Consider the following 110,480-nt stretch of genomic DNA (forward strand, 5'->3'; position numbering starts at 1 on the left):
AGATTCCCCATGACTTTGGACCTAATCTCCCGCAGAGAAAGTGACAATTATTGGATTAAAATTACCTGTCAAAATCCCTTCAATTGCCTGTAAACTATACCACAGCAGGGGATGTCTCATTCACCAGTCAACTGCCACTCTCCACTGATGCAAGGGAACAGCGTCGCGGCAGGATCCATGGTGGCCTGGACAGTGCACCTTCCTACTTTGCTCTCCAGCCTTGGCTTCCTAACTTTGATGCTTTAAAAGCTTCCGTCCCTCTTCCCTCTGGCCTGGTGTGAATGAACAAGATCCCTGCACCCACCTGGGCTGAGCCTAGGTCACGCACACAGCCCCATGCACACAGCCCACCATCTGCTGTCTACCCCTGGGCTCAAGTGCACCCTCTGAACTCCCCCACCCCAAAGGTCCGCGTGCCCAGTGCCTCCACCCGAGGGATCCAGATCACCATCAGGACCATCAACCACCCAAGGCCCACAGGCCAGTGGCTGGCAGCCTGGGATCACCCTGACCCATCGGGTCAGATGAGACACAGGGTGTGGGCATCAGGGAGCCAGGGCGGGAATTGGAACCGCCTTCAACCCAGCCTGCCTCGCCCTGTAGACTCAGACATTAACTATGAAGGTGCACACTAGGCTGCATCCCCCACTGGTGGCAGTAGTCATCATTACTGGAGCCCGGATTTCCCCACCCCAACCACAGGGTGAGGGGTGAGGGAGTCAGCTCAGGGTAGGGGTGCACTCAGAGTGAAGGGGATCCCACGGTGAGGGGGTATAGTTTGAGGAGTGTGGGGCCCGCTCAGAGTGGAACTGACCTGGCTGAGAGGTGAGGGGTACAGTTTCAGGATGTTGGGGGTCCTGTGGTGAGGCATGAGTGTGTAGGGGCCATAGGTTAGGACCTAGCAGGACGGAGTGTCAGGGCAAGGACTTCGGTGTGAGGAGAAGAAGCCCTGTCTTCAAGGTCTGGTGGGAAACTGGGCCTGGCCAGGGGTGGGAGGGTAGTAACAGGGAGGGGAAGGTGAGCAGGGGAAGTGGGGCTGGCGGGGTGTGTCCTGGCCCAGGGCAGTCGTGGTTCTAGTTCTGTGCCAGGACCCAGTCGGTGGCGGGGTGAAAGCTCTGGGAATGGAGACCCGGCGGGACGAGCAGGAGGGGCCCCAGCCGGCTCCTCCCGGCCCCAGTGGCCAGGTCCGGTAAAGCAGGAGACCCACCCGAGCAGTTTGCGCTGTAGGCGGGAGGAGGAGGGGCGCGCACGCGCAGACGGACAGACGCGCGGACGCCGGAACCGCCCAGAACGCGTGGAAGCTGGCGGCAGCCGGTTGCTCCTGGACCAGCTCCTGGAGGAGGAACACGGCCTGGGGTCTGGGCCGCCGCTTGCCCTCGGCTCGGCTGCCGCTGCTGGGCAGTTAAGGGGGCGCTAGTGGGGGCCGCTGCTCAGGGAGCCGGCGGGTGACGCCTGGGCTGTGCAGCTGGGAAGGCGCACAGGGAGGGGTGCGGAGGTGAGGTCCCGGCCGCGCGTCCCGCTAGGACCCTGAGGCGGGTCCCAGCCGCCGCTGTGGTTCGTGGTAACCCCGCTATTAGTAGTTCCTGAACCCCGCGTTTGTGCCGCCGCTTACACCCGGATTTAGGAGAGCAGGTACAGCCCCAGGAGGTGGGAGTGTGCTGGACGGCTCCGGAGCATCTCCAACCAGCCCTCAGACCATGGCCTGCTCCTGGGAGGCGGGTGCGGTGCGGTCGCGGGGCCTCGGATGGAATGGGGGCTGCCCCATGAGAGCCCCTGGATTTGCTCCCATCTTCCCCGCGGGCTGACCTTGGGGGCGGCCTCTAAAGCCCCAGGTTCATGGGACTCAGGTTACAGGTCAGTCTGCTCCTGGGAGGTGGGCTCGGTGCGATCAGTGTGCTGGGATGGCTGCAGCAGCAGCAGGAAATGGTTGCAAACCCCGCTCTCTCACAGGGCAGCCCCAATCACGCCATGGCATCCACCGCCAATCCCTGACAGCACAGCACCCGCCTTCCAGGAGCAGGCTGACCTGTAACCTGAGTTCCACGAAACTGGGGCAGCAGAGGCCAAGCTCAGGCCATGCGCTGGGGAGTTTGAAACAAATCCACGGGCTCCCATGGGCAGACCCCATAACCCGCCACTGCCTTCGACCACACCGCGCCCTCCTCCCAGAAGCAGGCCGACCTGCGGACCGTGCCTGGAGCAGCAGAAGCCGAGCCCTGGACAGGCCGTGGGGGAGATGGGGGCAAGTCGACCAGTTTGCCAGGTCGCTGCCCATCTCCCTGCCGCTGCCCCAGGTTCGTGGATCACTTTTTTTCAAGTCAGTGGGTTCCTGAGAGGCAGGTGCGGTGCAGTCAGGTGGCGGGGGCTGCGGGGAGGGGTGCTGCCCCAAGGGGAGCAGGTAGACTTGCTCCCATCTCTCCCAGGACCAGACCTGGGGATGGCATCCGCTGCCTCAGGTTTGCAGGACGCATGTCATGTCAGCCTGTCCCTGGGTGGAAGGCTCAGTGTACTCGGGGCAGCCTCAGTGGCTGACAAGGATTGTAGATGTGGGCTCTAGCCCACCATAACTAACTCTCCTTTCTTCTCTTGCTTCCTCAGTTGGTGGCTGTATCGGGTTTTTCATTATAGGTTATTGCTGGATAATGAACATAGGTTTCTGTGCTATATAGAAGAAATTTTATTTAAAATCTCTTTTTATATATAGTGGCTAACATTTGTAAATCTCAAACTCCCAAATTTATCCCTTCCCATCCCCTTACCCTGGTAACCTTTAGATTGTTTACTAAGTCTGCAAGACTGTTTCTGTTTTGTAGATGAGTTCACAGTGTCTTTTTCTCTCTTTTTTTAGATTACACATATGAGTGGTATCATTTAGTATTTTTCTGTTTCTGGCTGCTTTCACTTAGAATGACGATCTCTAGCTCCATCCATGTTGCTGCAAATGGTTTTGTTTTTTCCTATTCATGGTAGAGTAGTATTCCAGTGTATAAATATGCCACAACTTCTTTATCTAGTCATCTGTTGCTACATTTAGCTTGCCTCCATGTCTCGGCTATTGTATACAGTGGTGCTATGAATACTGGGGTGCAGGTATCTTTTCACATTGGAGTTCTTTCCCGTTATATACCCAGATGTGGGATCACTGGGTCATAGGCTAAGTCTACTTTTAGTTTTTTGAGGGATGTCCATGCTTTCCATAATGACTACACCAAGCTGGATTCCCACCAGCAGTGTAAGAGGGTACCCTTCCCTCTACAGCCTCTCTAGCATTTATCATTCATGAACTTCTGAACGATGGCCATTCTGACTGGTGTGAGCTGATACTTCATTGTAGTTTTGATTTGAATTTCTCTGTTTTTTAGTGATATCGAGCATTTTTTCATGTGCATATTGGCCATTTGTGTCTTCATTGGAGAAAAGCTTGTTTAGGTCTTCTGCCTATTTTTGGATTGAGTTGTTTTTTTTCTGTTATTAAGTTGTATGAGCTGTTTATATATTCTGAAAATTAAGGCTTTGTTAGTCGTATCATTTGCAAATATTTTCTCCCATTCGTAGGTTGTTGTTTCTTTTTGTTTTACTTATGGTTGCCTTTGCTGTGAAGAAATTTATGAGTTTAATTACGTCCCTTTTGTTTATTTTTTCTCTTATTTCCATTGCCTGGGTAGATTGCCCTAGGAGAACTTTGATAAGATTTATGTCAGATAATGTTTTGCCTATGTTTTCTTTTAGGAGATTTATCATGTCTTGTCCGTCTGCATCTTAAGCCTGTACTCTAGATCTGTGCTTCAGTTTTGAATTTTGAGCTTCTTGGAGAACACCTACTCTTAGCTCATATGTCAGATTCAACATGTCTAAAGCTGATTTCATAATCATTTTTCTTGCAGCATCTCCACTTATTCAGTGGTATAATCATTCTTCCGGTCTTGAATACCCTAGGCTTGGAATGGTCTTTGATTTATATTTCTCTCACCACCCTCCACATATTGTCGGCTTCTGGAAATGTATGCTTTTGGTTTCAAGCGTCTATTCTGATTGCTGATACTCTGATGAAGAGCTTTCATCCCTGATACATGAGTTTTTCCTTCTGCTGAATTCTTGGATATTCTCTCCCCCCGCTTTCAGTCAACCTACAGTTTTGACGCTCCAACATCTACAGTCAAGTAGAGACTTACCACAACCATATCTCAGCCAGGTAGTCTCGACCTTCCATCATTTTGGCCTTACCTTATGTGTTCCAATCATTATGTGACTTAGCCTCCTAGGGTAACCTGTGCCTTATTAAAAACCAGGAGTCACCAGCCTTTTCCTATCCAGTCTTCAGTTAAAACAGCTTAGAATTGCCCTGAGAACTAGTTGGAGCCCCATTCCCTTCATAGAGTCTTCCCTATTTACTCCAAATACTTCTAGCTCCTCTTTGTATTCCTGCAATGTTTATGATCGGTAGCCTGTAATCTTGGCTTTGAGTACTGACTTGGTACCATTCCCCGGTGGTTTCCAATGTGTCTCCTCACTTAGCTGGTAACTGGAGAAGACTCCCTTGTTCAGCCTCCTTTATAACCCTCACCCTGCTTAGCATCGGGCCATAGCAGGCATCCAGGCAGTGCTTATCTACTTTATTTATTCGCAGGGGTGGTGGTGTGGATTATTGCTAATAACTATTAATTCAGTGTTGCAATTAAAAAAGAAAGCCAAGAAAATCCATAAAACTTTATCTCCATGTTCAGTTTAGCTCTTTACCTCAATAGTTTTCTTAACTCTGTGTTTACATTCACATAGTGTTCAGTGCTTGTACAGTTCCCTGAGGCAAGCAGGTGAGATATCATTATGTTTGACTTTCACGTTACATTTCATATTGGATATATTTGTGCAATGACAAAACCTTCTTTTATAAGTAAACAGCCGGAATCCCAGAGAGACTAAGAGCCTAACCCAGGGTCACCTGGTTAGAGTTTGGCACAGGTCAGGATTGCGTTTCACATCTTCCAGCTGATCCTCTTCCAGTGCCTTTTCATTCCAGTGCTGGGAAATGTAGCCCCATCAGCCAAACGGCCAAGTCGAATTGCTGCCCCTTTACCTGCCAGTGATGGCAGTGCTACAAAAAATGGCAAAGGAAAGGTCAGAAATAGGAGTGATAAAAGACATGGAAGTGCTGGAAATGGATCCTCAACCTCCTCCTCCCTATTTGAGCGCCTCACAATTGTCCAACTCTGACAGTGCTGTTCATTGTTTATAACGGAGTCTTTAAAATCAGACTGATCTTTTATAGGACATGCTTTTATCCTGGTCCCTTTCCTGCTAGTAGTCACCGTCATGGGCAGAAAGTGCCTGACTGGGCTCTGTTTCTCACGTTGGTGGGAGGGAAAATGGGAGAGGGAGCGTGTTGAACTGAAGCCGAGCTATTTACAGCTCTGTTGTTCTAGGATCAGAGCAGTTCCACTCTTGCTTTCATCACCTCTCCACCTCCGAGTCCAGCCACCCACTCCTGCCTGCTTCCCCACATGCCACGTCCTGGGGGAGGACAGGGTGGTGGGCAATGCCACCTCCGCCCTCCGCTCTGGGAGGTGCAGGGGTCTGCTTTAACTTTTGAGCTGTTTTGGTAATTGGGCTTTTCCAGCTTTTCTAGACATCTCCTTTCCAGCTCTGAGAAATTGGAGATGTAACTTAACCGTACATGGACTATATTGATGTATTCAGTGGCATTAATGTGATGTTGTCTTTAAGGTGTTCTGTGACTGGATAGGAGGTTTTTAACTCACAGGATGCTTCACATCCAATTCTAAAGGCCTACAGGATGCAGGTGTAATTCAAGTTCTTACATGTCTGTAAGGCAGACATGAACATTATTTGATAATATGACCATATGTTCATAGATTACGGTTAGTCCGCCGGCTCTGTATCTAATAAAAGTTTAAATTCCAAACGCTTGAAGAAAATTTGCGGACCATGTCTTTTTGCCTGTAACTAGTTGCAAAAACTGAAATCACAGCTCTACCACAAGCCACAGTGTTTCCCAGTAGAGAAAGCCCTCTACTTTTACAACCTGTAAGTAATGCGGTGGTTCTTTGGGTGAGATGAGGGATGCCACAGTATTTTGTAGGGATAGTAGAGTGGCATGACAAGTATTCTGGGACTGGTTACAGTTGAATCTCTACTTCCTGTATCCTGGACTGATTACAGAGGCAATGTTAGTGCGATAACCAGCTTCTGAATGCAAGTGTAGCTAGGAAGACAACAGAGAAAATAGAAGGGATATAAAGTAATGGAGGGACTTCATAGCAGTACAAATGGTGACTTTGAGACCACCAGCTGCTGACGTGAACTTGGCAAGAATTTGTGAGAAGCGGTGGGTGTCATTGCAAGCAGGAGAGTCCTGCAGCTTTTGGGGTGAACAGGCAAAGGGGAGAGCAGATATGGTGGCTACCCAGGGTCTATTTGTGTCCTGAATGTGAAAATGTCTGGTCCCCTGTTCAATTTGCAGCCACAACTTCACATGACTCAGGGCATTATTTCCACCAGAAAACCATAAAAACATAAACAACCTCTGTTTCCCAAAGTGTTTGTTCTCGATCTGAGATGATTGTCCTTTGGTGGGAGGTAAGTGGGCGATGGGGCCTATTACATCACCCCCTTTCACTGGAAGTCTACCTCGCTGCTTTTCACCCGACTCCTAGAGGTGCTGTCATTCTGTTACACCTAGGCCTGTAAGACGGGCTCGACTGAATCCTCACGTGAAGAGGAATGGTTACGTGCAGTTTTAAAAAATTGCTTGGGTCATGTGGTCCTTTGTTCCCTCCATTGGAAATCACTAGTCCAGAGCAAGTAGTATGCATCTATAGAAACTATATTGTTTGTAAGATGTCTTCAGAAGTTTTGCAGTAGGTTTAAATATTTGCTTGGTGATGGCATCTTGATTGTTTGAAGGAGGCAACCCTCACTAGGGGCTTTGTGTGCTTCCTGTCTGAGAGTTCCTTTACTGGCAGTAGAGTGTTTGTAGGCAGAGTTAGAAAGTTACCTGGTCTGAGAATCTGAATTTGCCCACAGCTGGGAATTGGCAGAAGAGTCAGTTATGGAAGGAAGGCTTTAGGATTATCTGGTAACAGAGTTCTGGTATCCAAACCCTGGGAAACCTCAGCTTTTGTAGAGTATGTTCTGTAACAATAGGCTATTGGATAATTTTAACACTTGTTATGGGATGCAGAGTTGGGGAAAACCTTAAAAATGAAAGAACCTAAAAGAGAATCTCCAAATATTTTAAAGAAGACAGTTCTCAGAATGAGAGCTTTTCTGGAAAAGACTAGTCCTTCACTTCACAGGGGAAGCAGGGAGCAGGTGTAACTGCACTTACGGTAACTTAAAAGGTAAACCTTACCCTCCCACTTGGCTGTTTCCTGGTGGACGTTCATCTTCCACATCTGTAGTTTTAGACATGATGTGTCATTTTCTGGTACTCCATTCTGCTTCTGAGTGACAGACTGACACAAAGACACATAGCAATTGAAAAATTGCGCAAAGGACTTTATTGTTAAAAATGTAGACCTGTGGCAGGGTGCTGCATTTGCAACTGACTTTCAGTACAGAGAACACTTAAAAGAATGCAGTGTTATTTCTTTTTTTATTCCTTTAAGCCTTTGAATAGAAGGTTTTCTTTGCAGAGTTTCTGGAGTACATCAGAACAAGCAGGAACTAAAAATACCTTTAAGAAAGCACCAGTATAGACGTTGCTTATAGTCTGGTATGTGTATTAAAGTTAATTCTTTAAAGTAGGAAGTTGTAACACTCAATTTCTTAAGCATATATAAACATTCTTGACTCAGTGACATTCTTTGTGAGGTGAAGCTGCTTTTGCTTCCATTCTGAGCATTGAAATGCCTTCTATGATTCTTCTACCAGTCCTCAATATTTTATTTTCCCTCTGTTGTGAACTTGTTATTAAACCTGAAGCAGATATAAATATCATTAGCTTGCTACATATGTAGATATTCAGTGTTACATAGTCAGAAATTTTGTGTACATCACACGTATCTACTTAATTCCCCCTTTTCCAACTGTGTTCCTGATGAAAGGATGGTGGGAAATGGCATTATGGGGATATGTCTTACAGTACACAGTGTTTTCCCTTTTCCCTCTACCAGATCTGGATATTCTTTCAGCTTTCGGCTTCTAGACTTACTAGCTCTTTTTCTTAAGCCAGGTGTAAATCATCCCCCTGCTCACACACACATGCGTACACACACACACACACACACACACACACACACACACACACACACATTCTGCCGTAGGGAGTAGTGTGCACCATCCCATCCTCCCACTCCAGCTCTGGACCCAACCACTGGAGGCAGTGTCTTGCACGAATTCATTTATAAGTTCCTTTTTAAAACTCGAGTGGTCGGGAAAAACTACTGATATCCACACCTAGTAGGCAGGCCCTCAAGGACAACTTCTATGGTTAATGCCAGGTTATCTTAATGTTTGAGTACCTGGGTTTCATGTCTTCCTCTACCACCTGTGTGACCCGTGATTTCCACATTTCTGTCTCCCGCTAGACTTTTTCTCTCCAACTCTGGACTCTTACAGTCTTCTGCTGATTTGACATCTTCACTTGGAACTCTGATATCTTAAAACCAACATGTGTAAAAACTGAGCTCTTGGTCCTCCTACCCCCCAAACTGGTTCTTTCTGCAGCCTCCCCCATTCAGTTAATGGAAACTTAACCCTTCCAGCTGCTTGGGTCAAAAAACGTGGGGTTATTCAGACTTTCACTGACATACCACATGAATTCTGTCAATAGATCTGGTTTAACACTGCCTTTAAAACATATCCAGAACCCAGCCACTTCTCACCATGGCTCCTGCCTCCACTGCTGCTTCCCTGCCCTGAGCCACTGTCCTCTCCTCCTGCACAGCCCTTCTCAGAGGCTTCCCTCCTTTCATCTCTGACCCGTTTCGACAATTCTCACCCGGCAGTCAAGTGAGCCTTGAAAACCTAAGTTAGATTGTGTCGTCCTTCTGCAGTGCCTCCCCATTTCACTCCGGGTAAAAGCCACAGTCCTTACAACGTCCTCCAAGGCCGTACAGGATCTGCACTGACCCTTCTCCGCAGCTCCAGCCGTGCCCCCATTCTGGAACATGCGAGGTGCACGCTGGCCTAGGTGATGGTTATTCCGTCCAACTGGGACTCCTCACATCCTAGTCCTAGTTCTAACCTCAGTCCTCAGTGTGGCCAGCTTTGGTATTTAATACAACATCACCCTCATCCCATACCCTCAACTCTCTTTACCTTGCCCTTTTTTCATTTTTCCATGGTTCCTCTTTCCTAACATGCCACCTCCTCTGCTGCTCTGTTGTGTGAATTGTCATCGTCACCCCCCAACCCTGCTAGACTCCAGCCAAGCTCCGTGAGGACAGTACTTTTGTTTTGTTTATTGATTTATTCCAAGTGCCTAGATTAGTCCTGTGTACATATTAGGCAGTCAAAAATTATTTGCTGAATAAATTAAAAGACTGTTTTAAAAATGAATCATCCTTTCAGGAACGGGTGAGGAAAGGAAGCTGCATGAATGAAAATGGTGCAGTAAATAATGATATTTGCCTGTTGTTCTTTGTGTGATATATATATATATATATGTGTGTGTGTGTGTGTGTGTGTTTTAGTCTTAATTTGGTATCCCAGTTTCTCAATTTAAAAGCTGTATTAAGGTGTAATTTACAGGCCATAAAATTGACACATTATAATTGTACAAGTCAACAATTTTAGCTATTTGTAGAGTTGTGCAACTGTGTCCTCAAAAAGTCCCCTTGTGTCCGTCCATATGCAGTTCACCCTGCCCTCAGTGGCACCCTGATTTTATTTGTTTTTGTTTTTTTGGCAATCACATCTCAAAAGAATAATTTACACAGCAGTACTAATATAGCTTTGCACTTTTCGAAATGACACACTTAAATATGAAATCAGCGGTCATTGCTGAATGTAGGTAGCAGTATCAGACATTGGTGAGAAGAATGGACTTGAGTGTCAGACTGGCTGCAGTCTTACCCAGCTCCAACATTTACCAAGTTACCCAAATTATTTTCTGCCTCAAGCCCTTTATCTGTTATATGGGGGTAATAATAGCAGCTTACAGAGTTGTTGTGAGGATTAAGCAAGCAGGGAAACAAAATTTAGTATAGTGGCCAGCTTATGTTATTACCTAAGAAATAGCGTTGCAGGTAGAGAGCAAAATTCAAATCAGTTTCTAAAGTATGTGTAAAATATGATCCAGTTCCTGCCTGGTTTGTAAACACGTATGCTTACTGCAGAATGTAAAAGCAGGCTACTTTCCAACAGAAAAGATCATTTCTCAGCATTTCTTTCAAAGGTAGTTGCAAAATCATTCTTACTAAATTTTCTGTGCCCATCTCTGACAGAGCTTTGACACCAGGGAGGTAATTATCTACTATTTTGTTAAAATCATGCTGACCATCAGAAAGTGTTCTCAATTACATTTTAGCCTTTATGTTGGGAAATACTGTGAGACTTCTTCTAAATTAATGGGGGGTGCATTCATTGTAGCTCTTGTAGCCTGATAAGCCTGCACTAAATTATCTTTTTTTAACTTTTAATTAAAGTAATTAATTAATTTCTTGCAGGGGTTTGGTAATTAGGTTTTTATTTATTTTATTTTTAGAAGAAGTACTGGGGATTGAACCCAGGCCCTTGTGCATGCTAAGAATATGACCTTTCACTTGAGCTATACCCTCCACCCTAAATTATCTTTAATAAGGTCTTTTTCTCTGTTTTGTTGTTTTCTTTTATGTACAGATACACAAAGCAGGGTCATCAGAAGCCTCTCAATTCCAAAAATAATGATAGTGAAAAATATTTTGCAGTGACAGTGAATCCTTGGCAGATGAGGAAAGATTGTAAAGTCCTGAATGAATTCAGAAGGTATTGTTACATTAACATACATGTAACCATGGTTCTCTTACCTTTATTTTTCACTTTATAATGAAGATACTCCCCACCCGTCAAGGTTGCTTTGTTTGATATAGGGAATATCTGAAGCCTTTTCTGCAAGTTTTTTAAATAAGTAAGAGCAGGTAATTTATCAGAATTGTGAATGGTGTAATCTGCCCTGTCTAGTATGGAAGCCACCAGCCACATGTGGCTATTGTGAATTGAGATGTTCTATAAGTGGAAAATTCATAATAGATTTTCAAGAGTTCGTACAACAAAAATAATGTAAAATATTTATTAATAAGTTTTAAAAGTGTTAATCACACTTTTGAAATGATAGTATATTGGCTATTTTGGGATAAATATAATTATTACTGGAATTAATTTCACTTGTTCCTTTTTATTTTGTAAATGGGGTTACTGGAAAATTGTGACTTGCACTATGTTTCTATTGACAGTGCTGGCTTCTAACTTATTGCAAATAATATGAAAAGAAAACTTTGATTAAAAACTTTGCAATTTAGTAGTTGATTTACATCATATTAGTTTCAGGTGTACAACACAGAGGCTCAACATTTTTATAGATTATATTCCATTTAAAGTCACCATAAAATAATGGCTATATTTCCCTTTGCTATATGATACAGCCCTGTAACCTGTCCATTTTGTACATAGTACTTTTTACCTCTCAATCCCCTACCCCCTTCCTGCCTCCCCTCTCCTCTTTCTCCCCATTGGTAACCACCAGTCTGTTCTGTGTACCTGTGAGTCTATTTCTGTTTTATTATAGTCATTAATTTGTTTTATTTTTTAGATATACATAGAAGTTAATACATAGAATATTTGTTTTCCTTTCTCTGACTTATTTCACATAGCATAATACACTGTAGGTCCATCCATGTTATTGCAAATGGCATTATTTTATTTTTTATGGCTGAGCAGTATTCCATTGTGTGTGTGTGTTCATGTGTATATATGTGTGTGTATATATATGTATATATATACATATATATATATATATATATATATATATATATATATATATATAAAATATACCACAACTTCTTTATCAAGTCATCTGTCAGTGAACATTTGGGTTGTTTCAGTGTCTTGGCTATTATAAATAGTGCTGCTGTGAACATAGGGGTGCATGTGTCTTTTTGAATTATATTTTTCTCCAGACATATACCCATGAATGGGATTCCTGGATCACACGTAAGTCTATTTTCAGTTTTTAAGGAACCTCTATACTGTCTTCCATAGTGGCTGCACCAATTTACATTCCCTCCAACCGAGTAGGAGGGTTCCTTTTTCTCTTAAAAGGTCAAAAATTCTCTACATTTATATACTTTCCTTACAGTTTAGGACACAATTTGGCAAAAGCCAGATAGAAATTAATAGGAGTAAATACAGTATTTTTTTTAAATGTCCATGCATTATGGATAGATATGTTACTGATGAGTTGGTTCCCTTTTTTTGTAGATGCAGAAGTTTTTATAGCTTCACAGACATTTCAGTCTTGCAGAGAGAAAAATTTCTTTGCATTTTGCTGAACTTGTCCGGGTGGCTTTATCGAATTTGGTCCAGGCCTCCAGAGGTGAATACACATCCAAACCTGAACCATTTGAATGTCTGCAAGAGTTTAAGAGTCTAGAATGTCAGATCTGGACTATAACTCTGGTGAATGACATCAGTGAGTGGACTCAAGAAAACTCCATTTGAGTGCAAAATGTTTCATAATCGAAAAAAGGCTTTGAAATTGTGGCAAAGCCAGAGACTTTTATGTCACATATGGCCACAAACACATGGGGACAACCACAGGCCTTCTGGAGTGCCAAGGGAATTCCATGTGAGGAGTCCAGCACTCACAGGAATCCAGCAAGTCCCTGCCAGCCAGAGCACCTTCATTGCTACTGTGCAGTTTTGAGCAAATGTCTTTTCATCAGGTTCAAATTGGTTTGTTGTTATTTTATTGCATAAAAAAAATCAAACAACTTCTTGCTCCCTTGGTGAAAGTAAAAGCAAACATTTTCTGATTTCTTTTGACAGAGACAACATGAGTCTATGAATCTAACCTCATCTGTGATGGTCTGCAGCTGGGAGCAACCAGATCAGTGTCAGCCCCATTGCAGCCATTGGCTGGGAGCCTGCATGTTATCTGGAATGATATTTGAAACATGTCACACTAGCCGTGTCTTCGCTGTGGGCTGGGAGGCGAGTCAGTCAGAATCTGCATTATGGAATGTATGTTTCAGATCCAAAGCTAGGAGATCTTTTTAATAGCCAGAGAATATAGTCATAAATATATCTATTAATGTATTTATGCAAGAACAATTTTAGAGTTTTTTATTACAAAAATTTACCCCCCAAAATTGAAAATGAAAGAACAGTGGAGTTAAAAATCATCTGTACCTTAAATATACATAAAGAAACTTAAAATCCTCCTAAACATTTTTTTGTTCAAATGAAGATATTTTTCCCTTCCAAAAAGGAAAATTATTATTTCACATTTTTTTTGCTTTCTCCTTTTATTATATATTCCATATCAATAAATATAATTCTTTTAAATCCCTTTTAATGGCTGTTTAACACTATATTGAACAGATATGCAAATAGTCCTAGGTTTCAGAAATTTAAAAAGTTGTCATTACAATACCACTGCAAAGAATATTTTGGTGTTTCTATTTTTAGTTACTAATTTGGACTAAAATTAACAAGTTTGCTTTTCCTCATCTAAAACATTGGTTATTTTATGAATGAACTGTAAGGATTTTAAATAACTTTTCAGTAATTTCAACAAAGAAATTATCTTTTTTTAACATTTTTTATTGATTTATAATCATTTTACAATTTTGTGTCAAATTCCAGTGTTTAGCACAATTTTTCAGTCATTCATGGTCATATACACACTCATTGTCACATTTTTTTCTCTGTGATTTATCATAACATTTTGTGTCTAGTTCCCTGTGCTATACAGTGTAATCTTGTTTATCTATTCTACAATTTTGAAATCCCAGTCTATCCCTTCCCACCCTCTACCCCCCTGGTAACCACAAGTCTGTATTCTCTGTCCATGAGTCTTTAGATTCCACATATGAGCGATCTCATATGGTATTTTTGTTTCTCTTTATGGCTTACTTCATTTAGAATGACATTCTCTATGAGCATCCATGTTGCTGCAAATGGCGTTATGTTGTTGGTTTTTATGGCTGAGTAGTATTCCATTGTATATATATACCACTTCTTCTTTATCCAGTCACCTGTTGATGGACATTTAGGCTCTTTCCATGTTTTGGCTATTGTAAATAGTGCTGCTATGAACAAAGAAATTATCTTTAAGGCAAAAATGTATGATGGTTTGCAAATCTATTTTTATTATATCTTCACTTTTACCAGTGTCATATGAGTGTGTGTTTGCACAAGTGCTTTAACTACCAGCAACGTAAGAAAAATCTGTGTATTAAAAATGTGAAAATAGTTAGCTTCCTTGTTTGTGTTTTCATTCTCCCAATATAGGTTTTGGATGACAAGCTTGTATTTGCAAAAGTACACAGCCTGTGGGAGGTGCTCTGTACATACGCTGAGATACTGCACATAAAATTGCCTCTGAAGCCCAATGATCTGAAAACCCGGTCCTCAGCCTTTGATAATTTCAGCTGTTTTATGAAAGTCCTCCAAGTGGATGAAAGTATCATCAAGCAGGAGCAAGAAATTTTCATTACCCTATTTGAGAAGAGCTGCGTGAATGACTTTTATATTCAGGATAGAGATACATTCTTCAATCCAGCCACCAGAAGCCACTATGTAAGTCTAAACCGAGTTTAGCTGCTGTCTTGTGGGTGATATAGAACCTGCTGCTGAATTATCAGTGATTTGGTTTGGTTGGTTTGGTTGGTTTGGTTTGGTTTTTAAAAGCTGCCCATAAAAAGGAAAAAAGAGAAAGAAAAGAAATATGCCTACAGATTCCCGTTAGGATAGTAAAGAGTGGCTGGTTAGTTACCCTGTGTACACCACACGCTCTCTTAGAATCTTTTCAGGTTTACTTCATCCTTTCTCAGATCAAGTATCAAGTAAGGGACAGTGTTAAAAAAAATTCGGGATAAACAGGCTTGTGAGCTCCGGGATCTGCAAGGCAGCTTTTCCTCCCCATGGTGTAAGTCAAATGGCAGAAATGAAATAAAGCACCTCATGTATCCTCCGGTGTTAACAGGAAAAGGCTAATCTTCTTGACCTTGTTTCTTCCTGGGTAAAGTGAAGATAATATGTCGGGAGGCGACAAGCTCATTTACGGCAGGAATCATGTTGTCTGGTTCACTGCTGAATCCTAGGCACCAGGAAGGCTGAGTTTAACGAGTGAGTGAATGAATGAACTGTAGTTCCCCCAGAGTTACCATGTGGGGCAGTGCAGATTAGCAGCTAAGAGTATAGACTCGAGAAGGGAGGGTAAAGCTCAAGTGATGGGGTGCACGCTTAGCACACATAAGGTCCTGGGTTCAGCCCCCAACACCCCCTCTAAAATAGACAAATAACCCTAATTACCTCCCCACACCCCACCAGAATTACCGTATTATCTCCCCGCCACCAAAAAACAAAAAGAAAAGTGGCCAAGAGTGTAGAATCCGGCTGGAACACATGTGCTGGTTTCTTGCTGTCGACCTTGTCAAAGTCATTTAGCCTCTGTGTTTGTCAAGTTCCTCATCAATAAAATGTGAATAATAATAGTACCCACCTCGTAGAGTTGCTATGGGGGTTAATGAATCTGTGTCAATGTTAGAACAGCCCTGGCCAATACTAAGTACTTTACATCTGTCAGCTCTTTTCATAATTACTGATAGATGTTATTATCAACCAAAGAAGAATTAGTTCTTTCTAAGGGAAATGCATGTTAGACCATTTCATTTATCATTTTCTGTAATTCAGGCTTTTTCCCTCTGAAATTCCATTTTCTGTCTGTGCACTAGAAAACCACAGGGCTTTGCAAATTTCATCTGTCTGGGTTTTTGTCATGATGGCAATACTGCAGAGTGTTGACATTTCTTAGGGACTCCGTCTGAGATGACAGCAACCCCTCAAATTCAGGAGCGCTTCTCTAACTGATAACATCTCGCATGAAATGAAGTTTTTAAAATGTAACAGCTTCAGACGCTTAATGATGCCATAAATGCAAGGATGTTATATCTAAGCTCTTTAAGTAAATCCTGTCATTGAAATAAAGGAAATACTATATTATAGCGCTCTATGACTTTGTTATCTTTGCTATCCACTTATCTGACTCTCTAAGACCAAAGAAAGCAAAGACTGAGATTGATCATTACTACTGTGTGGTACACGTATTTGTGGATGAAGACAATAGTGAAATGCACTGTTTAACATATTAAAATGGACACTAAACAGCTGCTTGATGCACATGCATGAACAGAACAGGGAGCTAGGGGCAGGGAGCAGTCACTGAGCTTCCTGGATCAGAGACACAGCATAGCAGTCCAGCCAAGCAGTCCACATATTTCATATTTATGTCCCAGCAAAATTAGCAGTGAGAGTCTTAAATGAACTTTGGGGACACTTGCAAACAGCTGTCATGATTACTAATGTGGGACACCAGGATTCTACAGTGTTTAGTTGGCATCTGTGCACAACCAGTTCTTTTCCACTAAAGCCTCTTGTAATTGCTGGTCCCACATCTAGGCTGAGGAATCATCTCATGTGGTGTTTGGGAGGGAGGTAAGTGGAGTCAGGACCCATGTTAAGGCTGGGTGGGTAATAATCTGGTTCTAGTACAGGAGAAAGGAAAGTAGGTCAGGTGGGAAGGAGAATGACTGGATTTAAATTTTGTTTCTTGAGTAAGCTAAATATATAACATCATGTCAAGTTTCTTTGTTGTTTATATTCCATGTGCTGTCACCGAAAATCTACTGAATTGTGGGGACAAAAAAGCCTGGGTTTTAGAATTGACCCTGCCCCTAACCAGCCAGAGTCCAGGTTCGTCTGGGTGTCCAAGGAGGAGGCTGGACCATCAGGTGTCCCTCCACTGCAGCAGTTTGGGCACTTGGGTGGCCTAGGATTTTTGCTGTGGAAGACTGTCCCGGTTGTAGGACATTAAGCATCTGCAAGGCTCTCACCAGGTACCCATGGTGGTCCCAGGACTGTAACACCCAAGCATTCCTTTCCACCCACGTTTGCAAATGACCCTCAAGGGGTTAAAATTAACCCTGGGTGAGAATTATGAAAAATTATATGGTACCTCCATCCCTCCTGGCAAGTGAGGGCCCGTTATTTACAAATGACCACGGAGTGTTAGCACCACATTTTATCAACAGAACATGTGAACAGGTTGTGACAGTGACGTCCACCTGTTTGCTTCTGCTTCCCAGTGCAACTTCAGCCTCCGTCAGAGGACCTCAGCTGCCCCAGCGAACAGGGCCTTCTGTACAGGGAATGGGCTCCTCCTCGAAGCATAGACAAGAAGCAGCCCTTAGATCTCATCAGGTGAGCTGTTGTGGAGAGCACTCCAGTGGGAAGGGCTCAGGGTTGTCCTCATGGCATCTATGTGTGACAGTCCTCCAAGAGTGTTACCAACCAGGAAGCTCACAGGAGCTCTGAGCTTTGTTGCCCCAAGTTTTTACTGCAGGCTTTATTACAAAGCCATGATTTATTGGGTCACTACCGACATGGCTAACCCAAACCCTAACTGTAAGTCAAACCTTTCCCTAGCCCAAACCATTGAGCCCCTTCCTCTCCTGGTGGTCACTCACTTGTCACAAATCTCAAAGCCCCACTCCTCTAATAACATGGTTGGTGTCTCTGGCTGGCCAGTCCCCATCCTGAGTCATCTCATGAACACAAGCCATCCAAGGTTCCACCATGAATAGCAAAGACACTCCTATCTTGGGAAATTTCAAGGCTTTAGTAGTTGCCGTCCAGGAACTGGGAGCAAAGACCTACCAAATTCTTCATTAAACAGGAGTAAATGTTAGATTTCACTTAAATTATAAAATAAGAGAAATTCTCACTGCTTTGCTGTATCTGCTGTTCGACACCGTTTCACTACACCACGTGACTGTAATGTCGCGCTCAGCATGTGTCTTCTCAGAGCACCAGTGCCGGCTGCTCCCCGGGAGCTTACGTTGTTTGGGCAAGGCTGCTGGGGGGAGGGAGGCCAAGGACAACCGAGCAAACAAAAATAATCGGGCGAATAAGGAAACAATGTCAGATTGAAATGAAGGAAATAAGACAGTGTTGAGATGGGAGACTTGGGGGGAAGTGAGTCAAGAAAGCTATCTTTGAGTAGGTTACATGTGAGCTGAGATGGTGATAAGGAGGTTGGACTTTGAGGATCTGGGAAAAGCCACCCCAGGAATAGAGGCAGCTTGTCCATTGGCCCCGAGGCACAAATGTGCTCAGCAGGTTTGAGGAGATACTGGAGCCAGCGCTGGTGAGAGTGATGAGACATGAGGTTTAGAAGGGCATCAGGAGCACGGAAAGGAGTGTAGACTCTAAGTGCAGTGAGATGCAGTCATGATAGTTTAAGCACTAAAGTAATTTTCTCTCACTCACATTTTGCAAAGATAATGTGGAGAATGAATTGCAGGGACCCAGGAAGCAGGGAGGCCGGGTAGGAGGCTCTTGGAGTGGGCCAGATGAGAGATGGTGGGAGCCAGGGAGGAATGCGTTTGGGGAGTGGAGCTGACACGATGCAGTTATGGGCTGGCTGTGGATGGTGAGGAGAAGAGGAGGGTCAAGGTAGCCCCAGGTAGGCCTGGAGCCAAGTGCCTTTTCTTTCTAATCTCAGTGTCCCATGCAGGTGCCCACCTACTTGGGCAAACCTCTTAACCTTCAAAGTGAGGGTTTTAAAACACTGAAGACTTTTTGTTTGTTTCACATTTTACGGAAAGATTCAAACATGTACAGAAGTAGAGAGAACAGCACAGCCAGCCTGCCTGTATCTGTCACCCAGCTCCAGAATTATAAACTCAGAGTCACTGTTGTTGCATCTTTCATCTCTACCTCCTCCCCTCCCCCACTACGGGATCATTTTGAAGACAATCCTACATAGCTTAACCTTTCATTAGAGAAATGACAAGGTCTCTTTCAAATACAATTGGAATATTCCTTTCTTTTTTAGGGTTACAAAATAATTCCCTGATTGTCACAAAAATACAGTTTTAAGTAGTTTTGGGGTTGAAATCAGGATCCAGGCTAGGTTCAGACCTTGCAACTAGCATATCTCTCAAGTGGGTTCTAATCTATAATTTTCCTGTTTCTCATTTTCCTTGAAATTGCTGAGGGGTTTCTCTATTTCCTGTTTGGCTAATTTCATTCTCCCCTGTGGTGTTAGACTTGTTTCTCCATCCTATGTATTGGCTTTAGCTAAGTGATTTGATCCTCCCCTAAAAGCTTGATCTGATTGTGGTTCAACTTTGTGCAAGAATACTTGTTATGTGAAGTTTTGTACTCCTGTAATAAGGTACATAATGTCCAGTTGACTTTCTTTTTTGTGATGACAGCAGCCAATAATGATTGTCACCCGGGATCATTATTTCATAAGGGATTTTATTTCATGTGGTCATACTCTAATTTCCTCCCTCAATTTTCAGCAGGATCACAGTCATGAAGAGGCACTTTCTCATTAACCCGGGTTATCCTGTAGAACACAGTTTTAAAAGAGGACACTTGTAAATATGTAAATATTTAAAGTTGATACATTTTTCTTTTCTTTTTAATTTTTTTTTCTAATGGAGGTACTGAAGATTGAATCTAGGACCTTATGCAGGCTGAGCACACACTCTGCCACTGAGTGTACCCCATCCCCCTTGAGATTCATATTTATATGATATTTTCCTTCTGTTATTTTTGTTTTATGTTATGCAGAATTTGAAGGCAGGGCAATGGGTTTGATGGCTCTTTAATCATTCTTTATGGGCTTTTGGGGTTTGTGTGTGTGTTTGTGTTTGTAAAGCAAACAATTTTCCCACTATTTTAAGTATGTTTGCTAAGGAAATTATGTTGATCTTTTCCCTGCTCCTGGTCCATGTATTCCCTTGTTGCTTCCCACTGGTGGCCCCTTGAGCTCTGTGACAAGACTAGCATGTCGTTAATGCAGGTTGAAGGAGATCTGAAGAGATTTATTCAAGGAGATGAAATTCGTAGACAATGTATTGGAAAGTATTGAGAAAGTTATTCGTTAAGAGAAGGTCTGGGGTTGAAGTGTTAAGTGCACAGAAATCTAAGTGCACCATGAACGACCAAGACAATTATTAACTCCAGGAAAAACAAAGTAGGGAAGAAAATGTAAGTCTAGCAGACAACTTGCTACAGCTGTGAACAGTCTGTACAGAGTCCTAAAAATGTAAAGCAAGGATACTGAGCTGATGAAAATTATAATGTAATTGTATCAAAAGGTTGGAAGAATGAAGGTTTGGGTGTGTAGATGAGATGGGGTTTGAAAGACAGCTTAATCCTCATTTTCCAAAATAGAAGTTTAAATAGGTGATACATAAAGCTGAAAAAATCAGTAGGCTGTGTTACAAGGATATTAGTCAGAGAAAGGGAGTAATTATCCCAAGAGTCAGCAGTAGGAGCTGAACATGGTTGCTTCTGGCCAGGAAATGGGGCGGTTGTTGGGAACTGCTCCTTTTTACAATTGGTATTCGAGAACTGTTTGACTCTTTATTGAATGTATGGTATAACTTTGATAAAAAGAAATCAAAGCTGAATTTTGAAAAATTGATGTTAATAATTGGGGTGTTTTTGACAGAGAGAGATAACAATCAGACAAAACTACATTTGAAGGGATCCTCATTATTTCTAGCCTTTCAGCAAGGACTAGGAGGCAGACATCTGTTTAAGGTTCAAAAAGTCTTTCTGACCTTCTTGCCGACATGTAACCTTGGGAAGTAATGAAATCCCCATCACTGTAAATATCCAGGCAGTGGCTGCCTGACCAGCTCTCTAACTGTAGCAGGGTGTGTTTACCATTGGCCAGTTGGAGCAGGCAACTTCTAAAATTCTTTCAGTTTTGAATTTGGCATTTTCAGGACGGATAGTTGATAAGAATGTATTACAAAAAGCTTAACAAGAAAGAGTCCAAGACATCTCAAACCCATTGCCAGGGTTTTCTCTGCCAGACACCATCCTGAGCCTGCCATCCGTGAGCCAGGCCACAAAGCCCAGTCACATGAGAATGAACACACTTTGTCCCTCCTATCTGATTTGGCATCGGGCTCAGCCCTTTTCCCCATGGAATGGTCCACACCCAGGTCTCTGACGATGGAGCTGGCCTCACAGCAGCCCTGTGAGTGCTGGTCCAGCCCAAGGGGGTTCCTGCGTGAAGTTTCCCAGGACTCCAGGCTGTTCTCAGAGCTGAGTCCCCCCTAGGCTAAGCCCACGGAGCTCATCTCAGCTCCAGCCTGAGCCAGAAGCCTCAGAGAGAACTCAGAGCTGAGGAAATCCACAGGTTTTACCCAGCACTGCCGAGTCAGCAGTGAGCCAGTTGAGGGAAGTATCAGCAACAGCAAGACACACCTGAGCAGCCGTCTCATTGTTCCGCCTCATCCCTAAACCCTCTGTGTCTGCCTGTCTGTGTCTGTCTCCCTTTCAGGATCAGCCTGGTACCACTTCATGCCCTGCCTCCTTTCTTCTAATTTTGCCTCCCTGGCCTGTTCCATCTACTCCAGATTAACTGAGAAACGTTGAGGAGCTTTTAAAACCTAGGAGAAACAGACGTGCTAAATACAAAAAATACAGGGCAGTACCTTCCTCAGTCACATCCATCCTGCCCTCTCCCATTCCCACAATGAGTTTTATAAATATTTTGTCAGAGAGACATTGCACTCCCAGTTGTTATCATTATCAGCCATTTCCTTATTATCTGTGGTTTACCATGCATTTGCTCCCGGGACGTTCCCGAGATAAGGCAGGAGCAGATGACTGAGCCAGTTGTTGATGTCCACTTGTGTCAAGCCTGTTAAGAATGATCTATGGCGGGATTTGTTGAATGTGCCAGACTGTCCAGTGAGTGGTGATGATCCCTTGTAACTGTTCCGGAGTCGGCCTCGTCCCCTCTTTTGCTCTGTTCTCATTTATCTCTCTTCAGCAGGTGAACCAGTGATCTGTACTTCTATGATATGTAAAATACTTCTTATTTCACGGTAGAATTTGGGGACTGCTATGGAAACGCATGTTTTAAGTGTGAATTGAGCCAGGGGTATAAACTTAAAGCCCCCTTGATTTAGAATCAGAAATTAATATGATGGAGGGAGGGAATAGCTCAGTGGTAGAGTGCATGACTAGCATGCATGAGGTCCTGTGTTCAATCCCCAAAGCCTTCATTTAAAAAAGAAATAAATAAACATAATTATGTCCCCCCAAAAAAGAAAAAAGAAATTAACATGAGGATGAAGCTACAGAGTGATTATGTGTGTCTTCTGAAACTACCTTCTGTCTTTCTGCAGGAAATTCTACGGAGAGAAGGTCAGAATCAAATTTGCTTGGCTGGGCTATTACACTCAGATGCTCCTCCTGGCAGCATTCTTGGGGGTGACTTGCTTTCTGTATGGAAATTTTAATCAAAATAACTGTACCTGGAGATAACTTCTTTTTATTCCTTGTTACCGTGCTTACTTAACTTAGAATGACATTCTCCAGGAGCATCCATGTTGCTGCAAATGGCCCCATGTTGTTAGTTTTTATGGCCGAGTAGTATTCCATTGTATAAATATATCACTTCTTCAGCCAGTCATCCATTGATGGACATTTAGGCTGTCTCCATATCTTGGCTATTGTAAATAGTGCTGCTATGAACATTGGGGTGCAGGTGTCATTCTGAAGTAGGATTCCTTCAGGATATATGCCCAGGAGCAGGATTCCTGGGTCATATGGCAAGTGTATTCCTAGTCTTTTGAGGAAACTCAATATTGTTTTCCACAGTGGCTGCACCAAACTGCATTCCCACCAGAAGTGTGGGAGTTTCCCCTTTCTCCACAGCCACTCTAGCATTTGTCATTTGTGGATTTTTGAATGATGGCCATTCTGAATGGTTTGAGGTGATACCTCATTGTAGTTTTGATTTGCATTTCTCTGATAATTAGTGATACTGAGCATTTTTTTATGTGCCCATTGATCATTTGTATGTCTTCCTTGGAGAATTGCTTGTTTAGGTCTTCTGCCCATTTTTGGATTGGGTTATTTCGTTGTTTCTTATTAAGTCATATGAGCTGCTTATATATTCTGGAGATCAAGCCTTTGTCAGTTTCATTTGCAAAAATGTTCTCCCATTCTGTAGGTTGTCTTTTTGTTTTACTTATGGTGTCCTTTGCTGTGCAGAAGCTTGTAAGTTTCATTAGGTCCCATTTGTTTATTCTTGCTTTCATTTCTATTGCTTGGTAGACTGCTCTAGGGGAACATTTCTGAGATGTATGTCAGATATTTTGCCTGTATTTTCTTTTAGGAAGTTAATTGTATCTTGTCTTATGTTTATCTTGCTGAAGAGACTGTCTTTATTCCATTGTATATTCTTGCCTCCTTTGTCAAAGATTAGTTGACCAAAAGTTTGTGGGTTCATTTCTGGGCTCTTTATTCTGTTCCATTGGTCTATATGTCTGTTTTTGTACCAATACCATGCTGTCTTGATGACTGTAACTCTATAGTATTGTCTGAAGTCTGGGAGAGTTAGTCCTCCAGGCTCTTTCTTTTTTTCTTCAGTAATGCCCTGGAAATTTTATGTCTTTAATGGTTCCATATAAATTTTATTGTGATTTGTTCTAGTTCTATGAAATATGTCTAAGGTAATTTGATAGGGATTGCATCAAATCTGTAGATTGCCTTGGGCAGTGTGATCATTTTAACAATATTGGTTCTTCCAATCCAAGAGCATGGGATACCTTTCCATTTTTTAAAGTCTTCTTTAATTTCCTTCACCAATGGTTAATAGTTTTCTGTGTATAATTTTCTCACCTCTGTGGTTAGATTTATTCCTAGATATTTTTTTACTTCGGGTGCTATTTTAAAAGGGATTGTTTCTTTATTTTCTTTTTCTGTTGATTCATCATTAGTGTAAAGAAATGCAACTGATTTTTGAACATTAATCTTGTAACCTGCTACATTGCTAAATTCTTTGATCAGCTCTAGTAGTTTTTGTGTGGACCTTTTAGGGTTTTCTATATATAGTGTCTTATCATCTGCGTATAGTGACACTTTTACCTCATCTATTCCAGTTTAGACCCCTTTTACTTCTCTTACTTGCCTGATTGCTGTGGCCAGGGCTACCAAGTCTATGTTGAATAGGAGTGGTGATAGTGGGCATCCTTGTCTTGTCCCAGATTTTAGTGGGAAGCTTTTGAGGTTTTCACCGTTGAGTGCTATACTGGCTGTAGGTCTGTCATATATAACTTTTATGATGTTGAGATATGTTTCCTCAATACCCACTTCGTGAGAATTTTTACCATAAATGGGTGTTGAATTTTATCAAAAGTTTTATGCATCTATTGAGATGATGATGTGGTTTTTGTCCTTTCTCTTGTTGATGTGAAGTATTACATTGATTGATTAGCATATGTTGAACCACATTTGTGTCCCTGAGATAAACCACATTTGAGCATGATCTATAATATTTTTTATGTGCTGTAGGATTCTATTTGCTAGTATTTTGGTAAGGACTTTTGCATCTGTGTTCATTAGTGATATTGGTCTGTAATTCTCTTTTGGTGGTGTCTTTGCCTGGTTTTGGTATCAGGGTGATGGTGGCTTCATACAATGAGTTTGGGAATATTTCTTCTTTTCAATCTTCTGGAAGAGTTTGAGAAGTACTGGTATGATTTCTTATTTGTATGTGTGGTAGAATTCCCTGGTGAAGCTGTCTAGTCATGGACTTTAATTTTTAGGGAGGTTTTTTTATTGATAATTCGATTTCATTCCTAGTGATCGGTTTGTTCAAGTGGTCAGTTTTTTCTTGATTCAGTCTTAGTGGACTGTATGTTTCCAGAAACTTGTCCATCTCCTCTAGGTTATCCATTTTTTTTCCATGTAGTTTTTCATGATATTCTCATATGATATTCTGTATTTCTATGTTATTTGTTGTAATTTCTTCATTTTCCTATCTTATTTTGCAAATTTGTGCTCTCTCTTTTTTCTTCTTTGTGAGTTTGGCCAGAGGTTTGTCAATTTTATTTACTCTTTCAAAAAAATTGCTTTTGGTTTGATTGATTATTTTCTCTATTTTTTTAAAATCTCTATTTTATTTATTTCCTCCCTGATCTGTATTATTTCCTACATTCTGCTGACTTTTGGGTGTTTTTGCTCTTCTGTTTCTAGTTCTTTTTACTGGTGGGTTACATTGTTTATTTCATATTATTCTTCTTTTTTCAGGAAGGCCTGTATCGCCCTAAACTTTCCTCTTCGTACAGCTTTTGCTGTGTCCCATAAGTTTTGTGTGGTTGTGTTTTCATTTTCATTTGTCTCAAGGTATTCCTTAATTTCAACTTTTTTTAACATTTTTTATTGATTTATAATCATTTTACAATATTGTGTCAAATTCCAGTGTTCAGCACAATTTTTCAATCATTCATGGACATATACACATTGTCACATTTTTTTCTCTGTGATTTATCATAACATTTTGTGTATATTTCCCTGTGCTATACAGTGTAACCTTGTTTACCTATTCTACAATTTTGAAATCCCAGTCTATCCCTTCCCACCCTCTACCCCCCTGGTAATCACAAGTCTGTATTCTCTGTCCATGAGTCTATTTCTGTCCTGCATTTATGCTTTGTTTTTGTTTGTTTGAATGTTTGTGTTTTTGTTTTTAGATTCCAAATATGAGCGATCTAATATGGTATTTTTCTTTCCCTTTTTGGCTTACTCACTTAGAATGACATCCTCTAGGAGCATCCATGTTGCTGCAAATGGCATTATGTTGTCGGTTTCTATGGCTGAGTTGTATTCCATTGTACAAATATACCACATCTTCTTTATCCAGTCACCTCTTGATGGACATTTAGGCTGTTTCCATGTTTTGGCTATTGTAAATAGTGCTGCTATGAACATTGGGGTGCAGGTGTCATCCTGAAGTAGATTTCCTTCTGGGTACAAGCCCAGGTGTGGGATTCCTGGGTCATATGGTAAGTCTATTCCTAGCCTTCTGAGGAATCTCGACACTGTTTTCCACAGTGGCTGCACCAAACTGCATCCCCACCAGCAGTGTAGGAGGGTTCCCCTTTCTCCACAGCCTCTCCAGCATTTGTCATTTTTGGATTTTTGAATGACGGCCATTCTGACTGGTGTGAGGTGATACCTCATTGAAGTTTTCATTTGCATTTCTCTGATAATTAGTGATATTGAGCATTTTTTCATGTGCTTTTTGATCATTTGTATGTCTTCCTTGGAGAATTGCTTGTTTAGATCTTCTGCCCATTTTTGGATTGGGTGGTTTATTTTTTCTTATTGAGTGATATGAGCTGCTTATATATTCTGGAAATCAAGCCTTTGTCGGTTTCACTTGCAAAAATTTTCTCCCATTCCGTAGGTTTTCTTCTTGTTTTATTTCTGTTTTCCTTTGCTGTGCAGAAGCTTGTAAGTTTCATTAGGTCCCATTTGTTTATTCTTGCTTCTATTTCTTCTAGGAGAAAATTTTTGAAATGTATGCCAGATAAAATTTTGCGTATGTTTTCCTCTAGGAGGTTTATTGTATCTTGTCTTCTGTTTAAGTCTTCAATCCATTTTGAGTTGATTTTTGTATATGGTGTAAGGGAGTGTTCTAGCTTCATTGTTTTACATGCTTCTGTCCAGTTTTCACAGCACCATTTGCTGAAGAGACTGTCTTTATTCCATTGTATATTCTTGCCTCCTTTGTCGAAGATGTGTTGACCAAAAGTTTGTGGGTTCATTTCTGGGCTCTCTATTCTGTTCCATTGGTCTATATGTCGGTTTTGCTACCAACACCATGCTGTCTTGATGACTGTAGCTCTATAGTATTGTCTGAAGCCTTGGAGAGTTTTTCCTCCAGCCTCTTTCTTTGTCTTCAGTAATGCTTTGGCAATTCTAGGTCTTTGATGGTTCCATATAAATTTTATTATGATTTGTTCTAGTTCTGTGAAATATGTCCTGGGTAATTGGATAGGAATTGCATTAAATCTGTAGATTGCCTTGGGCAGTGTGATCATTTTAACAATAGTGATCCTTCCAATCCAGTAGCATGGAATATCTTTCCATTTTTTAAAGTCTTCTTTAATTTCCTTGATCAATGGTTTATAGATTTCTGTGTATAATTCTTTCACCTACTTGGTTAGATTGATTCCCATATATTTTATTACTTTGGGTGCTATTTTAAAGAGGATTGTTTCTTTACTTTCTTTTTCTGTTGATTTATCGGTAGTGTAAATAAAGGCAACTGATTTTTGAACGTTAATTTTGTAACCTGCTACTTTGCTGAATTATTCAATCAGCTCTAGTAGCTTTGGAGTGGACCTTTAAGGGTTTTCTATATATAGTAACATGTCATCAGCATATAATGACATTTTACCTCTTCTTTTCCAATTTGGATCCCTTTTATTTCTTTCTCTTGCCTGATTGCTGTGGCTAGGACTTCCAGGACTATATTGAATAGGAGTGGTGATAGTGGTCATCCTTGTCTTGTCCCAGATTTTAGTGGGAAACTTTTGAGTTTTTCACCATTGAGAACTATGCCAGCTATAGGTTTGTCATATTTAGCTTTTATTATGTTGAGATATGTTTCCTCTATACCCACTTTGGCGAGAGTTTTTATCATAAATTGGTGTTGAATTTTATCAAATGCTTTTTCTGCATCGATCGAGATGATCATGTGGTTTTTGTCCTTTCTCTTGTTGATGTGATGTATTACATTGATTGATTTGCATATGTTGAACCAGCCTTGTGTCCCTGGGATGAACCCCACTTGGTCATGATGTATAATCTTTTTTATGTGTTTTTGGATTGTATTTGCTAAAATTTTGGTGAGGATTTTGGCGTCTATGTTCATCAGTGATATGGGCCTATAATTCTCTTTTTTTGTAGTGTCTTTGCCTGGTTTTGGTATCAGGGTGTTGGTGGCTTCATAGAATGAGTTTGGGAGTATTCCCTCCTTTTCAATCGTCTGGAAGAGTTTGAGAAGGACTGGTATGAGTTCTTCTTTGTATGTTTGGTAGAATTCCCCGGTGAAACCATCCGGTCCTGGACTTTTATTTGTAGGGAAGTTTTTAATGGCTATTTCTATTTCCTTTCTTGTGATCGGATTGTTCAAGTGTTCAGTTTCTTCTTGATTCAGTTTTGGTGGACAGTATGTTTCCAGAAACTTGTTCATCTCCTCTAGGTTATCCAGTTTGTTTCCATATAGTTTTTCATAATATTCTCATATGATATTCTGTATTTCTATTTTGTTTGTTGTAATTTCTCCATTTTCCTTTCTTATTTTGCTAATTTGTGCTCTCTCTTTTTTCTTCTTTGTGAGTTTGGCCAGAGCTGTGTCGATTTTATTTACTTTTTCAAAAAACCAGCTTTTGGTTTGGTTGATTTTTTCTATGGTCTTGTTAATCTCTATCGTATTTAATTCCTCTCTGATCTTTATAATTTTCTTCCTTCTGCTGCTTTTTGGGGCTTTTTGTTCTTCTTTTTCTAATTGATTCTGGTGGTGGGTTATCTTATTTATTTGAGATTTTTCTTCTTTTTTAATTAAGGCCTGTATCGCTATAAACTTCCCTCTTAGCACTGCCTTTGCTGTGTCCCATAGGTTTTGAGTGGTTGTGCTTTCATTATCATTTGTCTCAAGGTATTTTTTAATTTCAGCTTTGATTTCCTCATTGATCCATTGTTTTTTCGATAACATATTGTTTAATCTCCATGCTTTTCTTTTTTTGTCCTTTGTTTCTCTGTTGTTGATTTCCAGTTTCATGGCATTGTGGTCAGTAAAGATGCTTGAGATAATTTCTATCTTCTTAAATTTGTTGAGGTTTCTTTTGTGTCCAAGTACATGATCGATCCGGGAAAATGTTCCATGTGCACTTGAAAAGAATGTATATTCTATTTTTGGGGGGTGTAAAGCTCTGAAATTATCCACCAAATCTAGTTTTTCTATTGTAGTATTTAATTTCTCTGTTGCCTTGTTTATTTTCTGTCTGGAAGATCTGTGTAGTGATGTTAATGCAGTGTTAAAATCTCCAACTATGATTGTATTCCCATCAATATCCCCCTTTATCTCTGTTAGTAATTCTTGTATGTACTTAGGTGCTCCTATATTGGGTGCATATATATTAACGAGTGTAATATCTTCATCTTGTATCACTCCTTTAATCATTATAAAATGTCCTTCTTTATCTTTCTTTATGGCCTTTGTTTTAAAGTCTATTTTGTCTGAAATCAGTACTGCAACACCTGCTTTTTTGGCTTTTCCATTTGCATGGAATATCCTTTTCCATCCTTTCACTCTCAATCTAAATGTGTCCTTCTCCCTAAAGTGGGTCTCTTGTATGCATCATATTGAAGGTTGTTGCTTTATTATCCACTCTGCCACTCTATGTCTTTTGGCTGGAGCATTTAGTCCATTAACATTTACAGTACTTAATGATAGATGTGTGTTTATTGCTATTTTGAACTTATCTTTGCAGTTGAATTGGTATATCCTCTTTGTTCCTTTCTTCTTCCTTTTGTGGTTTGGTAATTTTCCTTTGTATTATCATGGATTTTATTTAATTTTTGTGACTCCCTTGTAAATTTTTGACTTGTGGTTACCCTTTTTTCTAAATCTATTAACCTATACCCGTTTTTAATAAACTGATAATAACATGATCTCAAACCCATCCTACTGTTAAGAAAATTTAAAAAAGAAAGAAAAAAATTCTATATTTCCCTGCCTCCCTCTCCCACTCTCAGTGATTTGTATGTCTTCTTTTATAATTTCGTGTTTTCTTTATTTGTAATTCATGAGTTATCACCTTTCCAGTTGTACGTTTCTCATTTCTGTAGCATCCTGCTGCTTTTCTATTTGGAATAGCCCTTTCAATATTTCTTTTAGCATGGGTTTAGTGTTGCTAAACTCCTGCAGCTTTTTTTTGTCTGTGAAACTCTTTATTTCTCCTTCTATCCTAAAGGATAGCCTTACTGGATAAAGTATCCTAGGCTGCATCTTTTTTTCATTCAGGGCTTTGTATATATCTTGCCACTCCCTTCTGGCCTGTAGTGTTTGTGTAGAGAAATCAGCTGAGAGCCTTATGGGGGTTCCCTTGTAGTTCACTCTTTGCTTTTCTCTTGCTGCCTTTAGAATCATTTCTTTATCCTTGGCGTTGGCCATCTTGATTATGATATGTCTTGGTGTGGGTCTATTTGAGTTCTTCCTGTTTGGGACCCTCTGAGCTTCCTGTACTTGTATATCTGATTCCTTCTTTAAGTTTGGGAAGTTTTCAGTCATGATTTCTTCAAAAACCTTTTCAATTCCCTTTGATCCTTCTTCCCCTTCTGGGACCCCTATTATGTGAAGATTGGGACGCTTTATATTATCCCATAGGTCCCTTATGCTATTATCATTATTTTTTATTTGCTTATCTTGTAGTTCTTGTGAATGGGTGCTTTCTGTTGCCCTTTCTTCTAGATCACTAATTCGTTCCTCTGCATTAACTAGTCGGCTTTGCACAGCTGTTAGATCATTCCTCATCTCTGTCAGTGAGTTTTCCCATTTTGCTTGGCTCTTCTTTATAGCTTCAATTTCATTTTTGACATATTTTATTTCTCTAAGCATTATCTCTTTTAATTCCTTCAGCAATTTGATCACTCTTTTTTTGAAATCTTGATCTAGTAGGCTATCGATGTCTATTTCATTGAGCTTTCTTTCAGGGGATTCCTCTTGTTCTTTTAATTGGGAAAGGTTTCTCTGCTTCTTCGTCTTGCTCATACCTCTCTGGCACTGTGGTTTATGGAGTATCAGTTGTCTATTTTGGATCTTAAGGATTTTATCTATCTAATGCGTATTTAGGAATAGAACTTAGGAAAAAAAAAGAAAAAACAAAAAACAAAAAAAGAGAAAAAAATAAGAGAGAGAGAAAAAGAGTTTTAAAAGAAGGGAGAAAGAGGGTTTGAAAACAATGTATAATGAATAATAGAAGAGCGAGTTGAAGCAGAGTATTAATCAGGTGGAGACGTCCTTTTAAAACCTTTAAAAAAAAAAGGGGTGGGGAGATGAATATATGTGTTTGAAGCCTGTGTCTAATCAATAACAGGACATCAAAACCTAAGAGAAATAGAAATGAATTAAGAAGTAAAAATTAAGAGAGTAATTGAAAATAGAAGAGGTAAAAACAGATTAAAAAAACAAAAACAAAAACAGAAAACAAAAAAACAAAACAAAGCAAAACAGAAACCAAAAAAAAAAAAAAAGGGGGTTGTCGGTGTCGGTGTTCTCCTGGAGTCTGTGTGCTTTTAATGTGAAGTCCTTCTGTCTTCGTCCTGTTTTGGAAGCTCAGCTTGTTTTCATAGGCCCTCCGTTGGCGCCCTCTTCTGTGCTGCTCCCAGCACCTGTCGGCAAGCTGATCGCGCCTCCTCCTAACACGGGGTCAGATGCAGCTCTCCTCTGCTGCGGGCGGGCGGGTCACTGCCCCTCCGGATGCCGCAGTCAGATGTTGCAGACTGGCCAGGCAGGAGGGCGGGTCGCGCCCCTTCCCAGCACCTTGGTCGGGGTTGTGTTCCTGCCCGACAGGCGGGGGGCCGCTCTCCCCCTGCCCGCGTCGCCGGTAGCTCCGCTGCTCTGTGCGGCTGCGCGCTCTGCGCCGGCGCTCCGCCCTGGTCGCGCTCCGCCCCGTTCGGCACTCCGCCCTGGTCGCGCTCCGCGGGTGGGCTCGGGGAAGACCGAGGGGCAGCCTCGTCCCTGCGCCGAGCCAAGACCCAGCTGCTTGTTTGTCTTTGTGGAGCAAGTTCTCTGGGGGACCAGAATGGAAGGATCCTATCTGCCCCGGGCTGTAGGCCCGTCTCAGTCTGGCCCTTGAGGCTGCTAAGCCCTTTGGTGTGGACACAGGTTTCGCCTCTGCCCCCGCCTGGGTGCTCAGCGCTGGAGAATATGGCGGCTCTGCCGGGCCCCGCCCCTCTTCCCCTGAAAATTTCTGCGGGTTTTCAGAGATGGGGGTATGCACCCTTCCCCCGAGAGCACATCAACCTTGCTGTTTTATGGAGGGCCCAGGTTGTTCTGTCCTGTACACCTACGGCCACGGCGCCCAGCCCCTTGCAGTCCCCCGGAGCTGCCTCTGTGCAGCCGCCCCTGTCCTCCACCTGGCTTGTGCCGCCTGGCCCTGCCCGCTGCTTCCGGCCCGCGTCTCAGGCTGGATGTCGGGGGGACGCTCTGTGCCCGTTTAACTTAGTTCTGTCAGACAAGGGCTGCTCTGTACAGATCCGAGCCTTGGAGGCTCCCCCTCCTTCCCGCTGGCCTCTCAGTTGGAGAGGGGAGACCCAGCGAGCAAGCGCCAGGCCTCCTTTGCCGCTCCCTCCCCACGGGACCCGTCCCGTGCTGCTTTGCCTTTTGTTCTTTCTTTTTTCCTTTTCTCCTACCAGATTTTTGGCGTCTTTATCTTTTGAAGAGCGCGATGATCATTTGGAGTTCCGCAGGTGCTCTGGTTGGCTGAGTGGGTCTGTACATGTGGGTCTTGGTGTATTGTGGGAGAGGGTGACTTACAAGCGTCCTTCTACTCCGCCATCTTGCCCGGAAGTCTCAATTTTGCCTTCTAAGTTTCCTTGTCAGCATTTAGTTAGCCTCTGCTGGCCCCACTGCCTCAGGCAGTTGTAATGTTAAATACTCACTGCTGATTGTTTCCCACACACACTCTGGGGACTGGCTGTTTGCACAGCATGAGTTTGAGATAGGTCAAATTGTGACAGCTCTCTGGGGGCGGATTTTTTGGGTAAGTTCAAATCACTTCTGCCCCTACCTTGATTGTGAAACTGTTGCTTTTAAAGGCCACCATATAGGTGAGGATACGGGGATGGGGGTAGATCAAGATACAATGCCACAAAATTCACTATCATTATGGAAATTTAGCTGTTTTTTTTTCTCATATAAACACCCCCCGGATTGCTGGAAGCCTTGGTTTAATTTCCAGAGACTGCAGAGGTTAATTTTGACAAATTTTGCCATTGTCATTGCTTCATAGAGCCCTAAGTTTTCCATGATTTTTACTCAGATACTCTAGAAGTGTATCCCATTTGCATTTGTTTTTAACTGAGTTACTTGTAAGACTAACTAATTCTACAGCTCCAGCCCCATTCACATAAGAGTCCATCTGCATGGCTTCTCCTACAGGAAGCAGTGTGCAACCTGTTGTCAGTTTGTTGTTTTTCTTATTAAAATGCAGGGGTTTTTAAAAATATGCTCATGAATAGCCCTTTGTCATTTTTACACGTAACAAAACTTCCACTAGACTGTGGCTATTTTTTTCCCTCTCTTTTCTTTGCTTTAATGAAGTTCTCACTTTTAAGGATTTTCAGTACAGCAATATGTGGATGCTGATCACACGGTTGAGGCATTTAACTACTGTCTAAACCTCAGTCTTTGCTCTGATTCACTGTCTAGAGCATCTGAACACATCTACTGAACCCCATATACCAATGGATGCTGACAGCCCTAATTAAAAATATGCTTTTTAAGTAAAGCAAAAAATAATAGCTTTGACACTGGAAAAGACAAATCTCAAATTTCCTAGCTGATCTTGCTTTCTGTGATCATTAGCTACATCATGTTTATAGAGCCGACAGGCATATTGAGCTACTGATTTTATTTCATTGGATTTTAGAATGCAGAACACATTTCAGGCCCACTTATAGCACCATATGTGTATCTTTAAGGATATATACATATGATGATGTCTTTATTATAAGTGCCTTATTTTATTTTAAGTTCCAAATGCTGTGAACCTCATTAAGGAAACCTTGGAACTGCAGAACTGAAATTTTTTATACCACCATCATCCCGTAGCATCTCTTTTGCACTTAGATGTTCTGTGGCAGAGTATTTTTCTGCTCCCAAGAAATGATCAATGTTGAAGGGGAAGAAAAAAACCCTCCTCTAATAAATATATTCCAAATCACACACTTATCTGAACAATGGCCACCATTATAGTCCACACCAATCCATCTACTCACACTGACTCAGAGTCCTCAACAGAGACAATCCACCACTGAAGTCAGGGTTCTCAGCACACGTCCTATCCCCTCTCCATTCCTTGTTGATTCTGACCTACTTTTGTCCAACACGTCCTGCCAGGCTCTTCGCTTCCTGACTGCAGTTTTTAATTTTTACCTTTGGGTTCCAGGCTGCGCCTAGTGATTTCCAGAGAAACACCAGACACCTGGCTCATCAGGAGGGGTGGGAAGGATTTCAGGAAGCTGTTACCCTAACTCACTTGCAGATCAGTGAGTGGCTGTTGTGAGCATTCCTTCTAGATCTCTGACATGCCGGCTGCATCCACCCCAGCAAAATAACGTAGCTCCTCCAACTACCTCTGCCTCCATTCATCTGGGTTTCTGCTTTCAGTGACACTCAGATGCTGCTGATGGTCATTATATATATATATATATTTTTTTTTAATTGAAGTATAGTCAGTTACAATGTGTCAATTTCTAATGTACAGTACAATGTTCCAGTCATTCATATACACATATATATGTATGAATTCCTTTTCGTATTCTTTTTCATTAAAGGTTATTACAAGATATTAAATATAGTTCCCTGTGCTATACAGAAGAAATTTAGTTTTTTTAGCTATTTTTGTATATAGTAGTTTATATTTGCAAATCTCAATCTCTGATGGGCATTTTTAAAGCCACATCTGGAACCCTTGCTGCAGAAGAGTCTGAGGAATATATTTTCAACCTCATAGCCTTTTGGTTAGAAAGTTGGAATAAAGGCTGAGCTGGCTCACCTAACTTGTCTGCCTTTGTGAGTAAAGAGGTCTGGAGTTTCAAGGCCCAATGAAATGTCCCAGCCCTTCAGTAGCAAACTCTGAAAGCAACCAAAGTGCTCCCATCTACAAGAGCATGACTTGTCCTTAGACACTGCTGGACATAACCACCAATGCTGTCTAAGGCATCGTCTTCATCTGGTGCACACTTTCTTTAGATGTGTAATATCCTGATTAACAGGACAAGCTGGTTTGGATTCCCAAGGTCACAGGCAGCCTTCTGCCTGACTTTGGTGTATATGTGTTCATTGAAGAGTCCTCTCTCAGATCAGCTAGAGCTGCCTAGTGTGTGGTTTGCCAGAGAATGTGGGTGCAGTGCTCCCCACCAGAGTCCTACCAGTTGTTTTATTGCAGGAAGAGAGAGAGCAAAAGAGACAGAACAGGAAGTTCTTGTCCAGCCTCAAGCACAGTCACCCCCGCCCAGGGCTCTTGCTCTGGGACACAAAGAAGTCCAGGTCAGCAGCGATGTGGCCCCGGTGTACTCCAAAACATGGTTTGGTTGTACTGGGATATCTGTGTCTTTCATGGACCCTGCAAAGTTCTCGGCTTTGTGAAATGGGGAACTAAGGAACTCCTACCCATGCCTGTAGCTCCCAGGGTTTGTACCCTTATGGGTTTTGAGGATTTACTGGCAACTCATTCTCTTTCACCAGGTCATTTCTCGGTTACACGGCAGTCCTGTGACTCCCTTATCAGAACTACTCCTTAAGTTCAGGATTTAGTGAAAGGTGCCATTTTACCCTGTAAGTTCATGTTCAGGAAGGGGGAGGAAGACAGCACAGATCAGAATTGCTGTTCTGCTTTTTCTTGTTGTTGTTTTCATAAGCCATCTCCTGTTGTCGAATAGACACTGAGCAAATGAATGACTGTTACACTCCCATTTGATCGATGAGGAAAATGCCACTCAGGGAGAGGAGGCAAATTTCCTGAGGTTCCAAAGACAAAAAGGGATGAGCACAGAATAAGATCTCTGCAAATTTCTTGGCTGTCATTAGCCTTTAGGTCAGTGACAGAGTGCCGTGTGTAGTAGTAAAGTTGTAGCGTGCTTTTAGAAGGGTGCAGATGTTCTTGTTTTTGTTGATACAATCACATTGTTTTGTCTGGGACTCTGAAAAAGAGAAATGGGTTAGAAAATGTTGGCTTCTCATCCTTGGTCCTTCCTCACCCTCACAGATATGGACCCTTCCATCTGTAGCAGGAATAAGACAGCCCCAGCCTTCCCGTCTCATGAGATCAGTACTCATTCATTTCATTCCTGCCCACCTGTAGGTGATAAAGCACAGCATGATTTTCATGTCCTGCTTCATTGATTCTTGTGAAATTAGGTGTTTAAGATAGAAACTCATGAAAGGAAGATGATTTTTAATATAAAGTGCAGCAGTTTTCTTAGCAGAGAAGGAAATTGAGGATTTTCTTCATTGAAAATCAAGAGAGATTTCAAGAGCATCTGTATTTCTCATGCGTAGATTAAAATGACAAAATTTAGAGGGATTACAGAAACACAAGGAAGATACCAGAAGTGTCTTTAAAGAGCTTTTCTAAGCCTGGGCATGTAAAGAGACTGTTATTTGACAGAGACCCTCTCCTCACCCATAGTCCCTCTCCTTAGGTTGGAAAGGGCCAGCGTTTCCCCTGTGTGCAGTCCTGGTGCTTCAAGTGAGTTGTGGCATAGGGCGGTGCCCATGGTGCTGCCTTCAGTTTGTCCATTCTAAGTAACCCCTGGCAGTCAAAGGGCGTGTGTTTTGCAACGGCATGAACCAGCCGCCATGCTCTCCGAGGTGTTTGCTCATCTCAGCCCATCCCGGCTCAGGTGATGGCAGAGCAGATAGTGGTGGCCAGAGGTCAGCCATGAATAGCAGGGAGCAACTGGAGTCAGCTGGGACCCAAGTGGCTAGGAGTTGCAGGTGGAATTCCCAGGACTTCCCACAGCTCATTCATTCAGCTAATAGTTCTCCAGCACCTGTGATGTGCTGGTGCTTCCGTTGTGAACAGAACCAAATCCCTGTCCTCATGAAGGTGACGTTCTAGTGGACATGAGAAATGATACACGCAGAAGCAGACCCAGGTCAGGACACATGAGTGCTGTCTACTTTGAAGTGCACAAGGTGAGATCCTTTGGGAAGGAATGTATGATACAGGAAAATGTGGGGGAGAGGATGGCCGTAGCCCAGGTCTTATTTGGGTCCCTGGGATGCACCTCGTGAAGTGTGGGTCCTTGGTTTGCACAGGAACAAATTCAAGAGAGAGCCACATTTCAGTAAATGTAGATTTATTCGAAAAGATATATACTCCGTAGACAGAGTGGGCTGTTTCAGAAGGCAAGAGAAAGGCCATGAGGCGTGGGGGTTGGGTGCTCCAGTTTAAAGTAAAAGTAGATACACACTCCACAGACAGAGTGTGGGCTGTCTCCCTCAGCAGAGAGAGCAGCCACGAGTTGTGGGGTTGTTAGTTTTTATGCGCTCAGTATCTTCATATGCTAATAAGTGGGAGGAATATTCCAACCGCTTTGGGGAAGGTGTTGGGATTCCCAGAAATTGGGCCACCACTCACCCTTTGACCTTTTATGGTCAGCCTTGAACCTGTCCTGGCACCTGTGGGAGTGCCATTAAGCATCCTGCTGTATTTCGGTGAGTGTGTATTGAAGCTCAAGATCTACTGGGAGTTGACTTTCCCACCGCCTTGTTGCTAATGGCTGTGCCATTGTTTTAATGGCTGTGCCCGGCCACCTTCCCTCCTGTCTCATGAAGGAGCTCTGGACTGATTGCACAGTTGCAGAGCAGGGGACAGAGTGGAAAGAACTTCATAAGTGGATGGTGGAAGGCAGTGTTGGCAGAAGAATTCTCAAGTCAATTACAAAGTAAGGGTTTTCTGTTTGCCGGGGGTACCTGGTGTCACATTAGGGAACTGTGAGCCTTGGGTACTTCAGTGAGTGGGTGGCTCACTGTGTACACTGTGTTGCTTCTTAGGCGGCCCGAGGACAGTTGGCTTATAGGTGACCCATTCATTCAAGCAGGGGTCTCTTTGGGGATTTTCTGCATGTGAGGCTAACATGGGTCACATGGGGGGCAGGACCGGCCAGTCAAAGCTTGGTCCACAGTCACCTAGTGCCCTCAAGGCTTTCATCCCATGGATGCGTCACCTCCCCCTGGATGGGGATAAGGGCACAAGTGGTAGGGCAGCTTCTCAGTGGTGGAGGCATTGCTCTCCAGACCCAACACTCAAGAGCATGGACCCCTGGTGTTGGCCACAGTCTTGGCTAGATCAGGCTGTTGGGTAGCTGAGCTCATGAGATGTGGGTGCCATGCTTCCATTCTCACCAAGAGCTCTACTTTTGAAAGTTCTGGTCAGACAGCCACAAATACTCCCTAGCCCATAAACAAAGAACAGTCTCTTTCACTTGGGGAAGGGCACACAGAAGGAGAACGGATCATCCCGAGAGCAGCAGAGGCCAAATCAGTCCTGCCATCAGGGGTCTGATGGACGAGCCAGCTCAGTTCCTCTTACTAGTTGTTTACTTGGAGTATCTGGGGTATTTCGGTGACCTGCAAGTGTCAGGAAATAGTACACGAGGGCTTTGTATATTTTCTGGTCCGGTGTTAACTCACCCCATTGTAGCTGTCATGCAAGGAAACAAAACTTGGTGGACAACAGGCCAGGGCCTCTGCTCTCTGGTGGAGCCAGGAGATTACGGTGTTAAGTATGACTGCGAGGGCATCATATCTATGTTGAGAGGCCAGATGGCCTTACATAACTCTCATGCTGGATGTCTAAGCTGCAGAGGGAAACTGGATTCCATCCAGCTCTCCAGCCAAGGAGGAGATCAGACTTGACCTCCCCCGCCAACTGTGAGCTCTTTGCCTCCATTCACAGCAGCATCTATAGGAAAAAGCTGGGCTGCCACCTGCATTTCCGTGTAAACATCCGAGCAGCCACAGCAATGGCCTCGTGAGGGTTGGTGTGCCCAAGGAAGCGGTGTGTGGGACGGAGGAAGTAGTGCCGGGATCAGACACCGGGCGGGCAGGCAGGTAGTGACGACATCTGTGCAGCACAGGCGCCATGGAACTGAGCCAAAGGGAGGCGGGTTTTTGAGCAGGGAGCCTGGGCAGTGCCGTGTTGTTCGTAAGAAGATCCTGGGCTCTGGATCCACGAAGACGTTGGCTTGATTCCTGACCCCAACCCTCACCTTGGGCAAATGTTTGAAGCCTTCTGTGCCTCTGTTTCTTGGTGTCCCAATTGGGGACAATGGGAGCAATTACCTCTGAGACTCAGGAGGGACTTTATAGATGTCGTTTCATTACGCTCACAGCAGCCCACGAGCACGGTTCTAGGTCCCCCAGTTTACACGTGGCAGACGGGTAACCTTTTAATCAGTAATCACGCAGCTAAGAATGGTCATAATCAGCATTTGAATTTGATCCCTGTGTCCAGATTATTTCTATTCTCACCCAGTATTACTGGAAAACAAGTAAACTCAGAACAAACACTGCTGGGAAGTGGGTGCTTGAAACATGTTTGTCATTGGGCAGTGCTGAGTTCACGTTCCTCACAGCCCGTCTGAGGCTCCCTACGTCTCCGACTGCCCCTAGTGGGGTCTGCAGGGCTCTGGGCAGCTTCTCCTTGATCTCTACCCCAAGGCTCTCTGCTCTCTAGAGGTTGATACTCAAACCTGACTGCTCAGTAGAGCTAATGTCTAAAAACAAAAAAAAGGTTGGGAGGGTACGGCTCAGTGGTAGAGCATGTTCTTAGCATGCAAGAGGTCCTGGGTTCAATTCCCAGTATCTCCATTAAAATAAATAAAGCTAACTACCCCCCCAAAAAAGGAAAGAAGTATTTAAAAAACAATAAACAGTACAAAGGCCCCACTCCAGGCTGGGGCGCACTATGTTTTAAAGGCTCCCAGATGCTTCCCATGTGCAGGAGGGTGAAAGCTACCCCTCTACACCTCTTCTCGTGAGCTTGTCAACTCACACCCATTAGCCTCTTGAAACAGGAAAAGTACTTGTCTCAGCGTAGAACTTTCTCCTGATTTCTAGACTTTTATTTGCCTACTGGACATCTCTCCTGGAGCCTACAGACACCCAGCCAGAACTGAATCAGTTGTCTCCTCTCACGACTTGCTCCTCTTCCTGCCCTTCTTATTTCAGGGGATGGCACTATAATTTAGGACACTGCCAAAGCCAGAAAGCTGGCCGTCATCTTTGACCTCTTCCTGCCCTTCCATCACACCTGTGGCCAATCCGTCCACCTGCTGAAATGTTTTCTTCTCTCTCCTCCTGGCGGGGCCTCAGCAGGCCTTCACATGAATCTTCCAGTAGGTCTCCCTGCCTCTATCTTGTCTCTTTCTAGATCACTTTGCATGTCCCCTCTACCTCGGAGGCACACAGAGTCCTTTGTGATGTGTAGCTGTGATCTCTCCACCTGGTTGCTTCACCTGCCTCCCACACCCTGTACTCACTTCTAGACTATTTGCAGTTCCTGGAAGAGACCTGGCTCTCTTTGGCCTCCCTCCTTTGCATGTGCAGCTCCCCAGGTAGAAATGTCCATAACATTATACCTTCACCTGATCACTTCTAGGGCATCTCAGAACTCACCACAGTGGCTCCCTCCTCTGGGACAGCCCTGACTGCAGTTCTGGCTCTCTGCCCCGAGCACCCTCTGCTGACTGTTATCCAAGCCCCCTTAACACGCCTCCTCAGCCATCATTTCACGATGAGTCCTGTGCACCTAGGAGCTCCCGGAAGCAGGGACTGTGTCTTTTGTCTCTTTATTCTCAGAGCATGGTAGAGACTCAGGTATAACGGTGGAGGGAATAGTGGTTATTCTGGAATTTCTCTAGAGTTGGGGCCTAGGGTTAACAGTCTGGTTGGAAGAAGGGCTTAGGGTATTTACCCTGAAGCCACATTTTCAATTAACATTTCATGTTGTTTTTGTCTACTATTTCAAGTTACAAGTCTTAAAACAGAATGACGATTTCTAAAAATTACTTTACTGAAGATTGAGGAAAATGGCAGTTTTCCATATTTAAGAATATTATCTTAATTTTGTGTGACTGGGGTGGTGGAAAATAGAAATGCAGGGGCTACTAAAGCATTCTCATCCCCTTCCCCACCCTCAGGTCCTTCGGACAGAAGAGACAGAGGGATGTGAGGAGAAGGCTTGGAGGGTGGACCGTGCACTGCTTTTAAATTATGACAGTTACTTCTGCTTTTATTAACTTTCTTTTTTAATGGAGGTACTGGGGCTTGAACCCAGGACCTTGTACATGCTAAGCACGTGCTCTACCACTGAGCTATACCCACTCTTCCCCCTGATATTTGTGTTTTTAGTAGGCATAATATGCTGGTAGCAGGTACTTTAGCATCAGACACAGTAACCTGCCTCTGACCATCACGTTAATACCTTTCCCCTGAGCTAGAGAACTACATAGTCTGTTTTCACAAGTTCAATAAGTTATCTAAATTTTCTTTTTTCTTAAAAAAAGGCATTAACTCATGTTTCTCTTCAGTATCGCCTATAAATAAAATGTGGTTTTGTTAATCATTTACCAAAGTGTTAAGTGTAATAAATATTAAGTACAGATTTCTGAAGCATCAGTTATCACTGGAGATCCACATTCTGCTGTTCTCTCTCTCTGTTCGTCACCTTACTTCTGGAGTTCTGGAAGCGGCGCCAGGCAGAACTTGGGTAAGAATGGGACATGGTTGAGCAGGAAGAACAAGCCCTTCCAGAATAGGAGGCACGGTGACCACACGTGGAGATAGATGAGATTACCCAGGAAATGCGGGCGCTGTTTAGATGCACTTTAGTCTGTTGACTTCTGGACTTGTCAGCCTTGGCTTCATGTTGGAATCATCAGGGGACCTCAAAAAATGTTGGTGCCTGGATTCCATCACTGCAAACTCTGATGGCACTTAGTGGCCTGGGGTGCATTCTGGCATAGGGAAGTTTTTAAAGCTCCTCTGGTTATTCTAATGTGCAGCCAAGGTGAAGGAGCACTGCTTGGAATGGTGGACACAGAAGAGAAGTGTGGTCCTTCATTCATAATAACAGTAAAAATGGGGAAATGAAAAAGACTGGTATAAACGTATAAGAAAAGAGGCATTGATTTTTATCCTTTCAAAACACCAATAAAAAAATGCAAAATAAAAATTAGCTGCTATGGCATGAATGTAGAAGGAAAGACACATTGGTTTTTATAGTTGACTCCCATTTTTTCACATGTGCATTCATTATTGCGGCCTCCTTTTCATCATAGACTAGGTGCCCCTTTGCCTTGAACTAAGTCCCAGTCACTGCTCCCCCTCCCGTTTGGGATGTGCACAAAGCAGCGTGGCTCTCATCCTAAAGTCAGAGAAGGGTAGGAGAAGCAGGGAAACCTTTGTTGATGTGCCATCAGTGTTTGAGCAGTGTTTGAGCTAGGCATTTTCTATAATTGGAAATGTAAATTTATTGCTGCCACTCCTGCTGCAAAATTAAAAAAATAAAACTATACATCTTTGTATTAACATTCCAGAGCTATGAAAAGATGGTTTTTTGAGTCATCTGTATTATTGCTTCTTTCCATCAGCTGAGATAATTTAGAGCTGATGGTACTTGCAGTCAGCAGCAGCAGGACAGTAGGTTGTGAGCATGAATAACACTTGGAAAGAAAATGCTTTTACTAGGAGCATCTGAAAATGTCTCCAACTATAGATTTTATAAATTGAATCACAGATCTACAGAATGTTGGCACTGAAAAGGTCTGGAGGGAGCAGGTCAAACTCCTCTGTTTATAAATGGAAAAAAATGAAGTTCAGCTACCAATAGAAAATGACATTTGTCTTTTACAATGTAATAAGCTTCTAATAATCCCCATTATGAATAGTTCTCATTGTTTACAACTGAAGTTGGGCGTAAAAGCATATGTTGGTAAAAGACTGTACATTCAGAAATGAAAGCTGAAACTTAGACAAAATTAGATGTTCATAATGTTTTTGAGTCCTGAAAAACAAAAACTTACATTGGCAGCATACAAAAAATACTGAAGAAAAGTATTTTGGTCATTTAAACTGCCAATTTTAAATTTAAAATTGCCAACTAATAAGTTTAAATTTTCATTGGAACATGCATGTTGAAAAATTGAAGATGAAGACTCATTTCATTTTATCGTTCTTCCTTATTTAAAAAATTGTTTAATCTTTTTTTAGTTATTTAATTGAAACATTTTACTTTAATTGCGAATGCATGCTCCATTGTTTAGAGCGGCCAGCGTTGTGGTAGTGAGACCTTGGGAATGAAGTTGCCTAAATACATATTTGAACAGAGTAGCTTGCTTCCTGGTAATCTTGGACAACTTAAATTCTCTGTGCCATAGTTTCCGATAAAATAAAATAAGAGAGTTGCTTCCTCATGACTGTGGTAAGGACAGGTCGAATTAATGTTCAGAATCTACTTGAAAGACTTCCAGGCACAGAGGAAGGGCCATGTACTTAGTTACAGCTATTATTATTCTATATCTGGTTTTATAATCCAGGTAAATCTTGAGTCTTACTGATTTCATCTCTAAAAAAAAATCTAATTATAACCTCTAAAAGGAAAACTCTAAAACTTCATAGTTGAAGCTAATTAACGCATAAAATTCAAACAAGAAACACACAGCGGAGACCAGTTAACTGCAGACACCTGTGAAAGTTCCTGTCCTGCACGGACTCTAAGCTGTCACTACAGTCACTTCTGAAATCAAAGGCAAGCTAAGGAATAGAGCTTTAAAGCTTGGCCTTGTCAGGTATCCAGACGCCTAAGCCCAGACCGTGGCAGGGAAACAGTTTATTGTTCACATGTGCATTTCCAACAAATACTATTAAAATGAACACTGTATGTATTTTGTTGTGTGTTTTACATCGATAACAGAAAAGAAAAGAAAAAAAAAAAGGAAAAAAACCCCATGCAGTTACAAATAAGGAGGCTGTGTCTGAAAATTATTATTTTTTTAAATTATGTTTAGGATTTAGTGACCAGTTAAGAGAAAAATCATTTCATTGGTGTAATCCCTTGATTGACTAAACTTGTTTTTTTAATTAGGAAGAAGAGCGTGTTTCCTTTACCACCTGGGGAAAGTGGGTACCTATAACCCTTTGTGCAAGTGCTCTTTTTCTGGGTAAGAACCTGCCACAGACTTTTTGAAATCTAATGTGAAATGCTGAGAAAACTGAAAATCAAGCTGGGAACTATGTAGTCTCGTAGAGAAAACTTTTACCAGAGAACATCTGAGCCTACACAGGGCGCCACTCTGGAGGTTCCACAGTCTCTTCTGCTCACAGTGCTTCCCCCAATTCTTTTCATCTCATTTGTTAAAATCAGATCAGTGGTTTAGGATTCTCCAGGGTCTGATTAAGAGACCAGATGGAGGTATTAAAAATTCTAAAATTTTCCAATAATAACAACCAAGGTAAAATGTCTAAGAATAGCCTAACAAAAGGATAGTAGGAACTAACAACAAAAATAATAAGAACTACTGAAAGATATAAAAGATGCTTTAATCACATGATTTTAGATTAAAAGATCATATCTCCAAAATATCAGAAGTTATAAAATTGATTTGGGATTTATTGTGAATAAAATCATATTAGTAATATAATAATTAATAAGATAATGAGAGTTTTACTAGTTCAAGAATAGCCAGATTAGAAAATAGGACAGGAAGTCCAGATATGGGCCCTGATATCAATAATAATTTAATATAAGAGATGGAAGGCATGACAAATCAGGGAGATAAATAAAAGATATTCAGTAAATGGAACACTTGTTAGCTACTTGGGGGGAAAAGAAAAGATTGAAATCATACAGTGAACCATATATTGTGATAAAGTCCAGAAACATTTAAAAAAGTTACACAATTAGAAAAAAACTAGAAATAAATATGGATGAATATACAACCTCTAGATGAACAGTAAGTTTCAGAGGAAAATATATAAAGATTTCCATGCATCGGAAGCATCCTAATTTTAAACGAAACACCAGAGGATGTTATTTGTTTCCAAATCTGACAAGGGGCTAATTCCTTCAATACATAGAGAGTTCAGATCACTTCAAAGGTAACATCAAAAAATCTCAGGAGCGTAGAAGGCAGAGAAGATGAACACACATTCACAAAGGAAAAAATAGATGTCACACTCCAATGGTAATTCAGTCAGTGCACATCAAAATGAAGTAGTTTTCCACCTCTTGAGTGACACAGTTCTGTTTATGAGGATGAAGTGCCAGTGATCACCAATCCCATGCCTAGGTTACTGGATATTTTTTGTGAAGTATGGTTGATTTACAATGCTGTGTTAATTTCTGGTGTACTCCTCAAGTCTTCTTAGATAGCAGTCTGGCAGTTCATATCAAGAGTCAAAAATATTCATAGGCTTTAATCCACTCATTCAGCTTTGAAAAACTTTTAATCAGGAAGTATTTCAAAAAGTCAGGGAAATGTCAGTATGGATGCAAGTCACAGACATAGTTTTCTATGTAGATATATATAAAATCTCAGCCAAAATATTCTTCCACCCTTCACATAGTAGAATATTATGCAGCCATGAAAAAGTGTGTCCATGAGAATATTTTATGACATGTCAAAGTGTTGTGCTTATGATAGGCTTGAGAATAAAATTAATATATAAAATGATTTGTAATATACAAACAATGCACCATTCTGAAGGAATTATGTCTATAGGTAGAAGCATTTTTCTTATTTTAGTGTTTATTCATTTTCAGAGTTGGAGTCGTTTGATAGTAGGTGACAAAATCAATCTCCAATGTGTTTAAACAACAACCAAAGAATGGGGATGCATGGGATTTATTGGTTCCTGTAAATGAAAACCTCAGGTCTGAGGTCTGGCTTCAGTCAAGGAGAGATACTGTAGCCCAGATGATGTCAAGGGCTGGTTTTGTCCTGTCTTCATTCTGTGTCCAAAGATGTCTCAGCATGCTGCTTCTAGGCACTCAGCATCCCAGATCACACATCCATCCAAACCAAGAGAGGTCTCTTTTGCCAGCTTCCTCTCTTGATAGAGGAAGCTTATCATTCACATGGGCACCAGCACGTATCTCCTCACATAATAGTGGCTCTTCCTGGGTTATTTGCCAATTCACAAATCATGTGCGAGGCCAATAGAATGAGGGGTATTATTTGTCTTAAACCAACTGAGATCTACCTCTGGTGCTTCAGAAAGAGTGGGTCAATCGAGCTTAAATCACAGGGCTAAAAACAGAAGGCAGGTTATTTATCCTAAAGCAAATTCTGGGTCCTCTCCTAAGACTGGGGACAGATACAGGACAGCAGTTCTGTCCACTACTGAGTACTTTCAAATTTTCTTTAATGAGCAAATATTAAAGTTATGATCAGAAAAGATGATAAGTAAGAAGAAACTTGAGGAAGGAGAATGGAAAGCTTTCCTGTTTTGTAAGAAATACTGAACCCATTAAGTGCTTGGAAGAAAAATGGAAATGTGTCAAGTTTGTAAAAGTTCTGAAATGAATTAGAATTGATTTCACAGACCATGTAGGAGACAGTGCTATACAGTTAGTGTGTCTTTGGGCTCTTTGAGTATTTCAGTTCTTTCACTTAATAGATGCTTCATTTGGGGCAAATTGCATCATCTCCACATGGCTCTATTTCCTCATTTGTAAAAGAGATATAATATTACATTCCCCACAGAGTGATTGTGAGGATTTAGAAAAATAGATGTGTGCTGAAGCAATAGTAAGCATTTAAGGAATCTTAACTATTATGATTACTTAATACATAATTAAAAAATTATTATGCAGACTTTTTAAAAATGCATACTATTTAAATGGCCTATATGTGCTGTACAAGAGAGGAAGGCTTAATATACCTTCTATAATACATTTTTCTCAGCCTTAACTAATTTTCACATTTAATCACACACACACCAAAAAGTTATTCCTTCCACAAGCATGAAGCCTTAACTGTGAAGAAAAGGATGATGAAAGAGAGTAGAGGAGGAAATAAAATGCTTTCTCTACAAACTTATGGCTTAAAAACTAAGAAAAACACCTTTTTAAGACTTTGGTCACCATATTCATAGCTAATACTTAGGTAGAGTTTTTCACATGCCTGTGGTTAATGTTCTAATTGTTTTCACAATTAGTAAATCATTGACTCATCACAATAGTCCTATAAATTGCTATTATTATCCCCCCATTATATGGGTGAGGAGATTGAAGCCCCTAGAGGTTAAGAAATTTGCACAAGGCCCCACGGCTAGCATCAGAGCTGGGATCCAGATCAGGAGGTTGGCTCCAGGAGAGGCTTGTAAACACTCCCTCTGCTCTCCCCTGCAGGTGCAAGCCAGCTTCCTGCTATTACTGTAAGTAACATGATGTGGTTCACTTAGTCTTGAAATTCACATTCTTTGTAGCTTTCTCTGGGGCAGCCATCAGGAGCAGCCAGGGACACTGAGTACATGCTTCTGGACTATGACCAAGAAGGTAGATGGAAGGAAAACAGTTTAAAAATGGGATCTTTAATGTGCATTCTTCAGTGGCCAGAAAATAACCTGCCTAGTGAGGAACTGAAACCCTATCAGCCACGTGAAAATTATGCTTCCGACACCCCCGTTGCCCTTGGGTCCACACAGTCAGAACTACAACGGATCAGGGACATGAATCTTGTGCAAATGCAGGGAGTAGGAGTACCTGCCATTTTAAGATCTCAAGGAGTATGAGAAGCATGTGAAGCTTTCATCAGCAGAGACCTGCTGTCACTTCCACTATTTCCCTCAGGGCATGTCCGCAGCTTCACTGGTCCTATTCAGAATGAAGACGACAGCTAGCACCTGCTGACCCCTGAATCAGTGATAGGTTCTCCCTTGGAAGGAAGCATATCCCCTTCATTGGTTACAACTAGTTCATAACCTAAGTACTTCTATAGATGTAGAAGGGATACTTTCATTGGTTCTGCTATCACAGACTTGTCTCCAAAAGAACATGCCACCAGTTACTCCATTTTCACCCATTTAAAGATATACTTAACAGGCTTCCTTCTTTAGTGCAGTTTTAGGTTTACAGAAATAGTCACAGAAATTGGAGTTCCCATATATTCCCTATGCCCTGCACACAGCTGCTCCTGCTGTCAGCATGTTACATTAGTGGATGCACTCATTCTTTTTGACATCCTTCATTCCTCCTCCCCTAAAGTTTAACATGCCTGATATTCACGTCTCTTGTGGCATTTACGCGCGATTTACATCACTTCTCACGTTTATGTGAGGTTTACAGCACATGCATGTTGTCTGTTTAAGCGTGGGGTGGGGCAAGTTTTCTGTGTAAAAATACGATCATTAGTGAGTCTCATGCTGCTGGGTTTTTGGGTTGTCAGGTCCTGTTGACCATTGCTTGAGTTATTGGGATCATTGTCTATGGACTTTCAGTGTTCATTGTATTTTCTGCAAAACTTCCCAAGAACCTGAATGGAAGAGACCCAATCCAGAAGTACCTGACTGTGCAGGTGGGCCACGCCCATCACTGCTTCCCTCATCAGTTTTATCATCATCGTGACCCTGAACGCCATACATGAGAAACCGGCAATCATGATGACGGACTCTGGTAAGCTCCTCCTGCAGCTGAGGTCATTTCTACACCAGTTTTAGAACCAGGTCAAAACAGAGACTGTGTCTCTTAGGCACTTCAATTCCAGTACATTACAGTCTTTAGAAAACTTCAAGTGTAAACGTATTTTCTCTAGCCTATGTGAGAAGTGAATTAGCTCCAGCTTTGCATTAGTGAAAGGGACAAAGGAAGCATTAGAATGTCCAAGCTCTGTGTAAACAGGTCAGTGCTTAATAATAATTTCAATTACATTAGATCATGTACCCTATTGTTGAAAGTAAATAGTCTCTGTATTGCAAATAAGTGGAAGATGGTCGTGGTTCCAGTGGCACACTTGCTTGTGTGTTACAGAGAGGACAAGTAATCACAGTGTTATATGTCTTCCCCCCATGCTTTTCTTGTTAGTGTAGCTCCATTCTCATCAGCTGTGGCTTCTTTAATAAATGTTTCTTCTCTCTGGCTTGTATCCCAGCCAGCGGCTTAGCGGCCCAAGTTAAGTGCTTCCCACACGCTGCATGTGGCTGGGTGGTTCTCCCAGTGGTCTGCTCAGTGGTCATCTTCTGAAAACACTAAGACCAATTCAAATTCAGAACTAGGAGGATGACCCGTTTTATGTTCCCCAAATGCTTCTAGCAAGTTGCCCCGTGCTTTGTTTGTTTTCTTCAATAGTCCTACCTTACTGCCGTTCAGGGAGACAAGAGAATATCAATTAGCAGGATGTATAGAAGTAGCTTTCTGTCAACTTACACCTGACAGAGGACAGTTCTTGCCCATTGGATACAGTTGTGCTTATAAATTTTAAGGAACGGGTGACTTTTTTTTTTTTTTGCCTTGTGGGATATTACGTTCATAATGGGATAAACTCTTACCACAGTGTGTACACTTGGAATTAGCATAGTAGCTATGTTAAGGAATTCAAAACAGCTTAAATGAAAACACTGTGATTTGTGTGTGTATATATATATACACATATTTGGCATGTTAACTCATGTGTCCGTGGCTTTGATTAGGATCTAAAAGCCATTCACAGTTTTACAGACTATACTTTTCTTTATTCTAACTGCAGAGTTCCCAAGGACCAGACTGACTATGAGAACAACCTAGCCATGAGGGTGTTCTTGTTCCAGTTTGTCAACTACTTCTCCTCGTGTTTCTACATCACATTCTTTAAGGGCAGATTTGTGACTTATCCGGGAGGTCTGGTGTATTGGCTGTGAAAATACAGAAATGAAGACATGTGAATACAGCTTTGTGTTCTGACAGTCGAAGCTGTTTCAGATTTTCTCTTAGTTTCCCAATGAAGAGTGTCTTTACTCTCTGTTCCTTAGATTTTTTAGGCATAAAATAATGACTTTATTTCATGTTAGAGCTATCTAAAATTTAAATGAGATTTTCTTTCTAATATTCCAGTGTGACCCAGGTGGCTGTCTCCTTGAACTGATGACACAGCTGACAATAATCATGGGAGGACAGTCAATCTGGAATAACGTACAAGAGGTGTTACTTCCTTGAGGACTAAGTCATGTGATCTTTGTGTGAGAATAGCCCACCCATCCAAGTCATTTTCCTGCATGCCCATCTCTAGAACAGGGGAGACTCTCTGCTTATTAAAGCTCTCCAGATAAGATGATCCAGCCAAAAGTGTAAACGTACCTTCTGTTTAATAATTATGCTTAAATACCTTCTTTTTTATGTTCAACTTAAATCCTCATGTGCTATAGTTTCTGCTTATTAGCCCATCACTGGGGACTGACTGATCAGAGCCCTTTGAGAGATGGCTCTTCTTGGGACCGTGAACTAAGTTTTCCCACAACTTCCTGCAACTTTCTCCTCCTTTTATACATGCATTTAAAAATCCATAACACGAATTTGTTGAGTGTCTACTATGTGCTAGTCACTGTATTAAATGTTGTACATATGTGTGTGTGTGTGTGTGTGTGTGTGTGTACAATTTAATCACCCAAACAATCCTTATTCTTGTCTTCCTTTTGCAAATGAAGATCCTGTGGCTTAAAGAGGGTAAATGATTTGCCCAAGCTCTCATTGCCAATAAGAGACAACTGTGGGACTCGGATGTAAGACCCTATCTCACGGAATCCATGTTCTTCTAAGAACAGAGACTCTCTTGTGGTCTTAAGGCACAATGTTACATAATGTTTTAAGAAATACTTGTCTAAAATAATAACTACAGAGGTTTTGACTTACTGTTCTCTTCCTAAAAATGAGAAAAGCAGATGTTAGCAAAGGTCACACTGTCCTTTTGTTGTTCACATAAGCCCAATCCCATATCAAAGTGGACAGTCCAGTGTTATCTGCAATTTCTGAACATTTCAAGGAGCTTACTGTATTCGCTTTCTGTTGATGTTGCAACAAGTATCCCCAAACGTCATGGTAGTAGGAAGAAAAAAGAAAAAGTCCCCACTAAACAACACAAATTTAACCTTGTAGTGTTCTTGAACGCAGAAGCCTGCTGAAGTCAAAGTATTGGCACGGCTGTTTGTGAAGGCCTCAGGGGAACCTGTGTCTTTGACTTTTCTGGCTTCCAGAGGCCACCTGTGTCTCTTGGCCTGTGACCTCTTTTCTCTCTCTCAAGGTCAGCATGGTTGTGTGCCTCTGACTCTGATCCTGTGGTCACATCTCCTCTCCTCTCTCCCCTCTTCTGCCTCCCTCTTCCTCCCATAACGACCCTGGTGATTACACTGGGCTCACCTCTATAATCCAGCTCGTCTATCTTAGAGTCAGCTGGTTAGCAACCTTAAGTGCATCTGCAAACATAGGCCCCCTTTGCCAGGGAATCTGACCTCTTCCTATGTTCTGGGGATAAGGACATTGACATATTGGGGGGGAACGTTTTTCTGCCTACCACACTAATCTTTTTAAGATAATTTCTGGCTTTGCGTTTCTGTTCTCATGAAACTGTTATTCTCTCTTCTGTCTTGCCTTCCACACCAGCATTCTGCTCCTGCCCAACCTAACTGCAGAGCTCACCCCTCTCTGTGGTGTCCCCCAAAACCACTTACACAAGCAGGTCTTACTGTTGTTTGGAGCATGGAGGAGAAACTCAAACAACTTGAATTTTGAAATAAAAAACCTCCATCATTTTAAAGTCTTCCATGTTACTATAAAAAATTTTATTTTTTTAACTTCATTTTTTAATTTTTAAACTATTTTAAACTTTGTAATTTTTTTAAACTTTACTTTTTTTCTTATCATCCTTCATTGTAGGCTCCAGAAACCTGCTCTTCTGCCCACCGCAGCCAAGTTCCCTTTCATTGTTTCTCCTCCCTTTCCTAACCTTCCTTCTCTCTCCCTTATTACCAAGTTTCTGTCCATTCTGTTTATAGGGCAGTTAAATTATTTTTTCTTTCTTTCTTTCTTTCTTTATTTCTTTCTGTTTTTGCAGAGTGAACACCTTTGGGTGTCAGTGCGTCCTGCCACATTTCTTCACAAGGGCTTCATCTTTCAGCTTCAGTGTGGATTACTGGGGTCTGTCCCTAAACAAAGGCATTTCCCTTGTCCCCCAGCTCACCACGCCCCTCAAGAAAAAGATTCTGATCTCCGCTGTGAAATGAATCTTTTTTTCCATCCTGTGCAGTAGACAACTCTTACCCTGAGCTCACATTCAGATATTTCCAGAGGAGTAAAAGTAGCTCGTGTGCAAATAATACTACTTTTCTCTGTGAAAAGAAATAGATCAGATAGAGGAAACACTTAACTCAGATTACGCAAAAGCATTTCCTGAAGGAAATAGGTTAAATATTTAACAGTAAATTTTGTTGAATCTGGTTATCAGTGAGCTACTTTTACCAATCAAGAAGGATATATTTCCTAAATTGGTACTGAGAAATTCATGTGGAATGAAACTTGCTCACATGAACTAGTTTAAAGTAAAGGATGCATTATAGTATCTGTGGTCTGTTTATACCTTCGCTTAAGTAAGCACATTGTTGTAGGTTCCAGTGAGCTGAACTTTGCCTCCATGTATTTCTACTATGGGCTAAAATATTTAGGGAATCTATTTTGAATTATGTTCCCCTTGTTTGAAAACCAGGAATGCTGAATGGTAGCCAAGTTCGAGGGTGGCTTGTGTTTTCCTCAGTGCCTCTTCTCTTTGTATAAGGTGCCAGTTTCCTTCTTAATTTTCCATGTAAAATCCTAACATACCAAAGATCTAACAATTACTCGTGCTGCACCAAAACTATACCCATCCTCAAAAATACATAGGAAGGGAAAAGAAAACTTATCAAAGCTAGGGACTATTTTCATGCTATTTAAATATGTCTAAAGGAACATAATGAAATGAATTTCACCATATCTCACCTGCCTCCACCCCCCCAATCCCATGTGGGATTCTTGAGTAGGATTCTTGGAGCAGTGATGCCGTGATCCAGGCTCCCTCTGGGGTCCCCCCAGCACTTGATCGGCACGTGGTATAAAGTAGGTCTCAGTCCGAGCCAGCTGAGTGAGTGAGTGACTCACAGGCATCGAATGCGTAACATCAGTGAATTAACAGCATTCTCTGTAGGACTCAGAGAATAAGCTGAGTGCCCTGTGGCCTTCCCAACCTCACATACTATTTTGATGTTGGGGTCATTTCTGGGAATGTTATTCTGTACTTGACAAAAGGCTAGTAAAATTCCAGGGTTAAGCAACTTGCCCTAGGGAGATTTTATGATAAAATATTAAGAAAAATAGTTAAATGTCCAAAATGACACAGCATTGTCCTTTGGTGTTTAGATAATGTATGGCTGTAATTTTCTTACTTTATATGTTTTCTACATTTTCCACCGTGTGTATGCACTACTATATAATAAGAAAAAGCAAATGTTTAAAAGAGAAAATCTCTCTTCTCCGGATATGATTTGATTAGAGGGTGAGTCAGATACATTTAATAAGAGAATCTTAAATACATGTGTCCATAACTCACTCTTGAAATTCAGGAACAGGAAACTCAGGAATGAAATAGATTAAGAGAATCAAAGATACTTGTATTCAAGATTAGCAAGTAGGAGTGTCCTCAACAGAAATGGTTATAATCTATATTTCAGGGATTATATGTGATACTGAAGGTACAAAGACAACATGAAGTAGAAAATGCCACGTGGCAAGCACTGAGTAAAGGGCAATTTACTATGATTATGCCAATATGTTTGGTCAATTCCCAAGCAAATGATTGTGTAACCCCTGTTATAGGGAGAAAGCTTCCAGCCTTGGCTGGAGAGGGGGAAGGATTCACTGTCTGTATTTTTCAAAATGTCTACAGGTGCTTCTCCTGTGCAAATTGATATCCCTGCACGAGAACCATAACCCAACAGAAAACCCAAAAGACCGAGGACAATGATGGGTAGACGACAGCCCAAACTTTTCTGCCACAGATGAGTGGTTCCACTGAGGAAGACTGAGCAAGAGGCTCAGATTCTTAGCTAAGGACAAGCATGTCGGGACTTCTAATACGACCTAATGCCATCGATGGGGGAGGGCAGTTCAGCACAAGAAGGGAGCACCAGGTGAGTTAACATGGAAGTTTCATCCCGAATCCAAACCGTAATGGATTTGGGTCCCGGAGGGTTAAAGCCCTGCTTCCCTGGGGCATGGACCGGATTCCACAAGAGGCTGAGACAGGAAGTATGAGGCAGAGAAAAACTCCCCCAGGAGACTCCCGTGTCTGGGTGCCAGGAAGGGTGATGGACGAGCGTGGTCTCAGCGCCACCCGCACCGCAGGGGCCCGAGGGGCTGTGGAGCTGCGCGCTCCCGGCCGAACCTCAGACCTGACTGCAGCGCTCTGGGCTGCGGCCTGGGGAGCGGCTTCAGCAGCAGGCTGTCCCCGTCCTTCTCGTAGGTGCTGCAGTGACCCCCACCCCTGTGGCCACGGTGTTCCCAAGCCAAGGGTCTAAGTGACTTCAACCCTATTTACAGGTGGCCACAGCCGGTTAGCCTGTGCTGCTCAAAAGGAAGATCCCACATGGGGTTTTGATGTGTTAGGGGGGATTGTTAATACCTGGCCTGCTTTGAATCATTTCATCCAGACAGCTGCCTGGGCAGTGGAAGTTTCATCTCCCAATTTTATTTCAACTTATTTGTTGAAAGTATAGTTGGTTTACAATATTGTGTTAATTCTTGGTGTACAGCATAGTGATTCACTTATACATATATATATATATATATATATATTCCTTGTCATATACTTTTCCACTATAGGTTATTAAGTAATTGAATGTAGTTCCCTGTGCTATACAGTAGGATCTTGTTGTTTGAAACAAAAATTGCTAAACAAAGTAACAAAGTAAGCAGACTAAACCTAGCCATGTATATGACAGAGTTGAGTTTATCTCAGTATTTAAATGTGGTTTTGATCTCCAGGATCACTTTATCAACTTATCATAAGTAAAGGGCCTGTGGACCACTTCTCAGAAAAATGTTTTAAAATCATGAGATTTAGAGAATAAAGAAGGAAGATAATTATACTGAAAAGCAGATATCAAAATATAGAAATGGGCATTTGTGATACAGTAATATCTGAATTATTGGAAGAACGTGTTGAATAAGAGGATCCAGTGATGGGTCTACTAACCACAACATTCTGCCACAGCAGTGAGTGTCAATCATCTTCTGAGATCTGCAACAATTGCATTTTGAATGTAAATAAAGTAAAATAACAAATAAGTCATGAAGTGTGGATTCAGATTCAGGGGTATCTCGAGTCCATATCCCCACCACTTCCCCGAGCTCCCTGCTCTTCCCCTAATGTCATTGAAAGAAATGGGGAAAGTTTGTGAAGCGAAGGGCATGTTCCATTGCAAAGAAATCTCATAGCAAACCTGGGAGCATGGCCAGTGAAAAGTTAACGCTGAGACTAGAGTCAGTGGGAAACCAAGCAGGGGCAGCTCTTTACAAGTCACATCATACCCTCAGTGTGTGTCCACGTGTGTGCATACAGACGTGTGGGCATGTATGATATATACACCTGCCTTTCGTGTGAAGCCGCCTCACTGTCCAAATTTGAAATCCATCCAGACGTGCAGTGCAGTCAGCCGGAGCTCAACCGGACGCTAAGTTGCCTGTTGTTGCTCTGTCTCTTCTGCTGAACTCCACGAGTACACCACACGCCAGCTGTTGCTTTCAGGGACAACAGCTCTGTAGGCTACAGGTCCATGCCTTGTTTCACTGCCAACACCAATTTCCTTTCAGGACAAATTGCCATTTGAAAAAGGGGGAAGCATTCAGTTGGCCCACAAGCCTCTGAGTGAGGAAAAAACATAACCTTAGAGACAGCTCTGTGGGACAGCATCCAGGAGGGGCAGAGCACTGGGCTGAGAGTCGAGGCTGTGTTTCTTTCAAGCTCTGCTCTGAATTTGAGGTGGCATGTCACTTCTTTGGTCCTTGATTTGTACAGCTTAAATTAGGTTCTTGGACCTGTTCGATCCAACGTTAGAGTATCACTTTTCTGCTCGGTGACCCTCCATGGCTCCGCAATTCCTTCAGAGGGAAAAATGCCCACATCCTCACGGCAGCCTCTTAGGCTCCACCCCCAAAATCACCACTTATTTCCTATTCATTCTGGCCCACACCAGTCTCCATGCTGTGTGTCCAGTGTGAGGGACCTCCAGGCCTGTGATCACTGTTCCCTCTGCCCCTCCTCTGCCCACCCCTTTGCCTCCATCTTTGCCTTATTCAAAGGTCACTGCCCCAGCCCCACTTCTCCCTACAGACATTCCTTGCCCTCCTTTATTTTCCTCTGCAGCACTTATCACCAGCTCAAAGACCCTGTATTACTTTCTTTTACTTATTTTCTCTGACGATTTTCAGACTGGAAAGGCCATGGTGGATAATAGCAGAGAAATGGGGGGAAAAAAGACAAATTAGGGAAGGTATCTTCTAAAAGCTAAAATGCCCACCTGAAAAGGAGGTAGGAGATAAAGTAGTAGTCGTTACAATTTTGGTAAACCCAAGGTACGTAGTCAGGACTAGTTTTCACAATATTTCAGGGTACGGAGGCAGCAATAAAAAGAAATTTATCCTGAGAACAAGAAATTAAATTCTTTGGAAGATGATGTCTTCAGCTTGAAATGTCAGTAATACTTTTATGACCTTGGTCTGATAATATCCTGCCTTATAATTTGATCTGTTTGGCAGCTGGGTCATGAATCTAATGGTGCCACAGATTCAGGAGCAGAACAGACCACCCCACAATGGGAACAGGACAGCCATCTGTATCCCATGGGCAAACTGGGGTTATTTTATGAATACCCTGAAATGAGTCAGTCATCAGTGGAGATTTCTGTGCTGTCGGTTATACTAGAATATGCTTTGGGTCACAGAAGCATCGGTTACCGAGCCAAACAATGACCTAGCATACCGAAACGGAGCCCGCTTTTCTCCGTTATATGCATTTATGCAGTCAGGCTTTCAAACAGGGTGCCTGTGTGTATCTTTGTCAATATTTATGTTGCACAAAGCTGAAGATTTACTGCCAAGGAATGAAATGGAATACTCATTCAGGTACGTCTCCACCATTGATTCTCAGATCCTTCTGATCATGTCGTCTAAGGATGAACTCAGAACCGTTACTAGATGTGACTCAGCTCGGGCTGTAGCCCGTGTGGCACAGCTGTTGGCTGATATCCTTCTAAACAGAGTCATGTGAGCCTGCCAGCCTGTGCAGAAAGCCCACAAGAGCATCCTGCCTCATGGTAGCAAGGTTCACAGGGTCACCCCTTCCACAACTCACACCTGCCTTTCGCATTGTTCCTATTTCTTCTGGCCGATGGTTTCTGCCTAGTTCCTTGAGTGACCTCGTGGAAAATCACTGGCTTGAATTCAGGATGAATTTGCTGATCTGGAGTATCGGTAGAACACAGATCCCCTAATTCTCCAATGTCTTTGTCCATTTCTGTACATTTGCTTGGGCTCTGTTTCTCTTTGATTGAACTTGGTTTTGAGCTCTCGGTTGCCTTTAAATGGTTGCATCTCAAAATAGATTTCCATAGGAAACGTCATCTTTTCTATTATGCATGGCACACTTTTATCTACTAGAAGGCTGATGATGTGCACGTTTTGTATCTGAGCCCTTTCAGCTCACCACTGCCTTGAATTAGTTTTTTTTTTTCAAGCTTAGGAGACAGGAAAGGATTTTGGTCAATAGGATTTGCATTTATGCATGCGGGTTCATGTCTGCAAAGGCACCCCTTTGTGCTTCCTGTTTATAAGTCTACAGATTGAGGGAGTTTTCTTTCTCCTAAATTGCATTCTATATATAAAATAATAGTTTTTAAAAATATACAATATACATGGAAATGCATCTGGTTCCCTCGGTGAATGAAAGGTCATTTTGTGGCATCTTCAGTCAGCTATGCTTTGTGCCCTGGTGTCTGATTTGAGTTTCATCTTTGCTTTTGTTGTGTTTAGTGACCAGGTTCCATTAAGGGTGCAGCTGCTGTCCCTGGTGTAGAAATTATGTTCGTTTATTCTGCTTATTATCAAAAGGACTTTAAGCCAATATCTGTTATTCAAAAATGAGTCATAATTTTAAATATGTCTTACTGGGGCTATTATCAGCATTAATAATAGCAACAACTTTCTGAGGGCAGCATATCATTTGGTATTTTAACACACACGAAAAAAGCCTTGGAAAAAAGTTATTGTTCTAGTTAAGTCAAATAAAGGTCATTGAAAGGAAAAGTTGTATGCTTCTGGGAGAAATTGATAGGACTTTTATAACTTTATAGTCTCATTAAAATAACAATTAAATAATTCAGCCTAACTCTATCCTACATAACAGGATGGAGTAACAGCCATTCTAGAGAGATTTTTCAGATTTATTTGTTTTCCTATTATCTAAATAATCCCTAACGAATTAGAAAATTCAATCCATTTCTGAGAGTAGGCAGTGTGTTATTCTGTATTCAACACTGGAGTGAAACTTATTTTGTGTTCTTTTTGTTCATGGGAGATAGAATTTCCAAGTGCTTTTTGAATTATTTTTGTTCCTCTAAAATAAAGTGCCTTTGGTGGTGATCTCCTGACCTCAGTTTCCTCCTACCAGTTTTCCCCATGATCATTAATGACACCCCACCTGCCTTTTTAGTTGTGCCTCTTAGCTGCTGAAGGGGAACAGCTACTGACAGATGACCCTGGAGCCCTCCACCCGTGCTTCGTTAGGCCTCGCACCCAGCCACCAACCCTAGTCTCCTTCGCCTGAAGTACCTTTCTCTGCTTTTCTGCCTGGAAGGAGTCTTGCCAAGCCTTGGCAGGAAACCCTCCACTTTTTAGAGATTTTCTGCTCTCCTCTCTAGGCATGAATTAATTGCACTTGATTCTTGTCTTGATGGTGTGTGATCGTGTCCGTGCCCATTGTGCTCCCCGGCTGGACTGATCCTGTCGGAGGCAGTAGTCAGGCTCTTCATCTTCCTGTCCATGTCTGGAGCACCTCAGCCTGGACTCTGGTTCTCATACGTGTTTAAGTGACTTGAGCTTGGAGTTTCAACACACTCACATACAAGCGTTAGGTGAGTTGGCGGTAGCATTGCCCCCAAGGCCCCCACAAGCTTCTATATGGCATATGTTTTATTCTGAATGAAATTTCTCTTTTATTTGTTTTAGTGAATTCCCCACTGTCCTTTGAGATTATTAGAGTAACCCTGAGTTATTAACCACAATAGCTCTATCCCCACCAGCAAAAGATCCTGCTGTCTGAGAACTCAGACATGGGACATAAGAGAAATAATCTATCAGTCTTAAAATCTGGAAGCCATAAGATACCGTTTTGTACTTAGAGCACCCACAGCACAAACAGCAGTCTCTCAAGAATTTGGCGATGCCTTCCCAGAGGGCGGGTGCCGTAAGTGAAATGCAGTGAGTGATGAAGTGAGAGCTCTTTGTCTCTGGTATTGCCTTTTCCACCCTTGCTGTGTTAACTTGATCTTCCCTTCATATATTATGTTCTCCATTTAATTTACTGCAGTTAATATCAGTTGTTCTTCAATATCTCCTTGCACCCGCCCCCTCCATCCACTCTCTCTCCAGTCCTATCCCACCCACACCTCTCCTGCGCACTCCAGGACCAGGCCTGTCTCCCCCACACCCTCACCTCTGCTCTGTCTGCCCACCACCTGCACTGACATTTCCATAACTCCACAGAATGAACTTTCCAAAATGGCAGCTGAGTAACTGGGGGGGATTGTATACCTCTTATGTCTTTACCGATTCATTCGTTTATCTATCCAACAAACACTGAGCACCTGCTATGCCAAACACTGTATCAACTGCTGGGGAGACCAAGACAGGTAAGACTTGGTGTCTGCACTCCCCAAGCCAGGCGAGACTTGGCGAGTAGTTGATGGGTTGCTAAGCAGGTGAACACAAATTGGACTTCCTAGAGCTGGAAATATTTGAACTGAATTTTGAAAGGGGAAAGGAAGTTCACTCTCTAATGTGTGGTAGAGGGAGTGGACACTTCATGCTGAGAGGTAGAGACATATAAGAGTACACGGCATGAAGCGGCTTGGCCAGACTGAAGAACAACAAGTAGGGTTAGAACAAAGTATCCAAGGTGGGAATATCTGGTGCACAAGGCCTGTGTCACGAGGGGTCTTGTGTGCTTAGACTTGAATGTATCCTTAAAGAAACAGGGTTATATTGGAATATATGTAAGCAAGAGAATTGCATAATGTTTATGTTGAAGAATATCTGGTTATACTGGCAGCAGAATGGAAGATACTATTTTTGGGGGGAGGCCCATATTTTGGGGGGAAAGGATATTTCAGGCACCACCCCAGGTAACCCAGACAACAAGTGGCACACGCCTGCAGAGAGGCCCTGGGCAGAGGGATAGTGACATGGGCGGCAGAAATGGTGACTGCTGCAGAGGTGAGCACAGGGCAGGGGCGGCGGACCACAAAGCTGCTGAGATGACTTTCCAGTGACCCATCTGGAGAGCGGATCTGCAGGAGAGTGTAAGGGGAGAAGCTGGTTTCGAGGAGATGGTTCTGTGTGTGGCATTTGGAGTGCGAAGAGTCCATGGGACATCTGAGGGGTGATGTCCGTTGTTAAGCTGGATTCACCAGTCAGGAGCTCAGAGGGGCTGTGGGTGAGGCCGTGGGGGTGATTCAGTCCTGCCAAGTGGAGGATTGAAGACGAGGCCCTGGGGAAAAGGGCCATGAACAAGGCAAATGGGAGAAGAGAAATCCACCAAGTAAGAAGAATAGCAGAGCAGTTGGGAGAAAACTAGTTGAGGCAACACAGAGAAGGCTGTAACCTGGCTTAAGAGGGATTTGAACACTGACTAAAAGGAGCATAGTGAGAAAGGGGGCTGTGTGGGGCCAAAAAGCAAGAGCTAAAGCCCACCTTTAATTAACAAGACTGGGGAAAAGGAGGAGGAGGACTATACTTAGGTAGCCTTTAAAAACCAGATCTGTGTGTATCTGTGTGTGTGCATATGTGCACACACAGCTTTCTGCCTGGGCTTTTTAAATTTATTCAAGTAAAACAAAAGTTAAAGGGGGAAAACCTTCCACTGAGAGGAAAGTATTTGTCCACTGCAAAAGCTACCTGTTAATCAAATAAACAGGAGCTGAAAATGCCCACTGGTTTGAAACACGCAGCCACCGGCAGTGCAACTCCTGTCTCAGTGCCGCGGTGAGGGCCGTGGGGGATGCAGGGCTCTGAGCCCTGGGGGAGTCTTCAGCGCAGGTACTTCTCCAAGAAACTGGACTTTAAAGGGAAGAAGAAAGTGTAGAAAGTATCAGAGAGCAATACAGGACCATGAGAGAGGGTTGGGCGAGGGTTAGTTTTGTTTTACAGTGGGCGTTTCTGGCCTTGCGGCGTTGCTGGGGCTTTGGTCTTTTTGGTCTTTTTCCAAAAGCTTTTTAGAAAGTTCTTCTCGCATGAAAATCTGAACAGATTTAATCATGTTGGGTTAATTCTGGTGTTTTATTTTTTAATTAACAAATTATCTGGAATTTATTTTAATGTCATAAATGAGAACACTGTACCAGGACTTCCAATGATTTAGCTAAATACTGCAGTATTTGAATCTACTGATTTGAAGTGTCAGTTATATAATATTACTAAAATCTCATAAATATCCACGTCTATTCTTGAAATGTAATCTATTTCATTCATACTCTCAGTGCACTATTTCTATACTGTTTCCATGACCATAGATTAATACCTCCTAGAGTTGGTCCTATTTTATCCTTTTCCAGAACGTCCCTAATACTACAAATTCAGACATCCCTCCTCATTATTTTATTTGTATATATGGGTATATTTCTGGAAAAACTTCAGGATCACCATTCAGATTTTTTTCTTATATCCATTTGGGGTTATTAACTAAATTTGCATTCAGATACTAAATTTATTTTGGAGAAAAATTGTTCTATGTCCCACAAACATGAGTCTGCACACTGAAGAGAATGGTGCATTCAACTGTTCATTCAATCATCATTTGTTTTTCTTTTTTTAAGTCATTTATCAGAATCATCTTAATATTTTTCATTAATTTATTTCTGAATAGTATGTGCCTTTTTTGTCATTATAAATGATATCTTTTCTGGGTTTTGAGCTGGGTTGATTGCTAATAAACTCTTAATTTCTGGCTTCTCTTGAATAAGAATTAGATCTGACAGTGTGAGGCCCTATTTCCAATATGGTGACTGTGAGCAGTGCATTTCATTAGGATGTCCACTTGCCTAATTGCCAGTGGCTGTACACACTCCACACATTTCTGCTACTTACCTGCCCCCTGTAGGCAGATGAGTTCATGTAGGGTTAGGTGGGTTATGGACACAGATACTGACATCACTGCTGCCACGCTGCTGACTCTGTGGCGTCACTAACTCTGGTTCTTGCTTTCTGACTTCCCTGAATATGACAGCTCCTTTTGGGCTGTGTACCTGCTGCATCTTTCCAGCCCTGTCGGCTTTTCTACAACATACCCCGGCCTCTCAGGTCAGAAGCAAATGTCAGCTCCTCCTACCCATGCACCCCATCCACGGTCTTGCTGTTCCTGGCCAGAGTGGTCCCTACCCCTTGACTGAGCAGTAACACTAAAGGGACTATAAATTTGCCTCTCATCCACTGTCTTAGTTACATACCTGTGCTAGGTTACTTAAAAGGTCTGCCAGCTAGGAGGGGAGGGTCTAAAAGTCTTTTAGATCTCTGGCCTTATCATTTCTAACCGCTGCCCCACCCCATGGAACAGCTTACCACAGATCTCTGCTGCCCCATCTGTAGCAATGCCCTGTAAATTACAGACAGAGAGAAAAGAACTTCTAAGCCAGCACCATAACTCTGACTTCCTGTGACCACACAGACCATAGAAATATCAAGATAAAAATTCCTGAAGAAGGATATTTTGCTTATGAAGGCACTTTAATTGCATACATTTCTGTGACTTTTAATAACTTCATAGACTCTCTGAATGTGCTGCACTCAACCTCCCAGACTCAAGGGAGCTTGCTCATTTGCCTATTTTCAGTGTATTTCTTCCAACATTCTCTATGCATAGCTTTCCCAAAAGTATATTTCTTATTTCTATTTAAATTGTTAGATACATCCAAAACAGTCTTTTTTTAAAATTTTTTTCTTTTTTTCTTTTTTTTTACATTTTTTATTGATTCATAATCATTTTACAGTGTTGTGTCAAGTTCCAGTGTTCAGCACAATTTTTCAGTCATTCATGGACTTATACACACTCATTGTCACATTTTTTTCTCTGTGACTTATCATAACATTTTGTGTATATTTCCCTGTGCTATACAGTTTAATCTTGTTTATCTATTCTACAATTTTGAAATCCCAGTCTATCCCTTCCCACCCTCTACCCACCCCCCCCCGGTAACCACAAGTCTGTATTCTCTGTCCATGAGTCTATTTCTGTCCTGTATTTATGCTTTGTTTTTGTTTGTTTTTCTGTTTTAGATTCCACATATGAGCGATCTCATATGGTATTTTTCTTTCTCTTTCTGGCTTACTTCACTTAGAATGACATTCTCTAGGAGCATCCATGTTGCTGCAAATGGCTTTATGTTGTCGGTTTTTATGGCTGAGTAGTATTCCATTGTATAAATATACCACATCTTCTTTATCCAGTCACCTGTTGATGGACATTTAGGTTGTTTCCATGTTTTGGCTATTGTAAATAGTGCTGCTATGAACATTGGGGTGCAGGTGTCATCCTGAAGTAGATTTCCTTCTGGGTACAAGCCCAGGAGTGGGATTCCTGGGTCATATGTTAAGTCTATTCCTAGTCATTTGAGGAATCTTCACACTGTTTTCCATAGTGGCTGCACCAAACTGCATTCCCACCAGCAGTGTAGGAGGGTTCCCCTTTCTCCACAGCCTCTCCAGCATTTGTCATTTTTGGATTTTTGAATGACGGCCATTCTGACTGGTGTGAGGTGATAACTCATTGTAGTTTTGATTTGCATTTCTCTGATAATTAGTGATATTGAGCATTTTTTCATGTGCTTTTTGATCATTTGTATGTCTTCCTTGGAGAATTGCTTGTTAAACAGTCTTCTTTTAATCCTCAATTACAAATCATCTTGCAAGATTGTATTATTTCAACACTGAGAGTGAATAATATGCTTCAAGATTCCCAAGTTTATTATCAGCAAATAACTATGGTTGGTTAAAGATTTTTAAGCATGTTATTCCTACTAAGGGTATATACGTGAAAGAAACAGGTTGTAATTAGTCTTCTTCCCAGAAATTTTATATTTGCCTTTTGTATGGATTCTTTCTCTGTTGAACATTAGTATTACCATGAATGTCTTTTCTCTTTGAGATTTAGTTCACCATTTGCCCCTCTCTCTTTACAGGAGTAAAGGAATTGATGTTGTCCTTCCATCCATCCACCACTCCATGTTGTGTGTCCATTCCTTCAACAGGTATTGAGTTTGGGTTCACCACCTGATTTGTGGCCTCTTTCCAGTGGCCCCTCTGTTGGCTCTGGAGAACAATATATTGGAAATCAGAGTGGGTACGTGGAAACTTGACGACCCAGTATAGACACATGGTGCCAGAAAAAGCCCAGGACATCGCAGCATGGCAGCCCCCCATGCAAGGAACAGCAATTCTGGCTGTGGTGGACCAATGTGGGTAAAAATGCTTCATGGGGTGAAGACCTTGAAGAGTCCAAAAATGCATTGGCGTTGCTTCCTAAGGAATCCAGTGTTGGGTATTGTTTAATATGAGAGGGAGATGCTAACATTATCATCGTTATAGACAACATAGTTGTTGCAAATGTAATTGTTATAATTTTTCATATTTTTTTAATAATTATTATTTGTGACTTGCAAGAGCTTTTACAGAGGCAGTTGTTAAGAAGCATGGCCATTATACTGTTGCTGAAGTGTTAATTCAGTAGAAGCATGGTAATAGTATTAATAAGTACTCACTCCTTTGATCCTCACATGACTATAAATGTTACCCAGCAGTGCTTGTATAATGGAGATAGAAATCTATCTGTTTAAGAGTTTGTAGAACCTAAAATAAGAGCAGTCATTCCACCGTATTTTACCATATATTCCAGACTATCAGTTTAAAGTAGGAACTACCTGATGAGGCCATATAAACCCTTTGTGCATCCCCAGTCATTCATTACCTTCCTGGCCCCCTGGGGCAGAGGTTCTTCCAGAAGGTGACCCCTTCTCTCCTCCCCACCCCACTCTTGGCCTTTGCTACCCACTGTTGGTCATTAGCTAAGCATCCTCATGTCCTGCATGTGTCTGAGCTGTGAAGGAACAGAACTCAGCTGTTTACAAACTTTATTGACTATGACCAGCATGAACAGTCTCTCTCCTTCCCTGCCCACACCCCCACAGTGCAACAGGGGGCTCACAACCACAGCGATTCCATGCCAGCCCATCAGGGAACTTTCTTCCCTAGAAATATTCTTACAACCAGGGCTGTTTCCTCCCTTACTTCACTGCCAGTTTCACTCCCAGGTTACAGTCCCCAACAAAAGGCTATCTCAGTTTGAATTCCTTAATCAAGTCACATTGACCCTGAGTACCTGGCATTTTCCTGTGAGCACTCATAGAAACAGAACAGGGCCTGGCAGTGGCTGTGGGCCAGGTTCCTGGGTGAGGGGACTTGTTGGGCCCTTCAGGTTCTGGAGTCTGGCCCGAGCTTAGATCCCAGCATTGCATCTCCACATCTGCATGATTTTGGGCCAGGCTTCAACAGTTCAGAGCTTCATCTTATCACTTGCAAACAAAATAAATCCCTGCTGCATATTTTAAGACTGTTATTTACCACAAAGGGTGCTTAGGGAAGTCAGTGAGTCAATGCATGGAAGTCACACAACCTGGTCCTCAGGGAATGTTAGTTATCTATATTATGCACCATCGATAAAATTGGGGCTGCACAGACTTGGCCAGGTATCAAAGCTACAGGCACAAGAATTTGACAATGTGTCACTGTCTGGATCATAGTCACAATTTTACACAGTAGAACAAGCTACCTGGGACCACCCAGCTGTCAGCCCACCCGACACCCCACCCCAAGAACCCTCAATTTATCTGATTTGCTTGCTACCCCTACTTTTTGGAGAAAGTTGGCAAATCACACACAGTCAATGTCTGCTAGGTTACGTCCATTCCCATTCACTCAAATTGCCCCATTTTCAGTATCCACTGTGCTGCAAAAATAGACTAAAATTCAGAACATGACAGCAAGGCCTTTCCCGTTCCACAGTCAGAGAAGTGTGAATCTGTCATGTTTAATATGCCATATGACACTAAGCAAGGCAGGAAAACAGGCTCCTGTGCTTTAAGGAAATTTTTAGCAATGACGTTTGAAACTAAAAGTGTTTTTGTTTGACCTTCAGCTAACCAGAAAATTCAATTGACTCCTATTACCCATTACTCAGGTGTCCTGGTTTGATTGTTTTAGGCACTTTTTCCTCATCTCCCCAGCATGACTTTGCTCCAACAGCACAGATGGAGTGTCTCCAAGGCTGCTCCGTGTGCATGGGCGTGTGTATACACACATGTGCACCCACTGATCGGTGCCACTGATTCATATCCAGGAGTTGTTCTGTCTTGTAAATCAAGCATTGCTTTATTATATCCTAGAAATCATTGATTGAACTATAGACCATCCTCTTGCCCACATTAGGAAGTGACATCTTCCAAGACGCAGATCCTGTGTGCTTGTATATATGTATAAGTAAGAATTAAATATGTATGTCATCCCTTCACATGTTTAATTTGTGCCTTCCCAATTGAATGTGCACAGTAAAGGCTAACTTCCCATAACAGGAGTACTTTTTGGAAGAAAGAAGAAAAGAATTAGCCACCAGGGAGAAGACAGGACATCAAGCAGGAGTTTGGTATAAAATCATTTATTCTAAAGCTGCTCTGGCTCAATAAATATGTGGAATTGACATTATTGTATCATGCCAGAGCATCTGCTATTGAAGACCGATTTTAATTTACTTTGATATAAGTGGAAAATTGTGTCGGAACAGCATGGGAAATGAAGCACACTGCATCTATGTGTACTCCTGAAGTGTGTCTCAGAGCTGCTTAGTTTTGAGGAAAAGTATCTTGTCTGGAGACAATAGAATTATTTTCATTGTTGGAATTTTTGTAGCTTCCAGAAACACATCTGCAGGTGATTCTGTAAAAGTCTAGAGTTGACTTAGATAGCAGGAAATTTTAGCCTATTGAAATCAGGAGAAGTGAAATATTTTTGCCCATCACCACCACCACCACCACCACCACCAGGCAAGCACGTGTACACCCAGAGAGATTTCACATCAGAGGGAATGACAAAGCTGGTTCTGTTACCGAGGCCGAACTTGTTCTGCTCGCTGCACAACAGTGATAAATAAATAAATCAGGAGACAAGGTTTTGGGGCAAGGAATAGTAACTTTATTCAGAAAGCTGGCAGAACAAGAAGATGGGGGACTAATGTCCTGGAGAATCATCTTGCCCAAGTCAGAATTCAGGTTCCTTTTAAACTAAAAAGGGGAGGGGGTGTGGTTGGCTGTGCAAACTTCTTGCTGCAGGCATTCTTTGTTCTTGCAGCCGTCCATGTGGGCCAGGCTATGGTGTCCCTGTAAACCTCCAACAAAACAATGGTTATTCTCTATTTTGCAACTTGCCATCTCCACATAAGTGCAGAAGTGCTAACATCCTTAAAGGTCAGAGCCCCGAGAATAGGCTTTCCTGTAGGTTTTAGGCTAAAGGCAATGTTGTTTTACAAAAGGTGCAGAGCCAGCAAGATTAAGCCTGGAAAACAGGGCACAGTGCTTCAAACTGAAGGAACAGATCCAATATGGCATCAGATTTGTTCTCTATTACAGTTCTAACTAGGGAAAATTTTGCAGTAGAAAATCCCCTCAGTTGTTTTTCTTGCTTTGCCTGAGATCTTGTTTGTTGGCTTGTGGTCTCATGGTGTCTAAACCGTATGTTCAGATGAATACTATTAAAATCATATGGTGCAGAAAAGATATCTGTTCTGCTTCAAAAAATGACTGAAACATTTAGCTTTGTTTATTCCCACAAAATTTGGATTCAATCTATTCTCGACTTTCTTCTTCCTTCAAACCAGTATTTTACTGGAGGGTTTAAAGCCCAAATTAAAGAATTTTGGAGGACACCCATGTAATTCATAAGAGCTTTACATCCGAATTTAAGATCAACCAATATTTATACCTTTAATCAAGGAATACAATAAAGTTTGTTAGTCGATCATTTATGACGTTTTTAACTTTGTCCATGTAATCACTTGAGAGGCTTAGACACTTGATCTAACAAACAGGTATCATTGCTTGACTCTGTGAATGAAAGAATCCCAGTATAGTTTACTGCAAGTATATTTTATTAAAAATAATAAAGAATCCTTGCTCTCTAATAAAGCAACAGACAGAAGCACATACTGAGTGTTTAAAATAAATCAGACTACGGGTTAACTTATCTAAACAAGTCAAGATAGTATAGGGAAAAAAGTATGAACTTGAAGGAAAATACATATTGTGCAATTAATATCCTATTTTTAAGAAGCAAATGATTAAAAAAACAATTTTTAAATCATTTATTTACAAAGGAGTTATATAAAACCAACTTATTTTCATAAGGGTTACATAAATAAAAGGGCTATCTAAATCTACATTATTAAAGAATAAATTATACCAAAAAGATTTCAAAGGGTGATGGATTTCCGTGATATTTATAATTTTTGAAAATATAACTTACATATAACATATCCAAGCAGCTCTTGAATTATCCACAGTAACCTAGTCTACAGTTATATTTACGGAACTTAAAAAATGTAATAGGCAAGGTACAGGCCATTGCTTTTGAACTGCCACTGGAATTCTGGAAATTCCCTTAGGTTACAAACCAAAAGCAAAGTAACAATTCTGCTTTAAAGAACTTGCTCAAAGACTTTAAGACATTCACTATATATATCCAGTAACAGGAAAGATTTAAGATTTCTGAACTTTAAAAAAAAGAAATCTATGCTGAAAATGAAATTCTCTCATGTCTGCTGACAATAGCTATAAAGACACTAAATTAATGCTCCCTTTATTGTTTTCTTACCACCATAGGCAAAGATTATCGATTTCACATTCTCTATGAGCTAGATGAACGAACGCCTATACACATGCTCAATTCTGAGAGTTGAATGTGCGTGAAAGCCATCAATCAACAAGCTTGTTGAGAACACAGGGATACTTTTAAGTGGGAAACTACAATACATATATATATATGTGGAGGAACTAGCTCTAACTCACAATTAGAGTGAAAACTGCATAAACTTTGAAACGGCACTATTAAATAAACTGAGAAACGAGAGTGTTTCTATTGCTAACTATTCCCTTTATACTACGTGAATAACGTCACTACATATGCTCAATTCTGTGAGATAAGTGTGTGTGAAAGCCGTCCTTTACCTAGCTTGAAGGGAACACAAAGTTTCTTTTAAGTTGCCAACTCCACTCCATACATATACATGGGGAGGTACAAGCTCCAACTCGGTTTTACAGTGAAAACGGCAGGCACTTCAAACCGGCACTAGGAAACAGACTGAGAAACCAGAGAAGGGTTTCTCCTACAACCCGTTCCCTTTGTGCTGGATGAACGAACGTCTCTCCACATGCTCAGTTCTGAGAGATAAGTGTGTGTGAAAGCCGTCCTTCACCTAGCTTGAAGGGAACACAAAGTTTCTTTTCAGTTGCCAACACCACTCCATACATATACATGGGGAGGTACAAGCTACAACTCGGTTTTACAGTGACAACTTCATGAACTTCACACCGGCACTAGAAAACAGACTGAGAAACCACAGTAAGTGTTTCTCCTGCAACCCGTTCCCTTTGTGTTACATGATCGAACGTCTCTCCACATGCTCAGGTCTGAGAGATAAGTGTGTGTGAAAGCCGTCCTTCACCTAGCTTGAAGGGAACACAAAGATTCTTTTCAGTTGCTAAATCCACTCCATACATATATATGGGGATGTACAAAGTCCAAATCGGTTTTACAGTGACAACTGCAGGAACATCAAACCGGCACTAGGAAACAGACTGAGAAACCACAGTAAGTGTTTCTCCTGCAACCCGTTCCCTTTGTGCTTGATGAACGAAATTCTCTCCACATGCTCAATTCTGAGAGATAAGTGTGTGTGAAATCCTTCCTTCAACTAGCTTGAAGGCAACACAAAGTTTCCTTTCAGTTGCCAACTCCACTCCACACATATATATGGGTAGGTACAAGGTCCATCTCGGTTTTACAGTGACAAATGCAGGAACATCATACCGGCACTAGGAAACAGACTGAGAAACCACAGTAAGTGTTTCTCCTGCAACCCGTTCCCTTTGTGCTAGATGAAAGTTCGTCCCACCACATGCTCTGTTGTGAGAGATAAGTGTGTGTGAAAGCCTTCCTTCACCTAGCTTGAAGGGAACACAAAGTTCTTTTTAGTTGCCAACTCCACTCCATACAAATATATGGGGAGGTCCAAGCTCCGACTCGGTTTAAAGTGACAACTGCAGGAAATTCAAACGGGCACTAGGAAACAGACTGAGAAACCACAGTAATTGTTTCTCCTGCAACCCGTTCCCTTTGTGCTAGATGAACGAACGTTTCTCCACATGCTAACTTCTGAGAGATAAGTGTGTGTGAAAGCCGTCCTTCACCTAGCTTGAAGGGAACACAAAGTTTCTTTTCAGTTTCCAACTCCACTCCATACATATATATGGGGAGGTACAAGCTCCATCTCGGTTTTACAGTGACAACTGCAGGAACTTCAAACCGGCACTAGGAAACAGATGAGAAACCACAGTAAGTGTTTCTCCTACAACCCGTTCCCTTTGTGCTAGATGAACGAACGTCTCTCCACATGCTCAGTTCTCAGAGACAACTGTGTCTGAAAGCCTTCCTTCACCTAGCTTGAAGGGAACACAAAGTTTCTATTCAGTTGCCAATTCCACTCCATACATATATATGGGGAGGTACAAGCTCCAACTCGGTTTTATAGTGAAAACTGCAGGAACTTCAAACCGGCACTGGAAAACAGACTGAGAAACCACAGAAAGTGTTTCTCCTGCAGCCCGTTCCCTTTGTGCTAGATGAACGAACGTCTCTCCACATGCTCAGTTCTGAGAGTAAAGTGTGTGTGAAAGCCGTCCTTCACCTAGTTTGGAGTGAACACAAAGTTTCTTTTCAGTTGCCAACTCCACTCCATACATATATATGGGGAGGTACAACCTCCAACTCGGTTATCCAGTGACATCTGTAGGAATTTCAAACCGGCACTAGGGAACAGTCTGAGAAACCACAGTAAGTGTTTCTCCTGCAATCCGTTCCCTTTGTGCTAGATGAACGAAAGTCTCTCCACATGCTCAGTTCTGAGAGATAAGTGTGTGTGAAAGCCGTCCTTCACCTAGCTTGAAGGGAACACAAAGTTTCTTTTTAATTGCCAACTCCACTCCATACATATATATGGGGAGGTGCAAGCTCCGACTCGGTTTACAGTGACAACTGCAGGAACTTTAAACCGGCACTAGGAAACAGACTGAGAAACCACAGTAAGTGTTTCTCCTGCAACCCGTTCCCTTTGTGCTAGATGAACGAAAGTATCTCCACATGCTCAGTTGTGAGAGATAACTATGTGTGAAAGCCTTCCTTCACCTAGCTTGAAGGGAACACAAAGTTCTTTTTAGTTGCCAACTCCACTCTGCACAAATATATGGGGAGGTCCAAGCTCCGATTCGGTTTAAAGTGACAACTGCAGTAACTTCAAACGGGCACTAGGAAACAGACTGACAAACCACAGTAAGTGTTTCTCCTGCAACCCGTTCCCTTTGTGCTAGATGAACGAACGTTTCTCCACATGCTCAGTTCTGAGAGATATGTGTGTGTGAAAGCCGTCCTTCACCTAGCTTGAAGGGAACACAAAGTTTCTATTCAGTTGCCAACTCCACTCCATATATATATATGGGGAGATACCAGCTCCAACTCGGTTTTATAGTGACAACTGCAGGAACTTCAAACCGGCACTAGGAAACAGATGAGAAACCACAGTAAATGTTTCTCCTGCAACCCGTTCCCATTGTGCTAGATGAACGAACGTCTCTCCACATGCTCAGTTCTCAGAGACAACTGTGTGTGAAAGCCTTCCTTCACCTAGATTGAAGGGAACACAAAGTTTCTTTTCAGTTGCCAAATCCACTCCATACATATATATGGGGAGGTACAAGCTCCAAATCGGTTTTACAGTGAAAACTGCAGGAACTTCAAACCGGCACTGGAAAACAGACTGAGAAACCACAGAAAGTGTTTCTCCTGCAGCCCGTTCCCTTTGTGCTAGATGAACGAACGTCTCTCCACAATCTCAGTTCTGAGAGATAAGTGTGTGTGAAAGCCTTCCTTCACCTAGCTTGAAGGGAACACAAAGTTTCTTTTTAGTTGCCAACTCCACTCCATACCTATATATGGGGAGGTGCAAGCTCCGACTCGGTTTACAGTGACAACTGCAGGAACTTCAAACCGGCACTAGGAAACAGACTGAGAAACCACAGTAAGTGTTTCTCCTGCAACCCGTTCCCTTTGTGCTAGATGAACGAACGTCTCTCCACATGCTCACTTCTGAGAGATAAGTGTGTGTGAAAGCCGTCCTTCACCTAGCTTGAAGGGAACACAAAGTTTCTTTTAAATTTCCAACCCCACTCCATACATATATATGTGGAGGTACAACCTCCAACTCGGTTTTACAGTGAAAACTGCAGGAACATCAAACCGGCACTAGGAAACAGACTGAGAAACCACAGAAAGTGTTTCTCCTGTAACCCGTTCCCTTTGTGCTAGATGAACGAAGGTCTCTCCACATGCTCAATTCTGAGAGATAAGTGTGTGTGAAAGCCGTCCTTCAACTAGCTTGAAGGGAACACAAAGTTTCCTTTCAGTTGCCAACTACACTCCACACATACATATGGGTAGGTACAAGGTCCAACTCGGTTTTACAGTGACAACTGCAGGAACTTCATACCGGCACTAGGAAACAGACTGAGAAACCACAGTAAGTGTTTCTCCTGCAACCCGTTCCCTATGTGCTAGATGAAAGAACGTCTCTCCACATGCACAGTTGTGAGAGATAACTGTGTGTGAAAGCCTTCCTTCACCTAGCTTGAAGGGAACACAAAGTTCTTTTTAGTTGCCAGCTCCACTCCATACAAATATATGGGGAGGTCCAAGCTCCGACTCGGTTTAAAGTGACAACTGCAGGAAATTCAAACGGGCACTAGGAAACAGACTGAGAAACCACAGTAATTGTTTCTCCTGCAACCCGTTCCCTTTGTGCTAGATGAACGAACGTTTCTCCACATGCTCAGTTCTGAGAGATATGTGTGTGTGAAAGCCGTCCTTCACCTAGCTTGAAGGGAACACAAAATTTCTTTTAAGTTGCAAACTCCACTCCATACATATATATGGGGAGGTGCAAGCTCCGACTCGGTTTACAGTGACAACTGCAGGAACTTCAAACCGGCACTAGGAAACAGACTGAGATACCACAGTAAGTGTTTCTCCTGCAACCCGTTCCCCTTGTGCTAGATGAAAGAACGTCTCTCCACATACTCAGTTGTGAGAGATAACTGTGTGTTAAAGCCTTCCTTAACCTAGCTTGAAGGGAACACAAAGTTTCTTTTTAGTTGCCGACTCCAGTCCATACAAATATATGGGGAGGTGCTAGCTCCAACACGTTTTTACACTGAAAACTGCAGGAACTTCAAACCGGCACTAGGGAACAGTCTGAGAAACCACAGTAAGTGTTTCTCCTGCAACCCGTTCCCTTTGTGCTAGATGAAAGAACGTCTCTCCACATGCTCAGGTCTGAGAGATAAGTGTGTGTGAAAGCCGTCCTTCACCTAGCTTGAAGGGAACACAAAGTTTCTTTTCAGTTGCCAACTCCAATCCACAAATATATATGGGGAGGTACAAACTCCAAATCGGTTTTACAGTGACAACTGCAGGAACATCAAACCGGCACTAGGAAACAGACTGAGAAACCACAGTAAGTGTTTCTCCTTCAACCCGTTCCCTTTGTGCTTGATGAACGAAATTCTCTCCACATGCTCAATTCTGAGAGATATGTGTGTGTGAAATCCTGCCTTCAACTAGCTTGAAGGCAACACAAAGTTTCCTTTCAGTTGCCAACTCCACTCCACACATATATATGGGTAGGTAAAGGTCCATCTCGGTTTTACAGTGACAACTGCAGGAACATCATACCGGCACTAGGAAACAGACTGAGAAACCACAGTAAGTGTTTCTCCTGCAACCCGTTCCATTTGTGCTAGATGAATGAACGTTTCTCCACATGCTAACTTCTGAGAGAAAAGTGTGTGTGAAAGCCGTCCTTCACGTAGTTTGAAGGGAACACAAAGTTTCTTTTCAGTTTCCAACTCCACTCATTACATATATATGTGGAGGTACAAGCTCCATCTCGGTTTTACAGTGACAACTGCAGGAACTTCAAACCGGCACTAGGAAACAGATGAGAAACCACAGTAAGTGTTTCTCCTGCAACCCGTTCCCTTTGTGCTAGATGAACGAGCGTCTCTCCACATGCTCAGTTCTCAGAGACAACTGTGTGTGAAAGCCTTCCTTCACCTAGCTTGAAGGGAACACAAAGTTTCTATTCAGTTGCCAACTCCACTCCATACATATATATGGGGAGGTACAAGCTCCAACTCGGTTTTATAGTGAAAACTGCAGGAACTTCAAACCGGCACTGGAAAACAGACTGAGAAACCACAGAAAGTGTTTCTTCTGCAGCCCGTTCACTTTGTGCTAGATGAACGAACGTCTCTCCACATGCTCAGTTCTGAGAGTAAAGTGTGTGTGAATGCCGTCCTTCACATAGCTTGGAGTGAACACAAAGTTTCTTTTTAGTTGCCAACTCCACTCCATACATATATATGGGGAGGTACAACCTCAAACTCGGTTATCCAGTGACATCTGTAGGAATTTCAAACCGGCACTAGGGAACAGTCTGAGAAACCACAGTAAGTGTTTCTCCTGCAAACCGTTCCCTTTGTGCTAGATGAAAGAACGTCTCTACACATGCTCATTTGTGAGAGATAACTGTGTGTGAAAGCCTTCCTTCACCTAGCTTGAAGGGAACACAAAGTATCTTTTTAGTTGCCAACTCCACTCCATACAAATATATGGGGAGGTGCTAGTTCCAACACGATTTTACACTGAAAACTGAAGGAACTTCAAACCAGCACTAGGAAACAGACTGAGAATCCACAGTAAGTGTTTCTCCTGCAACCCGTTCCCTTTGTGCTAGATGAACGAACGTCTCTCCACATGTTCAGTTCTGAGAGTTAAGTGTGTGTGAAAGCCGCCTTCACGTAGTTTGAAGGGAACACAAAGTTTCTTTTCAGTTGCTAACTCCAATCCATACATATATATGAGGAGGTGCAAGCTCCAACTCGGTTTTACAGTGACAACTGCAGGAACTTCAATCCGGCACAAGGAAACAGACTGGGAAACCACAGCATGTGTTTCTCCTGCAAACCGTTCCCTTTGTGCTAGATGAACGAACGTCTCTCCACATGCTCAGTTCTGAGAGACAACTGTGTGTGAAAGCCGTCCTTCAACTAGCTAGAAGGGAACACAAACATTCTTTTCAGTTGTAAACTCCACTCCATAAATATATATGGGGAGGTACAAGCTCCAAACCTGTTTTACAGTGAAAACTGCAGGAACTTCAAACCGGCACTGGAAAACAGACTGAGAAACCACAGAAAGTGTTTCTCCTGCAGCCCGTTCCCTTTGTGCTACATGAACGAACGTCTCTCCACATGCTCAGGTCTGAGAGATAAGTGTGTGTGAAAGCCGTCCTTCACCTAGCTTGAAGGGAACACAAAGTTTCTTTTTAGTTGCCAACTCCACTTCATACATATATATGGGGAGGTGCAAGCTCCGACTCGGTTTACAGTGACAACTGCAGGAACTTCAAACCGGCACTAGGAAACAGACTGAGAAACCACAGTAAGTGTTTCTCCTGCAACCCGTTCCCTTTGTGCTAGATGAACGAACGTCTCTCCACATGCTCACTTCTGAGAGATAAGTGTGTGTGAAAGCCGTCTTTCACCTAGCTTGAAAGGAACACAAAGTTTCTTTTAAGTTTCCAACTCCAATCCATACATATTTATGTGGAGGTACAAGCTCCAACTCGGTTTTACAGTGAATAATGCAGGAACTTCAAACCGGCACTAGAAAACAGATGAGAAACCACAGTAATTGTTTCTCCTGCAACCCGTTCCCTTTGTGCTAGATGAACGAACGTCTCTCCGCATGCTCAGGTCTGAGAGATAAGTGTGTGTGAAAGCCGTCCTTCACCTAGCATGAAGGGAAGACAAAGTTTCTTTTCATTTGCTAAATCAACTCCATACATATATATGGGGAGGTACAAGCTCCAACTCGGTTTTACAGTGAAAACTGCAGGAACTTCAAACCGGCACTAGGAAACAGACTGAGAGAACACAGTAAGTGTTTCTCCTGCAGCCCGTTCCCTTTGTGCTTGATGAACGAACGTCTCTCCACATGCTCAGGTCTGAGAGATAAGTGTGTGTGAAAGCCGTCCTTCACCTAGCTTGAAGGGAACACAAAGTTTCTTTTCAGTTGCCAACTCCACTCCACAAATATATATGGGGAGGTACAAGCTCCAACTCGGTTTTACAGTGACAACTGCACGAACTTCATACCGGCACTAGGAAACAGACTGAGAAACCACAGTAAATGTTTCTCCTGCAACCCGTTCCCTTTGTGCTAGATGAAAGAACGTCTCTCCACATGCTCAGTTGTGAGAGATAACTTTGTGTGAAAGCCTTCCTTCACCTAGCTTGAAGGGAACACAAAGTTTCTTTTTAGTTGCCAACTCCACTCCATACAAATATATGGGTAGGTGCAAGCTCCGACTCGGTTTACAGTGAAAACTGCAGGAACTTCAAACCGGCACATGGACACAGACTGAGAAGCCACAGAAAGTGTTTCTCCTGTAGCCCGTTCCCTTTGTGCTAGATGAACGAACGTCTCTCCACATGCTCAATTCTGAGACATAAGTGTGTGTGAAAGCCGTCCTTCAACTAGCTTGAAGGGAACACAAAGTTTCCTTTCAGTTGCCAACTACACTCCACAAATATATATGGGTAGGTGCAAGGTCCAACTCGGTTTTACAGTGAATAATGCAGGAACTTCATAACGGCACTAGGAAACAGACAGAGAAACCACAGTAAGTGTTTCTCCTGCAAACCGTTCCCTTTGTGCTAGATGAAAGAACGACTCTCCACATGCTCATTTGTGAGAGATAACTGTGTGTGAAAGCCTTCCTTCACCTAGCTTGAAGGGAACACAAAGTATCTTTTTAGTTGCCAACTCCACTCCATACAAATATATGGGGAGGTGCTAGCTCCAACACGATTTTACACTGAAAACTGCAGGAACTTCAAACCAGCACTAGGAAACAGACTGTGAATCCACAGTAATTGTTTCTCCTGCAACCCGTTCCCTTTGTGCTAGATGAACGAACGTCTCTCCACATGTTCATTTCTGAGAGTTAAGTGTGTGTGAAAGCCGCCTTCACGTAGTTTGAAGGGAACACAAAGTTTCTTTTCAGTTTCCAACTCCACTCAATACATATATATGTGGAGGTACAAGCTCCATCTCGGTTTTACAGTGACAACTGCAGGAACTTCAAACCGGCACTAGGAAACAGATGAGAAACCACAGTAAGTGTTTCTCCTGCAACCCGTTCCCTTTGTGCTAGATGAACGAACGTCTCTCCACATGCTCAGTTCTCAGAGACAACTGTGTGTGAAAGCCTTCCTTCACCTAGCTTGAAGGGAACACAAAGTTTCTATTCAGTTGCCAACTCCACTCCATACATATATATGGGGAGGTACAAGCTCCAACTCGGTTTTATAGTGAAAACTGCAGGAACTTCAAACCGGCACTGGAAAACAGACTGAGAAACCACAGAAAGTGTTTCTCCTGCAGCCCGTTCCCTTTGTGCTAGATGAACGAACGTCTCTCCACATGCTCAGTTCTGAGAGTAAAGTGTGTGTGAAAGCCGTCCTTCACCTAGCTTGGAGTGAACACAAAGTTTCTTTTCAGTTGCCAACTCCACTCCATACATATATATGGGGAGGTACAAACTCCAACTCGGTTATCCAGTGACATCTGTAGGAATTTCAAACCGGCCCTAGGGAACAGTCTGAGAAACCACAGTAAGTGTTTCACCTGCAACCCGTTCCCTTTGTGCTAGATGAACGAAAGTCTCTCCACATGCTCAGTTCTGAGAGACAACTGTGTCTGAAAGCCGTCCTTCAACTAGCTAGAAGGGAACACAAAGTTTCTTTTCAGTTGTAAACTCCACTCCATACATATATATGGGGAGGTACAAGCTCCAAATCGGTTTTACAGTGAAAACTGCAGGAACTTCAAACCGGCACTGGAAAACAGACTGAGAAACCACAGAAAGAGTTTCTCCTGCAGCCCGTTCCCTTTGTGCTAGATGAACGAACGTCTCTCCACAATCTCAGTTCTGAGATATAAGTGTGTGTGAAAGCCGTCCTTCACCTAGCTTGAAGGGAACACAAAGTTTCTTTTTAGTTGCCAACTCCACATCATACATATATATGGGGAGATGCAAGCTCCGACTCGGTTTACAGTGACAACTGCAGGAACTTCAAACCGGCACTAGGAAACAGACTGAGAAACCACAGTAAGTGTTTCTCCTGCAACCCGCTCCCTTTGTGCTAGATGAACGAACGTCTCTCCACATGCTCACTTCTGAGAGATAAGTGTGTGTGAAAGCCGTCCTTCACCTAGCTTGAAAGGAACACAAAGTTTCTTTTAAGTTTCCAACTCCAATCCATACATATATATGTGGAGGTACAAGCTCCAACTCGGTTTTACAGTGAATAATGCAGGAACTTCAAACCGGCACTAGAAAACAGATGAGAAACCACAGTAAGTGTTTCTCCTGCAACCCGTTCCCTTTGTGCTAGATGAACGAACGTCTCTCCGCATGCTCAGGTCTGAGAGATAAGTGTGTGTGAAAGCCGTCCTTCACCTCGCATGAAGGGAACACAAAGTTTCTTTTCATTTGCTAAATCAACTCCATACATATATATGGGGAGGTACAAGCTCCTACTCGGTTTTACAGTGAAAACTGCAGGAACTTCAAACCGGCACTAGGAAACAGACTGAGAAAACACAGTAAGTGTTTCTCCTGCAGCCCGTTCCCTTTGTGCTAGATGAACGAACGTCTCTCCACATGCTCAGGTCTGAGAGATAAGTGTGTGTGAAAGCCGTCCTTCACCTAGCTTGAAGGGAACACAAAGTTTCTTTTCAGTTGCCAACTCCACTCCACAAATATCTATGGGGAGGTACAAGCTCCAACTCGGTTTTACAGTGACAACTGCACGAACTTCATACAGGCACTAGGAAACAGACTGAGAAACCACAGTAAGTGTTTCTCCTGCAACCCGTTCCCTTTGTGCTAGATGAAAGAACGTCTCTCCACATGCTCAGTTGTGGGAGATAACTTTGTGTGAAAGCCTTCCTTCACCTAGCTTGAAGGGAACACAATGTTTCTTTTTAGTTGCCAACTCCAATCCATACAAATATATGGGTAGGTGCAAGCTCCGACTCGGTTTACAGTGAAAACTGCAGGAACTTCAAACCGGCACATGGACACAGACTGAGAAGCCACAGAAAGTGTTTCTCCTGTAGCCCGTTCCCTTTGTGCTAGATGAACGAACGTCTCTCCACATGCTCAATTCTGAGACATAAGTGTGTGTGAAAGCCGTCCTTCAACTAGCTTGAAGGGAACACAAAGTTTCCTTTCAGTTGCCAACTACACTCCACACATATATATGGGTAGGTGCAAGGTCCAACTCGGTTTTACAGTGACAACTGCAGGAACTTCATAACGGCACTAGGAAACAGACTGAGAAACCACAGTAAGTGTTTCTCCTGCAAACCGTTCCCTTTGTGCTAGATGAAAGAACGTCACTCCACATGCTCATTTGTGAGAGATAACTGTGTGTGAAAGCCTTCCTTCACCTAGCTTGAAGGGAACACAAAGTATCTATTTAGTTGCCAACTCCACTCCATACAAATATATGGGGAGGTGCTAGCTCCAACACGATTTTACACTGAAAACTGCAGGAACTTCAAACCAGCACTAGGAAACAGACTGAGAATCCACAGTAAGTGTTTCTCCTGCAACCCGTTCCCTTTGTGCTAGATGAACGAACGTCTCTCCACATGTTCAGTTCTGAGAGTTAAGTGTGTGTGAAAGCCGCCTTCACGTAGTTTGAAGGGAACACAAAGTTTCTTTTCAGTTGCTAACTCCAATCCATACATATATATGAGGAGGTGCAAGCTCCAACTCGGTTTTACAGTGACAACTGCAGGAACTTCAATCCGGCACAAGGAAACAGACTGGGAAACCACAGTATGTGTTTCTCCTGCAAACCGTTCCCTTTGTGCTAGATGAACGAACGTCTCTCCACATGCTCAGTTCTGAGAGACAACTGTGTGTGAAAGCCGTCCTTCAACTAGCTAGAAGGGAACACAAACATTCTTTTCAGTTGTAAACTCCACTCCATAAATATATATGGGGAGGTACAAGCTCCAAAACGGTTTTACAGTGAAAACTGCAGGAACTTCAAACCGGCACTGGAAAACAGACTGAGAAACCACAGAAAGTGTTTCTCCTGCAGCCCGTTCCCTTTGTGCTAGATGAACGAACGTCTCTCCACATGCTCAGGTCTGAGAGTTAAGTGTGTGTGAAAGCCGTCCTTCACCTAGCTTGAAGGGAACACAAAGTTTCTTTTTAGTTGCCAACTCCACTTCATACATATATATGGGGAGGTGCAAGCTCCGACTCGGTTTACAGTGACAACTGCAGGAACTTCAAACCGGCACTAGGAAACAGACTGAGAAACCACAGTAAGTGTTTCTCCTGCAGCCCGTTCCCTTTGTGCTAGATGAACGAACGTCTCTCCACATGCTCAATTCTGAGAGATAAGTGTGTGTGAAAGCCGTCCTTCACCTAGCTTGAAAGGAACACAAAGTTTCTTTTAAGTTTCCAACTCCAATCCATACATATATATGTGGAGGTACAAGCTCCAACTCGGTTTTACAGTGAATAATGCAGGAACTTCAAACCGGCACTAGAAAACAGATGAGAAACCACAGTAATTGTTTCTCCTGCAACCCGTTCCCTTTGTGCTAGATGAACGAACGTCTCTCCGCATGCTCAGGTCTGAGAGATAAGTGTGTGTGAAAGCCGTCCTTCACCTAGCTTGAAGGGAACACAAAGTTTCTTTTCAGTTGCCAACTCCACTCCACAAATATATATGGGGAGGTACAAGCTCCAACTCGGTTTTACAGTGACAACTGCACGAACTTCATACCGGCACTAGGAAACAGACTGAGAAACCACAGTAAGTGTTTCTCCTGCAACCCGTTCCCTTTGTGCTAGATGAAAGAACGTCTCTCCACATGCTCAGTTGTGAGAGATAACTTTGTGTGAAAGCCTTCCTTCACCTAGCTTGAAGGGAACACAAAGTTTCTTTTTAGTTGCCAACTCCACTCCATACAAATATAAGGGTAGGTGCAAGCTCCGACTCGGTTTACAGTGAAAACTGCAGGAACTTCAAACCGGCACATGGACACAGACTGAGAAGCCACAGAAAGTGTTTCTCCTGTAGCCCGTTCCCTTTGTGCTAGATGAACGAACGTCTCTCCACATGCTCAATTCTGAGACATAAGTGTGTGTGAAAGCCGTCCTTCAAATAGCTTGAAGGGAACACAAAGTTTCCTTTCAGTTGCCAACTACACTCCACACATATATATGGGGAGGTACAACCTCCAACTCGGTTTTACAGTGACAACTGCAGGTATTTCAAACCGCCACTAGGAAACAGACTGAGAAGCCACAGAAAGTGTTTCTCCTGTAGCCCGTTCCCTTTGTGCTAGATGAACGAACGTCTCTCCACATGCTCAGTTCTGAGAGATTAGTGTGTGTGCAAGCCTTCCTTCACCTAGCTTGAAGGGAACACAAAGTTACTTTTCAGTGGTAAACTTCAATCCATACATATATATGGGGAGGTACAAGTTCCAACTCGGTTTTACAGTGAAAACGGCAGGCACTTCAAACCGGCACTAGGAAACACACTGAGAAACCAGAGTAAGGGTATCACCAGCAACCCATTTCCTTTGTGCTGGATGAACGAACGTCTCTCCACATGCTCAGTTCTGAGAGATAAGTGTGTGTGAAAGCCGTCCTTCACCTAGCTTGAAGGGAACACAAAGTTACTTTTCAGTGGCAAACTTCACTCCATACATATATATGGGGAGGTACAAGCTCCAACTCGGTTTTACAGTGAAAACTGCAGGAACTTCAAACCGGCACTAGGAAACAGACTGAGAATCCACAGAAAGTGTTTCCCCTGCAGCCCGTTCCCTTTGTGCTTGATGAAGGATCTTCTCTCCACATGCTCAGATCTGAGAGATAAGTGTGTGTGAAAGCCGTCCTTCACCTAGCTTGAAGGGAACACAAAGTTTCTTTTCAGTTGCAAACTCCATTCCATACATATATATGGGGAGGTACAATCTCCAACTCGGTTTTACAGTGAAAACGGCAGGCACTTCAAACCGGCACTAGGAAACAGACTGAGAAACCAGAGTAAGGGTTTCTCCTGCAACCCGTTTCCTTTGTGCTGGATGAACGAACGTCTCTCCACATGCTCAGTTCTGAGAGATAAGTGTGTGTGAAAGACGTCCTTCACCTAGCTTGAAGGGAACACAAAGTTTCTTTTCAGATGCTAAATTCACTCCATACATATATATGGGGAGGTACAATCACCAACTCGGTTTTACAGTGACAACTGCAGGAACATCAAACCGGCACTAGGAAACAGACTGAGAAACCACAGTAAGTGTTTCTCCTACAACCCTTTCCCTTTGTGCTAGATGAACGAAAGTCTCTCCACAAGCTCAAATCTGAGAGATAAGTGTGTGTGAAAGCCTTCCTTCAAGTAGCTTGAAGGGAACACAAAGTTTCCTTTCAGTTGCCAACTCCACTCCACACATATATATGGGTAGGTACAAGGTCCAACACGGTTTTACAGTGACAACTGCAGGAAATTCATACAGGCACTAGAAAACAGACTGAGAACCCACACTAAGTGTTTCTCCTGCAAACAATTCCCTTTGTGCTAGATGAAAGAACGTCTCTCCACATGCTCAGTTGTGAGAGATAAGTGTGTGTGAAAGCCGTCCTTCAACTAGCTTGAAGGGAACACAAAGTTTCCTTTCAGTTGACAACTACACTCCACACATATATATGGGTAGGTGCAAGGTCCAACTCGGTTTTACAGTGACAACTGCAGGAACTTCATAACGGCACTAGGAAACAGACTGAGAAGCCACAGTAAGTGTTTCTCCTGCAAACCGTTCCCTTTGTGCTAGATGAAAGAACGTCTCACCACATGCTCATTTGTGAGAGATAACTGTGTGTGAAAGCCTTCCTTCACCTAGCTTGAAGGGAACACAAAGTATCTTTTTAGTTGCCAAATCCACTCCATACAAATATATGGGGAGGTGCTAGCTCCAACACGATTTTACACTGAAAACTGCAGGAACTTCAAACCAGCACTAGGAAACAGACTGAGAGTCCACAGTAAGTGTTTCTCCTGCAACCCGTTCCCTTTGTGCTAGATGAACGAACGTCTCTCCACATGTTCAGTTCTGATAGTTAAGTGTGTGTGAAAGCCGTCCTTCACGTACTTTGAAGGGAACACAAAGTTTCTTTTCAGTTGCTAACTCCAATCCATACATATATATGAGGAGGTGCAAGCTCCAACTCGGTTTTACAGTGACAACTGCAGGAACTTCAATCCGGCACAAGGAAACAGACTGGGAAACCACAGTAAGTATTTCTCCTAAACCCGTTCCCTTTGTGCTAGATGAAAGAAAGTCTCTCCACAAGCTCAATTCTGAGAGATAAGTGTGTGTGAAAGCCTTCCTTCAAATAGCTTGAAGGGAACACAAAGTTTCCTTTCAGTTGCCAACTCCACTCCACACATATATATGGGTAGTTACAAGGTCAAACACAGTTTTACAGTGACAACTGCCGGAACTTCATACAGGCACTAGAAAACAGACTGAGAACCCATAGTAAGTGTTTCTCCTGCAAACCATTCCTTTGTGCTAGATGAAAGAACGTCTCTCCACATGCTCAGTTGTGAGAGATAACTGTGTGTGAGAGCCTTCCTTCAACTAGCTTGAAGGGAACACAAAGTTTCTTTTAGTTGCCAACCCCACTCCATACAAATATAAGGGGAGGTGCAAGCTCCGACTCGGTTTACAGTGACAACTGCAGGAACTTCAAACCGGCAATAGGAAACAGACTGAGAAACCACACTAAGAGTTTCTCCTGCAGCCCGTTCCCTTTGTGCTAGATGAACGAAAGTCTCTCCACATGCTCAGGTCTGAGAGATAAGTGTGTGTGATAGCCGTCCTTCACCTAGCTAGAAGGGAACACAAAGTTTCTCTTAGGGTACCAACTCCACTCCATACATATATATGGGGAGATAAAAGCTCCAACTCGGTTTTACAGTGACAACTGCAGGTATTTCAAACCGCCACTAGGAAACAGACTGAGAACCCACACTAAGTGTTTCTCCTGCAAACCATTCCCTTTGTGCTAGATGAAAGAACGTCTCTCCACATGCTCAGTTGTGAGAGATAACTGTGTGTGAAAGCCTTCATTCAACTAGCTTGAAGGGAACACTAAGTTTCTTTTAGTTGCCAACCCCACTCCATACAAATATATGGGGAGGTGCAAGCTCCGACTCGGTTTACAGTGACAACTGCAGGAACTTCAAACCGGCACTAGGAAACAGACTGAGAAACCAGATTAAGGGTTTCTCCTGCAACCCGTTCCCTTTGTGCTAGATGAACGAACGTCTCTCCACATGCTCAGGTCTGAGAGATAAGTGTGTGTGAAAGCCGTCCTTCAACTATCTAGAAGAGAACACAAAGTTATTATTCAGGTGCCAACTCCTCTCCATACATATATATGGGGAGATAAAAGCTCCAACTCGGTTTTACAGTGACAACTGCAGGTATTTCAAAACGCCACTAGGAAACAGACTGAGAAACCACAGAAAGTGTTTCTCCTGCAACCCGTTCCCTTTGTGCTAGATGAACGAACGTCTCTACACATGCTCAGTTCTGAGAGATAAGTGTGTGTGAAAGCCGTCCTTCACATAGCTTGAAGGGAACACAAAGTTTCTTTTCAGTTTCCAACTCCACTCCAAACATATATATGGGGAGGTACAAGCTCCAACTCGGTTTTACAGTGAATAATGCAGGAACTTCAAACCGGCACTAGGAAACAGATGAGAAACCAGAGTAAGGGTTTCTCCTGCAACTCGTTTCCTTTGTGATGGATGAACGAACGTCTCCCCACATGCTCAGATCTGAGAGATACGTGTGTGTGAAAGCCTTCCTTCAACAAGCTTGAAGGGAACACAAAGTTTCCTTTCAGTTGTCAACTCCACTCCAAACATATATATGGGTAGGTACAAGGTCCAACTCGGTCTTACGGTGACAACTGCAGGAACTTCATACCGGCACTAGGAAACAGTCTGAGAAACCACAGTAAGTGTTTTACATGTAAACCGTTCCCTTTGTGATTGATGAACGAAAGTCTCTCCACATGCTCAGTTCAGAGGGATAAGTGTGTGTGAAAGCCGTCCTTCACCTAGCTTGAAGGGAACACAAAGTTTCTTTTCAGTGGCAAACTCCACTCCATACATATATATGGGGAGGTAGAAGCTGCAAATCGGTTTTACAGTGAAAACGGTAGGCACTTCAAACCGGCACTAGGAAACAGACTGAGAAACCAGAGTAAGGGTTTCTCCTGCAACCCGTTCCCTTTGTGCTGGATGAACGAACGACTCTCCACATGCTCAGTTCTGAGAGATAAGTGTGTGTCAAAGCCGTCCTTCACCTAGCTTGAAGGGAACACAAAGTTTCTTTTCAGTGGCAAACGCCACTCCATACATATATATGGGGAGGTAGAAGCTCAACTCGGTTTTACAGTGAAAACGGCAGGCACTTCACACCGGCATTAGGAAACAGACTGAGAAACCAGAGTAAGGGTTTCTCCTACAACCCGTTCCCTTTGTGCTGGATGAACGAACGTCTCTCCACATGCTCAGTTCTGAGAGATAATTGTGTGTGAAAGCCGTCCTTCACCTAGCTTGAAGGGAACACAAAGTTTCTTTTCAGTGGCAAACTCCACTCCATACATATATATGGGGAGGTACAAGCTCCAACTCGGTTTTACAGTGAAAACGGCAGGCACTTCAAACCGGCATTAGGAAACAGACGGAGAAACCAGAGTAAGGGTTTCTCCTGCAACCCGTTCCCTTTGTGCTGGATGAACGAACGTCTCTCCACATGCTCAGTTCTGAGAGATAAGTGTGTGTGAAAGCCGTCCTTCACCTAGCTTGAAGGGAACACAAAGTTTCTTTTCAGTGGCAAACTCCACTCCATACATATATATGGGGAGGTACAACCTCCAACTCGGTTATCCAGTGACATCTGCAGGAATTTCAAACCGGCACTAGGAAACAGACTGAGAAACCAGAGTAAGGGTTTCTCCTGCAACCCGTTCCCTTTGTGCTGGATGAACGAACGTCTCTCCACATGCTCAGTTCTGAGAGAAAAGTGTGTGTGAAAGCCGTCCTTCACCTAGCTTGAAGGGAACACAAAGTTTCTTTTCAGTGGCAAACTCCACTCCATACATATATATGGGGAGGTAGAAGCTCAACTCGGTTTTACAGTGAAAACGGCAGGCATTTCACACCGGCATTAGGAAACAGACTGAGAAACCAGAGTAAGGGTTTCTCCTGCAACCCGTTCCCTTTGTGCTGGATGAACGAACGTCTCTCCACATGCTCAGTTCTGAGAGATAAGTGTGTGTGAAAGCCGTCCTTCACCTAGCTTGAAGGGAACACAAAGTTTCTTTTCAGTGGCAAACTCCACTCCATAAATATATATGGGGAGGTACAAGCTCCAACTCGGTTTTACAGTGAAAACGGCAGGCACTTCAAACCGGCATTAGGAAACAGACTGAGAAACCAGAGTCAGGGTTTCTCCTGCAACCCGTTCCCTTTGTGCTGGATGAACGAACGTCTCTCCACATGCTCAGTTCTGAGAGATAAGTGTGTGTGAAAGCCGTCCTTCACCTAGCTTGAAGGGAACACAAAGTTTCTTTTCAGTGGCAAACTCCACTCCATACATATATATGGGGAGGTAGAAGCTGCAACTCGGTTTTACAGTGAAAACGGCAGGCACTTCAAACCGGCACTAGGAAACAGACTGAGAAACCAGATTAAGGGGTCTCCTGCAACACGATCCCTTTGTGCTGGATGAACGAACGTCTCTCCACATGCTCAGTTCTGAGAGATAAGTGTGTGTGAAAGCCGTCCTTCACCTAGCTTGAAGGGAGCACAAATTTTCTTTTCAGTGGCAAACTCCACTCCATACATATATATTGGGAGGTACAACCTCCAACTCGGTTATCCAGTGACATCTGCAGGAATTTCAAAACGGCACTAGGGAACAGTCTGAGAAACCACAGTAAGTGTTTCTCCTGCAACCCGTTCCCTTTGTGCTAGATGAACGAAAGTCTCTCCACATGCTCAGTTCTGAGAGGTAAGTGTGTGTGAAAGCCGTCCTTCACTTAGTTTGAAGGGAACACAAAGTTTCTTTTCAGTTGTAAATACCACTCCATACATATATATGGGGACGTACAAGCTCTAACTCGATTTTACTGTGAAAACTGCAGGAATTTCAAACCGGCACTAGGAAACAGACTGAGAAAACACTGTATGTGTTTCTCCTGCAACCCGTTCCCTTTGTGCTAGATGCACGAACATCTCTCCATATGTTCATTTCTGAGAGATAAGTGTGTGTGAAAGCCGTCCTTCACGTAGTTTGAAGGGAACACAAAGTTTCTTTTCAGTTGCTAACTCCACTCCATACATATATATGGGGAGGTTCAAGCTCCAACTCGGTTTTAGAGTGATAACTGCAGGAAGTTCAAACCGGCACTAGGAAACAGATTGAGAAACCACAGTAAGTGTTTCTCCTGCAAACCGTTCCCTTTGCGCTAGATGAACCAACGTATCTCCACATGCTCAGTTCTGAGAGATAAGTGTGTGTGAAAGCCGTCCTTCACCTAGCTTGAAGGGAACACAAAGTTTCTTTTCAGTAGCAAACTCCACTCCATAAATATATATGGGGAGGTACAACCTCCAACTCGGTTATCCAGTGACATCTGCAGGAATTTCAAACCGGCACTAGGAAACAGACTGAGAAACCAGAGTAAGGGTTTCCCTGCAACCCGTTCCCTTTGTGCTGGATGAACGAACGTCTCTCCACATGCTCAGTTCTGAGAGATAAGTGTGTGTGAAAGCCGTCCTTCACCTAGCTTGAAGGGAACACAAAGTTTCTTTTCAGTGGCAAACTCCACTCTATACATATATATGGGGAGGTACAAGCTGCAACTCAGTTTTACAGTGAAAACGGCAGGCACTTCAAACCGGCACTAGGAAACAGATTGAGAAACCAGAGAAGGGTTTCTCCTACAACCCGTTCCCTTTGTGCTGGATGAACGAACGTCTCTCCACATGCTCAGTTCTGAGAGATAAGTGTGTGTGAAAGCCGTCCTTCACCTAGCTTGAAGGGAACACAAAGTTTCTTTTCAGTGGCAAACTCCACTCCATGCATATATATGGGGAGGTACAAGCTCCAACTCGGTTTTACAGTGAAAACTGCAGAAACTTCACACCGGCATTAGGAAACAGACTGAGAAACCAGAGTAAGGGTTTCTCCTGCAACCCGTTCCCTTTGTGCTGGATGAACGAACGTCTCTCCACATGCTCAGTTCTGAGAGATAAGTGTGTGTGAAAGCCGTCTTTCACCTAGCTTGAAGGGAGCACAAAGTTTCTTTTCAGTGGCAAACTCCACTCCATACATATATATGGGGAGGAACAAGCTGCAACTCGGTTTTACAGTGAAAACGGCAGGCACTTCAAACCGGCACTAGGAAACAGACTGAGAAACCAGATTAAGGGTTTCTCCTGCAACACGTTCCCTTTGTGCTGGATGAACGAACGTCTCTCCACATGCTCAGTTCTGAGAGATAAGTGTGTGTGAAAGCCGTCCTTCACCTAGCTTGAAGGGAGCACAAAGTTTCTTTTCAGTGGCAAACTCCACTCCATACATATATATGGGGAGGTACAACCTCCAACTCGGTTATCCAGTGACATCTGCAGGAATTTCAAACCGGCACTAGGGAACAGTCTGAGAAACCACAGTAAGTGTTTCTCCTGCAAACCGTTCCCTTTGTGCTAGATGAACGAAAGTCTCTCCACATGCTCAGTTCTGAGAGGTAAGTGTGTGTGAAAGCCGTCCTTCACGTAGTTTGAAGGGAACACAAAGTTTCTTTTCAGTTGTAAATTCCACTCCATACATATATATGGGGAGGTACAAGCTCCAACTCGATTTTACTGTGACAACTGCAGGAATTTCAAACCGGCACTAGGAAACAGACTGAGAAAACACAGTATGTGTTTCTCCTGCAACCCGTTCCCTTTGTGCTAAATGAACGAACGTCTCTCCACATGTTCATTTCTGAGAGAAAAGTGTGTGTGAAAGCCGTCCTTCACGTAGTTTGAAGGGAACACATAGTTTCCTTTCAGTTGTCAACTCCACTCCACACATATATATGGGTAGGTACAAGGTCCAACTCGGTTTTACGGTGATAACTGCAGGAACTTCAAACCGGCACTAGAAAACAGATTGAGAAACCACAGTAAGTGTTTCTCCTGCAAACCGTTCCCTTTGCGCTAGATGAACCAACGTATCTCCACATGCTCAGTTCTGAGAGAAAACTGTGTGTGAAAGCCGTCCTTCAACTATCTTGAAGGGAACACAAAATTTCTTTCCAGTTGCTAACACCAATCCATACATTTATATGGGGAGGTACAAGCTCCAACTCGATTTTACAGGGAAAACGGCAGGCACTTCAAACCGGCACTAGGAAACAGACTGAGAAACCAGAGAAGGGTTTCTCCTACAACCCGTTCCCTTTGTGCTGGATGAACGAACGTCTCTCCACATGCTCAGTTCTGAGAGATAAGTGTGTGTGAAAGCCGTCCTTCACCTAGCTTGAAGGGAACACAAAGTTTCTTTTCAGTGGCAAACTCCACTCCATACATATATATTGGGAGGTACAAGCTCCAACTCGGTTTTACAGTGACAACTGCGGGAACTTCAAACCGGCACTAGGAAACAGTCTGAGAAACCACAGTAAGTGTTTTACATGTAAACCGTTTCCTTTGTGATTGATGAACGAACGTCTCTCCACATGCTCAGTTCAGAGAGATAAGTGTGTGTGAAAGCCGTCCTTCACCTAGCTTGAAGGGAACACAAAGTTTCCTTTCAGTTGCTAACTCCACTCCACATATATATATGTGTAGGTTCAAGCTCCAACTCGGTTTTACAATTAAAACTGCAGGAACTTCAAACCGGCACTTGGAAACAGACTTAGAAACCACAGAAATTGTTTCTCCTGCAACCCGTTCCTTTTGTGCTAGATGAACGAATGTCTCCGCACATGCTCTGTTATGAGAGATAAGTGTGTGTGAAAGCAGTCCTTCACCTAGCTTGAAGGGAACACAAATTTTCTTTTCAGTTGCAAAGTGCACTACTTACATGTATATGGGAAGGTACAAGCTCCAACTCGGTTTTACAGTGACAACTGCAGGAACTTCAAACCGGCACTAGGAAACAGACTGAGTAACCACAGTAAGTGTTCCTCCTGCAACCCGTTCCCTTTGTGCTAGATGAACGAACGTCTCTCCACATGCTCAGTTCTGAGAGATAAATGTGTGTGTAATCCGTCCTTCACCTAGCTTCAATGGAAGAACAAGTTTCTTTTTAGTTACAATGTCCTCTATCTGCATATATTTGTGGAGGTACAAGTTCCAACTCGGTTTTTCAGTGAATGCTGCAGGAAAATTCAAACGGCAGTAGGAAACAGATTGAGAAACCTGAGTAATATTTTCTACTGCCAACTGTTTCCTTTGTGCTACCTGAACGAAAGTCTCTCCCCTTGCTTAGTTATAAGATTAAAGTGTGTGTCAAAGCATTCCTTCTCATCTCTTGTTGAGAACATATGGTTCCTTTTCAGTTAGAAACTCTTCTACATACATATATATGGGGAGGTAAAAGCTCCAAAGCTATTTTATAGTGAAAACAGCAGGAACTTCAAATCGCCACCTGGAAACAGACTAAGAAACCAGAGAACGTGTTTCTCCTGCCACCGGTTCCCTTTTTTCTAGATAAACGAACGTGTCTCTACCTGCTCTATTCTGAGAGATTAGTGTGTGTGAAAGACGAACTTAACCTAGCTTGTTGGGGATACAAAGTTTCTTTTCAGTTGGAAACTCATCTATATAAATATATATGGGAAGTACTAGCTCCAAATCGACTCTATAGTGGAAACTGCTGGTACTTCAAATCGGCACTAGGAAACAGACTGAGAAACCAGAGTAAATATTTCTCCTACAACACGTTCCCTTTGTTCTTGATGAACGAACGTCTCTCCACATGCTGAATTCTGAGATATAATTGTCTGTATATGCCGACCTTCACCTACCTTGTTTGGAAAAGAAAATTTCTTTCCAGTTGGAAACGCGGCTTCATACATATATTTGGGGAGGTACTAGCTCCAACACTCTTTTACAGAGAAATTTGCTGGAACTTCAACCCGGCACTAGGAAACCGACTGAGAACCCAGTCTAAGTGTTTCTCCTACAACCCGTTACCTTTGTGCTGGTTGAACGAACGTCTCTCCACTTGCTCAGTTCTGAGAGATAATTGTGTGTGAAAGCCGTCCTTCACCTAGCTTGTTTGAAGCACAATTTTTTTTTGCAGTTGGAAACTCAACTTCATACATTTATATGGGGAAGTTCCTGCTCCAAGTCTGTTTTACTGTGAAAACTGCAGTATCTTCAAACAGGCACTAGGAAGTGTTCTGAAAACCGGGAGTAATTGTGTCCTCTTCAAACGATTCCCTTTAATCTAGGAGAATGATCTTGCATCCACATGCTCCATTCTGAGTGTTAAGTGTGTGTGAATGCCTTCAATAACCGACCTTGTTTGGAAACAAACTTTCTTTTCAGTTTAAAACTAAACTATATACGTTTATGGGGATGTAATAGCTGCAACTCGATTTTACCCTGAATTGTTCATGTGGGGGGACGTTCCTTCATCTAATATAAATGGTATTGTTTGAAGTTGAAACTCTTACTCTCGTTTCTAAGTATGTTTCTTATTGCCGGTTTTAAGTTCTTGCAGTTCTCACTGTTAAACCGTGTTGGAACTAGTGTCTCCACATGTTTATGTCTGTTGTGTATTTTCCCACTCAAAAGAAAGTGTGTGTTCCCAACTAGCTAGGTGATGTCAGCTTTCACACACCCTTAACTCTCAGAATTGAGCTTGTGGTGAGACATTCATTCATCTAGCTTAAAAGGAATGGGTTGCTGTGGATACACTTACTCTATTTTCTCGTTTTGTGTCCTAGTGCCGGTTTGAGTTTCATTGAATTTTCTCTGTAAAACAGTGTTGGAAGTTGTTCCTCCACATATATACATACATAGTGTAGATACCCACTGAATAAAACATGTTCCTTACAAGCTAGGGGATTTATGGCTTCCCACTCTCTTAACTGTCAGAATTGAGCATGTAGAGATGTTCGTTCATCTAGCCTAATGGGAGTGATTTCTATAGTAAGAATTATTCTTGTTTTTCAGTATGTTTTCCTAGTGCCGGTTTGAATTTCATGCAGTTTTTACTCTAAAACCAACTTGGGGCTTGTACCTGTCCATATATATGTAAGTAGTGAATTTTCCAACTGAAAAGGATCTGTGTTTTCCCTACAAGCTATGTGATTGGTGGCTTTCACACACACTTAACTCTCAGAATTTTGCTTGTGGAGAATCTTTCATTCATCTAGCATAAAGGGAATGGTTTGTAGTTGAAACACATGCTCTGGTTTCTCAGTCTGTTTTCCTATTGCTGGTTTGAATTTCATGCAGTTTCAGTGTAAAACCAAATTGTAGATAGTCTTCCCCTTAGATATATCTGTGGTGTGGTTCCCCACTCAAAAGAAACTGTGTTTTCTCAACAAAATATTTAATTGATTGCTTTCAGACACATTCAACTCTCAGAAATTAGCTGTGGAGAGGCGTTCATTCTTCTAGCATAGAAGAAATGGATAGCATTTGAAAGACTTACTCTGATTTCCTGTATGGTTTTTTAGTGCCGGTATGAAGTTCATGTAATTTTCACTGTAAAACCATGTTGGAGCTCGTATCCCCCATATATATGTATGTATTCCAGTTACCCACTCAAAGAAAACTTTGTCTTCCCTTCAAGCTAGGTGATTGACAGTTTTGACACACATTCAACCCTCAGAATTTGACATGTGTGGAGGCATTCTTTTATCCATCTTAAAAGGCAGAGTGAAATGTAGAAACGCATTCTTTGATTTCTCTCATGTTTCCAAGCGCCGGTTTCAAGGTAATAGAAGTTTTCAGTGGAAAATACAATTGCAGCGAGTGCTCCACCTTGGATATTTAAGTTGCGTTGGTCCCCCGACCAGAGACTCTGGCTTTCGAAGAAGTTAGGTGAAGGACGGCTCCAACACACATACTTATGTCAGAATTGACCATGTGCTGAGGCATTCTATCTTCCAGCATTAAAGGTTTAGTTACATTTAGAAACACTCTGATTTCTCAGCATGTTTCTGAAAGCTGGTTTCAAGGAAAAGCGGTTTGCTGTGGAAAACCGAGTTGGTACTAATCATCCCCATATATATGAAAGCAGCGGAGTTTCCCTAGTTCAGAAACTCTAGGATTCCTACAAGCTAGGTGATGGTGTGCTTCCACACACATACAGACCTGAAAGCAGAGCATGTGGAGAGTCATTATTTCATCCAGCATAAAAGGCAGAGTGACATTTAGAAACACATTCTCTGATTTATCAGCCTATTTCCTAACGCCGCTTTCAAAGTAAAAGTGTTTTGTTGTGGAAAAACGAATTGGAGCCATTGCCTCCCCTTAGATATGCTAGTAGTGTAGTTCCCCAGGACCAGAAACTCTGGGTTTCCAAGAAGGTAGGTGAAGGACGTCTCCAACACAGTTTCAGATGTCAGAAGTGAGTATGTGGAGAGGCATTCTTTCATCCAGCATTGAAAGTTAAGTGACATACAGAAACACTTACTCTGATTTCTCAGCATGTTTCTCAAAGCCGGTTTCAAATGAAAGTGATTTGCAGTGGAAAACCGAGTTGGTGCTAGTACATCCCCATATATATGAAAGCAGCGTAGTTTTCCTAGGCCAGAAACTCTGGTTTCCCAACAAGCTATTGGAAGGACGGCCTCCACATGCATACAGATCTGAAAATTGAGCATGTAGAGAGACATTCTTTCATCCAGCATAAAAGACAGAGGGACTTCTAGACACGCATTCTCTGATTTCTTAGAATGTTTCTTAACGCTGGTTTCAAAGTAAAAGTCGTTTGCTGTAGATAACCCTGTTGGAGTTTGTGCCTCCCCTTACATATGTAAGTAGTGTAGATGCTCTAAGACAGAAGCTCTGTGTTCCCAAAAATCTAGTTTTACAACGGCATCCACACAGATTGAGATGTCAGAAGTGAGCATGTGGAGAGGCGTTCTTTCATCCAGCATAAGAGGTAGAGTGACATGTAGAAACACTCTGATTTCTCAGCATGATTCTTAAAGCCGGTCTCAGGTAAAAGCGGTTTGCAATGGAAAAGCGCCCTGGAGTTTTTGCCTCCCTTCAGATATGTAACCAGCTTAATTTCCCGTGGCCAGAAACACTGGGTTTCCAAAAACCTAGATGAAGGAGGCTTCCACACAGATTCCGTTCCCAAAATGGTACATGTGGGGAAGCATTCCTTTATCTAACCTAAACAGCAAGGCTACAACTCAAGCACTTACCATGATTTCTCAGCATGTTTCCTAGAGTAGGTTTAAAGCTAAAAGCACTTTTTGCTCAAAAAACTTGTTAGAGCTTGTTCCTTCTCTTATATTGATAGGTTGGTCAGTGCTCTTAACACCAAAATTCTGTGTTCCAACAGGGTTGGCGAAGGATGGTTGGCACAAACATTCGGGTTTCTCTCCTCCTCACTCTTCTGCTAAGGGAACCATGCAGGTTGTCTATTCTGGAAGCCAAGGAAATTTTTTTCATTTAGGAGCAGCCTCGGAGAAAACTGAGGCCTGCTTCTGCTCCTTTACCCTGCTAGATTTCCTCTTGCTGCATTTCCAGATACTCACGTGTGAGTTCCTTTAACCAAGTAATTATTTCAAGGAAAATGTGCAGGTTTCCATAAGGCCACTACTTCTTTTATATTCTTGTTGTTTTAATACCTCTCTTCCATCTCTTTATCTCCAGGTGTCTCATTTCTATGTCCTTTGGTTGGGGCTGAAGGCTAATCAGCAATACTGTAGAAATTATTGCTTGATATTACTGAACTATTTTCTTTCCATGAATATTTGAATAATCATTGGATTTTAGGGACGATAGTTTCTTTAAAAAAATTCTGGTAATTATCTTGTGGCTGATTCTGATTCTCTTCCTCTAGAATTATGTTGCTTAATTTCTGAATAAGTGATGCTTTCACAGAGCTCAAAATTCCAAAGGTTTGAGTGCCACCACTCTCCCGAAGCCTTTCAAACTTTTCCTTGGGGGCATTCAGAACTGCGTGTGTGTGTGTGTGTGTGTGTTTGTGTGTATGTGTGTGTGTGTGTCCTTCTGGAGTTAGTTTAGCCTGAAATGAGCAAAGGCAAGTACCCCCATTTTACACAAACAGCAGACGACTTTCACAATTTTATACCTTTTAAAAATATATGAACTGTAATGTTGTAGAACTTTACAAGAGGCAGTGACCTTCAGTACTGTCAGCAATGGAGGCAGAACAGTTGGAGGGACAAAAGGTGCTCGTGCTCAGTGGCTGAAGTCACACAACATCCACGGCCTCCTCTGGTTACTCTTATAGGGTGGGTGCTGTCTGCAGGCTTTCAGGGCTCTGCCCCCCTCCCCACCAAATATATATATTAGAAAAAGTGTTGAGCCTCAGTAAAAAAACAATAAAGACTTAGTAGGGGAAATTGAGTTTATTGTTTTTAAAAAGAAAAATTAGCATCCAGGTAGTTTAATTTCAGCTCCTAATAGACTGATGTGATGACATTGACAAGGATGCAGGTGTTTACCTGCAAGATCATGGGGCAGGACTGGAGACGCTGAAGCAGCAATCACCACACACAAACTTCACTGCTGTTCTTGACAGCCTTATTGAATTACTTGATTTAAAATAGACCATAGATGTTAAATATCATCATTTTGAGAAACAAGTTCTTCTGAAATCTTATATACTAATGTAACTGAATTGGATAAAGAATTAGTAAATGTGTAATAAAGTATCCAAGGAGGTAATGATTACTGAAAACACCACAAATTGGAGAGGACCACAGCATAATGTGCATATATATTTTAATGATCTGGAAGAATTAGCTCAGCAGTGTACTCAAGACATCTAGAGATGATGTCAAATGTGGTTGTCCTTGGATAGCTTTCTGTGAATGTTAGAGTGAAGTCAGGGTCAAGCACGCAAGTTTAGCTTAAAAGCAAAAGGTGAAACAGACTTGTTTTCAAAAAGCTATTGTGTCTGGGGAGAAATCATCGAATCCATGGGTCAAGGGAAGGAAAAAACCTAGTGACCACGTGACTGTTTCAGGAGCTTGTAGTAAAATGACAGTTGACAATTGTGTAAATTAGATATGATCTTGATGTCCAACTGACCCAATGATCTTTAGTCCATGTGCCAAAAATATATCAAGGAATAAATACTGATCTATGTTTTGTCAGCTCTGTTGTCCCCCCTTCAAGCCTGCATTCTGATTGGGAAACTAAGATCTTCTACTGCAGGGAGGGGGATTTTCAAAAAAGGAGTGTCCCCCAAAGGAGAAAATAAAGAAAAAGTAGATGTACACTGTAGAGACACAGGGAGATCTGTTGAGCCAGATGACACTTGCTTTACTGTCGATTAGTAGGAGGTGCAGCTTTTTGATGAGTTGGGTACCATGTTGCTGCCTTTCTCAAGGTATTGCCCAAGGCTCATGAGAAGGGATGAAGTGGGGTCAAGGAATTAGCCTCTGAAAGCCCTTTGCCATGGATGTTGTCTCTATTTTCCACTTTTAAGCTTTAGGTTAGACAAGTTGCTGTGTCTTGCTAAGTGAGCTACAGACAGTAAGTACATCTTGAAGCACACGGCTCTTTCCTCCTCACTGCAGCAGAGAACCTCTGCATTGAAGCTTCCAGAGATGTCATCAGTGGTCATTTTTCATGTTAGGAATCAGTAAGGATGCTATGTCCACATGGATGGGGAGGGTAAGATTTCAGTCTCTAAAGTGGTAATGATGGGTTGACCTTTTCACTTAAAGAGTCTCACATCAACAAATGCGGGTCTGTTCTGGACCAAGAAGAAACAAATGTTTGAAAAAGAATAGCTTGAAAGGTCAGTGGGACATGCCAGGCATCTTCTTCATGTCTTCAACTACGGGTATCAAACATGGGTTTCCTATCCTGAGTGATACTGACAATTTGTCATGCTCTGTGCCTCATGTATGCCGAAGGCTTTCCTAAATAAAATATCTAGAAATGGTATCATTCTTGATATCTGTTAAACAGGGGAAGATGAAGGAATTAAAATTAGTCCCTAATGTGCATTGATTGTTTTAAAGACATCAATTTTATAGAAACTTTTGAAGAATTAAAGAGACAGAAAATTGCAAAGCACCTTCTCCTTCTGGTAGAAAACTGTTCTGTTTTCCTTTTTTGATGAATGTGACATAGAATCAGTACTACTATTGTTTGTATTGTACTTAGTGTTAACAGAGTGATTCACAGATATTGTCCTATTTCTTCTGCGCAATGACCTCTGGGAGAAAAGATTTCCTAGTTATGCTTTTAAATGTCTATTTCTTAACTCTGTCTAAAACCAGATTGATTGAGCTCCATTTACTCAATTTAGAAGGCTGGACTGATTAATTGTGTCAGAACATTCCAGGAGGCAGAGGAAAGGAAGAGACAGGGGTTCTACACGATGGAAGCCGGTCCTGAAATGATTTGACCAGCAGTCTTATCCATTTTTCTCAAGGCTGGAAACAAAACACAACCCAAGACAAGGAAAACAGGGAGCCCATGTGACTCCAGCCTTGGCACGTAGAGTCACGGCTGTCCTCCTATGCCTTGGAGAAGAGGATGTTTTTGGTCTCTGTTCTACAATCTCTGTTTTGCTTATTCTCCACAGTGTCTTGTTTTACTGGCATATGCTGAAACTTGAGTTACATTTCATAGCATTAAAACAAAAATCAAGATCTCTTTATCATTTATTAACTATCTGGTAAATAGTTTTTGGTGAATTTTAACTTTATTATTAGGACTTACCGTGGCAATATACAATACCTAGTTCCCCAGATAACAGCAGTGGCTTACACATGCTAAACTTGAATTTCCCTCTTACATAAAGAAGTCAAGCAATCAGCACCGCAGGGCTGGTTGGCATGAAGGCCCCAGGGTCAGAGAACCAGATGCCTGTTGCTTTCAGCCCGTCAACCTGATGGCCCAAAGTGTCTGCCTGAGGGTCAACCATCAGGCCACATTCCAGGCAGCAGACAGGAGGGAAGAAAGGTGCTTCAGTTCCCTTTTGGGATGGTTCTGTGAAGTCCCTGGTAGCTTTCCTGCTTTTATCTTGCTTTAGACAGAGGGCTGAGAGACAGCTTGCTATGAGGTAAGCTCAGCTCAGGACCGGCCATCTCCCTCGAGGGGAGGGGAGGGAGGGGGCGGGGAGGCAGCACTCATCCTACACGTGGTGTAAGGCACCTCGATGAGCCGCCGGGGGCCTCCGCAGTCCGTCCGTTGCTTCGGGCTGCACTGAGCGGCTGGTAACCGTTGAGATTTTCACGTAGAGGTGCGTGTATGCTGGAACAATTGCTCGGTTCATTTAAACTAGTGGCTACCGGAGCACGTTGGAGAACACATTTGTTCTCACCTTCTAGCCAGTGACCATCCCGCCAGGTTTCTGTCCTGCTGTTCATTTCCATGTTATTTTCCAAGACTTCCGGAGGAAATGTAAGCAGCCTGATGCTCAAATGCTTTTCTGTGTGATTCCCCCCTTGTTCATTGAAGGAACTACAAATTGCCTAGAGAACAGTGGACGAAATGCCAAACCCCCATTTTTTTAAAGGTCTGAGATTTGGTGTTAGAAAATAGAAGAAAATTCCAGAAACACCCTTAAGAAACATTATTTCTTTCAAATGTGATTTGGAACAACAAAGGACAATATATTTTATAGCACAACATTTAAGACAACTGAATTGGCAGTAAGGTCACATAATGAAATGTCCAACAAGTCTTTTTATTTCTCCTGGAAATTCCTTGGTTCTTGGTGTAAATTTTTAATAATTAATATCAGTTTTCTATTCTTTCTCTTCCTGTAGTTTTAGAGTTAACGTGAAAATAGCTTGTTGTGTCACTGAGGAAGCCTCCTGGTCAGCCTTCTAGCTCGTGTGCGTTTCGGTGGCAGGTGTGCTAAATAGTAGTTTTTAGGCACTTGAGGGATGCCCATCACACCGGCACTGCGGGAGCCTATTTCTCACCCACGACCAGGTGAGACCCTCCTTTCCTCCGCTGCCTCGCCCAGGCCACCGCATTCTGGTTCTTTCTCACCACCCATTTTCATCAGATTCAGCCCTGCACCAGCAGAGCAAGTCTTGGCTTCTCAAAGACCAGGAACTTAGTTCTAGGTTTCCTGTTAAAGGAAAGTGTATAAAATCAGGCAAATTGATATGACTTTTGAGGCCTCAGGATCTCTGCATTTAAAACAAGAACTTGAGTTACAATACTATTCTCCTCCACTTTTGAAATTCTAAAGCTCCACACAATAGTTATTTTTAATTAGCTAAAATTTTTTCTAGAATATATTTTCCTAAGATTCACAAATATCTGTTAATTTATATTTAAAGATGTTATGTTTAAGAAATTGAATGATTATTTACTTTTAAAAAGGAATTTAATTCAAGAAATATTTGATACTGAATGTTTACTATGAGTTCAAGTATGTAAGCTTAATTTTTGTGGTACTGTCGATAAACCACACAATGTGAGAGATGTGGGTTAAGGTTTATCTGGGGCAAAACGAGGACCAGAGCCCAGGTGACAGCATCGCCGAGAGCTCGGATGAACTGCTCTGAAGAGGAGGGGGAGCTCAGCATTATATGAGATTTCAGTGAAGGGGGCTGTGCGGTCCAGTACACGTTTAGGCAGAGGCTGCTGCTTATCGAGGAGCAGGTGTCTCTGTTAATGATTTTAGTGCTTTTCTAGATAGGAGGAGATGCAAGAATTTGGGCTCATAAGATTTCCTGAAAATGTCTAACTATCTGAAGGCTTTTCTGCCCATTTTCCAAGAGCACAGAGCACCCCATTCCTGATCTCCACCCTTAACTATTTTCAGAGGGTGTTGAAGGTCAGCAGCTGCAGTGGCTCATGACAATCAAATCAGAGGCAGATGACAAGTGCCAATTTTTAGTTGACAATATGTATATATTGTAGGAAAAAATGTTACTTTCCAACCCTACCCGTGTTCTAGTTTTAGTTAGAGATCAACGGATAACTGTGTTAGATGACTTAGGTCAGATGAGGGGGCGAAGGAGTCGTCTCATGAGCCGGCCAGTGTTCTGTCAGCCTCCTTGAACACATTCAAATTTCTTTCTGTTCAAACAGCATGCATCTGATTTTGTGAAGTTTGGAGCCTGTCCTGAGCACATGGGGTCTGGAGACGGCCCTGTTCCTGTGGTCTTTGTTTATTCTGTGAATTATGGTGTGAATATTTATGTGCCCAAGCTTCATCATAATTTCAAACTTAAAGGATTTACATATGGGAGATGGATGCCAAGTTCTGGGAATAGACCTTCTGGATAACAGCCAGGATTGGTAAAAAGTAGGGAGAATGGATACAGCCTTCAAAAAAGAAATGCAATTTTACACTTTCTGGCAGATAAATTAAAGTGCTTGTTGGGATTCTATCAGGAATGTTTAATTGGGAGACTTGCCTCCCATTTTCATGAAACAAAATAATTGTATTATTTGTTTAGTGCCTACTGTCTGGCAATGAAGTAGCCCCTTTTCATATAGTTTTATCATTTAATCTCCACAAAGAGTCCCAGGAGAACACACGTGTCACAGGTGAGGGAACCAAGATCATCCAGGGTAAGTGGCAGGAAGGAAGACCGGCTGTAGAGCTTACCCTCCTTCAGGCTGAGACAAGGACACCAAGGTTTATTGACAAGCGTGTTGCTTAAGTGGTTTATTTAATACTTTGCTTCCTTGATGAAGTGGATCTCTTGAAATTGTTTATGTCTGGCTTATCTTCCCCTGTCTCTTCTGCCTCAGGTCTTCTCCTCGTAAGTAATATGAATTCAGCCTGAACTGAGTCAGGAAAACCAGAAAATTAAAAATTAGCCCACACAAATGTCTGCTCAGTCCTTGTAATTCAGTACTTCCTAAAACTCCTAGAAATGCAAGGAAGGTGTGTTACCTCGGGGACTGAGAGCATTTGAAGAGTGAGAAATGTAGTGTGATCTGGTAAAGGCACAGGCTCTATAGACAAAGATCCGGGTTTGGATCCTGGCTCCACCAGGTACTGAAAACATGACCACCCATAGCCTCAGTTTCTTCATGTGTTAAATGGGCTGATGGAGCTCACCTACAAGTGGTCAGGTCAAAATGAGATGGTACAGTGACTCTCAGGCAGAATGCTTGGCAAATTGCTGCTTTATAATCTCTTCTTAGGTAATTCCGTTGTCCATTGGCTTGCGAATACCTCCTCATTTGGTTTAAAAAAATAGCATGCCTTAAGAATTTTAAAAATAAAGAATGAAGATTTACTGATTAATGCTCGGTGTATTTTTATGGGTCATTTACTAAAAAAAAGCAGGAGTTCTCTAAAGAGAATTTATTCAGTGTGCCTAGAATATGATTCAGTTAAAAATGATTTTCCTTTAAATCCTTTTCAGAAATTTTCTGTGATTTTTTATTGAATAGTAGTTGAAGTTTTCTGAGGAGCTGTTACATTTTGAAAAGTTTATTCTAGTAACAATTGATACATTAAATAATTGATTCATATCCCTGGACAGCATAAAGCCCTGGTTTTCTTTTTTAATATATATAATTTTAGGGGTTAGTTCTTTGACATTTTATTGGGTAGAAGTATTTAGTATTTCCATTTTGCAGGCAGAGAAGATGAGTCATACGATACTCATTATACAAGAGCAGCAGAGGCTGATTAATTTGGGCAGAGGAGGAAAAGTGTGTGGAGAAAAAATCCTTGATTCTCAAACTGGACAGATTCTGAGGTGCTGTGCAGCTGAAACGGTTTTGATTTTGCTTCTGGGTTGTCCTAGGTTTCGGCGCATGTGCCTGGAAAGGTCTCTCGGGCAAAGATGCTAATTTAAGAAGGTTGTCATTCTAAATGCTCTTAAGAGGATTAAGCAAATTCCACAGCAAATAAATGAACATGTGTGGAAGGTTTTCCACCCTCATGTAATTTCCAGAAAACAGACATGATTCACTTGTTATACCAAACACACAGGTATGTTAATGAGCCTGGCTCACATGACTGGACAGCTCGGAGGGAGCCTCATCTATTGGCGTGGGTTCCGCTGCAGGAACCGCACCTGGAGTTTTAATTAGAATTTATTTCCAGCGAGTGCTGCTCCCGCCTTTTTCTCCCCAAAGTACGGAAGCGCCCTCCTTGCCTGGCCGTTAGTGTGCAGAGCCCTGCGGCTAACACACTCCCCTGATCATCAGGAGGGTGATGGAGACAGTTTGCTTAGAAACACTTAGCTACACTCGCAGCGGGGATCATCAGTCACTTCTGTGTGTTCACGTCCACGTGCAGGGGAGAAAATCGACTTTTGCTGCCGACAAACGCTAATTGACCACCAGTTGTTTCAGAGGGACTGTAATGTTGAAAACTGGAGTCCCTTTCATTTTTATATGTTGGATGCAGACAAAGTGCACAGCGACACCCCCACTGTCAGTACACCCACCAGGGAGGGGGTCGGAATTTGGATCTGCATGTTTTAGTATTCAGATCCTGGCACTGGTCAGCTTACAGTGTTCTCGCTGGGTTTGAGAGACTGTTTCTGTAGTGATTTCTTTGGTTTCCGATGAATTTGCACATCCATCTCCTTCAGTCGAGTTCTGATGCGTTCAGATGGGAGGAGCATGTGAAATTGGGACGGGCAGAGAGGTGCAAAGAAGACTAGCCACCATCTGGTTACCTGTCATTTTTTATGGGCCAAAAAATGCTTGTCTTGTTTTCTTTTCTCCTCCATCCTCCCCTTCAGGTCAGGGAGTCGTCTTCAAGAATTTCTTCTTAAAATATAAAGTAATGATGAAGGCAGTGTGTCTCTTTGGTTGATTTCATTTGACTTGGGTTCATTGTTAAAGATTTTGCTGGTGAGGTTTTTATGAGCCCTTAAAAGCTGGAAGAGCAGCACCACCAAGGAGAGAAAGTCAGAGAAACGAGTCAGTGGCCCCTGTGAGGTCTAGGGGACGAGGGCAGGAGGTGGGGCAGAGACAGCACCGTGGCCTCCCCTGCAGCCCTGAGGCCAACGTGCGCATGTAAAGCCAGCGTCTCTTGTCGCCATGTGTTCTACCAGGACTCCCACTAAAGGAATGCGTGGAGATTTGGGGAGGCCTTACCTTTTACCCTCTTGTCAAACATCTTTAATGCTGACTGTATTTATTCAAGATGACACAGAGATCACCTGCAGAGAGTGAGGGAGCCGTGTTTGCTTCCTGTCTTGCCCGCCCCAGGCTCACTCATCGGACACCTGATTCTTACAGGCACTGCAGTGCCCGTGGGGGGAGCTCTGCTCTGTGATTGGAGCTCTGCTCCTCGGGGAGCTGGACACGGGAGTGCTCACATTGGAGCCGGTCGCACCAGCGCTGATTCCACTCCACATGGTGAGCCCTTTGTTTAAGTAGTAGAGGTGGGATCCAGAGTCTTCCTGTGTCTATGGAGTTCTCCAGTAAAGCCAACTTGGAGGAAAGAAAGAAAATGCCTACTGTTCCATGACTGTGTCCTTAGGGTTTAAAGCTCACTGGGGAACACACGTGAGATCTCATTCAGTAAATACTCTGGGGTCTTGACTCTGACTTGTCATGAATTTGGCATTCTCATAATGTTATTTCTCTTAAAATATGTCTAAGCAATCATTTTTGTGTGATGATTATGTGTGCATAAGTGTCCTGAAGAAACTGTTGTGGATGGAATTGTGGGCATCAGTGGTACCAGAAGGGCTGCTGGCCCTGGGGGCTGCCCGAACTCCACACAATTTGTTACCAGCAGTCTTTCAGATTGCATCTTATTCCAGAGCTCACCGGGGCTCCCATCTCTCACTATGTGTCTTGAGAGAATATTTGTTCAGAGGGGAGGTGACAGGGTGCTTCCAAGTCTGGGTTCTGGGGTTCCCTGTCTAAAGGTGGCACTAGCACAAATCCTTTATTCATGGAGTAATGAAGGCCCCCAGCCTCGTGGCTAATTGGGCCTCCCTGTCCTTCTTCATGTGAGGAGCCGGAGGGCTTGGGTAAGGCCCCCAAACCTGTTTTTGGTGAGCTTTCAGCCCTATCACACCACCTGGGTTGTCCCGTTTCAGTCACATGAGTTTGATTTTTACTGGTAGCTGTGACTCCTGGACAGTGCCTGGGACTTCCAGGTTTCTGCTACAGTAGGAACACTGAAGAAGGTTCACCCTGTAAGGTGTGTTCGGGGGCCTCGGGGACAAGTAGGGACCCACGGACAGATGTCTGGATGGGTGGCGATCAGGCCCGAGTCTTAGAAGAACAGAGATTCCATTACTGTTGTAACAGTGAACTTAAGGGAGGAATTCGGGAAGGTCTGATGCAATTGAGATTAAAAATATTATCTGGTTTTTATTGTTAGCAGTAGTGGTTTTTAACCCTTAGACCCAGTGCCCGCTTTTTATAAGAAATTATTTGTAACCTTTCTTTTTTGGTGCCCGGAATTGAACATCATAGAAAGTGTAACCTAAGTATAAATATGATAAACAAATAGGTAGATGGAAAGATGGAGTACCTAAGTCCTTATATTATGGGGTATTTTATATTCTATGCTAATTAGTGACCTCTTAGGACAAAAGGCACATACAAAGGAAGTCACTGACAATAAACTATTTTTCCAAGCCTTACCTAACTGGGAAACAAGTGGCTTCAAAATGTTAAAACACCTTCCAGGCCCCGGGGAAAACTCCTTGTCAGAGTTACACTTGCTGATGGTGTCCTGTGCTAAGTGCAAGCAAATGCTGTTCGGAAGCTGCCCGGAGGCCGACTCCGGGGATTCCTTCTCCGTCGCAGCTGTGAGGGAGTCTTGCCTTTCCTGTCCACAACTACAGAGGCGATTTTAAATCTCTGAAAGCTGCCATACCAGTGTATATCACAACCCCCCAAGATATGTTGAATAAAGTAGAAAACTTTAAGTGTCTCCTTTAGGATAGAAATAGGCTATAAAATAAATCATGATTTAAAAATTCTAGTGCCCGAATAAGTGCTACATTACACTGGCTGCATTATTATGTTAGACAACTTCATTACCGCTTTTCATACCACATATTGTAGTTAGATTTTATTTATTTTTTTTTCTTAAAAAAAAATCATATGCTGCACTCTTGTGTCAGAGGTGATGAGCAGAGAGCAAGTGTAAAACCGGGAATCGTGATGCTGCTCAGTCTAAGATCGGCTCCGTCACTGCACAGATCCTCTTAACTCATTTTACTGCACTTTTTGGAATTACATTTTCACTTGGAAAAACCCCTGTGTCAGTTAGATTTGTTAGTAAAACAATTCTTTTTCTTACCTAGAGCATCAGTGATGTTTTCAGGATGATAAAAAAAACTTGCCCATGGCATTTAAACAGTTGCTTTTTCTCGTAATTCATGGCTCACGGTCTCGTATTTGTCACAACTGGAGAACTGTGCTTTCTGTGTGCAATCTCTCACTGCTTTGGTGACGCAGGGACACGTGTCATTACGGGATGGAGTATGATAGTAGTTGTTTGCATTCTCTCCCTAAATCTGGAGTCCTGTGTTATGTTTTCTGTTAACTTAAAAAATATGAAGCTATTTACCTAAATAGCTAACATCGCACCAGTGATGCATATCAAATTGGTCCAACTAGGAATTCCAATATTAAATGAGATAGTAATTTCACAACCCACTATTCCAAAAATTTGGATTGATGGTTCAATTATACCAGGGACATTAGCTGTTTTAATTGAATCAATCATTGCTTTCTTCAATAAAATGTCCATTCCTTCTGCCCTTTTGGTTTATTGTTCTTCAGAGTTTCATTTGCTTTCTTTTCCAAATATATATGATTTTGGCCTTTGTCATTGAAAATCATTGCTGGTTTTGCTACCTCATGCTGGAAAGGAAGCCTTGTGACTGTTTTATAGTCACTGATTTCATGGTTGTATGAGTGCTTAATGCCACCTTGCAGGGGTGTGCAGAACTAATGAAGTGTGTACATAAAAGGCTTATTCTACACTGAGTGCAGGGTTAGTGTGAGCAGCCCACATCATCAGTATCATAATTAATCCATTACAATCATCCTGTTAATCAGTGTTATCCTTCTAACGTCTCTAGGAGAGGAAATGTAGTATTCTCAATGCAAATTTTGCCAAAATTTAGTCAATTCAACACCTTTAAAGCTTTGCTGTCAATAGGACTGTGTGCCTGGTATCCCTACTTTTGCTTCTCCTGACCCAGGACGTGGTCTCCTCGGCTGATGATCCACGAGACACTGGATTCTTGGTCCCATGGCTCTGTGTGTTCTGGGACATCTGGGGACTTCAGCACTGTTTTAGGGGCTTTGGGTCCCAACTCTTCATAGCATTGCTGAGATGAGATCTGTGGGATCACCCTGATTCTTGAGTGTAAGGTGAATTTTTTTCTAGAACCAACACAAGCCAGCATGGCTGCACTGCTTTGACCACGTGCTGGGACAGCGTGTGCTTGTCAGTTCTTGGGTTTAAAATTTTCTGTTCTAATTTCTAAAATGGGGTATATTGACAGATACACTCTATGTAAACAGAAGCTCTGTGGGGTTTTCAGCAACTTCTAAGAGTATAAGTACTCCTGAAGCAGCTAACCTTCCTCCCAAGAAGTGCGGAGCAAGCCGGCAAGTCCTGGGTGTCTGTGGCGGCCATGCTCTGCAGCCCAGGCTGCTCACTGAGGCGCAAGGAGAAAAACTTAAAAACCTACTTCCATGTTGTGTTTCACAGAATCTCAGAACTGAACATTTTAATATTTAAAGAGAGGTGATTATTTTTTAATAAATTATTTTATTTTTTTTCCTTTCTCAGTATTATTAGGTAGAATTATTACAGTTCAACTCCACATACACATATTGCATGTAAATACATGTATAGAGTACACTGCATTTTTTAGTTTACATATATGTACTAATTATTGTTTCTAAGAACAGATTAGAGCTTTAGATTTTTAAACTTACATAGTTACCAGAGGAATAAAGCCAACTACAAAAGAATAATAAACAGAATATGGTAATCCAATCACAAAGGACAGTCAGATGTGCTTACACATATTCAAGAAATCAAAATAATAGTTAGTTCATTGGCGGTCTTATTATTATTGTTATTAAATTTAGATTCCTCATAAATGAAGTCATATGGCATTATTCTTTCTCTTTCCACCGCACTTCACTTAGAATGACAGTCTTCAGGTCCATCCATGTTGCTGCAAATGGCATCTTTTATGGCTGAGTAGTATTCCATTGTAGATATGTATCACCTCGTCTTTATCCAGTCATGTGCTGATGGACATTTGTGTTGTTTCCATGTTTCTTTTTCAATGTCCCTTCTGGCAGCAATTACTGATTTTAAATATTTTCCACCTTAAAATCCTTCCTGAAGGGTATGTGGTAACAGGAATCAAAAACAGTTAAAGCACAGGGTTGTTTGTGATGCGCCCTGGGGGCTTGGTAGGAAGGTTTGCGGAAAGGATTTCAGATTCTGATCCAACGATTCCTCCTATTGTAGCCCTGCTGACCGCCTCTCTCACTGCCTGCCCTACAATTCTGACCAGTCCCTTCTGTGAATCCCACTGTATTGTGCACAAATTTTGTCCAATTGGTGTCATCCCGTAGGGACCTTCAGTGAGGCACCTAAGCTCCTGTGTAGGTTTCTTCCATCAGCCCTTAACTTCCTTGGGATCCAGGACTGTCTCATTGCCCCAAGGATCCCTAATGCCTAGTGAGAAGCCTGATACAGCTGGTACTTAACGAGCACATGGGTCAAATGGAAAAACGTGATCAAAGAAAAGGCTCTCGTTTTTCAGACATGCCTACTTGAGTACATAGGGTAAAATGACATCTCTTCTGGGATTTGCTGTCAAATACTTCAACAAAGGACAAGGCAAAGAACAAAGGTCTGAATAAAGGAAATACGGAAAAGTCTGTGAATTCCTTAATCTGGGTGACGGGCTTATTGTTCTATTCTTATTGATGTATACTTAAGTTATTTTATAATTTTACTACCATTAGCTGAAGAGCAAGTATTAATACGTATTAACTGAAATCCTTAGAGCTGACCAAATTTACCCCACACAAAATCCTTAATGTCCTAGTAGTCTGTCTTACAGAAATCTTTTCCCACAAAGACAAGAAAAAAGGGAGACAGATCCGTGCAGTATTTCCACGTTGTCAAGAGACCCAAGACCGACACAAAGTAAGAGATTCGAAAAAAGATAAAGAGGCTGAAATCAATGTCTTGAAAACCTAGCCAGGAATTCTAAATGGCCCAACTTAACTAACCTCAGCACTGCCGCATCAAGAAAGGGGTAAATAGCACCTAGTCGAATTTTTTTTTAAATAAATAAATAACGACCCAGTTCCTACCACAGGCAATTATGATAAGACTGAGTATAAATTCTAACACCAAATAGTGTACAAATTATAATTTCTACTTGATTCAAACTGCTTCTTCTTTAAAATCTGAATTCTTTTATTCTTAAGACATATTTGTGGCATATGACCTAGTGATAAAATTTTCAACCGGCTTGTATTCAAAAAGTTCACCAATGTGAGAGTTTATTACATCAACTATTGCTTTTTGGGAAACCCATGTGCCTTGTCACTCTCTTTCATAAGATTTCCTGTGGAAAATTCAATCCCTCATTCAGGAAAGGGCTGAACAAACGGTCTGATGGAAAATCTTCATACACTGCAACACAAGAAAATGAAAATGACTGTGAGCAGCCCGTGAAGCCGGCAGACACACACAGCGCATTGCTGTGTTCCCGCCTCGACTTTCTGTAAGCAGCAGGGAAAAGGTGCATCTCAAGAAATAGTCATAAACACTTTTCAGGACCTGAGCACACAATTTCACTTTCCGGGTTTAGTGGGCTTCCATTTAATTCTATGAGAAGTGTTTAAAACAACAGAACAACAGCTGAGATAGGGTTTAAAGTAACTTTTATGTCTTAGTGAAAATAAAGCCAGCTGATAGTTATCATTTTTAGATTATTTGATCTCACTCTCCTACTTTACCTCTCCAACCACCTCACAAAATGACGGTGAACGTCCCCTCCTGGGTCAGAAGGCTACGTAGAAAGTACCAATCACATGGAGGTGTGCTTTGTTGTTTTATTTTTCAAAAGACACATGTTTCATTCATGTGACTTAATAATTAAGATCAAGAAACAAACTCTATTCAATAAATATTAGCCAACACATGTCGTCATAGCTGCTCATCAGGTTTGGCCCCATGTTACACACATTTACATGAACATCTGCCATGTGCTGTCATGGGACATGGTGAGTGGGGACAGAGTCTCTGCTCTCACAGGGCACACAGCCTGGTGGGGGGCCGGTGTTCAATCATTGCCATTTTTTAATGTACTTACAAATTATGGGAAATGCTATTTAAAAAGAACAAAATGAGTCAATGAAAGAGAAAAATACAAGGACTGTATTTAGGCTGAGGGAAGACAGGGAACCTCTTTGAAGGGTTGACACTCCACTGAGACCCAAAGACAATGCCGGTGCTGCAGGTGAAGGACAGGGACACACTGAAATAGGGCTGATATCCAGAATATACCCAAATCTCTTTAAACTCAACAAGAATGAATAACCTGATTAAAAAATGAGCAAAATGCCTGAACACACACCTCATCACAGAAGGAATCTAGATGCCAAAGAA

General features: G+C 42.4%; 1 protein-coding gene across 1 annotated transcript; it reads left to right on the forward strand.

Annotated features, from left to right (window-relative positions):
- The first annotated feature begins 1,313 nt into the window (after nt 1-1,313).
- On the forward strand, nt 1,314-48,558 carry LOC140691963 (uncharacterized). Its single transcript, XM_072956539.1, has 8 exons — nt 1,314-1,495; nt 10,801-10,926; nt 12,985-13,179; nt 14,452-14,739; nt 17,307-17,421; nt 43,938-44,013; nt 47,205-47,230; nt 48,325-48,558. Exons 4-8 carry the CDS (start codon nt 14,681-14,683, stop codon nt 48,436-48,438), a joined length of 390 nt encoding a protein of 129 aa, XP_072812640.1. The 5' UTR covers nt 1,314-1,495; nt 10,801-10,926; nt 12,985-13,179; nt 14,452-14,680; the 3' UTR covers nt 48,439-48,558.
- The last annotated feature ends 61,922 nt before the right edge of the window (nt 48,559-110,480 follow it).

The sequence above is a fragment of the Vicugna pacos genome, chromosome X (assembly GCF_048564905.1).
Source record: "Vicugna pacos chromosome X, VicPac4, whole genome shotgun sequence".
In the NCBI taxonomy this organism is placed as follows: Eukaryota; Metazoa; Chordata; class Mammalia; order Artiodactyla; family Camelidae; genus Vicugna; species Vicugna pacos.

Bases quoted from the DNA above. Each gene is read 5' to 3' on its own strand.
- LOC140691963 (XM_072956539.1), top strand. From the start codon at position 14,681: ATGACTTTTATATTCAGGATAGAGATACATTCTTCAATCCAGCCACCA. The intron at 14,740-17,306 runs GTAAGTCTAAAC...TCTGCTTCCCAG, and splicing joins CAGCCACCAGAAGCCACTAT to TGCAACTTCAGCCTCCGTCA. The intron at 47,231-48,324 runs GTAAGTAACATG...AAACTTCCCAAG, and splicing joins GCCAGCTTCCTGCTATTACT to AACCTGAATGGAAGAGACCC.